Source organism: Anastrepha obliqua, chromosome 5 (genome assembly GCF_027943255.1).
Source record: "Anastrepha obliqua isolate idAnaObli1 chromosome 5, idAnaObli1_1.0, whole genome shotgun sequence".
Taxonomy (NCBI): domain Eukaryota; kingdom Metazoa; phylum Arthropoda; class Insecta; order Diptera; family Tephritidae; genus Anastrepha; species Anastrepha obliqua.
In genome coordinates this window covers 92969397-93113575 of record NC_072896.1, presented here as the reverse complement: position 1 = coordinate 93113575, position 144179 = coordinate 92969397, and the positions used below count along the sequence as shown (strand labels likewise).

At 37.1% G+C, this 144179-nt stretch overlaps 3 protein-coding genes across 7 annotated transcripts in view; 1 reads left to right on the top strand and 2 right to left on the bottom strand.

Moving 5' to 3' along the window:
* The window catches only part of LOC129247694 (myb-like protein AA), a 59744-nt gene extending 5955 nt beyond the window's left edge, over positions 1 to 53789 (bottom strand). Inside the window, exons 1-8 of one of the 5 annotated variants that reach the window (XM_054886938.1) lie at positions 53063 to 53417; positions 52084 to 52277; positions 3076 to 3138; positions 2820 to 2958; positions 2646 to 2760; positions 2058 to 2534; positions 1820 to 1960; positions 1160 to 1378 (exon numbers count right to left, since the gene is read on the bottom strand). In XM_054886938.1, the coding sequence (XP_054742913.1) occupies positions 1160 to 1378; positions 1820 to 1960; positions 2058 to 2534; positions 2646 to 2760; positions 2820 to 2958; positions 3076 to 3138; positions 52084 to 52138 (1209 nt within the window). In that variant the 5' untranslated portion in view covers positions 52139 to 52277; positions 53063 to 53417. Of the gene's footprint in view, positions 1 to 1159; positions 1961 to 2057; positions 2535 to 2645; positions 2761 to 2819; positions 2959 to 3075; positions 3139 to 52083; positions 52278 to 53062; positions 53419 to 53508 lie in introns of those variants that run through there. The other 4 variants (XM_054886936.1, XM_054886935.1, XM_054886937.1 and 1 more) reach the window with 4 other exon arrangements.
* Positions 53790 to 65978: 12189 nt separating this feature from the next.
* Positions 65979 to 78611, top strand: LOC129249189 (protein grindelwald). Its single transcript, XM_054888855.1, has 3 exons — positions 65979 to 66880; positions 77964 to 78266; positions 78352 to 78611. The coding sequence occupies exons 1-3, from the start codon at positions 66631 to 66633 to the stop codon at positions 78519 to 78521; spliced, it is 723 nt and encodes a 240-aa protein (XP_054744830.1). The 5' UTR covers positions 65979 to 66630; the 3' UTR covers positions 78522 to 78611.
* A 13174-nt stretch (positions 78612 to 91785) lies between these two features.
* LOC129247894 (chondroitin sulfate proteoglycan 4) lies at positions 91786 to 139923 on the bottom strand. The gene is made up of 13 exons (XM_054887256.1): positions 139537 to 139923; positions 107657 to 107853; positions 107363 to 107593; positions 107114 to 107295; positions 106447 to 107029; positions 105353 to 106381; positions 101884 to 102135; positions 100661 to 101814; positions 100435 to 100588; positions 100069 to 100369; positions 97532 to 97894; positions 96551 to 97466; positions 91786 to 94324 (listed from the first exon to the last, which is right to left on the bottom strand). The coding sequence occupies exons 1-13, from the start codon at positions 139616 to 139618 to the stop codon at positions 92632 to 92634; spliced, it is 7137 nt and encodes a 2378-aa protein (XP_054743231.1). The 5' UTR covers positions 139619 to 139923; the 3' UTR covers positions 91786 to 92631.
* Between the last annotated feature and the right edge of the window lie 4256 nt (positions 139924 to 144179).

The following is a 144179-nucleotide window of genomic DNA, read 5'->3' as shown; positions in this document are numbered from 1 at the left end:
AACGGAATGTCCTTCAGCATGTCGGTACAGGCAGAAGTCACAGGGAGCCATATCAGGCGAATACGGTGAGTGATTGATGGTTAAAATGCGATTTCTGGTCAAAAAATCAGTTACAAGAGTGGATCGATGATACGACATTCATCTGATGCTCCAAATGGCTTCTGGATATCAAGCCAAGAAAAGCACTATAAGGGCATTACCTTGAGTCCACTGAGTATAGACCAACTAGGTTAGGTTTGGTTAGGTTACGATGGTTGTCATTCTCCATTAATGGGGAGATAGATGTCCGAACTTAGGCCTGAAGGCCCATTGCAATAGCAATTTCTTGGGCTCAAGTTTCCACCTCTAATTTGAAATGTTATGAAACCTCTTCGTCTGTCTAACAAACAATGGAATATTTTGGATGTCTGCTGATTCTATAGGCCTCTTCTTTTCGCCAAGCGTTAGCAAGTGGCGTATAGATGAAGCAACTGGTATAAATGAACATGCCTTGGCAAACCTCCTCTCGAATTTATGGTACGCGTTTTGTCGCTGTCCTACCAATCGATTGAACTACAATTTTAAGCCATTCCCGTAGAGCAGATGGTTTTATGAGAGTTTTTCTTATGTAACAAACACACGCGGAGGACATCTAATAATTTTTTATAGAGTGATTCAAGAGTAAAAACAAGACAATTGTTACTACAGGCTTTGGCAAACTTAGTCATAGAGCCAGTCATGCAAACGTTTTATGAAAATTATCGCTCTGCAAAAAGTGCCATTCGCGTACCGCTGGAGTACAGCTGCCAAAATTGCATGTTGTTAACTTTGTTGTTGCTTTCACATGCAAGTTTTTCGTTAAGTGAGCCGAGCAGTCTCTCTAGCGAGCAGAGAAGTTGCGAATAGAAGAGGCCTTATGTTCGCCACACATCCAAAGAAGCATGAGTTTAGACAGCGAAGTAAGTGCAGAGAAAGTGTTCAACCTCCTCCTGGTTCTTATAGCTGCGATAAAAAATGCATTGGCAGTTCCCATTTGGCAGTGCCGAATGATAAAACCACTGTAGTAATGTAAGATCGAGCTAACTAACTTTCGTAACTATTTATAAACGTCTCGATATGTTTATCTGTTTAACTGCTCTCCTTTTCCCAGGTAATATTTAATTAGCCCACGATTACTTACCTCATCCTTCTGCTCTTGCTTTAGTTTTTTGCTCATTTCCTTAATCTCTTCCATGGGCAGGCCAATCTCCTTCAAGCTCGCGTAATCACACGGATCCACGTACAGTTCAATATCATCTGCGTGAGCCTGCATATGTCGTTCAGCGGCTGTAACATTGCTCGCACCACGCCCACCGCCATCATTGCCCACCAGCTGATCGTACTTTTCCGGCGAGAGTTTCTGAAATTTGTGTTCATTTCTAAGCAAATTTTCATTCGACACCGAATGCAATCGGTTGCTCAAAGCAGCAGTTGGTGGATTGGTGGTTTTACTATTGTTACTGAAAGTGTTGTGTAAGGGTGATTCGGGTGGGAAGCCAGCATCACTAACGCCACCACTTTCAGCACCAGCAGCAGCAGCACTCGCACCTAGAAGACGTATGCTGTCCACCACATCCGAGTACTCAATCAGTTCTTCAACTGAGTGCTGGCGTTGGTGCAGCGGCTGCTGGTGTCCGCTTGGTGGTGTTGATGGTTTTGTTGGTGAATGTTTGGTGTAGGGTGCGTGTGTTGGATGCGTATCGAGTGCATTGCGCTTTTGTTGTTGTGCTGTTGGTGAGTGAAAGTGGTTGTGCTGATGGGGGTGTTGGTGTTGATGTGCAAATGAGGATGATGCCAATACCGATGAGGATCCCGCTGCTACTGCCGCTACCGCTGTTACTGCTGCTCCTGCCACTGCTGCTACTGCTGCTGAGGATGTTGATGCAGCCGAGCCCGTTGAAATGGATGACAATGAGTGTTGATGCTGATGTTGGTGTTGTTGCTGATGTGAATGAAATGAAGTCGTTAGTTTGTTGTTAGTGAGTTCAAAGAGCTTATGGCCCATATTGGTTAGTGGCACGTATTTCATCATAACTCACCAACAAGTGACCGTTAGCGGTTGAATTGCTGCCGCTCGCTGCAATTGTCTGTGATCTGGACTGTTGACGTGTGCTGGATGTTGGTGGAAATGATGAATCTGCTGCATTTACCACCGATGCGGTTGTAGGTGAGGGTGTCTTTTGTACCGTTATGCCTACATACCAGTCGGTTTGTGAGAAATGTTTTTGCTGCAACAAAAATGAGGCGGGCGACAATTGTTGTTGATGCTGTTGCTGATGAGCGGATGGTTGTTGCTGTTGTGGCATTTGTGATATTTGTGATGATTGTGATGATGATTGTTGTTGTTGTTGATGATTCGAATGCTGGCTACTACTACTACTGCTACTACCAAAATATCTACCGTTCGATGTTGAGGGTTCATTTGGATTCTGTTGCAAGATACTTGCTTTAGCTGGACGTGGCGGTGGCGGATGCGTCTTTCCGCGCGTCGGTGGTGGCAGATTCACGTAGAGCTCCTGCAAGAAGAGCCAAAAAGTTAATGCGACGCAGGTTGTAAATATTTTATATGGCATGCATAGATAAATATTTCTATGTGTACACCAATGTATGTGTGTGTGTGTGTTTACCTGCATCTGTTGCGCCATCTCTTCGCTCTCGAGCAGCTCCCTATGCCTCTGCTCCTGCAAGTCACGTTCCAATTTGTCCGCAATCTCCTTCGCTACTCGCTTGTCATGCGCTTCCCTGTGGACACATAAAAATTTCGCATTAGCGCCCGTTGTAGGTAATTTTATTGCACTTACTGTTCCAACAGTCGACGTCTATACATTTCCACTTGCTTCTCTGCCTGTTCCTTCTCCTTGATTTGCTCATTCAGTGCAGTGGGAAAATCCTCGCGTACCACTGCATTGCGCTGCCGGTTGCCCTTATAGAAGTCATTTACTGTTGGAAAAAAATTGCAAAGGAATTAATGTGCGTACATATATATGTATGTGTGCACAGGTTATAAACTTTAGCTCCGGTTGTTAATTTTGCCTTTTGGCGTTGGATATATCTTACTTTCTTGTGACTGCAATTTATAGGCGAGTGCGCTGTCTTCACGTACCAGCCATTCTTTGCACACTGCAATGAAATTGGAAAAATACAAAATTAAAAATTATGCCATTAAAAATATAAAACAATTTATAATAATAAAATTCAAACTTTGTTTGCAATTCTATACTCTACGGGAGTCGTTTGAGAAGTACGTGCAAAGTCAGAGACACGGCACTACTGGTGCGCCTCGAGTTTATGTTTTGTTAGTATCACCTCTTGGAAGAACATACACTATGTTTCAGCCAGATCGGTTTATTTTTTTGTGTTTGGTATTCTTTTGAATCGAGGAAGTCGTGTGATCTCCCTTATCCGTCACAACAACGCACCAGTTCCCGCCTCAGCAGTTGTGGTCGCAAAATTAATAGAAATAGGGTTCCAACTCGTTTTCCTACGCTCCTATTATTCACACTTGACTTCCTCGGATCCCTCGGACAAATATTTGTTTCCTAATTTGAATTAGAAATAGCTGGCCGGAAAAAGATTTTATTTAAACGAGGAGGTGATTGCAGAGACGAATGGCTATTTTTCAGACTTGAACCAGTCCGATTACTCGGAAGAGAACTAGGACAGAACAAACTAGAACAGCATTGGATGAAGTGTATAAGCATAAAAGGAGACTATGTTGAACAATTAAAAAGGTTTACCCCAAAGAATGAAGTAGTTTTTATTTTTGCGCCGACTTTTTAAACGACCCTCATATAAACTATTTTTATATTATTATTATTATTATTATTTCCTAGTTCACTCCACTCGGGAGCATAGGGCGTCGACAAGACTCAGTCTTGCGTTGGTTTCGTTAATCTATTTTGCTTTCTGACAGGGTAGGTTATTAGCCTGCCGCTACCAGTCCTAAGTAGTGGGAATGCCCACCTGTCGTTGCTTAGGAACAACGCCTTCTTACTGCTTGAAGCGCCATCTGTGTGTCAAATTTTTTTGGCAGAAGGATCGCACAGATGGTTGAGGACTTCGCTAAATTTTATGTGTCTGCGCTATTACCGCGATTTCCCGCTTCCTCTTGCTGGCGCTACTGATGCAATGTGTAACTGTGTCTTTTTCTTTGTGTTTTTGCTTGTTTTAGCAGCCACAATGGAGGTATGCGCTGACTTTTTGTGTGGGAGTAAGGATTGGAAGGATCAGGTTGTTAAGGTTGAGGAATTAATTTTATTTTATTTTTTTCATAGGAAGGTATAGTTGACAGTTGACGTAGCCGAATGAGTTGATGCGTGACTCCCATTCGGTTCGAGTCTCCGTGCATGAAGCACTAAAATAACATCTAGTAAAAGTTTTTTTCTAATAGCGATCGCCCCTCAACAGGCAGAGGTTTGCCACTCTGAGTGTATTTCTGTCATAAACAAGCTTCTCATATAAAACCATTTGCTGTTCGGAGTTGGCTGAAAACTATAGGTCCCTTAATTTGCGGAACCACGACAAGACGCACACCACAAATAGGAGGAAGAGCTAGGACAAACACCTAACAGATGGGTACGCGCCAATTATTTATTACAATACTTTTTTTAATTAATTGGCTCACATATCCTTCATCAGGTGTTTAACCAAGTATCTTCTCTAATTAATGTACGCATCTTGTCGCCGTGCTACCAATAGATTCAACCACAATTTTAACCCATTCCTGCCGAGCAGATAGTTTTATGAAAGTTTAACTAATGACTGAAACACACGCCGAGGTTTACTATTGCCTGTGAAGGGCAGCTAATGCTTATTATATGGGGTGATTCAAGAGTTAAGCAGACCTTTGATAGACAATTTGTTCAAGACAATTTGTTCAGACAATTGTTACTACAGTCTTTGGCAAACTTAGTCATAGAGCAAGTGATCCAAACGTTTTATGAAAATATTGGCATATTTGGGGTACTGAAAGTCCTCATGTCATTAAAAACCAAACTATGCATTCACAGTGACCCCCTTTTTTGTGTAGTTTTCGGGCTGGCGGATTTATCAGACTTTTCGTCCTTCCTCGAAAACTTTGCCGGTAAGACTATGTTCAAGCAGAAAATCGTTCAAGCAATTAAACTTTAGATTGCGGCTTTGAGTTAAGTGTTCACACTTATACAATTTAGCTTACACAATTATATTAGTATTTTGATGTTGTTTGTAAAATGTTTCCGTGTGAGAAAAAATGGAAAGAAAATTAACTTTAGAGTGAATTTTATTAGTTTACAGGGTGCGCCATCTTCTATGTCGGTATGAAAACATTGAATAACTTTGAAGAAAAACTACTGATTTATATAAGTGCTGTATTTTTATTTGGTTTGGTTATTAACTATTTTTTGAATACAATATCAATCAAGTGGCCATCTTTATTAGCAATCACAAACTGCGATCTTTTTTCTGCGTTTGTCATCACCCTGCCAAGCATTTCGGGTTTTATAGCGTCGATTTCGGCACACATGTTTGATTTAAGCTGGTCAATTGATGCGTACACCCTTTTTGGGTGTTTGGCCGAGCTCCTCCTCCTATTTGTGGCGTGCGTCTTGATGTTGTTCCACAAATGGAGGGACCTACAGTTTCAAGCCGACTCCGAACGGCAGATTTTTATATGAGGAGCTTTTTCAAAGCAGAAATACACTCGAAGGCTTGCCATTTCCTGCCGAGGGGTGACCGCTATTAAAAAAATATTTGTCTTAATTTTGGTGTTTCACCGAGATTTGAACCAACGTTCCCTCTGTAAATTTCGAATGGTAATCACGCACCAACCCATTCGGCTACGGCGACCGCCAGAAGTTAGAACAATAGAACGACTATTTTCGATGCATAGCGTCACTATTTCAGCGCGGAAACATGTATGTTGAAGTCGATCGGTTGGTAAATGACAAAGTTATTCAACATTTACATACAGACATAAAAGATGGCGCACCCTGTATAAAAGATAAATGTTTGTGAGTTTTGGTTGCAACCTGCCTTTGTTCAGAAAAAACTAAAGGCAGCTTGCTAATTCTTCAAAGTTTAAGAAGGCCAAATGTAACTCATTAGATGCCTGAACACAGCCTAAGGCTGATATGGTGAACGCTGAAACGAAATTTGTGTCACCTGAATGACGTTTATTTGGATTCAACAGGACGGTGTCACTTGCCACCCAGCGCAAGAAACAATGGCGCTATTGCGAACGAAGTTCCCAGAACGCTCAACTCACGAAACAACGGGAAATTACCACATGGATTTTGCTATTTAACGCCATTGGACTTCTTTACCTGGGTCTACGTAAAAATAATGGTCTATGTCAATAAAGCCAAGATGATTCCAGAGCAGAAGAACAAAATCATACAGTTATAAATGATATACCGCCCGCACAATGCCAAAAAAAAATCAATGAAAGCTTCGAGTTACCAGAGGACTCGTGGTAGGGATTTAACGGGTATTGATTGTACTTAAAACATAAATGTCATTTTTTAAAAAATATGAGGAAATTGAAAAAACCCATTCCACAAATTTTGTTGTGTTTTATTTATAGAAGAACACTTGTGGTCTTATTGAATCACCCTGTATCATAAGATGCTTCCTGATCTTGTTTTTAAGCAACTATTCAATAGAAATATTTTCGAATGTAGTCTTTCATCGGTAGTAGAGAAAACACAATAAAAACAGAATAAATAAAGTATCCTACCAATTACTCAAAAATCTTCCAAATTCAATTAAGTTAATAACTGTAAAAAAATTATTATTTTTCTACAAGAATCCCAGAAAGATTCGAGAATGATAAATATAAGACAGTATTTACTGACGACTCAAGACTAGATAAGATAATCTGTAGTGGCATCCACTCAGAAGAGCTGCAGCTGAAATTAAGCACACGGATATCTGACTACTGCAGTGTCTTCCAAGCTGAGTTTATTAGATATAAAGGAAAATGCATTATGGGTCAGAACTCGTCCCTAACAGATCACTATCTATACTGGTTACCTTTAAATCTCGACAGCCCTTAAATGTCTTCTCCTAACTTGCTTTTGAATGTAGTTTAGTGTTAATTCTAAATGGACCGGTTAAGCGGTGCACAACGAACATTTGTCTGGGTTCCTGCAAAAAAAAAAAATCTTGAAAACTACTTCGCGCATGAGATAGCTAGGAGGGAATTGCACTTAAATCACTCAATTTAGCCCAATCTCTGGGCATCCCTTCATCCTCAGGCAAGCTTTGTATCAGGATGATCTACATCGCAAAGGTCACCTGCAGATGGACCGCGGATGATCGACCAATAGATGCCAACCGATTCAGCTACGGCGAGCACATAACAAATATGAGTATCATTTCTTTGAAGATATAAACTTCTCAAATTTTAGTTTTCCTTCAGAAGTTATTAACATTTTGAAGCGTACAGAATTTAATTTGAGCCAGTAAAAGTCTTTATGAAAATATGAAATAGTTTGTCCCATGAGACTGAAAGTAATTTTTCTTTATTGTTGAAGTTCAAATCGCCAATAAAATGTCGATACAAATTCATTATTATTATTGTTATTTATTGCTTTTACGTCGTATCGAGGGCGCATTTTGCTGCATACAAATTCATTAGCTCAGAATTAACCAACCCAACAATGGTCAATAAAGCTATTTTCACTTACAAGGTCTTCAATAAATTCCCAAGAGCTGATTATGGTAATTTAGAGACTCAAAATGCTTCACAGAATTTTCGAATTTCTTTATACGCAAACAAACAAATGCACACTTGCATACTTAAATGGGTAGATGTAAATCCGATTTTCACATAAAATGATGAAATTACGCCACATTATTTTCGAGTGAGCTCGTCTACAAGCAATAGAACATCAAAACAAAGGAAAAAGCAAAAAAAAGGCATTAAAAGACAAACTCAAATATGATAAATTAGAAGACACATCGAAGCTGGCTGACCAGGCTCTCTGCCCACATACAAAGTTGCTTGACGTTAGCGACACTCGAAGTAAAATGCGTAACAATGCTGATACACTGGCCGGCCATCGGACGGTTACAACAAATTTCAATCAAAAAATGTGAGGGGCGGATGGATGTGTAGAATTTTTAAAGCCGAACTTTACATGATTGTTACATTCTTGAATTTTAAGTGGTGGAGAAAAAAAGAGAAATTGTTAAGTATGTGGTTGCATCCGATTACCAAGCGATTCTGGTAAGATGACCAATTTATGAGTCATGCGTGTGCAGCAAAGCATAGATGATGAGGATGAAGGTATGTCTGTATGTTTGTAAAAAAAGCCATACGAAAGGTAAATGAGGGCAGTAAATCAAACAAAGAAATTCCTGGGTAATGACGATCAGTGTGGCAGGCACTAGTTAGTGCTATTTAAACAGGAAAAATGAGTGGAGAACGTTGAGATGCTATCTATCGAAAACATCGCGTGCAATCGGTTGTGCGTTTAAAAGTGTGTCATAACCCAGCAGTAAATTTTATTGTGTTAAATAAAATGTAGCGTAAAATAAGTAGCTCACTTTGAGGGAAATGCCGAGTTTCAAGTTTAACTTGGAAAATTTGGTTTGGAACTAAGGGGTTTTTAATAAGAGGTGTTATTTTGATATTCAAAGAAAAATGTTATAAATTAACGGATGTTTATTTCAATATAAAAATGAAGGTATGCTGTTAATAGTGGAAAATAACATCAGGCAAATGACCACCACGACCACGCTTACAGGACAATATTCCTCTCATGAAATTTTCCATAATCGAGTTGCAAAGTGGCTGCCCTATGTCCTCGATAACCTCACGAATTCCATCTTTGAGGTATTGAATCGACCTTGGGCTGTTGGTGTGTTGGCGTAGACCTTCTCTTTGATGTGGCCCCAAAGAAAAAAGTCACAAGGTGTTAGATCACAAGATCCTAGTGGCCAATTGTGATCACCTCTTCGAGAGATAATACGGTCCGGAAACTTTTACCGTAAAATATCAATGGTTTCGTTGCTTGTGTGGAATTATATAAATAAATAAATAATTGGTGGGTACAGTTCTGTTAGGTATTTGGGCTCCTCCAAGATCTTTCTCCGATTTGTCGCGTGCGAATTGTTCCAGAAATGGAAGGACCTACATTTTTAAGCCGACTTCGAACGACCAATGGTTGTTATGAGGACTTCTTCGTGGCAGAAATACACTTGGGGGTTGCCATTACCTGTCGAGGGATTTCCGTGAATAAAAAAAAAACATTTTCTATCATTTTTGTTTCATGCCCGGAGATTCGAATATTAGCACTTCCGAATGGTAGTCATGCACCAACTCTTTCGACTAGGGCGGATTAGTCTTCCGTACAGAATTAGTCTTCCACACATCGCGCACAAGGTCTTATCGTGAGTATTGGGCGAAGTACTGAAGCCCACTATCAACCAACGACAGCACCAGAAGGTGCCTATGGAGCGATGCCTGAATTTGGTATCCCTGCAAAACTAATACAGCTGTGGAAAACAGTTCCGTTAGAATTGCGAAGGGCCTCTCCGAGCTATTCGACACCAAACAAAGTTTCAGATAGGTTTCTAAAAGTATTCGATGCGGTACCTGCTGGTGTTAGCAGAGGAAGAGGAAAGCCTTCTACATTAGAAAGATCAGGTAGAGAAGTACTTGGCTCCAATAAATCCATTGAAATACGAGTTCACACACATTCTAAGCAAAAGGTATCACGGAGTTCGAGCGATCACTTCATAAATTCGTATTTTGGAGAGGGGGATTAATGAGTTTCTTCGGAGTGCCATTTAGTAAATCTTTTAAAGAATTTTAAGTGATCCTTATATTTAGACATGGTTTTAAATGCTATAAAAATAATTTTGCTAGAACGTGACGTCAGGCGCTCAGAGGCGTTACTCTATAGGTCAAGAAAAAACGTCCCTATGTTAGTTGCTTTGATCACAGGCCAGTGTCTTCTAAGTCGACATGCTCGAAGACTGAATGTATCTCATTTCGACTATGCAGAAACTGCAAGAATGTGTCGGATATCTTCTTCCCAATGCCCTTTGGGGTGTTGAGATACTCTGGCTTATCGTTCTTGAATGATACTGATGCACTTAGGGATATACAATTTAACGCTCCGTTGGGCCCCCGTTAGACTTTTCCGTCCAGATTTTTTCGGCTTTGGACCTGAATTTAACGTATTTCTATTCTAGCTACCAACTGGAGCTTTCTAAAATTTAATTTTCTAGCGATTTATGGATATAACCTTTTAAAAATGATCTTTGAAAAGGACGAAAAAAGGCCAGATCCGGGTGATAAACCGAAGATTTTAAAAAAGTTTACCAACTGAGGGTTAACGCAAAGTAACAGGTAAACATCTTCCGATGCAGCGTCTCTTGGAGTGTTTGAAAGAAAGATTCTGCGGAAGATTTTTGTACCTTTTCACGTTGGCGACGGCGAGTATGGTAGGCGATGGAACATGAGCTGGACAAAATCGTGTAAGCGGCTATCGCGCCAATCACGGGATGTTTTTTTGCGTCGTCCCATGTGATGTCAGCATCTCTTAGTTTGTGCACATCGCCAAGTGATGTTTGGCCGACCGCGAGCTCTGCTCCTTTGCGAATGTCAATTCAGTGTAATTTTCGTGATGCCATCTGGTAGTTTTTTAAGCGTGTGACCTTCGATCGCCACTTTATGCATTGGATTTGCCTTAGGATCGATTCCTCATTCATAGATCTCCACAGTACGTCATTGCTGATGATGTTTTGCCAGAATATTCTGCAGATAATGAGGAGGCATTTGTTGAAGAAAGATTGTAGCCTCTGTGTGATGAAGTTAGAGACCAGGCATGTCTCAATTAAACTTGGCCAAAATCGCTTAAGTGGTTATCATGTCCATTTAGAAGAAGAACAGGTACGATTTAAGTAAGTTGGTTTAAAGACCGACTACTACCTTCACCTACCTACCTACCTACCTACCTACCTACCTACCTACCTACCTGTTTACAGGAGGAGTAATAGGCACGCGAACTAGTCACGTTTCTCATTCTAAATTCACTAGCAGCGCATCAGCTCATTGCCCGTGGAATGTCCTACCAGCTATTTGCTCCGTAATGCTGCTGCAACGTGTCAAATTCTTATTGCATTTGATAATTACGACCAACAGCAAATAAGCAGCAACTCTCCCGCACCGCTTCATTTTGATAGCAGATAATTGCGTTTGCTCGCTGTGTAAATATGTGACCGATCGATGTTCATGTCATTTATCATTAGTCACGCTATCTACATACATAAGTAGGCACATATTTTCCACATTTCTTCAGACTCAATTATCTTCAGCTTACATATATTTTCTTTTTATACACACACTTACATACCTACATGCATATGTAAATGCTTACCTACGTACGTCTGTATGTGACTTTGTGTCTTTTTGTGATTCTTGACTTGTATGACACTTCATCTGATGATTACTTCTTGCTGCCCTTTTAGCGGCATTCTTGCTTTCAGTTTCAAGTTTTTCTTAATTCTTATGCGCTTGAGTTGAGTTGTTCTGTTGAAAGTTTACCGCTTCGTCTTGCAACATACTCGTAAGCTACCGCAACAGCGTTTAGTGGCATGAAGTGAAGGCACGAAAAAAACGTTAACCGTTTACTGATGAGTAACAGGATGTGATGACATTTAATACTAAGTGTGTGTGTACGTGTGATCAAGCATCTACTCTGAACAGCAGACAAACGGTCAGTTTTAAACGCAATTATGAACATTCGTGCGCACTGGATACATTTTCACTAATGCTTGGCTTAGAACGGTGGCGAAATTTACACAAATGGACTGCTGGAAAGCTTGAACAGTTGTGTCCTCAATTATGAGGTTAACTTTGCGTTATTTATTGTCTGTATGTATGGTTTGTAAATAAATATGAATTTCTAAAATCGAGTCATATTATCTATCTTAAATGCGTACTTGAGAGTAAAGACTGACAGGACGGAACTGGTAAAAGGTTCCAGACTAGAATAAGTTTAGGCTAGGAGGACTGCTATGCAGTAAAAATAAAGCACAAAGTAACTTAGTAGCAAGGTATCAGAGGAAGAGGAAGGCCTCCTCTGCGTTGAAAAGATTGGGTGGAGAAGGACTTGGCTTCACTTAGAGCGTCCAACTGGCGCCGGTTAGCACGAGAAAGAAACGACTGGCACGCTTTGTTAAATTCGGCCAAAATCGCGTTAGCAATTATAGCGCCAATAAAGAAGAAGAAGAACTTAGTATCAATTCACCCTCTATTCCAAAAAATGTTCGAACTTTTTACAAACAAAAACAACTGGCGTCTACTTTGTAGCAAATATTTACAGAATTTTGTGCATTTTTCCAAGTTATCAAACGCGCCTCTGTGCCCGTTTTGGTAATGTTTCTTAGGATGGTAGTCACAGACGCTTTGCTTTTATCGTCAATTGCAGTTACTATAATACATAAAAGATAGAGTTCAATAAAATGGAAAATTATTTCTTGGAAATTGAGAAATATAAAAAGTTGGAATCAGAGATCTCTTTAAAAACACGAAGAGCATAATTTTACTTGAACTTATTTAAGGAAAAGAAAGAGCATTACGAAGAATTCTGGGAGGTGTAAGAAAATTAATACTTTGAAGCAGAAATGGTAAATCGATGCCGCCTTTAATAACATTGAAAACAAATGAGAGAGCAAGAATCAATCTTCTACTCTCTAAGGACTTCAAGTTGATCAAAAGCAAATGTGATATGTAAGATGGGATAGGATAGACAACTTTACTGATCTTAGTATACCTTTCAGAGACAACTTTTGTAAACATTCGAGCTTGTTGATCAATCAATTAAGTATGGCCTCCAAATAAAGGCGACTAAGAGGCTAGGAGGACTGCTATGCAGCAAAAATGAAGTACAAAGTAACTTGGACCCAATACTCGTATATCCTCTATTCCGAAAAAATTTCAAACTTTTTGCAAACCGGAACAGCCATAGTCTATTTTGAGCCCGTTTTAGGAATTTCGCTTAGGATGTTTTTCACAGAGGCTGGAATGGCTTCCATGAATTCCTGGTGATTCGCTTTTATCGTCAAATGTAGTTGCTATAAAATACAGTCTGTGTCAGAAGAAAAGAACCGGTTTTTTTCTTGTAACTTCAAGATATATTTTTTTCTGCTTTTTGCTACATAATAGACCCACTGAAGAGCTACGACGCCAGCGCGAGCTCGGGTTAGTGTCGTTCGAAACTTTCCCGTAAACGCAACCAAACAAAAATGAGTGAGAAGTACGTGAAGCATTTTGAGGCGGTATTTTTATGCACGCATTCGAAAAAGCCGAAATTATCTTGCGTCGCGGTTGCAAAAGTAATTAAAAGATGAAAAAATTTTTTGTGATGTGGAACCAGCGGTATAAGGTGTTCAAAAATGTTGATGACTTTTCCGAGTCCGGCTTAAAGCGAGTGATGATAAAAAAGCAGGATAAAGTGATCGTCCAACTTTGTAAGCGGGACCCTTCTTTGTGACTACGCCGAGCACAATCAGATCTTGCTAAAAAGGGAATAGATGTGAATATCAACACCATCGAACGTCGACTGAAAGAGGCGAACATATCCCACCGTCCCACATCATCAAAATCACTGCTCTCAGAAAAACACATTGAGAAACAAGAAAATGGCGTCACAGTATTGGACTGACCTGACCATTGAAAGTGTTTGGAGAACTATGAAAACACATCTTGTCCATGATTTGAAGCAACTCATGCGTCAAGTTCGCAAAATCTGGTCCTCTTTGTCGACGAGCTACGCAGAAAAGCTGGTTCAAAGCATGAAGAAGATGAAGATGGAAACTACACGGTTTATTGAGTAATTGTGACTCATAATTTTCTGTATACTTTCATGTATGTATATAAGTCGCAGGAAGCCAAATAAGGTGAATATGGCCAATGGTGCAACGAAATACATAGTTCGCATTTTGATCAAAAATTCACCCACAACTCATGACTGGTGGAATGTTTTTTTAGTCGTTTCTAAGATAGTGATGCAAAAATCTAAAATTAAGCTCATCAAAACCTAAAGACTCAGTCGAAATTGAACATGCGGATCATGAGGAACTCCCAATGATTTCTTCCATGTTTTCCTTAGCCGACTTTTTCTTATTTTTTTGGTGAGCATCCACAAGTAAGAAAATGCATTTTAAATCTGGCTTCTTCGATTCGCCAAGCGTCAGCAAGTTGTAAATAGATGAAGCAATTGGTAAAAATAAACATATCTTGGCAGCGCTGAAATAGAGCTGCCTAAAATAATATTTATATTTTTATTTTATACCAGTTTTATGAATTATAGACATACTCGCTAGTGGCGAATGTAACTCGATAGTTTGTTCCTTTTAAATGCAGATGTTTCGTCAAGTGAGCAGAGCAAAGAGATAGCGAGCAGGGAAGTGGCATATAGAAGAGAACTATTATAAAAAAAATCAATTTTCATAAAAATTTGTGTCTAATATGAATTTTGCTGAATTAATTTGTATCAACTAATTTATATTTTTTCCTTTCTGATAATTTTTCTGGTTATAATCATACATATACATACATACATGCATATAAATATATACTTACGTGTATAAACACAGGTAATCATATGTATAGAGGCTTGGTATAGTTAAAATGAATGCATGCAACAATTTTTGAAAAACTGGGTTGAATAGTCACATAACGGTGGGATTCAACGGGTTAAAATGTTCTACAAAAAATGTATCATTGAATTTTACTAAAAGTCTTCTAAGACGAAATTTAAGAAACTTCAATATTTGTACTGGATTTACCATATTATTTAATATGGCATTTGATCAATATTGCGAACTTTAATATACTGTAAAAAATTGTAACCAGGTAGACCAAAACCTAGTTGGGGTTTTACTATTCTACATGAGTACTTTTATTTGCAATTAGTTTGGTTTGGGCCTGAAAATTGCTGTCGCACAGTGTTATTGAACTTCTAAATAAGTTCTTGAAAAACTATTTTAAACTCTCATTTGCTTGCTTTAGTTGGAATATTTTTCGCGAGAAAAATGTTTTGCTATGCTGTTCGATTTGGCTTGAAGCTACTATGCAAATTATTATATATATAATTATATAACATATACTATACAAATTTATGCGAGTATAAACTGTAAAATTTTCTAACTGCCTACAAAAGACTGAACAAATCATTTCTTTCCAAATTTAAATTCTCTAAGCTCACGCACATACTTATATACATACATATGTGTATATATGTATGTATGCAAGTAAAATATATTTGAAACGTGACTTATCGCCAAATGCTGCAAACAGTAAATAAAAACCAAACACAAAAAAATCACATAACAAAATAACGCCAATGATACATTTATACGCATATCCCCATGAATGTGTATTTGTACATACATATATATGGCACACTACATACACACTCATATGTGCGCATATAATACGCAAGATTAAAAAAATTCAAAAATCATAACTAAGGTTCACGTAAAACTACAGCAAACAACAATAACGAGAAAATTTGCTGGGGGGATGAGTAAGAACCATTTGCCAAGGGCTACCCGCTAACCTCTACTGGAAACAACAATAAAATGGTTAGACCGCAAGCGAAGGAATTGGCAGGTATGCAGATAAATGTTTGTGCATATGTACGTGCATATATTATATGTAAAGGGTGTTTTTTTAGTATCTAGAACTTTCGGAAGCTTCAAGCAGGTGATCATTAATTATGAGTAATCACATTTTTCTGATATTTCTGCTCAATATACTGAGTCAAAATTTATTAATTTTTATAGTAAGGCGAATTGCCACTTAAATATTGCCTTAGATTCGAAAGTGTGGAAAATTATTTCCAAATTCCATGTTCAAAAAAAACAAAAACTTCATCAAGTTCATGTGAAATTGTGTTCAGTGATGAGACCCCATGTTGGCCCCCAATGGATTTGTAAATAATGAAATTGCCAAATTTGGAGTGAGGACTCTCCGTACGAGTCACTGACTGGTGTAGTTTTAACGCTAGAATTCTCACTGGTCCCATCTTTTTTGAAACTGAGATGGAGCCATTCGCTGCCCATGATGAGCTTTATGTGCAATTATTTGCAGTTGTTTCATTCCTTCAATGGCCATCGTATAAGCGCTAAATATTTCCAGCGAAATGATTTAAGGAGACCCGGTGGTCTAAAAATTAAAACAAAAATCGATTTTTTTTTTTATATTTCGAAAGTAAAGTACCTTAAGAATATACTGTGAAATTTTATGCCAAAATAGTATAGCTTCTACAGCACATTAACTAGGTAGCGAGTTGTCCACGCGTTCCTGTACCTCAAACTTTAAACTCATTTATTTCAAAACGACTTTGTCGGCACGGCGGGGATGAAAAAAAATATTCAGCCGGATCGAAATTTGAAATATTGAAATCTGAAATACTGAAATTTTAATAAGTTGTTCATAACATGTATGGCTATCGTCGGAACTAGTATCATAAATTTCTTTAAATAATTTCCTACTTTTTACACTAAAAAACTAGTAAAAAATACCCGACTTTACGAACTTTTTTTTCAAAAGCGCGCAATTTTGTCAATTTTTAATTTTTTCGATTTGTTCTAGTTCAGACCATAACTGCACTCTTTCTGATTAGCAATCTTCTTGAATTTTGTGTTTCAGATGAGTAGAAGTCTCGAAATCACCTACACCGTCCGGGTCCGATTTGTCGAGAGTGTCATCATCTTCAGCGACATTTTATAATAATATAATAAATATTGTTTTTCAAATAAACTTTTTTTTGTATGTTCCATAGATATAGTAATAAACACGAAAAGTTGAGTTATCGTTTTTTTAATTTTTAATGACAAAAAAAATCGTGAAAATAGGTGAAAAATTTTCGTGCCGTCTTTTTTTCGGATGAACTTTTGGCCAGTGAGTTACTTAAAAAATACGACTGTCAATTGGTTTATCCGCGGCTGACTAAATGATTAATTTGACTAATCAGAGCTAATGAAGTAGCCACAACTGACAAGTTTGAGGCCGTCAAAAGGCGCGTTGTTAGCAAGACAAGACCAGTTTTTTTAGAAATAGGCCAACGACTGTATAGTAGTTTTACTTAAATCTCTCGTTCCTGAATGAGAATTTGACTCGCTTAAGAATAACTATTTTCATTTTATAGATGTAAAACATTTTCAATGAAAGAAATGAGTGGGGAAGTGAAAGAGGGGAAGAAGAGTTTTACATGTAGGTTTTTTGTTTGGTACCGATTCTAAAGCAGATTGTTAATAATGTAAATTAATTAAGAAAGGCTTTACATACGTCCAAAAAATCGTTTTTTTTACAGATTATTAATATTTACAGTTTTAGGCGTATTTCTGGGGAAGTCGATTGTAAAAATTTCCCATAGATACAAAGTTATGTTAAAAAATGTAACTGCCCGACGAGAGCTTGATGCGCACAGGTAGCTGTCCTTCGTTTGAGGCAGCTGGCCGTTGCTTTCCGCGCGTTTCAGCCTATCGGTCCTTTTGTTATTCTAAAGTATGTATAGGGACATCTATAAAACATTATGAGATTATGTGTAGGGTCGGTATGCTAAATTAAAAATTTCATTTTAAGTTCTTGCTTTAAATGCGCGAATTTTATAACTAATTAAAATTTAGTTTTTCTTTTTAAAATTAATACAAAAATTAAACCGATCAAGTCGAGATCGAGAAACAGACTAATTTTATTATTTAACTTAAGGTTCAATCAAAGCTTCCATATGTGTACATATTTGCTTACTCGGTATATTTTACAAATCTGGTTTTCTTACTTGCTAAATTATATTGGTTTAATAAAATTGCTGATTCTGCTTTAATAAAAAAATTGTTTATTCTCTGGAAATTTTATGGATTGCGACATGTGCCAGAAACTGATTTTATTTAAAAATTCCTCGAATTTATCAGGTACATTGAATTTGAAATCAATGTAACTGTTTGTATATTTAACTCGCGCGACCTCGAGCGAAATGCACTTCAAAGTTTAAACTCGTTTTTTTGAAATTCAAAAATCCTGCTCGACAGACTATAATTACAACTTTATTTTACCAGAATTTTTGTTTTTGTTTAGAGTTCCATCAACATTTCAAAGAGAAATGGTGCAGATCGTGGAGCAACTTTTTTTTCATAAAATGTTAAATCCTTTAAGAATATGTCAAAAAAAAATTTTAGAACGTAAATTTAAGTATTTCTTGTATTACAGATCGTCAACCGTGACCCTTTAGAATTTAATAATTTAAAAGAATCGTTACACAATTTCTTCGAAAGTGGTTTTGTACATATTTGAACTTTCGCTTGCGCTCAACGAATACGTCATCTGCTATCTATCTACGGAAGTATTTAATGTTGAAACAATCAGCTGAATGGAAAAGGCTCAGCCGTTAAGCTGTCACTAGGTACCTAGGCTTTCAGCAACAGTCAGGGCAGCCAAGCAGTATAATTCTACGCTGCTCGGTTCATGAAAAGCTTTCCGAGTATTTAACAAAGCGCTGATACATATGTGAACCGCTAGGTACGAAAGTGTTAAGACCCGAAACTATTTTTAAATACTAATAAATTTTAAATACTAAATACTAATACTACAAAAATCAGAATCTAATGCGTCAAAAATATGCTATTCTCATTTATTTGGGTTTCAATTAGAAAAAAAAGGTTACCAACTCACTCTATAACACCCGTTATTAGTGCAGTTACCGTTAACCCCTTTTTAGTGTAGGTGCTGTCGCAACGATGACACTTAAAAAAGGGGAAAAATATAGCGTGCATACCCGTTAAATATTATATAATAAATGAAACAAAATTTCATTGGCACTCGAAGCATGTGTGATTAACGCTTGCTTGTTCTTCCATATAAAGATATACAAATGTGCGTGCATGTGTGCATATTAGTGTGCAAGCTGCTGTGAACGCCAGAGCTTTGTTTGGGTCGCGATATGGGTCAACCGTGTAGCAGTTGGCTTTTGCAATAAATTATTCGGTGAAACTAAAGAAGACCACAAGTAAGCGATAATCTCCTACTCACACACACACATATGTATATATGTATGTGCATACACACTTGTTTATTAAAGTTCAAAAGAGGCTCATCAAACAAATTTTAAGAAAAGCCGGTGTCTATTGATTCTGTATCACAATGTGCGAAAATATTCAGCAAATAAGGAATATTTGCATACAGTGACTCTAGAGAGTAATCAGAAAGATTCGCGTTGCTTAAAAACTTTATAAAAATATGGCAAAGCTGCAGAAATTGTTGATAAATGTGTACGAATATCAATTTTGGTTGCTATTTATTATTCAGTTTATATTAAACAAAAATTCATTTTAACACAGAAATTGTCGTATCCTTAATCCTTTCTAATCGGCTATTTTTTTCTTAGACTTGAATTTAAAATTTTTTTTTTTTTTCATTTATAATTGTATTATATTTATTCTATTTAGAAGTATCTACACAAAACTTCAAGTCGTCCCGTCATACAGTGGGCGAAAGGACGTATTTAGCGGAATAAAATTAATATTTCCCAAATTAATAAAGTTTTATTTTAGCAGTTTTTTTAATGATAATTAATCAAAGAATCATTTCAATATTTTTGTTTAGGAACTTTTTTTTCAGTCAAATTTAAAAAAAAAAAAATTTCAAATAAAATTTTTGTGATTTATTTTTTAATTCTTCTTTTGCGAATATGACTACACTCACAACCGAAAATTCTGATTCCACGATTAAGACGAAAGTTTAAACAACTATAGCCATTTGTATGTTCTTTTTTTAAAGGCGGGATAGGGTAATTGTGTGATCAATTAATAGTTGCAACGGCATCCCAGCAGAAGATTCAGTTACTCTTATCAGGGCGCCTAGTGAAGATGGATAAGTTTTGACTTTTCGCCTTTTCGGCAAGCGGGTATGCATAAGCTTGTGGAAGTTCTTCGTGTAGCCTAAATAAATATACAGAGCTGAAGCTTCCTCAGGTGTGTACAGAATAGAAAGTTGCGGGTTCGATCCAAGGCATTTCATAATTTTTGTAAATGGATTCGGATCACAGTCCAGCACTGGCTCAATTCGTTTTCCAGCATTACACAAGCTCAAGCGTATCCCCGACATGAGGTATTCCCGTGGATTCGTTTCGACTAATTTCGAAACTTTCATGTTTCGCGTGGTCATGTTTCGTGCAAAGTCCTTTGCTGGTCGCATTGCTCCTGTTGGAACAGATGGCTTAGAAAATAAAAGTTTTCCATCGCGCCAACCATCGCAACTCATTCGATATATTTTCGGAATAAGTATTACTTGCATGGAAAAATAAATTTACCCTCTAGGGGGAAACATTTTCATGCATCGTCCAATTTACCTTTTTTTAAGAAGTGTTGGCTTAGCACTTGATACGCCTTTCCTTGGTTCTTCCAAGCTATTTAACTACATTTAAGCTTTGTTTAGCTGTATAGTCTATAATCCGGTAAGACAAGGAAAGATCTCCCTGGATTACTTTCTTTCAATTTGCTTCAGGTTAAATTACAAATTGCTGCATTTTGTTCATGATTTTGGCTCATCACACTCGATGTATGTACATATATACTATATACTAAATATATACATACTTATGCACCATATACTAACGGGTGATTTTTTAGCTATTATATTTTTAGAAAGTTGGTTTAAATAGCTGACGCACGTTTCGTGTTTTGTATCACTGTCAAACATCTTCAGTTTGGTCTATAATTTAACCATGAATCGTCTTACAAACGAAGAACGCTTGCAAATCATTGAATTGTATTACACAAGTGCGTGTTCCGTCAAGAAAGTTTATCGCGCGCTTCTTCCATTTTATGGTCAGTTCAATCGACCCACTGAAGCGGCTATTCGAACTATTATGAATTGTGACTAAATTTAGAACCAAATTTACATTATTGGACATCAAACCACCGTTCTACGCTTACGTAGAGTGCGAACTGAAGAAAATATCGCAGCTGTATCGGCCAGTGTTAATAATGACCATCAATTATCGATTCGTCGCCGTTCGCAGCAATTGGGCCTCTGTTACTCAACAGCGTAGAAAATTTTGCGAAAGGATTTAGGTGTGAAGCCTTTCAAAATACAGCTGGTGCAAGAATTGAAGCCGAACGACCTACCGCAGCGCAGAATTTTTGGTGAATGGGCTCTTGGAAAGTTGGCCGAAGATCCACTTTTTTTATCGAAAAATTGTGTTCAGCGACGAAGCTCATTTTTGGATCAATGGATACGTAAATAGGCAGAATTGTCGATTTTGGAGTGAAGATCAGCCAGAAGAATTGCAAGAGCTACCAATGTATCCAGAAAAGGTCACAATTTGGTGCGGTTTATGGGTTGGAGGTATCACTGGACCGTACTTCTTCAAAGATGCTGCTAATCGTAACGGAACTGTGAATGGTGAGCGCTACCGTGAAATGATATCCACATGCCGCACAGCACCGTAACAATGCACTTGTTGAGAGGCGAGTTTGGTGAACATTTTATTTCACTTTCGGGACGAGTCAATTGGCCACCCAGATCGTGCGGTATAACGCCTTTAGGTCATTTTTTGTGGGGCCATGTTAAAGCTCATGTCTATTCAGACAAGCCTGCTTCAATTAACGCATTGGAAGACAACATTAAAGCATTTATATATGAGATACTGGAAGAAACATTGGAAAGAGTATGCCAAAATTCGACTAAGCGGATGGACCATTTGAAGCGCAGTCGCGGTCTACATTTGCATGAAATAATCTTCAAACATTAAATTATATGGACTGTACTATAGATTTAAATATAAGTTTCGTGCATTTTTCTGAATTTTACATGTGTTTTTTTGAAAAACTTTCCTATAGCTCTTAAAAAATCACCCTTTATATAGGCTATATACACTTGTGTTCAAAATAGTAGGAGCGCGACTAATTACCAAGTTTTAACTAATTTTTTATTTTTATTGTTTTTTATTAAAACTATAGCGCATTCTATAAGAAAAACCAAAAGACTTAAACCCCTAACTTTTTGCGAAATTCACAAAAATTTTAAACAGTTTTGTAAAGAAATGCATCAACATTTCCAACTTTTTCTTCGGAATTTTTAGAAAAATGCTGGGTATGCATTTTTTATTCATTTAATATTAGTATAACAAAGTAGAATTGTAAAGCGTCTCAAAATTCTAGTTGATTTTTTTTAATTTTTTCCGCTCAGATTTTGAGTGCATTTTCTCAACTTAAGGGGTCAAATATGTACGTCCAGCAGCGCCAAAAATGCGCTAAAAGAAAAACTGTTTTTAGAAGGGACAACAATACAAAGAAATATAAAAAAAATGTATGCATTGTTTATTAATACTTAAACTTTATAAAAAAAATTATTTTAATTTTTCTTAACAAAAATTAGTACATAAAAAATTACGTGACCCAAAGTGCAATGAAAAAGATTTTATCCACGCTCTGCTTCATTTCTCTTTGAAATGTTGATGGATCTGTAAAAAGTAAAAATTTTGTAGAATAAAGTTTTAATTATAACCTGTCGAGCCGGATTTTTGAATTTCAAAAAATTTTGCAATTTACGGCGTTTTAAAAAAAAGTGTGCGTTTATAAATGTCACACTTTTGTTATGTTTATAGAAGTTTTTTATAAAAAAATAAAAAATGAAATTTATAGAGAAAACACTTTCGAACATTAAAAAAAAAACTGCATAAAAAAATATGAAAAACTGTATGAGTTGCCGGAAACAGTAGTTTCGAGAAAAATGAGTTTAAAGTTTGTGGCACAGAAGCACGCGGACCGCTCTCTTCCATAGTTAATGGGCTGTGGAAGCTATAATATTGCGTATTTCCGCATGAAAATTTCACAGCATATTCTTAAGATACTATACTTTCGAAATATCGGAAAAAATCGACCTTTTTAAAATTAAACTTACATTTATACTCCCCACCTTAAAGTTTTCTAAATATTCTGATTAAAAAAGTTGAATATTTTGATCTAAATTTTTAAAAAATTTGAAATTTTTGTGAATTTCGTACATAGTTTGTAGCATGGAGTTACTAGGTTGATCAATAAGTTTTACGGTGCGATAAGAAAAACCTAATGTAATGGTTTGAAATATGGTATATATGATACTATATGGTTTTTGTTGAAGAATGGGCTATTATTTTATAAAAAAAAAATATATTAAAATTTTGTTTTTTAATTTAAAGAATATTTTAATTTTTATAATTTTTAAATTTAAACAATTTCTTTTTTATTTACATTTTTTTTAAATAGTCAAAGTTTAATAATTCATCTCGCTCCTCTTATTTTGAACATAAGTATACATTTAACGTCTGTAGTTTAGATAAGCTATTCATTAACGCTTTTTCATTTAAAAAACCGCCCTTTCAGGGCTATGAATTCTTAATTAGTTATAATTCAAAGCAGAAAAAAATTTGTTCAAAGTTCTTTAGACGAATTCTGCAAAAAGATTCTGATTCAGCAAGTGCTGTTCTACAAAATGTCTAATAAAAATTTCACGCACTTAAAAAGTAAACCAGCAAAAATGATTTATTTCGTGCCACGCTTACATCAAAAATTATCAGCATTTACTCGCCATTTTATCACCTCAACATTTGAACACATAGCGAAACCAATTATACCTTCCTGTCAGCCACAGAAGTAAATATAGCATATGTTTTTATTTTTATATATGTATGTATGTGTGTTTATACAACCTTCTACAAACTAAATATTATCATCACACTTCTGGTGGAAATTATTTTCATACCTAGTTTTCACATTTTAATGTTTAGTCTTTTCCGTCTTCCGTTCTTCAATGTGAGCAAATTAAAAAAAAAAAATATTTGGTTATTATTATAATTTTTTGTTTGTTTGGAATTTTCTGCGTACAAAAATCTCGCATTAAACTTTATTGCCCAACATATCCCAGCTATTGAAGCTAATAAACATTAGCATAGAACCATAAAAAAATAGCCATAAAAATGACTAAAAATACCCATATTTTATATATGAAAGCAAAACTCAAACAAAAGATATTATTACTTCACTTCCCTTAGTCCCATGCACTTAACGATTTGGTTCTGTGGGTAGGCTCGCACATTTAAAAACACAACTCGTACATTCAGGCGAACAAAATTGAGAAGGGAAGCAAACAAACAAAACGCAAATGTTGAAAAATAAATAATTATTAAAAAGCATAAAAATAAGTCACTAAGAACCAACAAACGCGGCAGCCATAAAAATCATCGCTGTCGTCGTAAAAGTTACTTTGGGCAATGAGAAGCTCAAATGCGAAGGTAAACAGAAATCGATTACAACACACGAATCCGTTTGCCTGGCTTGAAATCTTAATAAACGAATAAATTTCGTACGAGTGTTAATATTTGCAAGTGTGTGCGTGCATATGCACACATAAGCGATGAGTGTAGGCTAGGGTGGTCGATCGTTCGAATTTTTTCGAATTGAGAATTTCGAACCATTTGATTAGACGCAGCTACGAAGATCTGAAAGAAAATGGAGGAACTCAAGGACATTTAATTTTTTTTAAATATTTTTTTCAAGTGGGCCAATCACGACTCATTTTTGAATAAATATTTGTATTCCCAACAACATTTTTCAAAATACTATTTTGTCTGAATTTTTTTAATTATGCAAAGGCTCTTTCGAAAGTGACGTCTAGATGACAGCAGTGAATAATTCCTAGATGTTACCTTTTTTATGCCATCTTTAACATTTGTAAAGTATGCAGAGGTACAATTTTATATGCTTACAACGCGCTAAATTATTCAAACTATTTAGGAAAATGGCCGATCTTTAAGAACAACACATCGTGAAACTCATGACCTTTTTGATGGAAATAATCGTCCGAATGAGTTGTCAACACAAAGGTTGATGAAAAAATATCAAGAAAGAGTTCTGTCGCGTATAGAAAAATAACTGGTAGACCGAAAACTGGATGTTCTGTTGAGAATATTGCTGTTGTAGCCCAAAGTTTTGCTTAATAAAAATAGTACAACCTAAAAAAATCAAAATTTGTATATGTTTTGAAAATGAATTAAATAGGGCAACAATCAAGCTCATCTACCAGATTAAAGACATTTTTAGATTCCCGAAAAAAGTTCGGCATCTGGAAAGGAAAATATAAATTTATTTCTCAAAATCATTCCCGGTCTTCGAAATGGGATTTATTCTGAGCAATGCACTTAAAAATGCACCGAATTCGCCCCCTCTTTTGGCGGTGAGCTAGTCATTCGATATGCAGCTATCTCTTCATATTTTGAAATAAATACCAGTCGCTGGGCAGCCAATTTGTAGAATATGTAGGATGCTGAACAAATCGTAGTATAATTCAGTCAATTTGATCGGATGAATGTACTGGTAAATATTTTTGCAAAGAAATAAATTAACAAAAAATCTGAGAAGCCCTTGAGCAGACACATACATTGTTCGGCACTCGTGCTGATGCTCGGGCATTACAATGATATTGGTAGCATCGTAAAACGTCATGGAGGTGGTCATCAAAAGACTGCAACGTCACGTGAAACCGTTCAAAAAGTGAAGAAGCAACTTGACCAATCAAATGGCGAAAGAACTAAAAATATCTGACCGTAGTATCCGCCTCGAATTGAAAAACGCAGCCTGATCACCCTAGTGTGCACAAACGAAATAACGAACATGCATTCATATTTATGCAGAGCGTGACTGCAATAACTTGAAGCGCTAAATTGTGCGCCCTTCTTCGAGTAGTGCGGAAGTAAGTGGAAAGTGTAAAGAAAATCACTGAAGTCTTGTTATTCCATTTGAAGGATCAGCCAAGTTACAGTCGTGGGTGTGTCAAGTATGTATGCGGTAGCTCCCAAAGCGAGAATAAAATATATTTGTTAACTAAGTAAATGCAGAACAATTCCAACCGATCATGCTGAGCGCAGCCAGACTATCAAAGAAAGCTTCTTCTTAGACAATCTGAAATTGAAATGCTTTAAACCAGCGGTGTGTCGATGTCAAGAAATGCCATTCAATATTTCTCTTGGAATTTTATAATATTTTATTAGGAAGAGTAAATGATTCCCAGCCCGTGTCAGCAACTGTTTCGATTGAAAATCATTTTAAGGGTCAGACAAGTTTTTGAATTATTCGCATAACATCGATCTTTAACACTAAATTCATCAGCTGTTTGAATAAATTTCTATTTCTACCAAAACCAGTACTCGATTTTCCAAATATGCTGCATTGCATTCGTTTCATTCCATTTGCCATTTTCAGAGCCTAAAAAATATGTTGAAGCAAAGGGTCATGTCATTTTGACTGGTCTGGTAAATCTAGTGTTAAGGACAAAAACAGAAAACAAACTTGGTTAAATCGCAACCGATACGAACAATTGGCATCATCAAGCATAGGAATGAGAAGATCGATTAATTATGAGTATGCCGAGGTCCTTCTTCCTATTCAACTAGTATCACTTACGTGCATTGCGTTGTATTTGTCAAAAAAAAAAATCCAATTCATTTTTGTGCATTATAGTGGCTGGGAACTCCGTGTGCATGACAACAGGAACCTCCGTAGGATTAGAACCCATGGTTAGGTTAGGTTAGGTTATGGTGGTAGTCGGTCTGCACGACCAACTCACTTAGACCTTACAGGTCCGTTGTGATACCACTGTGCTAGACGGCAACCTCATTTATTTTCCTTCGTGGAACCATTTTGTGGCTCTTATGAAACGTAGTATTGATCCCAACCCCACGCCAGACAGAGAGAACTAAAAAAGTATTTACCTAGACAACCTGCTCTAATTTGAGCTAAGGCTGGCCAAGTGCAAAGGAAGTGCTCGACTGTTTCTTCCTCTTCCTCATCTCTACAACTTCTGCAATATTCATGAGAGAAAACTCCTAGTCTCGAGGAATGCCTGCCAAAGAGCGAGTGATCGGTTAAACAAGCCACGACCTTCGAGATATTGTATCTTGAGAGACTAAGCAATTCCTTTGTTCTTTTCTTGTTTATTTGCGGCCATAGTAGGCTAGCTGTTAGACACATATCTTCATTTCTCCATGACCTATTGTCCTCTTGGTTAATGTGGTTTTTTATTATTAGTTTACTCGTGGCCATGGGTTGTCCAATGGTACTTTTATCGCTAAACATTTGAAGAGCAGTACCTTTTCTGGCTAGCTCATCAGCTTTATAGTTTCCCTCAATACCTCTATGTCCCGGAACCCAAATAAGGCTGACCTTGAATACGTCACTAATATCATTTAGAGCCGCCCGGTATTCCTGTGCAACCTTCGATCTTAGTAAAGCCGCATTCATTGATTTGATGGCCGCCTGGCTATCGGAGAATATATTTATAGACGTTTTTGTTACGGCGTGCGTATTTAGATATGTAGCCACTTCTTTTATAGCTAGAACCTTTGCCTGATAGACGCTGCAGTAGTCTGGTAGTCGAACGGATAGTTCCAGTCCTAATTCCTTCGAGAAAACTCCATAGTGAACCGTATCGGCTAGCTTGGAACCATCTGTATAAAAAAGATTAGAACCGATTCCCATATATCATTTTTACGGTTGGCCTCTTAGTGTTCGTCCATGTTTTTTTCCAGAAAAATTCTATTACATCTCAGTCGCGGCAGTCTATTTAATTATGTTTAGAAGGCATTTTATTTATTATTCATTTGCATATTTAGTCTATTGCGTTAAATATGCACTATACGAAGGCATAGTGGAGAACTGGTGGAAAGGGAGCCAGATTATTGCAGCGAAATTAAGAGATATGAAGCAGTTTTATGGCGTACGGATCGGTAAATTCAGTGGTATAAAACCAAGCTTAGCGCATGCCTTTGAAACGACAAAATTAATAAGATTGATTAATGAAAATTTGATATCACAAATAACTCTGAGATCCTTAAATTCTGGTAGGGATTGCAAGATTCCTCCAGAAAAGCTGTACTGAGTTTTTAATAAGTTGAGTGATTTTTTAAAAGAAACATGGAAACATTTTTTAATATTTAAGGAAAGATGTGATCTCAAGCAGCAAAAATATAATTTATCGAATTCGGATTGGAGTTTCATTATATCTGCAGTATTCTTAACGACTGAATAAATCTTCAGACCGCCGGCGTATAATAGAAAGTTGGCGAAAGAAAAGCAAGAAACGATGTCATTTATGAACAGAATAATCAGCAATGAACCCAGAATGCTATCTTGTGATATGCCAGAGGTGGGGAAAAAAGGTGCAGATTGAACATCATCTAGTATGACAACACACCGCCATCGGATAACTCGCTGTTCTCGTATTTGCTTCGACATAAACTGTCTTCTGCGCATAATACAGGATTTATACCGCAGATCTACAAAGATAACTCGACACAAATAGCGACGGTAACTGCATGTCTCTTCATTTTTTGAGTTCAATTGAAGTCCTTCAAGTCTAATCATAAAAACAGCAGAAATAAAAATAGTTGCTTGTGGAAAGTTATAGCCACATATATGCATATCCTCAACTGCAGTATGCACCCCGTAATAATTTCGATGCAATAGCTTACCCTGACCACTTTTCAATTAAAGATAAGCGCTGTGGGTCTTATAAGTCCCTCGCTTTACAGAATAAGTGACTATAAATTCGGGGCATACACTCAATGAAATTATATAACCACTTTATTGGTCTGATGTTTTATCAGATGCCATCACAACCAGTTTGGTTTTATAGTTTTTTCGCGTGATGTCGCATGCGTAACTATTATTTTACCAGTTGGTTTAGTTTTATTCGTAGACCTGCTACATACAACCAATTATATTCAAACACTCTTTTCGCGGCCTTCACTGTGCACGGTTAGTGCGTACAATAACCCGAAATTGAAATGTGCGCCAACGCCTGCGCCATGCAGTTTACATACAAAATAGTTCAAGAGAAGAGAAAATAAAAATTTAGCTTTGCTGTAATTTTTGCAATTTTGCATTCTTAACCACCAGAAAAACATACACAAATGCTAACAGGTCAGTTAAGACTGTGTGCGCTTACATACCAACATACATTCATACATACATGCAAAGGTATGCAGAAAGACAGCATTGTAGATTTGTTTATAATTTTTCTGCAATTGCAGTGGATATAAATATCACATAGTTACATATGTACATGCCTGTGCCACTAAGTATGTATGTAGGTATTTATAAGGTTAGGTATAAGCACGCATGTCAGTGCATGCCTGTGAACAGCCACTTCGAAAGGAAACAATGAAAAGGTGAGTTGAAAAGTGCGAGTGTGGCAGCGCCGTGACGTCTCGAGAAAATAACAGAAAATTGCATAAATTCCAATGTTGTGAAAATTACGCATTCAATATGCTTATAAGCACACATTCATGCATGTGTGTGTGTATGTGTGTATGTTGACTTGTTTATGCGCCTATAATGCAAACACAATAAACATTAATGCAGGCCAATGGTCAGCTGAGAAACGCGATTGTGATTGCCACAAAAGCCATCATCTGTATACTCGTATGCCCCGTAGGACCAGCGAGAAATTGGATCACTGGGTTTCGACTTTTTATACACTTGGAATATCGAAAAAAAAATATCGAACACTGAACCTAATATCAGTAGACTACCTCCGAGTACAATGTAGCTCTACAGTAGGGCGGGTCGATTTAAAAATCGCTCATTGCTCTGTGAAAATCGTATTCTAGGGATCAAAATAAGAAACTTTGCCGAAGGAACCATACCTCTAAAACGAATTCTGATGTCCCCCAATTTGGGTCGAACGAAAAATCCCACTTTAACCCATTTAGAGTGCTCAAATCGAGTCCAAATGTATGACCGAACCCCACTAACTTTGGACGGCCGATCCATCCATGCCAGTGGCACACTCCCTGGAACTCCCCTGGGGGGTTCCCCATACAATCATTTCAAAATATCACCATTTTTGGCCTTTACATGAGAAAAGCAACTAAAAAGGCCTACTCTACAGGGTCCGACACTCGAAGTGTAACCAATTGAAAAGGCCATAAATTTTGTTTGGAAAATTACTTTCATTCAATTCAAAATAAAAAATGTGTGAAAATAATACAAAATTAAGAATGAATCTACTTTTGCTCGATACGACCACCTTTTGCCGTGACTATGGCCTTGAGATGGTCCAGAAACGAATCGCAAGGTGCCCGAATGTGACTTGCTGGTATTTTGGCCCACTCGCGGACAATGACGTTTTTCAGCGCCTCGCGACTGGTGAATCTTTTAATTCGCATCTTGGTATCCAAAGCTGCCTAAAGATAATAATCAATGAGATTCGCTTTTGGTAAATTTGAGAGCCATTTTGTGGACGTTATGAAGTTCGGAACGTTGTTTTTTAGCCATTCTTGGTTCACTCGGTGCCGAGTCCTATTGAAACGTCAATGGTCTGCCCCCAAAATATTTGTCTGCCAATGGCTTCAAAGCAACCTCCAGAATACCTACCCGATAATATTTACCTTGACGCCAGGCTTGATGAAAACGATTGAAGAGCGCCCATCTGCGGTTATAGCGGTCCAAACCATTACCTGTGGTGGGTGCTGCCTCCTGGTGGCCAATCGATGACTCAAATTCGGTGAGATTGAGTTTTGAATCGTCACAAAAACTGACTGCACTCCAAAAACTGCAATCCTTAAGGGGGGACCCTCATTTAGACGGTCGAAAAATGCATCATTTTTGGGAATTTTTTTCTCAGGTAAAATAACTTCAAACGTTTTGTAATTCATAAAGTACTTTAATAAATGTCTTGACTGTCTACAAAAATTTTCGGAGAAGAAAAAAACCATTTTAAGTATGGAAATATACACCTCGTCCATGGCACCTCATTCTATCTGTGTACATTCTAGCGCTCTGAATTTTTTTCTGAAATAAAAAAACCAAATTTTTTTTAAACCTTTAGGATAATACCTTCGATGTGACATTTTGATTTAAAAAAAAAATGTCGAAATTGATATTTTTTACCCAGTTTTATGTTAAAAGTGATTTTTCATGCATAAAAATTGACTTTAAAATTACAAAAAAATATGAAAATCTTTTTTTTTTTAAAAACACTTAATGTCACATTGAAAACAATTTAATTATCTTTAAAATGAGCTATTGTAAAGCCTGATTGGTTCAATACAGCGTTCTCAATTGTGTACACAAAATCGAAAAATGATGTTTCGAGAAAAACGCGTTTAAAGTTTTGGATACAGGCGATCAGGCCACCCGTCGCGTCCTGTTAAAAATTTTGTCACTCCTTCAAAAATACAGATATCGACTTGAAATTTTGAAAGTATATTCTTAAATAGTTGTAGAATAGATTAAAATTATTTCCAAAAAATCGATTTTTTTGACCCGATAAATGGGGGTCCCCCCTTAATTTCTAGCACCCAGGCAAAGACAACTTGGCGTTTTTTTTTAAGGACCTCTTTTATGCTACTCGACCATTGAAGTCCTGTCGACGCGCACTCGCCGCACTGTTTCAACGCAAAATAAATTCCCCAATTCATTTTACATTTTTTTGGCAGTTTGGGAGCCGATAGCTTTGGTTTTTTTTATATTTTTTGCACTATTAAACGTTCATTGAATACTTAATTTTGTGCTTTTTGACCTTTATTATTTATTCGATTTTCATGAACGAAGCGTTCAATGATACTATGAGCATCACCCAGTCGTAATGAGCTACTCGAGTGTTTGGCCGAGCTATATTTTCTCCTTTGTTTTTTCACAAATGGAGGGGCCTACACATCTATGCTTTTTTATGAGGAGCCTTTTCGTCGTAGAAACAATATTCAGAGCACAAACAGTGATTCAATCGTTTTGCTTATGACATTTCTTGTCTCGCTCTGTACTCATGTTTTAAAAGAGAAGAGTGAACTTCTTTGTCTTTCAACTCTTGTTAACATTTGTTGTTCAGGAATTTTGAACACCCGTCTGATATCACTGAGGTGTTTAACTCAGTGGTCAAATGATTGAAAGAGAGGGCGATAGATAGTTCACATACCTTGACTAATAATGACTTTGTACCAAATTTGACCAGTACCTCGACTGGTTCATTTCCTTTAGTATTTTATATTGTGGCACCCAGCAGATGGCGCCACTTTAAGTGCAGTTTGGCTGTTGATGTAAAACCTCCTGGCAAAATGCAGCCAGCAAGCCATCTTTTAAAATTGTGGCACGTGACAGGCAGGACTCTATAAGTCTTTTGTGTGCAGCCCAATTAACTATAAACAGGCTGCTTTCTCTGCAGGGTAGGCTCGTATGTAGGTATGCACATTTGTTTGTTTTTACAACATATAAACCTCAGATTATTTTCACACATGTGTGTGTGTGTGTGTGCTTCTTTCGCTTTGTGTAGCAAAAGTTTACACGATTGTTTATTTGTACCGTCATGGCGCATACTTAGTTCGAACTTGAGCATTTTATCTGAGACATGCGGCAATTGGAGTGGTCAGCGTGGGAACAGGCAGCTGCTGATACGAAACGAGTAACTGGGTAAACAATTTATCCAACCCAGCCACGTTGCCAGTAAAGCAGCTAAGGTAGCAATGAAGCCAAACTTGGTACTGAACTCAAATTGTTACCGGAAATGCCGCATTTTGTGTTTTTTGTTTTTTCCACATCAACCAATGTGCAGCATGCAATTTTCTTACATACTTGCATACATACATTTTCATATACTAATAAGTGTACAACTTACATAAAAAATAATTTTCAAACAAAAAATATTTGTACGAGTATTGCCTATACCCGTTTACTTGTGCTTGCTTCAAAAGCTTGATTCCACATAATCGGTCAAAAACCGGCACCACTTGAGAGGCTTCCATGAATGATTTTTCGCTACACGATTTTTTTGTTCACACTCTTTTTCCATTATTTTGCATTGAAATTTTTATCTCTTGTTTATGCAATAGTTTCCACTTTTTATGCGCTACATCCGCCGCATTCATTCGAGCCGTGCTGATGGATGCTTTCGAGTTTCGAATAATGAAAATTGAAACTAAAATAATAATCAAAAACTTTACAGCTACTTATTGTATGTGGAGTGTAACCGAACAACAAGTGTATTGGTGCGGCACCATTGTGAATAGGTGGGGGCAAAATAGAAATATCAAATGACTATGGAAACAGTGGGTAGCTTTTGTTCGAAATATGTAGCGCTTTACGGATGGCGCATGAATTTAAAGGCATGCATAGGCCAGAAATAGCAACTTGTTTATGAAATATTTAGTCGTTTACACAAAGTACGTATACAAGGTGGCGCAAAATTAATCATCCAATTTTGTTTTTGAATAATTTTTTAATTTTAATAATTTTTAATTAATCATCCATTTTCGTTTTTGAATAATTTTTTAGTAAGTAAAACAAAAGAATGTTTTCAATGATGGAAATCTTTATTTTGGCTGTCATGCGCTCCTTTGTTTATCAGTTTGTCTATTGCAGCTGTTTAATTCGCAAGTGTCAAATTTAAAATATAAATGTTTTTAAAAAATGATTGAATAATATATTTTTGTATAAATTTGGCTTACCATTAGTAAGAGATTTTTCATATGTGAATGAGATTGTTATAAAAAACATTAAGAAACAAAATTTCTAAATAAAAATATTTATAAACAATTATTCAATATTTTTACAAAAAATTATTATTATTTATAAGAGGTTTGTTATACATGAATTAGATTTTCATAAAAAATAAAAAAAAAAAATATTTAAAAAACATTCTTTTTATAAGAGGTTTATCATATGTCTTAGATTTTGCTAAAACAAGCTAGAAAAATATATACAAAGAAAAAAAAGATTATAAAAAATTATTCAAAAAAACATTCTAAACAATTGTTATTACTAGTACATATATGATAAATGAATTAGATTTTTATAAAAAAAATGAAAAAAAGAATAATAAAAATTTTGTATAAAATGTTATTGAAAAAACATATTTTTATAAAAAATTATTAAAACAAAAGAAAATAATCTCTTAAATAAAAAATAATTGAAATAAGAAAGTCAATAAAGAAAGATTGTTAAACAAAAAATATTTAAAAAAAGTAAATATTTTTATAAAAAATGATTATCATTGAGAGGTTTTCCATATATGAAATGGATTTAAAAAAAATTAAATATTAATAGTAACAATGTTTAAAAACAGTTATTGAACAAAAAAATATTTTTGTAAAAAATTACTTGAGAAAAGGAAATAATACCATTAAAAAATAAATTAAATTAAATGTGAGTAAAGAAATTGTCAAAAAATGTGAAATAAAATATATTTAAAAAAAAAAATGTTTGTAAAAAATTATTGAAAAAAAAAAATTTATAAACAATAATTATTATTAGTAAGAGGTTTTTCGTATAAGAACTATTTTTTTTAATTAAAAAATAATAATTAATAGTAAAAATCTCTATAAAAATTAATGAAATTTGTAAAAAATTTTATTATTTGTAAGAGGTTTGTCATACATGAATTATATTTAAAAAAAAAAATTAAAAAAGAAAAACATTTTTATAAAAAAATAATACTAAAAACAAAATATTTATATAAAAGTTATTGAAAAAAATATATTTGGGTAAACAATTTTTATATAAAAGTTATTGAAAAAAATATATTTTGGCAAACAATTGTTATTACTTGTAAGAGGTTTTTCATACATGAAGCAGATTTGTATGAAAGAAATTAAAAAAAACATTTCGAAAACAAAGTATTTTTAGAAAAAAAGATTTACTAATAAAAATTTTTATAAGGAAATATTGAAAAAAATACAAAATTTTTGTAAAAAATTTGTAGAAAATAATTTAAAAATAAGAAAAGAGTCTCATAAAAAACTATTTGAAATTAAAAAGTCGATAAAGAAAAATTCAGAAATAGTCAAACAAAAAATATTAAAAAAAAAATTATTGAAAAAAAAAATTTTTATAAAAAATTATTATTATTAAGAGGTTTTTCATATATTAATTAGATTCTTGTAAAAGAAATTAGAAAAGAAAAATATTTTTATAAAAAATGAATAGAAACTACATAATGATTATATAAACGTTATTGAAAGAAATATATTTGTGTAGGCAATTATTATTACTTGTAAGAGGTTTATCATACATGAAGTAGATTTAAAAAAAACTTTAAAAATTTATAGAAAAAAATGAAAACAAAATAATATATTTCATAATAAAAATGTTTATAAAGAAATATTGAAAAATTCAACATTTTTGTAAAAAATTATTAAAAAAATAATAATATTTGTATGAAAACAATTGGAATTAAAAAGTCATTAAGAAATAGTCAAAAATTGTCAAAATGTGGTGCTTTATAATTTGGAACGGGATATATAACGAGTTTTTTAAGCAACTTAATCAAAATTATCATTACTAAAAATCTGATTTAATCCCCAAAAATTGAGCTGTAGATTTCAAATTCATTTTATGCACGCAATCCCATGGAAAAAAATTGCAAAATTACATTTACCAAACAATTTGCCACTTACTCCTTCTCTTGGCAAACTGGCCCACCCTAATGCCCGTAACATGCATACATTAATATTAACGCTTGAATGCTCTACATGTTTCGACATAGCGCAGCTATCAAATTTTCCGCGTAAAATTATTATAATAAAAACTTTTTATCGGAGCGCCAAAGCATTTTAAATATTATATGAGTAAAAGTGTACGTATTTGAATGTATGAATGTATGAGGCTTGAAACATTAGAAAGTTGCACTTGATTGCAACACTAGCAGCTATTCAATAGAAAATCAGTGGAAAGCATGGAACGCAGCAGGTGCTGAAAACAAAACAAAGTGGCAAGAAGAAGAAACATGTAAAAATTAGCAGATGAATTGTTTGGAGTCATTGCCGTCGACGCCGTTGTGGACTTTGTTGTCAAACAACGAAAGTGGAAAAACCTGACTCAAGGCTGATGTAAGAGTGCTGAAAATCACGTTGATACACAAAACAAACACACACGCATACAAATATTTTACACTCACAATGAACGCCGAAAAACCGGCTAACAGTGCCAATGCGCATTGGCATTCGGCCGACCGAAGAAGCTGCAATGTGAGCCAAAGTGCAGCTAGCAAAGAGTTGAAAAATACATAAACACATGCATACATGCATACGTACGCACGTATATTAATTTATGCATACATTAAAGTGCATAAAAATATGTGCATTTGAATTGTATTGTACGTTGGCTGGTTAACAATGACCTTAGCCATGATGAGGACAGCGGACTTACTATGACGCGTTGGATTCAGTGCAATAGCAAACTCGCTGCCTTGCTGACTGACTGCCTTTACGCCAATGTCGCCGCCTTAGAGTTTTATTGCACACAAATGTTTTCATAAAATAAATTTCTAAAAATGTTGATGCAGGCAGTAGGCGCATAAAACTTCTAAAATTAGTGTTGGCTATGACATGACTGCATGTCGCATGGCGTATGGCGCTGAATCAGCCGGATAATGAGCGACGGGCAATGGGCGATGGGTGATGGCGCGAGTGGCATGTGTGGTGGCAAGAAGTACCTTTTTTGTTGCGGTTCCATAGCAGTTTATTTATGTTATTGTTATTTTCCTTCATTCTTATCTTTATGTGGTCGATAATGTGTCCTTCTGCTATTCAGCACACGACGTTGCAACAAACTTATAAAGTTGTGAAAAATAAATGAACAAAGACAGAAGATATTCACGTAAATACTTTAGCTTGAATTCAGCTTTAGTTTTAATGCCGCACAATGCGAAAGGGGCAGCTGTCAAGTGTGGCGTGACAGCCATGGCAAGAATTTCAATGAAATGGGTTAATGGTAAATGATTTACGCTCATTTTCAATGCACTAAAGATATTTTTTTGCTGTGCTTCAACTTTCTTCTATGCAATTTTATAACAGCACATACGTATATACATGTGTATGTTTGTAGGCACGACTGGAATGTGGAAAACCTACCAACGCCATTTCTTTCAAGTTCGTTTTTTAGACGAAATAAAAACATTGCTTCAAAAATTGTGTAAGGTCTTTAAGTTTGGCATGACTAGAAATATTATTGAGATGAATTACTTTAAGGAAATCACAGATATATTTTTAAAGGAGCTGTTAGTGGGTTATATGGGTTTCGAATGCTAAAAAAGCTTATCGTTAGTTCAACTGAGGAAGGCCGGAGCTCATATTTTTGTTACTTTACAAGAGAAGAAAAAAATTGGCTGCATATTCAGAAGAGAGAAATATTTTTTAAGTAATTTTTAGTTCTTTTATTACGATTAGTTTCGATGCAATATTATTCACTGTTACTGAGCAATAATTTTTTTAGTGAGGTTACATATTGAAATCCATTGAAAACTTGATCTGGTAAAAAATATTAGTTTTAGGTTTTTCTTATATTAAGATGAGGATGTTTCCTTCAGCTTTTTGGTAGTTTTGTAAATACTAATTTCTGTTCATACTTTCCAGCGTATCAAAAATAAACATTAGATAAATATTTTATGATAAGAATTTTATTAAAATTTTTGAAAATTCAGCCTTTGGAACCGAATTTACTATGACAGCTCACAGCAAAGTTCATCTTCTCGTTTTCAGAATAACACAAAACGGGTTCAAATGAAACTACCAAAAAAAATTCGAAGGTTTGTAAGCTTGCCTCACTCCATACGAAATTTGGTACTGTTTTCCGTCGAAACTATAAAATTGATTAAATTCTACGACTTCCACCTAAACATTTCGAAAAAATATCAAGTGAGCTAAATCGACTTGGAAATACCTCGAAAAATTGAACTTTTTATAAGTAAAATTGATTTTTTTTAAACATTTTTCGAAAAAAAACACCTCCAATAATAAGAAGTTTAAGCTACAAGTAAAAAATATTATCAATAAACTTAAAATAATGATAATTGAGAAAAAGAAATGGGGTCGTGAATAGGTTAAGTTTTGAAGTATTAAAAGTGATAAGAGAAAATATTTGTAATTTAAGACTTATGAGTAAATATTTCGGAAAAATTTTAAGACTTACTTGAGCTGGACCGATTTGAAAGTATCTATCCCCCAAAAAATTAAGCTATTTATAAACAATTTTTTTTTTAATTTATTTTCAAAAATATCACCTCTGATGATGGAAGAGTTTAAGCTAAAATATCTGCATAAAAATAATAAAAACTTTTATCAACAGAATCAAAATAATCATAATTGAGAAAAAGAAATGGGGTCGTGAATGGGTTAATTTTTAACGAAAGAAAGGTGACGAGAAAACATATGCCGAATTCACGTCTTATGAGCAAATATTTCGAAAAAACATTAAGATTTCCCCAAGCCGGATCGATTTAAAAGTACCTCCAAAAATTGGGGTTTCTATAAGTAAAATTGGTTTTAAAAATATTTTTTGCAAAAAATCACCTCAGATGATAGAAGAGCTTAAGCTTAAATGTGTGCATAAAAATTAAAAAAAAAAAAAAATGTATCAACCGAACCAAAATAATGATAATCGAGAAAAAAAGTTGGGACGTTAATTATTGAAGAAATGAAAGGAATGAGGAAATATATTCCTAATATTGCCTTAGAAATCTAAGTCAGCCCAATTTTGCCTGAGTTATTCTAGTTAGTATCCCTTTTACTTTGGCCTAAAAAGTGACAAATGCAATCAACAAAAAAATTACATAAAAATAATGGCATCAAAAATCTCATTATTTTGATTGTGTAAATAAAATCTGGAAAATTGTTTTGCAGACTCTTTAAGCTTAAACTCTTCTATATCTGCCCTCAAGAAAAATTTTGAACAAAATACATAAATAAAAAAATAAAAAAATATTAATTCTAACATCAGATTTTTGGAGGTATTTTCAACTCGCTCAAGCTCAGGTAAATTTTTAAATTTTTCCGAAATTTTTCGGTGAAAGTGCTAAAATATAATAAATTTTATAAGTTCAGCAGCAACTTTGAACACACCTTAATGCACATAACTGTATCGTACTTTCGGTCGAAGAAAACGAAAGTAAAGAGTCTTTCTTAGATGGTACCTCTTTTTATTGCATCTTCAATATTTGTCTAGTAGACGGATCTTCAATTTTACACGATAGAACAACGTATTAAAATTATTGAAACTTATTATGAAAATGGTTGATCTTCAAGAGCAACATGTCGCAAAATTCGTGATTTTTTTGGAGGAACTAATCGTCAGAATGTGTCGATAATTCAGAGGTTGGTGAGAAAATTTCATGAAACTGTTTCTGTCGAGGATAGAAAAGGGACTGGCAGACCAAACACCAAGACTGGACGTTCTGTTGAGAATATTGCTGCTTTAGCGCAAAGGGTTGCTGAACCACCTTTCACATCGATATCTCGTCGTTCTAAGCAATCAGGCATTCATGCATTGACTGTTTGGCGCATTTGACCTGTATACGTGGGTGATCATGGTGGGCATTTAAAAGATACCATTTTTCACATAAAATTCTTAAGAGCCGAATTTTAAATAAAAATACTAAGACTTTAAATAATCGAAATGTTTTCATATTTATTTTAAAATAACATCTAGGCGCTTCTTTTGAAATACCCTTTATTTTAAACTATATATATGTATATACCCTATGATCAGAAAGTACCGGGAATGCTTAAATAAAACAAAACAGAGTTAAATTTGAGGCAAATTTATTTTATCTCCTTCAAAATATGACCCGTCTGATGCAACACACATTTGCCAACGTTTAACCCAGTCCTCCATTCATCCCATTATATGGCCTTTAGCGCCTTCGTCGCATTCTCTTTGATCTCCTCTATCGACTGAAATCTCCTTCCACGAAGTTGTAACTTCAGTTTGGGAAACAAAAAGAAGTCGCACGGGGCCATATCAGATGAATACGGTGCTTGCACGATGGTATTTACTTGGTGTTTGATCAAATAATCCAGCACAATTTGGGCTCGGTTCGATGGTGCGTTATCATCAAGCAAAATCCAAGAATTGTTTGGCCACATTTCCGGGCGTTTGCGACTTGCAGCATATCTCAAACGCTTCAAAACTAACTAATATTCTATATTGACTGTCTGGCCTGATGGAAGGTACTCATGGTGCACTACGCCTTAGCAATCGAAGAAAACAGTCAACATTACCTTCCCCGTGCTTTTTGATCATAGGGCATGTAGTGAAACGCAACTACAAGGAACCAACTTTTTGCAAATAGTTGCATAGATAACTACATTAGAGAGTCCACTCATCCGAAAAAATTCAATCATCATAAATTCCTGTAGTTCCAGTGTGAAACATAGAGCTAATTCGAAAATTCAATGCCAGATGGTTAATTCGGTATTTCACCAATTCCAGAAATTTACTTTTTAATCAAAAAACTACAAACCGCACCACTTCCTTTATGGTATCATTTTCTCATATTCATTTTAAGTTCTTCAGAAAATGTTCTTTATTTGTTTGATGTTTGCTTCAAATCAGACATAGCAAATTAAAATAATTTGTAATTTCTTTCAATCAAGTCTGAATAACGTAATGGGTGATTCTTCAGAAATACAGAATGGTTTAAAAATAAGAAAAAAAAAACAAATCTAAGTAGTTGTCAATAGTTACTAGTAAACATTAGGCACCATTCAAATATGAGTTAGTTTGTTGACTCCATATTATATCAACCCCTCGGTTGGCAAAATTTTGTGCTACTTTTTCTAAAAAAAAACAACTGGATTATGTCGTTAGTAACACGCCAAATGTTGATTTTGCATTTGTGAATTGATTTATTGGCATAGGCCACTGGTTTGAAGTACTCTCACTAAAACCGCACCAGAGGAGTCAAATCGCTTAAGGGATGGGCCCCTTTAAGTGGCGCAATTACGACAAGTCACACCGATAAAGTTCATATAATGGTCTTGCTGTAGCCAGTAACACTGACGTGGCGCTTAATTATCCTGTAGCCGTGACCTTTCACAACACTTTGGATTAGATTAGGTTAGGTTATACTGGTTGCCCAGAAAGTGGGTCCATTTCGAAGAAGAATTTTAGTTTGGAATTTGAAGGAAGAGGGTGAGTGTTGAGTGTTTGTGGATTACGAGCGGTGACTAATTTGCTGAAATGTTCGCCGATTTATGCTACTGATGAACTTTATCAGATTTTTGACAACACTTTGGGCCTACTTACTGGAGAGAGAGGGACTTCTTGAGAGAGACTTTTTCTTGATGTACGTGTATTGCGAACTTGAGGTGCTCGCGCAGATCTTTTCACTTCAAATCAGAGTTCGTAAATACTTATCATTGAGGAGTAAAATATCCCTCATTCAGCTGATAAAAACTCAATTCAGTGCATTTTGTTTTGAGTTTTTCATTTCTGCTTAAAACCAAACAAGAGAGCATCAGTTATTTTTTGAAAGAACGAAAAAATCATTTATTAACATTCCTCTTTCGACATTCTTTTAACATGCGCTCTTTGAAAGCATCAACCGAATTGAGTGTTCGCTCGCTTATTCTCTCCTCTCAGATTATTTAAAAATGATAAACTCTCTTCAACAGTAGCAATCATTTTGTATCCTCAGTGAGTTTTCTTTGAAAGCATCATTTTTTATCACTCTTTTATATTGACACATTTTCCTACCTGAATTTCTATCGCCGTTTGTTTTTATTAAAGCATTTTTGTGACTAGTTTGCGTAATTAATATATTTACAGACACATATACTTAACACAAGCGCAAATTTAGATATTTTGGAGGGATGCACTCAAATCGGTAGAGATTCAGAAATTGATCTTGGTGGGCAGACCCAAGTTTTCGATGATAAGTATGATTTACTTGAACAAAAAGCCAATTCAATAACACAACAGAGTTTTCACTTGCCACAAAACATACAATCACTTCGACAAAAACTTCAAAGTTTGGCTCATCAAAGTAAAATGCCATTCAACTCTGACATACTAAAGTACTAGATGAATTTGCGAATCGCTGAACCAACTCTTAGTAAGCTTTCGCAAATAATTTTGTCTGTACCAAGCAGCCAAACTTCTGTAGAACGAGCATTTAGCGCTCTATCTTTGATATTAACCAAACATCGTTCCAGGATGAGCTCTGAAAATCTGAATAACTTGCTGTTTATCAAATTGAATGAAAAATTGTTCAAAAGTACAGATTTTGACGAACCGAACGACGATCAAACTTAAACAATATATTTAATCGACTTTCATTAAATTCAATGAACCTCACCTTTAATGAATTTTCTTTTACTTTTTTTCTTTGAAATTTTTATTTTTATATAAGTTTTATTTATTATTTATAATATATTTAAAAAAATAAATGAAATAAACTTCACTATTCTCGCAAATGTATTGCTTTCATTAAATAAAGCAGAAATTGGTTAGGGTATGCTCGAAATGCAATGCAAAAAGGGACAATATTGAATATCAAATTACTTATCATTGATAAATTCATATAAACTTGAGCTCAAATAAAGAGCGCATCATTTACAAAACTCGGGGGATGAAAACAAAGCGAGTACTCACAGAACGACGAGCACTCTTTGTATACAAACAAATGAGTAATAAAAGTGTTTGAGGAGTTTACGCAAAATAGATCCTCTCAATGATTTACTCAGAGAATATTTTGTATGAGTTGTATTTCTTTTGGTGATAGCTTGAAAGAGTAGGAGCGAATTTTGAGCGCTCTACGCACTCTGCTTCAAATATGTCGAATTTTGCTTACTCACAGTAGTACTCAAATGATTTCCTAATTGATTCTAATTTCTACAGCAGTTTGATCTCATAAGCGTGTGAGCGTAGATTGTCAAATCTCAATCTTGCTCAAAATCTTCAATGGAGTGGATGAGTGATTAAGCACATCGATGTATCAATAATCTTAGATCAGTTTTGGTTAGCCAGGATTCTTGTCTAATACTAGACACTCGGTGGCTTTCAGACCCATTTACATTTGATTTCCTTACCCTAACTAAGTTGCTTAAACCAATTAGATCCTTTTAAGAAGGTAACTTGCCCCTAAAGTGATACATTTTGCAAATTTCCCAGATTTTCAAAGAGATAATCGCCACGACATTTGGCATGCCTACTTTGAAGTGCAGCACATTCACAGAGGAGGTGTTGTACCGATTCAGTTTCTTCCTCATCCCCACAAATCCTGCAGAAGTCATTGTGAAGTACACTAATTAGACTAGATAGGGTGCCAAAGCGCAATGACCCAGTATAACACCTGTGAGAACGTTGGTAGTTGAACTGTTGAATCTAGGCAGAGGCCGTGCACCTTCTACTGATTTCCGCGATTACGCTCAAGTCAATCTCAGTGTACGAGGGATGTTGATGACGTGTTTGATGACAGTGAACATTCCTGAAGGAAGTTGATGTTAAACAATGAATTTCTCCCGGTGAAGATGGCGAAGACAGTACCATCGGCCGGAAAGGTCATAGCGAGGATTTTTTGGGATACGAATGGCGTCATTCTCATAGATTTTTTAGAAAACGGAAGAACGAACTTATTGAACCTCCCTCGTACAGTTCGTTTAAAGAAAAGCTAAAGTACTCTACCACTCGCTGGAGGTCCAGTTCAGAGCCTTTGCTTCCAAACACATCCGCTTTTTCATTTCCCCCAACTCTAGAGTGGCCAGGAACGAACTCCAGAATGTGTGATGTTGGGTCGTTGGATGAGCGAGCGCGACCTCCTGCAATCTTTAAGACATCTTAAATTGATGCGCGCTGAGGTTAGTGCCTTGATCGCTGCTTGACTATCAATAAGCTTGAAAGTAGGCAAAACCCACTGATAAGGTGACCGATTTCGAACGCCATTATTGGGAAAAGCTTCTTTCTAACATGGCTTTCTATGGCGATTTTTCAGCGTATACTGAACAGAAATTTCAAAGCCACAACTTTGCTTAAAAGGCTGAATTAGTAATTGTATTATTGAAAGTTCTATGCGTGAGCAAAAAAAAAAAGAAACACCCGTTACATATATGTACATATAAAATAATTCCCCGAAATAAAAATCAAAGCAACGTGATTAATGTCTTTTGTGGCATACTAAAGTGCAGCAAAATGTAAAATTCTCTTTGTTGTAACCGAAGGAAAAATAAATGGAAAAAATTTCCTAAAACAACACCCTAAACTGGAGTGTTGAAATGAATCATTCGTTGGCAACATGCATAAGCTAAACATGTTGCACTGCCATCGCTAGCTGCCTCCACTGGATGGACGTTTACGAGCAAGAGGGACTGTCAATCAAGCGCTAAGCCAATGCAGTTGGCCGTTGCATGCAACAATAAAACTAAAACGACACTGACTAGGAAATACAGCAGCCACTGAAAGACTGCAACACTGCAACAGCAACGGCAGTGCAATACACTTGTGGCAGACAAAGTAAGAAGAGGAGAAAAAAAAACGAATTTTACCACAAAATAATAGGGAACAAGAAAAAAGTACAACCGTAATTGCGGCAGCAGCAGCAGCAGTAGCTGCAGCAAATAACAGCAGATGCTGTAGCAACAACTGTATAATGCGGGCATCGTTTTTTCTTATGTGCCGCTGTTGGTGGAAACTGCAATTATTGGCATTGTTTGTAGCAACCAACCGTCAGCCAAACGCTTGGCGGTGTGCACGCCAGCTTGGCAGCAAATCAAGCATTTGTTGCCGCGACATTCAACTTGCAATTTTCGCAAAAACAAAAACAACAACAATAACGACAACAACGATGATGACTACGACAAACCCATCAACAACAACCGAGGCAGCTGCGAACACATCATCTCGTGCCACTGCACTTTATACGGGTAGCGTTTTGTGGCAGTAGCGGTAATAGCAACGGCAGCGGTGAGTAACGTGCACAAAACTGTTGCATTAAAATAAAATGAGGCAGAAAATGCCAGCACGCAGCCACATATCCACACATACTGCAACGTAAGTATGCGTACATGTGCCGCATGCAGTTGATTGGCGCCTTCATTGCACGACTTCATTAGTTTAAAAATAACATTCCACATACGGCAGCGAATGAGCCCCATGAAAACGTACTGGGTAGCTGAGTGAGATATCCGCATCTGTATATGGATGTAATTTTTGTGTATTTGGAACTCTGTATCTGTATCTTTATCTCTGTTTCTACATCTGTGATCTTTATCTGGGTCTCTGTACATGCGTCTTTTTTCTATTTATTTACAAGGAGGAAGCATCGAGAGACTTAACTCTGGCAGTGAGAGACTTTAACCCGAACTAAACGTCCTTATGACAATGTACCGATCCCCTTCCGGTACTACCGTTAAGTAAATCTTAGGGAGACAGTTGGGCATTAGGCTTTACGACAGTTACTCTCCACATGCAGTCCGTCAAAAGTTGCAGGTACTTTAATCCTTCCGCAGTTTTGTGCGCCTTTATGCGTATATATCTCTGGATTTGTATCTACAGTTGTGTTCAAATTAATAGGAGTGACCTCAACATAAAACAAAAAGTTCTATTTATTGAAAATAAAGCTTAGTACAGTAATTTTTTTACCACAAATTTTTATGATTATTATATTAGGTGCGCAACTAAGTTCTCGCTGTTTGCCAATAGATGCCGCCAACAGTATGTGCTAGTCAGTTCTAACATAACCTAAACGCCATAAACCAAGCTTAGACTTTGTTTACCAAAACAAACTGCTTCGACACATTAGTGTTTTTGTTTTGGTATCATATACTTTTGGTTTTCTGAAAATGTATGGTTTTGTGCCAAATAATCGTCATTTGCGGGAAGTGTTGACTTTCCTCTTTCATTCGAAAAAAATGGAGGCTGATAAATAATATTCCACATGGCACACACATCAAAAAATGGCTTGATCCGTGGATAGCCTCAAAAGATGAACAGTTTTACCGCGACGGTATACGAGATTTACCAAAAAGATGGGAAAAAGTAGTAGCCAGCTATGGACAATACTTTCAATGATTCACTTGCAACCATTTTTTCAGAATAAAGTTGTATTTTCATCAAAAAGAACAGCGAGAACTTATTGTAGTTGGTTGTAGTCTTAATAGTTTTTGCGTTAGTTTTTCTAATATTTAGTTGAATAACCTCGATTTTGTATTATTGCCGCGCATCGGCGTGGCTTGGAATCGTTGAGATCACGATGGCTTTCATTGGGATTTGCATCCATGCTTTCTGGACTATTTTCCATGTATCCACAGTTTGATAGTTTACGATCGGCAACACTCGTTGTTCTACCCGTCCATAGATTTTTTATAGGGTTGAGGTCAGGCGACTGAGCAGGCCACGGACATGACCTTAACTCCCTTAATCCAAAACCACTACTTAGCAAATTTACTTGTGTTTAGGTCGTTACTTTGCTGGAACAACCACTTCAATGGCATATTACATTCAGCGTATGGCACCATTACATTTTCCAAAATACCCACATACACCTGCTGATCCACTGAGCTATACCGAGATGTGAACATAATGAATAGGAAAAAAATACAGCGGTTGTGTACTTGTGTTGCGTGCTTGGTCATGTCTCGAGGATGATCGAAAGTGCTCCGGCATGGCAGTGCTATGAAAGGTAATCCACTGATGGACGACGAGGAAGAGGTATACCTAATTTACGTTGAGGAGATCAAGTGAGGCATAACCGACAGCACTGGGTGTCACCAACTGACGACAGCAAGCAGCGAACCGATTTGGATGGCGCGATGTTTTAGATTCGGATAAAACCGTCAGACGGTTGTAGTGCGATCTAAGTAATCTGCATCTGTGGTTTTAACCGAATCTGCTCCTGCAACTGTATCTCCATCTATGTACATCATCATCTGTGCGTATGCGTATGCACCTTCTTCCCGCAACTTTGTGTCTCTAGCCGTGGAATGTCAAGTCGAAAGAAGCACGAAGAGTTAACAAAAAATTCAGCGAAATCTGCCGACAGTGAATTTGTTTGTTTTAGCATAATACAAAAAATTAATAAGCATCCAAATATATATACTTATAGTATTTGCAGCTATGTATGTGTGTGTGTGTGTAAATCTACGTCTAAATGTGCGAATGCTTAAATGGAAAGTTGCGTTGTCGATGCCGCTTTTTATCTCTTTTTTTTAAAGCCTCTTTTTGGGAGTTTTGCAGAGCCAACTTGACAGCTGCCAGCGAAATGGCAAGTTTGTGTGTATTTAAGTGTGTATTTGTAGTTATATGTGTGTATTCTGTTTATGTATATTCTGCCAACACCAGCGAGGTAAATGAATCTTTACTGCAAATATTCACGCTTTGCTTTTCACTTTTCTTCTCAGCTGATTTTAGGTTAAACAATAAGTATGAAAAACGGTATATCAGCGAACGAAGTCCCCGCAGGGCAAAGAGGTGCAGTGATAAAATACATTTTCAGTGGAATTGTTGCTATTGGCGATATGAATTACTCGCCTTTTGCCTGCTAACTAAACAACGGGTACTTCTTTTTGACCCCATCTCTTGCAGCTTGCTACTGCTTGTCTATATTTCTTTTCAATAGACACACACATACATATGCAGACTTCAGTATCAATTAATTTATTGTTCGTTGTGTGAAAGTCGCTTGCTGTGCTAACAGAAATTTGTGTTAGTTTTGCTTGCTTTTGCTGCAAAATTTGCTTATGGGTGTATGTAATTATGATTAGTTTTGGTTTCTTCTGGTGATTACACTTTTATATGATAATATCTAAAAGTTATGGTCTTAATGTGGTGAACTATGGAGGTATTTTTATGGACGCAGCCATGCAACTTTTCGCACCATTCAAAGTCCAAGCGAAAACCAGTAATTTGAATTAATTATTTTGAGATTTTGTTAGCAGCGGTTTGTTAGTTTTTAGTCATCGATATTTTTTTTATTTGTGCTAATTTTTTATTCGAACTCATTAAGCAAAGGCATCGCGAAGTTGGAAAGCAATAAATTTAAAAATCCATGAAATTTGAAAACCGCAATTATTCTTTGTCAGGCAAAATCCAAAATGAAGACAATATTGATTTCCTTTATGATTTTAAAAGCATTGCATAGAAAAAAAGAAGACTTCACTAGGCTAAGCCAGTAAAGTTGTTCTTGCGTTTTATTCCACTCAACTGAAAAGCTTTTACGTGCTGCCAATTATTTTTATAAATTTTACCCAAAAGTAACCCCCAGTAATGTTTTAAGAAAGGGTGGGTCCCTTCATGCATATACAGAATGAAATCTCGAGGGTAGGGTGGGCGGAGATGTGTATTCCGAACATTTGGGGATCTCTTTCAGTTTTCGGCTTCCCGACTACTATAGTATCTTTCAGGCTCAGCTGATGGCAATAATGAAAGCCGTGACACTGATACAGTATGATGCGATACCTAAAGATGATATCTACATTTTCACTGATAACAAGATGGCGATAAAATCCCTCACAAAGCATTCGGAAATCTCCAAGGCAGTCTTGAAATACCGCAAATGCCTTAACGACATGCCCGAGTCAGCGTCGAACGATAATGAACCCACCAGCAGAATCGTCCAACAATTGCCGCCACTCTCAATGCTAAACTCATAGAATATCTGCTAAGACGCCATAAGCACAGTGTTAGTATATCGATATCAGTTATAACGGAACATTGCCCAATAGGCAGGCACGCCCAGAGTGCAAACACATGACTTCTGCAGAAGTTGTCTAGATGAGGAAGGGGAAGAGACGGTCCCGCACCTTTAGTGCCACTGTCCTGCTATATCTAGACGTAGACTTAGACATTTTTAGGTTGATAATTCTTTAATAAATTGGAATATCTTAGTTCTATTGAAATCAAGGTCTTATATTATACAATTTTTGAAAAGTACACATTGGTTTTAGGAGAGTTAAGAACAAGTTCCCCACGCGACATCACCATAGTCATGAGCCTGAGTGTGCCCCTCAGTGGGCAAGCGCTCCAGCCTAACCTAACCGCAGAAGTCTTCAAGTGGGCTATGCTCAGGACTGAACGTTGGCTATTCTAAAATCTGAACTTCTCTGGATGGAAGGAACTTCTTTGTGCTGAGCGCAGAGTGAATTGGTGTATTGTTTTACTAGAAGATCCAGAAATCTGCGAAGAGTTCCGGAAAAATTCGACTGGCTCATCATCCGGCAGATTAACGTATGAAGCAAATCGACGGCTTTGCCTAATATTGAAAGGCTACATAAATTAGGAGCAATCCGCCAACGTGACTTCGTTTATGGCAAATTTAGGTTTTAGGAGAGATAAGAACAAGTTCCCTACGCTGCATCACAACGGGCATGAGCCTGAGTGTGCCCCTCAGTGGGCAAGCGCTCCAGCCTAACCTAACCGCAGAAGTCTTTAAGTGGGCTATGCTCAGGACTGAACGTTAGCCATTCTAAAATCTGTATTTTTTCGGATGGAAGGAACTTCTTTGTGCTGAGCGCAGAGTGAATTGGTGTATTGTCTTACTAGAAGATCCAGAAATCTTCGAAGAGTTGCGGAAAAATTCGACTGGTACATCATTCGGCAGATTAACATATGAAGCAAATCGAAAGCTTTGCCGAATATTGAAAGGCTACATAAATTAGTAGCGATCCGCCAACGTGATTTCGTTTATGGGAAATTTATTTGTCATCAGAAAAAATAATGTTGCGAAACTCGTCTGCCTACACAGAAACTTTTTCAGCAAAGTTTTTCAATAAACTTAGTGTCCGCTCTCAGGACTCATAACCATTTATTTTCGATCAGACTCTTTTCCTGATATGTTGAGATCTAAATGAGTATTGATCTTCAGGTAAGAAATCTTTTTCTCTACTGCTCAACACACAGGTTCGAGATTGCACTGTTGCCAGAGCACCAAACCAGTCGTGAATTGACGGAAAAAATGAACTGCGATCATAAAGCGATTATCAACTCTCTTCATTGAAAGAGAGTTAAAGAAAAATTTGGCAGTCTTCGTGCCTCACGAGCTCTACGAAAATAATACAGAAAGTCACCTCCAAATTGTTTCTCAGCATCTCGCCCTCCATCGAGCAACACGCAGTGATAAACAGCACTTTTTGTACCGAATCGTCACGAGAGATGAAAAATGGTGGCTATACATCAATATGAAGTATAGAAAGGAGTGGATGGCTCCATGAGATATACCAAAGCCGAGAGTCAAGCCGGATCTTCATTCAAAGAAGTTTATGATATGTGTTTGGTGGGACTAAATATCATGCTTAACATTTTACCAATAGAGCAGTACGGTAAGCAAACAGCTGCCAAAGCAACTCTCAGACTAAGAGAAATCGGCCTACTCAGAACGAACCAAAGAGGACACTCCTCAATTTTAGAACAATTCCCCTGCATTCCCAACACAACGGATTTCTGTAGGACCAAGGACATCAATTTGTATAAATCCTTCGTCACAGTATTTCCTTCCAAAGAGGAATGGGATAACGGGCTCATTGTTAAGATAAATAAAGTAAACATCTACACAGATGGCTCAAAACTGGATAACAAAGTAGGTGGAGGGGTCTACTCCGACAAACTCGGAGTATGCCAATCATTCCGCTTACCTGATCATTGCAGTGTATTTCAGGCGGAAGTCACTGCCATAAAAGAGGGGCTTAAAGAGATAAAAACGAGAGTATTATCCACAAATGAAGTCTTCATTTACTCGGACAGTCAAGCAGCAATAAAAGCGCTGGAATCAAAAACACACTCGTCAATAACAGTTCTAGAATGTTTTAAACTACTAGATGATGTATCTAAGTGCTACAAGGTGCACCTTATCTGGGTACCGGGCCACAGGGACATTCCAGGAAATTGTAAGGCGGATGAACTTGCAAGAGCCGGTACAACGCTCGATCTCGAACCGGATAAGGCGCTGCTACCCATACCTATAGCCACTTGTAAATTACTTATAGACAGGGAAACCATCAAAAAGGTAAATACAATCTGGCAAAACCTCACAACATGCGAACTAAGCAGACAGACATGGCCGAACTGGAACAGCGGTCGATCGAAGATCTTGCTAAGATTCAACAGGGAATCTATAAGAAAAATGATAGGTGTTTTAACAGGTCATTGTTTAATAGGCAGCCACGCTAGAAGGTTAGGACTACCCTACTTCGATTTCTGTAGAAGCTGTCTAAATACAGAAGAAGAGGAAACAGTCAGACACCTTTTATGTGAGTGTGAAAGCCTAGCTAGGAGAAGGCTGCGCACCCTCGATACAGCATTTCTAACCGATGTAGCGGATATAGCCCATCTAAAGCTAACGAAGCTCTGCTCGTTTATTAAAGCAACCGGATGGTTTGAAAGGGAACACGTAGAGTAAGGATAAGCTCCAGTGGTATCACAATGGACCTGCCGAAGGTCTAAGTGTGTCTTACGACGACCACCCTACCTACCTACCTACCTTGGTGGGACTGGGAGCGCATGGTGCACTGGAAAATACACGAAAAGAATGCCAGGGTCAACAAGGAGCTCTACATTGCCTTGCCAAACCGCTTGAAAGAGGCTATTCAACTAAAAAGACCTGATCGACATGGACAAACCATACTTCTTCACGACAACACCACGCTCCACGTTGCAGTGGAATATCCTCATTGACGCGGTGTAGCTGGGTAACGTAGAGGTCCTTGTTGACCGTGGCATTCTTTTCGTGTATTTCCAAGTGCGTCAAAGCCGCACTCCCAGAGGTGGAATGGGAGATCCTTCAGCATCCGTCGTATTCCACGAACCTTGCACCGAACGATTACCATCTTTTCCGCTCCCTGTCAAACTATATGAAGGGCGATACTATCGATAACAAAGAGGTCCTTAAAAACTGGCTCACCAACTTATTTGATTTCAGACCAGGCAATTTTTGGCAGAACGGCATCAAAAAATTGGACGAGAAGTGGGAAGAAGTTGTAAACCGCAACGGCGAATATATAATTGTTTAACTTATTCATATAAATATTGTATTTTGTTTAAGTAGTAAAAGTCTTCCGTAAAAACGCTGCGAACTTATTCCCCAACGCAATACTTGAAAAATGAGTTTCATGAGTAAAGGAGTTTCATGGCGAAGGAAAAAAAATATCAAACACCGATGCGTAATTGTTCCCTACTTAGTAAATAGCTTTTCTAGAAAAATGTTGCTAGTCATTTAGAATATTAATAATTTTTGTGAATGTTGCCTTGGCAAAGAGTGCTAAATTTGTGACCACCACTGTAGGTATACACAAACAAAACATTTCAGTATTTAAAATTCTATGACTATTCACTCACCTTCGTTGACATGTCCAGTCTTTGGTAATGCTTCAGTTTTCGTAAGATTATTCATTTTCTCTTCTATTTCACTTTTATATTCCACACACAATTTCGCCGGCGTTGAGCAATAAAAACAAATTAATGATTGCACAAAAACCACCACAAATATTCGAGTTACTATCGTAGTATTATATAGAAAAACAGGTTAAAAACTGGAATAGTAAAAAAAAAACCAATGTAAATGTTGACGATGGAAAATTCAAAAAACAGCAAGAAAAAACACATAAACACATTCATTAAGAAGTTTTTTATAAGGCGGCAGCTCGTAGCTGAAATGTGTTGGAGAGCGGATTGGCTCAAGGACGAATGAAATGTGCGGCGCTCCGTACGCTTAGATGCTAATCGCACGAGAACACACTTCCAGCATTGGATGTTTATAAGAGTGAAGATTTCCGACTTGTTGAAAGCTATCACTCACAAGCAAAGTAAAGCAAATGCAAAAGGAGGGCGGCTTGAGCGTGAAGCTGTAGCAGGATTGTTTTTGTTTTTTGCTTTCGATACATCGTTTTGGGCATACATACATACATATGTGCTGCTTCGCAGCCAGCCAGGTGTTTGCTGGAAGTAGTAACTCAAGTGTTATTTAGTTTTTTTTTTTCTATTTGAAAACAACTGAAAATTGGAAGCGACGCTAGAACTGCGCTTCATCTAAATCGCTACTTGAATGCTGTAGTTGGGTATGTGTGTATGTACATACATACATACACATAAGCGTGAATACGTGCATATGCACTTGCACGAAAAAAAAGTGTTTATTATTGCCTAGTCGCTTGTGCGGCAATTATGTTGCGTTGATTTGGCTTTAATGGCGCACTTAAAACAAAAAACAAAAACAAAATAATAGGTGTTCTCTTTCATAAATTGCATGCGCTTCTATTTCAAATATGTCCATATGTATGTATATATTTCTAGTATATACATATGTACATACACACACCTATACATATACATAGAGCTCTTTCGGTCCACGCCCGTCGGTTTCTTTGCACTTCACGCTTCTTGCACTTTCGCCACCCAATTTCGTGCTCACTAAAATTTTTTAGTTTTATTACATTTTTTTTTCGTTTAATTTTGTGTTGTACTTTTCTCCTTTTCGTTTTGTTTATTCGCGTAACGGTACTCTATTTTCTTTTTACTTTTTTCCCGGTGCCAATTCCAAGCGGTCGTGCAAACTCGCCATCTCAGCCAAAACTGATTGGAAAAATATCTCAAAAACAACAAGAAAACACTTGTGTCGCTCCTCCACAGCAATTCATTCAATCAGCTGTATTTGGTTCGCAATTAATTTTAATTTCACCACTGAACTTTTAACTCACGCCAGACTTCTACAAACACAAAGAAAAAAAAAACACCTAAAATATTTACTTTAAAAACTACACTCACAATAAATGCATTTATTTCAATAGAGTTTTCTTTAAACTCAAACGAAATCACTATTTTCTTTACAGCTGCAACGCAGCAGCTGCATTCCTCGCCGTGTGTCGTCCGATGCTAAAATGCACTTTGTTTTACTCGTCAGCTAGCGCGCTACTATTGCTGCCGTGCTGCCTTGCTGCCTTGCTGCCACTTCACTCACACGTTCGCAAATCAATGGTCGACGATGGATAGCTGGCTGGTTGGTTGGTTGGCCGGTCTACTCAACACGAATGTGTCGCATTTAACAATTGCTCGCTTGCTTTCTGGCTTTCCTCCGCTGCACACCTTCTGCACTAACATCATCTATCGTAAACGAATACCTAACTCAGCAAACACTACTCGTACATTGCCAAAGTGTTGTTATAAACAAAACAAAAACAAATCTACATGAAAACATCAACTACAAATTTTGTATTTGTATGAGTGTGTGTGTAGTGACTTGTTGGAAAGTGTGTTGTTGTCGTGCTTAGTATAGTAAAGGCATAAAGAGCGTACAGAGAGATTGATTTTGCTCTGGAAACAGAACAGAGTTACCTACAACTTTTTCTTAAATATAAATGTGTTTTCTGTGAACGTTAAATTCTCTTTAAGATATATGTATTTTAATGAACGTCATTAGACAAAATATGCATTTTTTATTCATACGGTTAAGGTTCTACTATGGCCGGAACAATGTAACGAAGCAAATACGGATAAAACGCATACAAAATGCATAGCCAAGTTCTCTTCCTTCCCTTCGACAATCGGTACTGGAACCATTCGGAATCATATCCGGCCAAATTAGGTATATCCGTAATTTTAACAGCATTTATCCAAAATTAAGGCGTAATGTTTTATGCTGTCATAATAACAAAAATAAGCGTCCGCCTACTACTGATTCGCCTACCATTCGGAAGTGCGTAGGTTCGAGTCTCCGTGCAAGAAGCATCAAATTATAGAAAGAAAAATTGTGCTTTCTAATAGCAGACGCACCTCGGAAGGCGAATAATAGCGGTCATACCCCCGAGTGCATTTCTATCATGAAAAAACTTCGTAAAAAATATCTGCCATTCGGAGCAGGCTTGAAAGTGTAGGTCAGTCCATTTTTGAGGAACAACAACAAGACTCATGCCATAAATAGAAGGAGGAGCTCGGCCAAACCCACAATAAAGGGTGTAAGCGTCTACTAAAAATTCAGGACGCTTAAATTAGCAACATTGATTTCTTCAACCTCGTTAATTGTTTATAGTAGAAAACAAAAACATTTACTCAAACATAATCACAGCTCATAATATTCTCTTTGATACCTTCACATTTCTCCAAATGCAAAGCAGTACATTTTGATGTCAATCCCTTCCTTTCAACTGCTTTAAGAAACTGCTCACTTAGATTATGGTAAGTGATACATCTCTCATCATCATTAATAATTCGTTCTTTAAATGGCATAAGTAAGTCTTCTTTCAGCAGTTTTCTGCTGCTAGAAATTCCTTAACTTTATTTCAATTCATCCAATAGTATCTAAGCTTATGTTGAACAAGAAAATTACCCTTTTTTTAAATCCTGCCACTTAAGATAATTTGCTAATGGTCCAAAAGGAAGAATTGATAAAAAGTGCAGAAAGGGATAAAACAGGGTTAATGTGGTCAATAAAAATATTAGCTCTAAACAAATTATGAGTCAAAATGCTTTCCATACCATGAACCGAAGAATCTGACAAATTTTTAGCGAAGACTTTCATTTAAAATATTAAACTCGACAAATTAAACCGAAGCAAAGATGATTTACAAGGTTTGGCCAATAACTAAGATGAAAAAAAATTATGGGGGGAAGTTCCCACGTTACTTGGGAGATTCAGCAGAATTCACATTTCGCCAATCAGTCGTTATTCAGACGGCAATGAAGTGACACTGTGTTGCGTTTTTTCCTATATCACTAGCGCAAACTTAGTTTTTTCTTAAACAAATCGCTTCGTGATCCCAGTTACCTTAGCCTATTAGCTGATTCTGTCAAATTCGCTGAGAGCCGGATAACGCTCTGTTATTAACCATACCTTCTCAATTCTTTTCACCATGAAACGGAAGCTTATGCGACAACACAAAGCAGCGAATTCGCAGAGAACTATGAAAAGATGAATGACAATCTATTTTACTAGGACGGATCTTATGGTTTGCGAAAGTATTGGAGAGACACCAGCGAACCACCTCAAAATCGTCACCACCGAAAATTTCAATATTATAAACGTGGTTGCCTTTGGCCACCATGGCAATACTTCATTTGGGTTCACCTAAGATGAACACCGGAGATTATATAGCAATCTTGAAGGCCATTTATTAAATTGTTGCGAAGAATTTCATAATGAATCTTGAACATATTAGCAGGATAAAGCACCTATCCGTAGCGCCAAGTACATGGAAGATTTTTTCTCTCTCAAAATATTTCGATAATGAAGCGATTGGCGGATAATGAGGAATGAATAACCTGTGTTGAATTATTTGCAAGCAAGTTTACAAGAGTGGCCGCCAATTTTGATGATTTGATTTCTAGCTGAAGAAAGCTGATCGACAAGAATGGGCAAAATTGAAATGATTGGATTCATATATCCCTCGTATACTAGATGCCATGATTACTATCAGCAGTTACAATAAATAAAGGAAACACAATATATTTACATTTTTTTATATTCTTTCTTTTAACAGTGACTTTATAACTATTAGACTTAGCCCGTTAAAGTTACAATTAAGTATTCGTTTATTTCAATTTTTTTAATTATTTTGATCATAATGAGAAATAAAAATTAATTGTGGCAGGAACATTCATCATCATCTAAGCAATCTCCCTCCATTCAGCACGATCCAATACTAGAGATTTCCTGTTTTGACGCTTAATTCTTTCAGAGCCTTGGTGACGTTATACAGCCAAGTTATTCTTTGTCTGCCATGGGGTCTTCAGCGTAAAGGATTGTAGTCCGACAGAAGCTTTTGTGGCCTGCCATCATCCCAGCTGATGGATTGCGACTTAATAAACTTTACAATACCTTCGCCATTGTAGAGACTTAACTTCTTATTGTAATGTGACATCTTCTTCGCGTATTGGGCCAAATACTTTACGCAATATTATGCGTTCAAATATTCAAGATTAATACTCAGAATTTCTGCGCCGTAGATCAGCACGGGTCGAATGTGCGATTTAAAAATAGTGTGCTTGCACCTACGTGAGAGAGATGTTGATTTCAGGGAAATTTATGTTGGGATAGACTAAGAGGCAGGAACGTTAAGAAAGTATTTAATGTTAAGTGGGTTACCAATAAAGAAAGAAAAATAAGCGGCTACAGAAAGGTCACCGGGCTCTCGAATTTGGAATTGCGATATAACCGAACTCAATATAAGTACCGTTATTATATTAAACTATTTCTTTGAGCGCTTTTTAAAAATTAAGTATTTCTAATATAACAGAAACAATAAATATAAATCTTCAAACTAGTTTTATTTTGAGATATAAAAAGATGGCAAACCTTCGGTGGATATATGCCATGAAAAAACTCATAAAATATATCTGCCATTCGGAGTCGGCTTAAAACTGTAGGCCCCTTCATATTTAGAACAACATCAAAATGCACACCACAAGGAAGAACTCGACTAAACACCCAAAAAGAGTGTAAGCGCCAATTATAGTCAATTAAAAAACGTAAAAGTCTAAATTGCATTATGGTTCAACTAAAAAAGGATAACTACAAAAACCATGTGGCAGCACTGTGTCGCAATGGAATAAATAATTGTACAGTTTGAAAAGCGCTGGTACTCTTCGCCAAGTAACCGCTCGCGTTAATGATACCTGCTTCATAAATAAAAATTTTTACATAGCACTCGTACCACATAAATCCATGAGCAAAAAATTTGTCTCATTCGGTTATTTGTAAATCATGCCATAGAGAGCTAAAAAGCTCTGCCGCAGTGGCAACGGTTTGCTGGAAATTAATTCAATTTCCCGTCAACACTACATTGGCATTCAAATAATATTTAGTGCAATGGTGCCTAGTAAGTCATCATTTAGTTATTTGATTTGGCAGCACAGCCATAGTAGTGGTGTATGTGTGTTTGTATTTGTAGTTGTGGCTCTTAATGATTTTGTCTACATTTCCTATTTGTTTTCATAATGGCCCGCACTTCACTTATGGCCGTGTATATGCGTATGTATGTGTGATCAAGCCAGCGCAACAATAATACCTGTATTCAAAATGAATTTTTAATTTTTCCTATTTTTTGAATGAAAACCAGTTCTGAGTTGCATGAAGAACTCTACTCTTTTGCTAGCGGAGAATGAAAAGAGTTGCAATGGCACATAACGCACACTGCTGCGGATGATTATGGCATAATTAATAACATAAAAAAGAGAAGAGAAAAATACATGGGTGCAATATCTTGTTTGATTCAAAAATAATATACCAGTTCCAAAATAATATAAAGCAAATGATTTAATAAATAAATACTGAATTATTAACCTGACATACATATATTTTATTGCCGCATTCCTTATTTTACTATTAAAATAAAATGTTTTTTCACTTTATTTCCTGTCATAAAAGTCATCTATGAAAACAAACAACTTTCAACTGAATTTTAATGATTCAACTCGCCTGCTTATTCCAAGCACTTCAGACTCCCATCAACTGCGCAACAGGTAGTCAGTCACCCAATGCTGCGAGAGAGCAAAAGCAACTCAGCCCATCGGAAGTCACTCAAATGTACTGGCACTTTGGTGTACACAACTGCCAACAAACACACATACAAATTCGCATATGTGAAACACTTGGCCAGCGAAGGCAATAGACCGACATTTACAGCCACTTGAAAAAGGTTTTCTAACCGACTTGAATTGGCAGCAAACCGATTGTATTGCCCGAGTGTGATTGTTGACCCAACATCCCTGCGGGAAAAACTTTCCCCTGTAGGAAAAATTTTTCCATTTTTAATTGAAGTAAATTTTTAAAAATATGATCAGATTATTTCAATTGTAAACAAAAGCAAGAATAAGGAAAAAATTAATGTAAATATAGGCCAAAAAATTAGGCGACTAAATTATTGCTGTTGAATTAGAAATCAAAAATGATTCTCCCTATTTTAAAAGAGTATGGAATTCATCGGAAAATGTTTAAACTTTTAATAAAAAAATATGCGTTTCCTTCTTCTTCTTGATTGGCGCGATAACCGCTTAACCCTGCATGCCCACCGTGATTTTTTGTACGTTGTTACCAATGTTAGTCGATTCGACTAACATACTCAAAATATCGATGCTGCAGAACTACCTATGCTCATAATTTTTAAAAGTTACTGAAAAATTTAATTATTATTCCTTTCTCTATTCAAAAGTAAAACAACATTTTCAATTGTTTCTGTTTTTCATTTATTTTTATTATTATCACATTTTGTTACTCTTCAGTCTTAGATATCTTACTTAGGGTTACAAAAAAAAAAATTAAAAATTAAAAAACCTTAAAATTAAAAAACATTTCACTGCCGATATAAAGTTAAAGAATTATTTTATATTATTTAAGCATAAAAAGAGTTCAAAATAAAAGTTTTGTACATTAGGCACAAGTCTCAACTTTTAGCTTGAAAGCTTAACATTTATTTATTGCTCAACACATGATGTTGAGAAAAAATTAAAAATAAATTAAAAAGAACATAAAAAGTAACAAGGCTTCCTGCCGTTATAAAGTTTAAGTAATTTCATTAAATATAAAGTTGATAAGAAATGTTAATTGTACATTAAAGTTTTGCACAATAGGCACAAATCTCGACCTTGTGCTCACCACATACATACATGTTTCATGCATTTTGAGCATACACTCTTCGTCATTCGGTGTTTTTGTAAGGACAGATAGAACAAATTTTTCATTTGTTTTTCTTTTTTGAGGGTACATTCTTAACACTTGCCTCCTCAACTGGCAGGGATAAAATATCTCGGATATTCTGCTGTAATTCCGAGTGCAGATTAGGATTCTTTAGGCGGTTTGCCGTGTGCGGTTTAACTAGATCTCAATGAAGTTTTTTCATGAATTCCCGACGTGAAAGAGGTTTCGTTTTCGCGCTTAATGCGTTATGAACATACCTATATCACATAACTATTAACAAACGCGATATTAAGTATGCCATAGAACATGCACATTCGCCATCTCTTCGTTTTCCTTGAGCACGACATAACACTACACATTTGATCAAGAGAGGTCAAATGATTGTCTTTCATAACAGCGCTCAATATTAAGATACCAATCAGTGCTTCAAGTTCTGTTTTGTTCACCGGCTTTTCAGTTGGAAAATCTCCGTTCCTTTTTTCAATTTCGATGTTGGTGTAATGAACTATAATACTTAAAATTTCATCAGTGATAAATAATTTAAACACTTCAGCGCAATCCGTAACATTCTTTGCTGCTCCTGTTGGACCTTTATCATGATGCACTATGTTAATTGCATACCGACGCCGTTTTCCTTTAGTTGTCGCCCATTTATATTTATTTATACCACGCAAAAATCTTTTGGAAAATGGTATTATATTATCCTGCGGCGCCTGAGGTGGTGGTTCTTCATTCCAGTCCTCCGAATTGTCCGAAGAATCATCCTCCGAAGAATTCATACCCTCTTCTAGTAAATTCGTTTCGAATTCGCTTTCGGAAATACTGAAATCCTCTTCATCCTCATCCGACATAGCCAAAATTTTTTCAATTTCTTCCTCACATATTTTAGTCGGCCTCATTTTCAATGCTAAAAAAGTTGCACTAAGCCCAATGTTAGTCGTTTCGACTACGCAGTTTCTACAAATACATACATACCACTTAAGCCAGCCAAACAACAAGTCCCTACTGATCAGGAGCACCTTTGCAACTGAATAAACTCTCTCAACGTTAAAAATGAAATTGATACAATGAAAGAAAAAGAAATTACAAATGTAAAAAGCAGTGATGTTAGTCGAAATGACTAACAGTGGGCATGCAGGGTTAAGCGAGCCGAGTTTAACAATGCGCGCCAGTCGTTTCTTTCTTGTGCTAACCGGCGCCAGTTGGATACACCAAATGAAGTCAAGTCCTTTTCCATCTGATATTTCCAACACAGAGAAGGCCTTTCTTCTTCCTCTGCTATCACTAGTTGGTACCGCATTGAATACTTTCAGAGCCGCGGCATGTGTTCCCATTCGGACGACATGACCCAGCCAACGAAGCCGCTACGATTCATTGGCGTAATTGTCGGTTTTGATGAAAATTTAAAAAAAAATTTTTTTTGTAATTTCGCAAAAAAAAAATATTAAAATTAACTGAGAAACAAATAAATAGTTAAAACTGGTCAATGTAGCGTACGCAATGTATATACTTTTATACCTACTTACTCGTACATATGTACCTGTCTATATTCCGTTACTTATTTCAAATTGAATTTCCTGCAGGGCACTAAGGTTTGTATATATTTACATTTATATTATGGGAAAAAGTAGAAAAAAATCAACAAAGCAGCAAACGATCGTTGAGTGATAAAGTTGTTGTATATGTATGTATGCATGTAGATGTGTACGTATGTTAGTATGTGCGACCAAGTATTGGCTCAAAAAAGTCAGTAGAGAGGTGAAGTTTTGTTGTTTAAATACGACACCTTTAGTTATTGGCTGAGTTTGGCTCAAATCGGGCACTGGTAGCGGGTAAATGTGTGAAAGTGAAGTGCCTTTGAAGAAAATAATGCGAGTTGTATTGTAATTAATTTTGATGAAATAAATGTCGGATTTGAAGAGTTTCTAAAACTTTTTCTCAAAAAAAGAAATAATAAAATAAGCAAATGAATGTTAAATAAATCTCAAGAAAGTTGGCTTGATGCGGCATTTCAAAGTTGGTGAATCATAAATTTTGGTTTTTCATCAATTTTTTTTAATATAATACCCGACTCACATATGAGGCTTTTGTGTGGCATGCAAGTTGGCTCGCTATGTTGGCAATGCGTTTGAGCCAGCCACTAACCGCATAAACCAGTTTCTGCAAGGCATTTACTTGTGTATGTGTGAAGTGGTAGCCGCGCGTGAAGTTGGAAAGGCCAAAAAACAAAAACAAAACACGTAAATTTTTTAGTAAAATTAACAAAGAAATACAAAAACAAATTTAAATAAGAAAAAAAATTAAGAAAAAAATATATTTATTTTTTTGGTAAAATTAACAAAGAAATACAAAAAAAGGTTACATGTAAAAAAAAATTAAGACAAATCGTGAAAAAAAAAATTTAAAATAAAAAAAATTAAGAAAAATAATAGGACTATGAATAAGTTCGTGCGGTTTTTTTCGAAATTTGAAACTTTATTGACGTAAAATGGTTACAAATTTAATATTCAAAGTATTGTCCATCGCTTACTACTACTTTTTCCCATCTTTCTGGCAATTCACGGATTCCCTTTGTGAAAAATTCGGTCGGTTTTGCCGCAATCCACGAATCGATCCATTTTTTGACTTCATCGTAATTACGGAAGTGCTGGTCAGCCAGGCCATGTTGCATCGATCGGAAGAGATAGTAATCGGATGGCGCAAGGTCTGGACTATACGGCGGGTGGGGTAGGACATCCCATTTGAGCGTTTCTAAGTATGTTTTGACCACTTGTGCAACATGTGGCCGAGCATTGTCATGTTGCAAAATAACTTTGTCGTGTCTATCGGCGTATTGCGGCCGTTTTTCTCGCAGTGCTCGGCTCAAACGCATCAATTGTCGTCGGTAGACATCCCCCGTAATCGTTTCATTCGGTTTCAGTAGCTCATAATACACAACACCCAGCTGGTCCCACCAGATACACAGCATAACCTTCAGGCCATGAATATTCTGCGCCGACGTCGATGTTGAAGCATGGCCAGGGTATCCATACGTTGCCCGACGTTTTGGATTGTCGTAATGGACCCACTTTTCATCGCCAGTCACAATTCGATGCAAAAAACCCTTTCTTTTGTGCCGTTGAAGCAGTTGTTCGCATGCCATAAAACGGCGTTCAACGTCTCTTGGCTTCAATTCATACGGCACCCAATGGCCTACCTTTCGGATCATTCCCATGGCTTTTAAACGTTTGGAAATGGTTGATTGATCAACTCCCAAAGTTTTTGCAACCTCTTCTTGCGTTTGAGCCGGATCTTGATCGAGCAATTCCTCCAATTCGGTATCCATGAGCTTTGGCGGCGCACCCTCGCGTTCTTCGTCTTCCAAGCCAAAATCACCACTTTTAAAGCGTGCAAACCACTTCTGGCACGTTCGCTCAGCTAGAGCATGCTCACCATAAACTTCCACCAAGATACGATGACTTTCGGCTGCTTTTTTCTTCATATTAAAAAATTCCCCGCAAAAACACATTATTTGGCACGAAATTCGACATTTTCAAGTGTGGTAAAAATATTGTTGTTTACGCTTCAAATAAAAAACTTATACTGACGTTTGTGCCTTACGACAGTAGCTCTCCAATGAATGTTTGGAAATGTGGATCGATGGAATAATAATCAAGTTACGCCATCTGTTGTAAAACCGCACGAACTTATTCATAGTCCTATTATATAATATATAATATATTTATTAAAAATTATTATACATAAAAATAAAAAAAAACACAAAAGAGTTAACCAAAAAATCAAAAGTAATGCGTTAAAACATGCTCGGTGAACAAGAAATATTACCCACGATAATACTCGTAGGTGAAGTAAAAAGTTCTCAATGTTCTCCGCTAGATTTATTTACTGACCCATATCTCAGGATGAACAGGACGAACTCGCCCGCAAATCTCCTGGCGCTCTAAACTGCGAATATTCAGCTCGATTGTGAAGTTAGTATTGTTGTACGGAAGTGAAGCATGGCTGGTATCCAACACCATCAACGAGAAAATGGATAGATCACAGGCTTAGAAAACCACCAGATAGTATCGAGCGATTGGCACTGAACTAGAACTCGGAAGGGAGTAGAGGTCGCGGTCGGCCAAAAATACTTGGATAAGCTCGATGTTGCGCGAGCTAGCAGATCCCGGCATCACAAGGGACGGTGCACAAATAACAGCGTACGATGAAAGAAAATTGTCAAGGCTCTGTGCTCCCGAGCGGAGTGAACAAGGGAAAAAATTTCAGGCCACTTTACACATTGTATCCGGTCAAGCTTTCCGGTGATGTAGAGGTGACATTAGGATTCCGAAAAAAGAAAATTTTCTCTGGGAATTGTGATGTTGATGAAGTCAGCTGTGTACTGTTTCAAAATAATAGTAAAAAATTGAATATTCAATATATTCTTTAGTACCACTATGACAGCGGCGAAAGACGTGGCAGGCAACCAAAAAAGTTTGCGTTTTCTATGCACCTAATACCGTTACGTTAAGATAAATTTCTGCACTAGCGGCGGCTCTCTTGAACAAATATTCAAAATTCGTCCGTTCGGATACCATACAGGGGAAAGGAGAAGGGAGGGAAGAAGGAACTTTGGAAATAGAGGAAGATGAGCATGCACTTACGACGGCCTTACGTTCGTAATTAGCCGCTGCAAGCTACTTATGAATTTCACCAGATTTGCGTTATTTAAACCCGCAATATCCGCAGGTGTAGCAAAAAAGTGAGAGCTCAGATGTCTAAATCTCTGCCCTACGAGAGCAGGGCAGCTGAGAAGAAGGTACTGAGGAGATGATTCCACCTAGTCCACCAGACGGCTTCTGCAGAACGGACTTGAGGTATTTCCAAGTCTCGTCGTATGGACACCTAACGGACAATGTCCGGTAAGGATACCCGTGAAATTCGAGAGCTACAACTTTGTTAGCCTTAGAAATTCCCTCGAGTGCCCCCGATCCATCTGCGGTCAGAAGGATCTCGCGACTTTGCAAGTTTACCCAGTTGTCCAGCGTTCGCTGAGTTGACGCGGAGCAGACCATAGGTACTCAAGGGAACTCCGGTCTTCTCATTTTGCGATGAGACCGTCTCCCGGGTTCCCCGTTTAGCAAGCTCATCAGTCCAGCAGCTTCCTTCTATGCCGCTGTGACCGGGAATCTAAATGAGTCTGATATCGAAGTATTCGGATGCAATCGAGAGAAAAGCTAGGCATTCCCCAACTAATTTCGAACGCACAAACAACAAGCGCAAGGTACTAATTGCCATCTAGCTGTCGGAGCAAATATCTACATCTTTTACAGTAATTACCGCAGTGAGCAACCAGCCTACTGCTTAAGCTCTTAATTGTGGCTACCTGCGCTCGGAAAACACTACAATGGTCCGGAAGTCTAAATTTGAGCTTGATGGGGAGCTCCTTGCCCAATACTCCGCCACCAACTCTTGCGATCAACTTCAAGCCATCCGTAAATATGTTTGCCACGCCCTTGCCTGGCCTTCGCGATAATATTTGGCCAGAATATTTTGAGAATTTTTGGAAGGCATCTGTTTACAAATATTTGTAATGAGTTTGTGTCAGCTGACGTCGTCTTCCAAGTTTCACATGCATAAAGTAAAGTCGACTAAGTCGCAGTTTTGTGCGGGGTGAAATTTGTGATGCGTTCCAAATTGCTTGCAGAGAGCCAAATGCCACCACAGCTTTCTTTATTCGGCTTTTGATATCATCGCTCATACGTCTAGAGATCGATATAATGACTACCTAACTAGGAGAAAGATCGTACATCTTCGGGATCGATGCCATCAATTGAGAAATTTTGCGTATTTCCTGTGTTTATAGTCATGACTTTGGTTTTCTGGATATTGATCTTCAGACCGGCTTTCTCAGCGGTTTCTCGCACTGCTTGTATCCTCTCTGCCATATCAAGATAGATCTGGGACAGAAGACCGATGAAGATCCACTAATAGCACTTGCAGTCCCCATGTAGTACCGCCTCCAGATGACGAAGCGTTTTTTCGGCCGCCGTAGCCGAATGGGTTGGTGCGTGACTACCATTCGGAATTCACAGAGAGAACGTTGGTTCGAATCTCGGTGAAACCAAAATTAATAAAAACATTTTTCTAATAGCGGTCCCCCCTCGACAGGCAATGGCTAACCTCCGAGTGTATTTCTACCATGAAAAAAGCTCATCATAAAAATATCTGTCGTTCGGAGTCGACTCGAAACTGTAGATCCCTCCCACAAATAGGAAGAGAAGCTCGGCCAAACACCCAGAAAGGGTATGCACGCCAATTATATATATAATTAGGACTATATTAATTTCATCGTCAAAGCGAAGCGGGAAAAGTCGAGAACGTTTTGCTTCACCTAATAAGCAACAAAAAAATTGTCAATAATTTTACAAAAATGTGTAGTAGAATTTAATGGGGAATCTTTTTGTAGTAGATTTTAACCCTCTAACTCTTACTTAAATGGTCACTTTTGACCCGTTCTTGAAACGTCTCGTTTTCGCGCCTTTTATATTTAACAAATTCACTATTTACTATAGAATTCTGAAACAAGAGGTGAAAAACTGTTATTGCACTGATTGTTTAAAAATTTAAAAAGAAAAATTAAAAAAATAAAATTTATTAAAAAAAATTGCTCCTGAAGAAGTCACCTGCATATAAATCAGAAACCGTCTACAAGCAAGCAGTCGCGCTCCAACGCATGATTTCACACACATGAATACCAACGCATAATATATGCATGTGCTCGTGTACCTGTATAAGTCAAACCTTTTATACACCGCTGATCAGTTTGAATGAATCATCAACATCAACCTCGCATCGCTACCAACCAACAGCCACCAATTAGCCAAACAATTAACCACACATTCACACATTTGCTTACCAAAAAAATAAAAAACTCTGCTATGCATGTGTAGGTGTGTAATCAAGCGACAAAACACGCAACAACTAATTTTATTAAATATTTATTTGGAAGTCAGGTGCGAGTAAACAAATCATAAAAGCTGTTTTCTATTCCATTTTTGTAAAGAAAAAATACAAATAAAAATTCAAGAAAAATTACAAAAAAAAATTATCAAAACAAAAATAAAAAGCAAAATAAACAAAAAATTACAAAACAAAAAAATCTTAGCACCAGCAGTGAAACCAATTAAATTGACAAATCAAATACGAAAGTGCCCTAATTTCAAGTTAAATATTTTGTTAAAAATATCAACGAACAGCATCACAAGAAAACCCTCACTATGACTATCGCGTCAGGTTCTACAGCCATGGCCCTACGCTTTGCATCACTGCTGCTGCCTACTACGCTGGTCGTCGCCAAGGCAGCTTCTAGTGCCAAAGCCGCTGCAGCGCACGATTGTCAGGGCAAGATTTGCAAACCCATTGAGGAGTACTGCTCGGTTTTTCTCGAAGGTTGTGATCAGTGTGAGCGTATTTGTGATCCAGAATCGCACAATTTTCAACCGGATTTGTGCGCGAGAGAATGTGCCGGTAAGTGAGTTATCGATCAGGCTGACCAAATTGAAAGGTAACGGAAATCCAAAATGCCTAGATATTGGAGTAATTCGAAAAAAAAAACATTGGGACATAGGTGTTTTTATATACCTTGAATTATCTTGAATTAAAGTGAATGTCGCCGTTTAGTAAAGCACTTTGTAAATTGTAGAGGGTTATATCGGAAAAGTTCAAGAAACAAAAGTTTCACATTAATAAAACTTTCAAATTTGTAGCTTCATTGAATAATTATTTAATTGACTATTTGTTTTTATACCAGTTCAACGAAGTATTAGTGGTTTTTTTCTTTGCTAACCCAGCCAAGTCCCTCTTCACTAGGTATTTATTCATTTAATGCAAAGAGGTTTTAACTAAAAAAAATTGTAATATGACACTCTTGACCGATATATCTATTTATGGACGCAGCTTAGCTAGTTTTTCAGTTAAGTACACCGTAAGTAAATAAAAAATCTTGCATTATTATATGGTCTATCACCCTCTCTGATGCATTGGTGCTTCACGGCAGTAGTTAGGCCGATATTGCTGTATGGGGCTGCGACAAGAAAACTGACATACTTAATGCCACTGGAAAGGATTCAACGACTCGCTGCTCTGTGCATAACAGGAGCGATGAAAACCACTCCAACGGCGTCGCTGGAAATGATACTCAGCATGCCACCTATTGACCTCATGGCGGAAAACCTGGCAGCGAAATCCGCGAGGAGGCTAGTGGCTGCTGGGGTATTCACCTGCAGAACCTTCGGACACAGCTCAATAGGAAAGTGGAGCTCAAGTTGCACACACTACTTGACTCCGTACTTTAATTGGGAGAGAAGATTTCGCTCTACAATTGAAGAGGAGGGATGGCACAAAGGCACGGAGCCTGGCCATAGAACTTTTCACATCTATACAGACGGCTCTAAAACTTTAGACGGAGTGGGAGCGGGTATTTACTGCTCAAAACTAGGTATAAGGCAGCCTATCAAGCTGCCAGACCACAGCAGTATTTTTCAAGCGGAAGTTTTTGCTGTGGGGAAAGCCGCGGAGCTAGCCTACTCTAGAACAAGAAAGAACTCAACAATTAATATATACGTGGACAGTCAAGCAGCAATAAAAGCAAAAATCTCATATTGTATTAAGTCCAAAAATGTTCGACGGAGCAGGGAGGCCATAGAAAGGCTAGCAGATCTATCATAGGTTTGCTTACAGGTAATAATCTATTGGCTGCACATGCGTACAAGATAGGGATTGCTAACACGGACAAATGCAGGAAATGCAGCGAGGAGGTTAAGGAAACTTTAGAACACCTTCTGAGCGTTTGTCCGGTACGGCATTATTAAAAACGCTTCTAAAATGCCGGGAGCCCCATTGTTTCAGAGTCTGGAGGACGTCGCAAAAGCGGATCTCCCAGCTGTGCTTAAATTCGCCAAAAGTCCTCACATCCATCCTACATGATGTCTACTTTCGGTATTCATAGAGGTCGGTCCATCTGGTATCGCTGGGGATCAAAAGGTCTATGCGTGGCTTATTGCCTACTAGGCTAACCTAACCTGACCTAGAGAAAATGCGCAACATCTTCAGCGGAAAAATTATCAAAAATCAACGCGAATTTTGAGGCGGTTTAAGCTTTCACTTTGTTATACTAAAATTTAATGGATTCTAAAACTGCGTACCCAATTTTTTTTAATTCTGATAGAACATTTTGAAATTTTAATGGAACGTTTTCCAATTTTAATACATCTTTGTGCAAGGAAAGTTTTGAAACTATTAAAATTAAAAAAAAAAATAATTAAAATTAAAATATATTGGGTATGGGAATAAGTTTCCGCCCTCGCTGCTAATACTATTTTTGTATTCACTCAAGTAAAATGCTGGTGGTTTGAAGGGATATATGTAAAGTCTCGATGCAGTAGTGGATATTCTTTTGAAGCGTAAAGATCATTTTTTATCCAACCAAAAAAATTTCTACGTTCGTTCCGAAAAAACAGCATTTGCGGGAAGTCATGCTTCATTATTACCTTTTAAAGAAAAGTGCAGCTGAAATGTGTCGTTTATTGATTGATATTTACGCTAATTATGCTCCATTAAATACAACTTTCCATTAAATACAACTTTAAAGAGTGGGTTCGACGCTTCCAAAGTGGCAATTTCGATATGAGTGATAAAGATCGCGAGGCGATACCGAAAAATTTCGACTGCAACAATTATTGGATGAAGACGCATGTCGAACCCTTGATGATATGTCTTAAGAGTTTGATGTTGACAGATCAACCGTCGGTAGCAGTAGTAGAAAGCAGGCAACTGGGTGACACACCAATTGAATGAAAGGTATATCGAGAGACGTTTGGTGACGTTTGAGATCCTCCTTGAACGGCAGAAAAGTAAAGGTTTTCTGCATCGCATCGTCACTGGCGATGAAAAATGGATCTATTATGATAACCCCAAGCGTCGAAAAAGTTGGAGCCTGCCAGGTGAACCAGGTCCATCGGCAGCGAAAAAAAAAAATTCATGCTTGAAAGGTTATGTCGTGTATCTGGCGGGATTAGAAAGGTGTCATCTATTATGAACTCCTTAAACCGTCTGAAACCATCATTGGCATTATCGACTGCAGTTCATGCGTTTGAATCGAGCTCTCAAAGAAAAGCGGGCGGAATGGGATGGTAGACATGATAAACTAATTTGGTGCATGACAACGCCAGACCACACGTTGCTAAATCGGTCCTGAAATATTTAGAGGGGCTGACATTGCAACTTCCTGTCCCTTTTCCAATATGGTCGAATGAAAACATGCCTGCCGATTGGAGTTTAAGTGCGCCAGTTATAGCGGGATTAGTCTTCTAAATATCGCTAAAAGTTTCCAGAGAGCGTATTGTGTGAAAGGCTGAAGCCCACCGTCAATCAACTGATTGGACCTTATCAGTATGGCTTTAGACCTGGAAAGTCTACCATCGACCAAATATTTACAATTCGCCAAATCTTGGAAAAGACCCATCTGTTCGTCGATTTCAAAGTTGCATTCGACAGTGCGGAAAGCAGTTTCCTTTATGCTGCGATGTCTGAATTTGGTATCCCCGCAAAACTAATACGGCTATGCAAGATGACGTTGCTCAATACGAGCAGCGTCGTCAGAATTGGGAAGGACCTCTCCGAGAATTTTGATACCAAACGAGGTTTCAGACAGGGTGACTCGCTGTCGTGTGACTTCTTTAACCTGATGTTGGAGAGCCGCAGAACTTAATCCCTCAGGGACAATATTTTATAAGAGCATACAATTGTTGGCGTAGGCCGATGATGTTGACATCATCAACCTTAACAACCGCGGTGTTAGTTCTGCCTTCTCCAAACTGGATAAAGAGGCAAAGCGAATGGATCTGGTGGAGAACGAGGACAAAACGAAGTACCTCCTGTCTTCAAACAAACAGTCGGCGCACTTGCGTATCAGCACCCTCGTCACACTGTTGTCAGTCATGATTTTGAGGTTGTAAAAGACTTTGGGAACCAGCATTAACGCCGATAACAATGGCAGTCTGGAAATCCAACGTAGAATCTCTCTTGCCAACAAGTGCTACTTTGGACTAAGTAGGCAATTGAGCAGTAAAGTCCTCTCTCGACGAACAAAACTAACACTCTACAAGACTCTCATCATGCCCGTCCTAACGTATGGCGCAGAAGCGTGGACGATGACGATCAATGCAGTCAGACCTTATTGGAGAGCCTGCCAGGTGTTCACTTCTTACGAGAGCATCGCAAACTGGCTCAATGAATGAATCAAGTCAAAAGAGCTCGAATTTTTCGTCAGAGGAATCCGTATGCTGCCTGAAGGATGGAGTACAGTGGTAGCTTCCAATGGCACATACTTCACATAATATCAGGTAAGGGGTCGCTAAATTTGAAGGGCCGATGTTGAATGTGAACCACACCTAAACGTCAAGTTTTTTCTGCATTTCATTTGACATTTTTTAATTTTAGACTAATTCAATTTGAACCATGGAAAGATACACAATCAAGCAACGCGTTAAAGTGGTGGCAGAAAATGGCAACAGTGAATGACCAATTTTCGAAGAAAATCATCTTCAGTGATGAGGCACATTTTCACTATAGTGGATTCGTCAATAAGCAGAATTGCCGCATTTGGGCAAATGATAATCCAAGAGTGATTTCCGAAAAACCAATGCTCCTGTAAAGAGTGACTGTTTGGTGCGGTTTATGGGCCGGGTGCATAATTTTTTCCAAAATGAGGCCGGTCAGGCAGTTACTGTGAATAGTGTTCGCTAACGTGAGATGATAACGAACTTTTTATGGCCCGAATTGGAAGATATGGATGTGGACGATATGTGGTTTCAACAGGACGGTGCCATTTGTCACACAGCTAACGAAACAATTGCTCTTTTGCGCGAAAAATTTGATGGCCGAATAATCTCACGTCGCGGTGATGTCAATTGGCCGCCAAGATCATGTGATTTGACACCGTTGGACTTCTTTCTTTGGGGTTATTTGAAAGAAAAGGCGTACGACGATAAGCCAGTAATAATTCAAGAGCTGAAGGATGAGATAATTCGGCACATTAACGGCATAGAACCTCAATTATGCCTCAGCGTCATCGAAAATTTGGACCATCGAATGGAGGTGTGCCCCCGACGCCATTTGGTCGATATTTTGTTCCATACGTAATTGAGCCATACCAATATTATCATAGTAAAGAGCAATGACAATAATTTCCTAAAAAAATTGTATTTTCAAATCAAAATCAACACCGGCCCTTGAAACGTAACCACCCTTTATTAGTTAATTGTTTAAATAAATCGTAACTTTGGCTAAGAGAGGACGGAAACTTATTCCCTTACTCAATAAATAAGTATAATGGACAATATTTTTCAATATTGTGTGCTTTTATAATAATTTTGGAAGATATATTGGGTGTCTTTTTTAATTCATGAGACCTCTCGATATTAATAACTGTGGTTTGACAGCCGATAAACTGACATTTGACATTTCTATTCCGTTTGGCCAGTCATCATGAATCGTTTAACGCTTCCAAATTGTGAAAATTTACTTTATCTTCGTGAAATGCATGTGGCGCCTCACTTTGTTGGCCTTTGCCCTTCGACTACGTGGACAATTTTACGCAAGGATCTTGGCTTACGTGCCTATGAAATACAGCCCGTGCAAGAATTGAGGTCAAATAATCACCTCTTGCATTGCATTTTTGCTCATTGGGCTCATTTAGAGTTATTGGAAAACTTATGGACAAAGTCCCGGTGGCCATATGCCGGATATCAAAATAATTTCCATGAAATTATTTACCAGATTATAATAAATAAATTCATCTTGACAATATTTCTGTTTTTTATTATAATTTCAAGTTCTCAAGCTCTTAAAAAACACCCCTTATATTGTAATGAAATTAAGTCGATTGTGCTGGAGCTAGCCTGTTTTAAGGTATAGGAATATGACAAAACTTCACAACCCAACCCTGCTATCAGTTGAGTACCTGAAGAATAAATAAATATATGTAAAAACTCCTACAACTATTTATTTAGAAATATAGTTTTCTCCATTTACTAATTGTTTATCAGTTAGTACTACATTTTTGTAGACTTTTTTCCTTCTGAACTTGCAAATTTTTCTATCATCACGTCATTTCCTCTACGTGTAGCAGCTTTGCACATACGCTTTGAAGTTATATTTTTTCTCTATAAGATGTCTCCTTATAATTCAATATCATTCATGCAAGTTAGTAAACAGAATTTGCTTATACTATCGAACAAAGATAAACGGAAATATTAGCATTCAATGTTTCACACACCTCAAACAGCTTCACTATTCATTTTCCAATGGCCTTTCAGTAAAATCATGCAATAGCGGCAATTCTACTTATTTTACTCTCCACAAAACTACAGAAAAAAGTTGCATAAAACACAGCAACTATTTATTTTTTCTACTCACATTTACCTACAAATTTTCGCTGTTAACGGCAGCTCGAATTGCATTACACACCAGGCGGCGATTTGTTTGCATTACTGTTGTGATTTCTTTTTTCAACAAAACGTTTTTATTTGCTTTTCATTTTTTGTTTCTTTTTTTGCTTTTCATTTTTTTTCTTTTATTTTTCTGCTTTTTTATCAAGTCACATTCAATTACTTTGCGCATGAATACGAAAATTAGGAAAATGAGAAGTGCCGCTTGCATTTTTTCGCGTGTTAAATTTAATTAGATTAATAGGAATTTTGAGTACATTATCGGTAATTCAATGCTAATAACCTCCAGGGAGCATTGGAAAATAGTCTTAAATTTAATAACGAAAATATGCAGAAATAAAATGTCTATAATATTTGGCGCAGTGACTTCAGTATAGTGGCTCGATCATTTTGAAGCATCAAAAGCACGAGAATTAGTTTCCAATAGACTGCCTTGTCTATATTTTATATCCCCGCCACACCAATACAGCTCTGTAAAATGGCATTGAGCAATACCAAGGTTCCGTCAGAATTGGAAAGGACCTCTGCGAGCTGTTTGATAGCAAACTAGGCCTCAGACTGGGTGACTTCTTTACCCTGATGATGGAAAAGATTATTTGAGTTACAGAACTCAATCACTTAGGCACCATATTTAATACGAGGGTTGCCTTTTATAGAATATTTCACGCCTTTGCCCGTGTGACGAGCCATAATTTGGTATTTTTATCGAAAACTTTGATATTTTTAGTCAAAACTTGCATATAACATTTTTAGTTAGGAGCTTTATTTTTGTTTTGTTTTCGTAAGTTGAAAATGCATCTCGCCAAAAAAATAGAAAAATAGAAAGGACAAATTTTCATGCGACAATTTATTACGATTTTCCATCGAGATAGGAGAACACTGATCAACTTACTTCGACTTTTGGCGTAGCAGCACGACACTTTGCCACTGTGGAACGCTGGTACAAAGAGGCCCACATGGCGGTCGATCATGAATTTCGTAAAGGCCGTCGAAAAACGGTTGTTGTGCTAGAAACAATGTGCCACAACAATTGATAATGCAAAATTATCTTGTAACATATCACATCTCGTGAGGCGTCCTTGGGTATTAGTGGAAACAGCATATATTCAAAACTGCATGAATATTTGGTTGTCTCGCTAGATAACGCATAATTTGACAATCTCCCAAAAAAGGACTCGTGTCGATTGACGTAAAGAAATGTTAAAGAAATTCAGCTGTGGTGGCGCAAAGCACATCTATGACATCGTAATAGATGACGAATCTTTGATCTATGAATATGCGTCAGAAACAAAGCAGCAATCGGTAGTACGAGTGCACCTCAAAGCCAATGGTCCCCTGTTTTTTTAGGGAAATCTGGTCATGTCGCTACTTTGCCACTAGAGAAACTTAAAATAGGCAATTCTGAGTGATACATAAATATTTATTTGGCAGTAGTTTTCGGAGAATTAGGGAAAACTAACTGAAATCGAATCAAGGTAGTGCGAGCTCTCACGTATCGCCTCACAAAAGACAGTTTTTGAGCACTTAAAAGTTCAAATTAATGGGTCATCCACCTTAGAGCCCTGATTTGGAATGAAATGATTTGTTTCTGTCCTTGAACATCAAAAACGACTGTTAAAACTGAATTTCAGTATTTAACATTTCCAAGTCGCAAGTCACAGCGAGTACGGATCATCGCTGTGGTGAGAAACTGAGCCTAGTTGATGCTAGATCCTCGATTCATATACTTAAATCACCTACTAAAATCGAACCAATACACATCTAAAATTTGTACGTCCTACTTACTGTTAGAATCTAGTGGACCTGTTTCCGGATGGCTTGTAGTTGGATGGAAGCTTTGACGGAGAAGTTCATATTATGGGAGAATCTGCCTATCAAACTCAAGATCAGTCTACCGGGCCCCCGCAATGTGTTCCAAGTGGAAGTAGCTGCAATCAAAGAAGCAACTGATTGACTTCTAACTTGAGTAATAACTGGCAGGCAAGCTAATATTGTCAAAAATACTTGATTAGATGTACAGGGATTAAAAATGAACGGCGAATACCTGACTTTTCCTTCGATCGCATCCGAATTATTTGATATTAGGTTCATCTGGTCACCATTAGGTCATCTGGTTACTTGATCAGAGAGACGTTGCAAAAAACATGCTGAGTGTTTGAGTTATCTAGACAGTGGACATGTGAGGTCCGCAAAGTAAAAGAATTAGGGGTACTTGTGGTCTGTGCCTAGAAAGTTGAGCTTCTTGGCAACTCAGCGGATAACTCTTACTGGGCAAGTGTATGTACAAACTTACAAGTTCACGAAATACTTCTGGTCACATGCGGATCGGATGCATTCGAGGTAGCTTCTAAGGTTAATAAAGCTTCAGCTCTAGAATTTTGAGGGTGATCCTATTTGACTTTGCCCGCGAGGAGTGCATGCTGTGAGACTAGGCATTACTTCGAGTTTTTCTTCGCCAATTGCCTATAGGATGAGGTGGAATCGTAGCGGCACCTTTTCCTTAGATTAGCTTAGTTTCTCCTTAGCTTGTTTTCTAATGAATTTCATCAGTAGCATGAAGCGGTTAACCCAACCCTAATCCAGCCAGCGTCTCGTCGTCAAACAAACTTAAGAAGAAACTGATTTGTTTCTAAGAATATCGTAATAAAAAAATCCGGAAACAGTTCAAACATGAGAACTATACATAGATATCGTTAACTGTGTTTTGACAGTTAAGAATGCAAACTGTGTTGACATTTCTGTTGACTAAAGTATTGCAAGCCATCTTGAATCGTTTAACGCCAGAATAACGCTTCTTGTGCGCGAAGTGTTGAAGGAGACGCTGAAATGTCGACTCATCGCCGCTCTTTGCTTGTTGGTCTTTATCCTAAGACTAGATGGAAAACTTCACGTAAGGAACTTGGTTTGCGTTCCCATAAAATACAGCTCATGCAAGAATTGAAGCCAAATGATCCTCGTTTGTGTCGAATTTTTGGTGACTGGATTCATTTAGATTTATTGGAAAAAGTAGTCAAAAATTGTGCCGATCGAATGGACCATGTAACTCGTAGTCATGGCGGACATATACCGGATATCACTTCAAAAAATAAATGCTATGAAATTTCTACCAAATTATAATAAAGAGCAATCAATCCAATAATAATTCTGTTTTGTATTATCATTTTAAGTTTTCAAGCTCTTAAAAAAACACTTTTTATTTTATATATCTTTAAAAAACGGTCCACAACTATTATTACGCCATTTTAATCTTTTATATTTTTCAAATTTTATTAGTTGCGCAACTAAGTTCTCTGTTTTTTTTTTTTGATGAAAATATAACTTTATTCTGAAAAAATGGTTACAAGTGAATCATTGAAAGTATTGCCCATCGCCGGCAACTACTTTTTCCCATCTTTCTGGTAGATCTCGTATACCGTTGCGGTAAACCTGTTCATCTTTTGAAGCTATCCGCGGATCAAGCCATTTTTTGATGTCTTCATATGAATGGAACTGCTGGTCAGCTAGGCCATGTGCCATCGATCGGAACAGGTGATAATCGGACGGCGCAATATCTGGAGAATATGGTGGGCGGGGTAGGATTTCCCATTTCAGTATTTCAGGTAGGTTTTAACGGGTTTGGCAACGTGAGGCCGAGCATTTCATGCCTCTCTGCGTATTGCGGCCGCTTGTCGCGCAGTGCTCGACTCAATCAATTGAAGTCGACATCAATTGAAGTCGATACCGATTGACAGTTCATAATAAATAACACCAACTTCGTCCTACCAAATACGTAGCATAACCTTAGCAGCGTGTATATTCGGCCGTGGCGATGGCGTAGAAGCATGACCGGGCAGTCGCCATGACTTTCTCTTCTTTGAATTGCTGTAATGAATCCATTTTTCATCACCCGTCACGATGCGATGAAGAAGACCCTTCCTTTTTTCCGCAGTTGTTCACAGGCGAAAAAACGACGTTCAACACCCCTTGGTTTTACCTCATAGGGAACCCAATTCCCCTATTCCTGGATCATTCCCAAAGCATGCAATCGCTTGGAAATGGATTGGCGGGTAACTCCTAACACTGAAGCAAGCTCTTCTTGCGTTTGACACGGACCCTCCTTGAGCAAAGCCTCCAATTCAGCGTCTTCTTCGAAGGTTTTTGGCCTTCCTTCACGTGGACGGTCATCAACATTAAAATCGCCGTCTTTGAAGTGACGGAACCAATCTCGGCACGTTGTTTCACTTAAAGCAGCATCTCCATAAACTTTTAGCTCTCGATGCGCTTCAGCCGTTGCGCCGCCGTTTTTTTTCGAATGAAAGAGGAAAATCAACACTTCGCGCAAATGAGGATTATTCGGCACAAAATCAGACTTTTTCACAAAACCAAAACAAAATCACTAATGTGTCGAAGCAGTTTGTTTACCATATGTCTAAGCTTGGTTTACGACGTTTAGGTTATGTTAGAATCGACTAGCACACACCGCTGGCGGCATCTATTGACAACAGCGGGAACTTAGTTTAGTACTTTTTATAAATTGTAGGTATATTTTCACTACTTTTTTCACTTTCTTGAGAGTTTTACTCCAGAAGACACTCTTCCTCTTCCATTTAGTATAAAGTGTAACTCTTATGCGAAACTTCATCTCATTCGCAGGATTTCGCTAAAAAACAATAAAAGTTGAAATCGTTCACGTTGATAGCCATATTTTACCAATAGGAAATCTCCTCTAGAAAATCGAAGCGTCTGCAAGGTGGCACAAAATTAATCACCCTATCGAAAGACTTTTGTATTTTTTTCCAAATGGCGTAGTAAGGCTGCAAAACCAGACGAGCGCTCCTATTCCAGGTTAAAGTCAAAATAAAGATTTTCATAACCGAAAATAATTTTTTTATTTAGTAGAAAAGTTGCTCATAAACAAATTTTGATTAATTTTGCGCCAGCTTGTAGCATTACAGACGCTATACAAAGCTTTGTAGAGATATTTTCATTGATAAAAATTCTGTGTTTACTATTTTTGTTTTCACATCGTCTCCTCATATAAAAATTAAATGATTAATAAATCAACTAATAATTTCACCCCAGGATACTCGCACTCATCTCCATCCTCTTAAACTCTCTTTCAGACTACAACAAATACGATCCACTCAAAGCCGAATTACACAGCATTCACGAGCAACAAAATACAATACTGATTCTACTGGTCGTACTACTCGCACTCATCGCAATCCGCTACATCTACAAATGCGTGCGCTGGCTACGATGCAAGCGCTTCTGCACGTTGATGCTAAAGAAGCTGCATAAACAGCACGAAGCCGCGGGAGTGGAGGCCAACGGCAAGGATTTAGTAATCGGTGCGACAATACCGAATGTTATGGCAATAAACGGTGATATGGAACGGGCGCCATCTCAGATCTACAGCGTAACAGGTAAGGCGCAAGCAAGAAAGGTTTGGAAATGGAGAGGTGTCAGTTTGACTTACCATATAAATTTTGATTATCTATCTCTTTTCAGGGGCCGAAGGTTCAGTAATGACAATGACTACACCAGTAAGCACACGCTATCCAGCAGAGAACAGTACAACACCAACAACAGTAGCGACAGAATATTCGTATGATAATCAAGCGCTGGCAGTAACGCCTGTATCAGAGAAACCAAATGGTGGCGTTACCCATGCCTTCTGATCACACGCCCTGGAGTTGGCAAGAGGAACGAAGAAAAGCATGTCAGAGGGGGGAAGTTAGAAGTGATGATGTGCGAAAATGTATTTAAAGATTTGTAGTAACTGCAGTAGTAACTGTTAATGATAGAAGTCATAATGGTACTCAATTTAATGAGAATCGCTAAGTGATGTAAATAATAATAGGTTAGGTGGTCATGAAAGTTATATTAACGCTACTGGGCTACTGTATGCACACAGTACTGGGCAAAAAAAAAGCGCTCCATTCTTTTACTCAAGCACGAACATTTCATAATGTTTGATGGGTAAATTCATCAAAAAATTATTGCTAGAATTATTAAAAAATAATAATAATAATAGAACTCGAGTGAAAAATCGCACCAGAGTGTATGAAGAACGCGACTGCTGAAGTTAGAAAACTTATCGTTAATTTTTTTTTTTTTTTAATTTTATTTTGTTTTCGGCCGTCAAATTGGAAATATTTTTGACACTGAGTTGAGCTAAAAGCCGAAAACTTCATAATGTTTGATGGGAAAAATCGCCAAAAAAATTGTTTTAGAATTATTAGAAAAAAACAAATGGAATACGAGTGAAAAATTGCATCAGAGCCTTTATAGAGCTGCTGAAGTAGGATAACTTATGGTTAATTTTTGTTAATTTTATTTAATTATTTCCATCGAATTATAATTTTTATTCACACTAAGCTTAAATCCGAAATTCAAAGCTAACACACAATTTTATATTATCGAGTCGATCAGGCATAACCGTAAAGCTAGAACTTCATATCAAGGGTTTCAGCCGCTGTGGCTTGATGCGCTTTAGTCAGCTATAATATTTGGCCGTTGAATAAAGCACTTAAAACTCTTTCGCCTGGGGCTGTTGGTATGGAGTTCGAGCTTGAGATTTTGAGTATAACTTTTGCAGTCAAAATATGCATTGATCAACTAAATAAAAGAGTATGCTTTATTGAAATTTCGACCTTGAGCTCAATTTATTGTTAATAATATTTGTTATTAATTTATTTATTATTTATTTCATTTGGTGGACAAAAACAAAGTAAAGCTTTTCTTATTTCGCAAAAAGTTTTCTAACTTCACCAGCCGTCTTCTTTATAAACTTTGGTTCTATTTTTCACCCGTATAATATTGATTTTCATAAAATAATTCTTACATTAGTTTTTGAAGACTCTTCCTATTCGACAATATGAAGTGTTGTATTTACTTTGCTCCAATGCAGTAAATCTGACGCATAAATCTCAAAAAAATCCCAAAATAGTTTAAAATGTCGCACCAGCTAAACTGTCAAATCTGCTCGGAAAAAGTGCTGTAACTCCCGCAATTTTGCTCTGATTGCACTTAAACTTTGACATATGACCTTCCAGTAAAAGTGGTGTAACTTCCTCAGCTTTTCTCTGATTGGCTTAAAATTTCGCTGTTTGGGCGAGCTCCCCTCCAATTTATAGTATGCGTCTCGGTATTTTTCCTCAAATGGAGGGACCTAAAGGGTGTTTTTTTTTAGAGGTTAGGTTTTCAAGATGAAATAAAACGTATATAATTTAATGTTATGGCTAATAATTTAGCTTTATTATAAAGATAAGGGTTTGCCATTATGTTTTAAAAATGATTTCGGGCAAGTGACCGCCGCGGCTGGCTCGAATAAATTCCAGCCAAGAGGCCCAATTTTCGACCACTTTTTACAGCAATTGGGGCCGTATGTCAGCAATAACGCACCGAATATTCTCTTCTAAGACGTCAATCGTCTCGGGCTTATCTGCGTAGACAAGCGACTTCACATAGCCCCACAAGAAATAGTCCAGCGGTGTTATATCGCACGATCTTGGAGGCCACGCCACAGGTCCACGGCGCGAGATAATGCGCTCACCAAAAGTTTCCTTCAATAAATCGATTGTTGCGTTGGCTGTATGGCATGTAGCGCCGTCTTGTTGGAACCAAAGGTCGTCCACATCAACATCGTCCAATTCAGGCACGAAAAAGTCATTAATCATGGCTCTATAGCGCTCTCCATTGACTGTAACATTATGGCCGGCTTCATTTTTAAAGAAATATGGACCAATGATTCCCTCTGCCCATAGAGCACACCAAACAGTGACAACCAAAAGTGAGCTTCATCGTTGAACAAAATTTTCTTGTTTTTTTTTTTCGAACCGAACCATTATTTTCGTAATAAATTTGCACGATTTGCAAACGTTGTTCAGGTGTAAGTCTATTCATTATGAAATGGCAAACCAAACTGAGCATAAATCAAGTGACAGCTGTCAAAAAGACCATTTACGAAAAAATTAGTGCCAAATTGAAAACCCAACCTCTAAAAAAACACCCTTTACAATTTTAAGGCGACTCCGAACGGCAGATAGTTTTATTGAGGAGCTTTTTAAAATTAACTCAGTTTAATTTAAGCCCCTAAAAGCATTCATTTTGTTCCTTAGTAAAATAGACTTTCATTATATTAGGTGCAGTAAAAAGTTCACAACATTTTTTCGCTTTATATCGGGATCAAATAACTTAGATATACTCCTCTTTATTCTTCATGAGCGCGATAACTGCTTTCCTTGCTTCTCCGGCTCTCTAAGCAGGGCACGAAAAGTGAAATCCAATCCTTTTCCACCTTCTTTTCAACGGGAAGGAGGCCTTCCCCTTTCTCGATTACCACCAGCTGATTTCGTATTGATTATTTCCAGAGCGAGAGCGTTAGTAACCATTCGGACGTCCAGACGTAGCCGGCAGACCCGCTGGAACTTTATTCGCTGCACTAGACATAGATGTCGCTCTAAAACACTGACAGTCCAAAAATCTTCCACAGAGTCCGTTCTCCCAAAAGAGGACTTTCTTTTCCTTGGCCACCACCAGTTGGTAGCGCATAAAATACTTTCAGAGTCGAATCTTTTGTATCCATTTGGGCGGCATGGCCTAGCGAGCGGAGCTGCTGTATCTGTTCCATCGCCCTCGATACTCGTCGTCGCCAACGTGCAAATGCGCTAAAATCTAAAAGCGCTGAATCTTTCGCTCAAACACTCCAAGGGACGCCTGATTGGATGTTTTTATCATCTCACCTTCTGAGCCATACAATCGAGAGGGACTTATAAAGTGTTAGTTTTGTTCGTCGAAGGAGGATAACACCTACTTCCTAGAATTTCTTACTTAATCCAAAGTAGCACTTGTTGGCAAGTGAGATTATCCGTTGGATTGCAAGGCTGATATTTTTATCATATTTCATAGAAATAATTTTTCTTATACAAATGGTTTAAAATAGTTGTTGGACTAATCTTCATTTCTTGAGCAATGGAATGACGATTGAACTCGACGTTTTCTATAATTATTATTATGAACATTCTCGATATTTTCGCATATCAGAATATCAGAAAGGAATCATTGGAGTCACGGCTTTGCTATTGCATTTGACGCACTTTTTTTGGCCGCCTGCTCCGAATTTTCACCTTGGCCGTAGTAGTAGAATGTATCGATTTTTCTTCCCTTTTACCTCCATTTTGAAACGCTGTAAGACACAGCTGACTTCACTAACATCAGAAAACTGTCAAGAAACGTTTTCTAAAGGTTAAGTAAGGTTCTCAAAATGCCTTCGCCCTAACAGCAACCGTCGTCTACTGCGTTGAGTGGTATGGCCACTAAAACAATCCCTCCTCGTCTTTTGAGGAGACACCCTTCTACTTCTGGCTGTCTGGCTTTGCGCAAACTGCCATCTCCCACGGTAGCTTAGCGCTCAGCTTAGTCGTCCGATCCCAAAGGAGCGTGGACCTGCTTCGTATTGAGGCGACAATCTCCAAAACGTATATTCAGAACTTTTTACTTTATTTAATATTTGATAGAGAAAAATAAAACGCGTTTCTGGCGTTCGCTTTCGAAAATTTTCTTAGTAAAGGGTATTTCATAAGACGCGCCCAGATTAGATGTTGTGTTAAAATAAAACTTGTAACTTGTAACTATTTTTATTCAAAATAAGGCTCTTAACTGACGGCCGCCATAGCCGAATGAGTCGGTGTGTGATTACCATTCGTAATTTACAGAGAGAACGTTGGTTCGAATCTCGTTGAAACACCAAAATTAAGAAAAACATTTTTCCAATAGCGGTCGCCCCTCGGCAGGCAATGGCAATCCTCCGAGTGTATTTCTGTTATAAAAAGCTCGTCATAAAAAAAAATATCTGCCGTTCGGAGTCGGCTTGAAACTGTAGGTCCCTTGATTTGTGGAACAACATCAACACGCACACCACAAATATAATAGGAGGAGGAGCTCGGCCAAACACCAAAAAGGGTGTACACGCCAATTATACATACATACAAGGCTCTTAACAATAACATGTGAAAAATGGCTTCATTTAAATGTCCGTCGTCTGCACTTCTACAGGCTGTCATACGAGAATTGAAATATTTAGGGACTCGCACACACTTTATCGCATTGAGCTCAGCAATCTCAAACCGAATGTTGTGATTCAGCTCTGCAATTGTTGCTGACTTATTCATATAAACTTTTCTTTTCAAAAAGACCCCATAAAAAGTAGCCAGTTTATAATGTGGGGACGAAAACTTTTGCCCAACACTGTTTGCACGACATATCGCGTCTTCACTGGAAGAGTGTCATGAACCAAAGTATTGAGAAAACCAGATTTGCAGTTCTCAATCCGCTATGTCTCCTTAGGTAATAGCAAAGACATTTTTTTTCTCATTACGCAATACTTATCTTAAAACTTCGTTTTGTAATATGACACTCTTGCAGTGGACTAGTGGAAAAATTCTGAAGTCATGATAAACATTTAAATGTAATCACCATAAAGTTTCAATCGTGAAAGTAATAATCAACCGGTTGCAAATATTTTTTATAAACTCATAACTGTCAATGAAATTTGCTGAAATGCCGTTGAAATTGTGATTGCGTCAAGTCAGTTGCTTTCATAGAAAAATTTGAAATATTATTTACAAGTTTCCACTTTTTTCTGAATCGTAGTTGACTCATACACCGGCGTGCTAACGTCAATTACACACTCAGTACTTAATATTAGTAATTTATTTAGCTTTAAAATTAATGAAAAACCGTGGATACGAAAAAAAAAATTTATTGAATAAGCAAAAAAAAAATGTATTGAATAAGCAACGAATACATCATTGAAGAAGTTATTAGCCACCTAAGCAGATACTTAGAAAAATTAAATTTGTTAAGAAAAAAACACAAGAAATATGCAAATCGCAAAAAGCGCTGACAAATAGTTATTTTTTTATAACTGTCCAAGATATTCATTGATTAAATCAAAAACCGTAAAACATCACGTCCATTTTGTAAGTGATATTTGCTCGTTTAAGTAGACTGTAAGTTATGCTTCCATATACAAAATTACGTACTTACGATTTATTAAATATTTATATGTATGCATTTGATATGTATTACAATAAAAAAATATACATCTGATATTACGATGAAAAGTGGATTAATTTATTGTAATTATATATGAAAATCTATGAAAGGAAGAACCTCTGCATGCGATTGCTCCGAAAAGCCCACAAAATAAGTAAACCGGCGAGCTCTGCTTCTTACCTGAATTGTAGCAAAGTTGTTTGTATGGGTATTTACCAGTCAATTTGTTGAAAATTTATTTAAGCTATTAGTAAGTATGTAAAATACTTAGATGGCAATTAGCGCATATTTTTTTGGAGCAATAACGGCTGAAAAAAAATTAACGCAAGGTATACAGTGGCCGACATAACTATGAATACCCCTTGAAAAAATATTTTGTTATGGAAATAAGTGCGTAAGCTGCTCCTCGAAGCTTTAAGATTGTACACATTGTTTTTCTAAGTGTGAGCTAGCAAACCAGCGCCGTTAAAAATGTGCCGTTATCTCTTCACATGGAAAGATGAAAAGGTAATAGAAACAATCTTTTGGTGTTTATTTTACCTTGTATTTTACAACAAATATACTTTTCGCATATTGTAATGCCTAAGTCAAAGGAAATAAGCATTGATTTAAGAAAACTAATTATTCAGGACCACAAAAATGGAATGGGGTATGGCAAAATTGCTAAAAAATATAATAGATGCAAGTCAACAATCCAGAGAGTTATAAAAATTTTCAAAGAAAATGGCGGCTTTGCGAGCGCTCCAAGAACAGGTCGGCCGAGGGTAACCAATTCTCGCGATGACACGCAAATAGTAAGGGAAATTAAGAAAGACCCGACAACTTCGGCAAGGTTTATTAAAGGATGTCTTCAAATTAATGTAAGCGAGCGAACAATTTAGCGGAGAATTCGTGAAGAGGGATTTTCTAGTCATTACAAGATCAGGAAACCTTTCATCAGCAATAAAAACATGAAAGCGCGACTAGCATTTGCCAAAAAGTACTTCAATATGCCGTTGAGTTTCTGGGAGAGGGTTATATGGAGCGATAAAAGTAAGTTTGAGTTTAAAAATACAAAAAGAAAGAAAAGAAAGAGAAAAAGTGTGGCGAAAAAGTAATGAGAGGCTCCAATCAAAGTGCGTGCAAGGCACAATTAAGTTTGGCGGGGTAAGTGTGCTTATCGGGGCTGTTTTTCCTATAGCGGTATATCAGATCTGGTACATATTGAAGGAAAAATGACTGAGGAGTCCTACGTCAATATGCTAAGCACATTCCTAGAGCCCTCGGCACAAAGAATGGGTCTTGGACACAATTTCATCTATCAACAAGACCACAACCGTACCACAAACATACCAGTCGCGTAGCAAAGGAATATTTTAGACAAAACTCAATAGAACTTTTAGAATGGCTCGCTCAAAGCCCCGACTTAAATCCTATCGAGCACTTATGGCAATATTTAGACGAAAAATTCGATTGATCAAGTTGCCGCTCAAAGAAAGCAGAATTTTTTCAGAAACTGCAAGAGACCTGGAATAAAATACTGACGAGCTTCTTAAGAGATTAGTTCACTGTATGACACGCCGCATTTTGGCTGTAATTAACGCAAAAGGCGGCAACACTAAGTACTAGGAGGCATAACGTTATTACTTTTACTATTACTAGTAGGATACAAGGATACGCAAATTTTGTCGCTACAAGTTTCTGGGCATTTATAAAAAAAAATATAAAAATAATATTTTGTTTTTGGATTTGAAATATTTTGATTTGTGTTTTTATAATGTTACTATATTACAAATAAATTAATAAGTTAGTCAAAATTTGAACGATATATCAGAAAAAAATATTTGTGTTTGAATTTTCCCTTAGGTAGAGTATGCATAGTTATGTCGGCCACTGTATATTTTTGCCTTCCCCTTCATAGTAAAGCACAAGGGCCACAAAGTATAGGCAGTAAGAAAAGTAAAATCTAATTTATTATTCTAAAATATTTTGGACACAACAGTCTAAAACTCTGACAAATCCAAGCATTTCATTCGAATAAGACAAAGATTTGCTGATTTGGAAGGCAAAGCATCGCATTATTGATGATATTTACGTTGTAGTTAATGCAACCTCACAAGTAATGAGTGAATTAAATAGACGGGTGAGTAAGAGAGTTGAAGAGATTTAGTCTGAAGCCACCGAGAACGTACAATTAATTTTACTTAAAGTATACGAAAGCTCGTGAGGCTTGGACTGCCAGTTGCTACTTGAATAGCACTAGTCATTAAATACCACCTCCGTTGAATTGTAAGTTGTTGTAGCAGCGTACTAAACCCTGTCAGTGCGGTGTAGTCACTAGTTGTCTTCGTCTAACTCATCTAACGGCAAACCCAGAAAACATGCTGTTTCGACAGGTTGGGTCTAAAGGGAGAGGGATGTAAGGTGAGTAGTAGATGTCTCCTGACTCATCTGGGAGCTGAATCAGGCTTTCGTAAATGCAAGCGTGAATCCGACGGTTGCACCTTAACAGAACTTGCTTGCTGACAATCTGACTGTGTTCCTTAACCGGTAGCATTGAAGTCTTGTTGTGAAGGTTTTGTAACGGAGACATGCCGAGGCATTTCGTAGCAGTATTTTGACAGGTCTAGAGCTTTAGCCACTGCAAATGACTCGTGCCAGACAACCAGACGGGTGGGCTCGCCATTGCCTGCCATAGATGACAGCAGAGCTTCGTACCCATACACTTCCGAATGGTAGTCGCGCACCAACCCATTCGGCTATTATACATTCATTATGACGATAGTTTATTCAATTTTATATATCGTCGAATCCTCGACACAAAAAAATCTGTAAAATTTAATAAAAAATTTAAAAGGAAATTGTTATAGACATCGGTTGTTTTTTAATGGGGTGGGGAAAAAGTGTCACTCCTTTCTTAGCCAAAATTACGAATTATTTGAACAAATAAATAATACATGATATTATGTAAAATATGCGCCATTGGAAGCTACAATTCTACTTCATCTTTCAAGCAGCATACGGATTCCTCTGAACAAAAATTAGAGTCCTTTTGACTTGATCCATTCATTGAGCCAGTTTGCGATGCTCTCGTACGAAGTGAACACCTGGCAGGCTCTCCAATAAGAGCTGACTGCATTGATCAGAACAGATGGTAATCCGAAGATGCAATGTCAGTCTCTCTAAATATTTCTAGACCGATTTAGAAACGTGTGGCCTGGCGTTGTCATGCAGCAAGATCAGTTTGTCGTGTCTACCGTCCCATTCCGGCCGCTTTTCTTTAAGAGCTCGATTCAAACGCATTAGCTGCAGTCGGTAACGATCGCCAGTGATGGTTTCAAATGATTTAAAGAGTTCATAATAGATTACACCCTTCTGATCCCACCAGATGCACAGCATAACCTTTGAAGCATGAATACCTATTTTTGTTCGCTGTCGATGGACATGATTTACTAGGTAGGATCAAAATTTTTAGACGCTTATGGTTATCACAATAGACTCATTTTTCATCGGCAGTGACGATGCGATGCAGAAAACCTTTTCATTTCTCTCAACTCTAACTTGTCATTGTACCGAATGCGGTAAGTATCATCTTCCAGTCATACAGAACCGTATATACAGGGTGGGCTATATAGCGTTTGCTTTTGAACCACCTATTTTTTTGAGAATGGTAACACAAATGACATGTCACATGTTCATAATTTACTTAAAGGTTTGACATTTACGAAATAGGACGTTATACGCTTGAACAAAATTTGGAAATATTGAAAACCTATTTCCAAAGTGGTGAGTCTTCTACTCAAACAGTGAGAAATCTGAAAAAAAAAATCAATTTGTTAATCGTGTTCGTGAAAGTGGATCGTTAATGGATAAAACAACACGTGAACGTGCTCCTACAGTGCGTACCCCCGAAAACATTGCTGCTGTAGCCGAAAATGTTCGTGAACATCCAACAACCTCAACTCGTCATCGTTCTCAAGAATTGAACATTTCACGCACTTCTTTGAGGAGTATTTTGCATAAAGACCTCGGTATGAAGGCTTACAAAGTCCAATTGATGCAAGAACTGAAGCCTAATGACCATCCAATGCATTTTCGGTTCGCTCAATGGGCAGAAAATCGTTTGAGTTTTTTTACCGAAAAATCATCTTTTCTGATGAAGCTCATTTTCACATCGGTTTAGGCCCGTTGGACTATTTTTTGTGGGGAGCCGTTAAGGACAAATGCTATGCGAACCATCCAGAGACGATTGATGCTTTAAAACACGAAATCAAAGTTGCCATTCATGGAATTGGAGCCCAAACAATCGAAAATGTGCTTAAAAATTGGGTTGATCGAATGGCCTACTGTAAAGCCAGCCGTGGCAGTCATTTCAACGATATTATTTTTCATTCATGAATGACAATGTTCAATCTTCAAAATAAAAACAAAAGTTTGAAAAAATATTGATTAGTTTTTTTTTATAGCTAATTCAAAAAGGAAATTTTACATGGCCCACCCTATATCTTTGTGAGAATCTTTGTTGCGGACAAATTAATTGATCGACTTCATTTAATTTCAGCACGCACACTTCGCAACCGTATGTCAGTGTAGGCCTTATGACTGTTTTATAAAGGGTGGTTAAATTTCAAGGGCCGATATTGAATGTAAACCACACCTAAACGTCAACGACATCGACAACGGAAAAAAGGTGTACGTCGATAAGCCATCAACAATTCAAGAGCTAAAGGATGAGATAATTCGGCACATTAATGGCATAGAACCTCAATTATGCCTCAGCGTCATCGAAAATTTGGACCATCGGATGGAGGTGTGCCGCCGAGCCCGCGGCGGCCATTTGGCCGATATTTTACTTCATACGTAATTGAGCCATACCGGTATTATCATAATAAAGAGAAATGACAATAATTTCTTAAAAAAATTGTATTTTATTCAAAATCAACACCGGCCCTTGAAACTTAACAACCCTTTATATTCGAAGCTTCAAGTTTCTGGAATATATTCACAAAATTCAAAATAAAAGTTTCTTACTCAAAGGTGATATTATCGCCTTCAAAGTACTCTCCATTAACAGCAATTATGCCAGCGTTTGATTCACCTTTCGAAATATTGCTTGAACTCCATTTTCGGTATAGCCATCGGAGTCGGCTTCGATTTTTCCATTACTTTTTTTCGGCTGTTAAAAGGCATTCCCCGTAGTGGTTTTTGACTTAATCAAACAAAAAAAAACAAAGCAGGGAGTCATATCAGGTGAATTGGTTGGATGTTGGATGGAATTCGTTTCGTTCTGGGTAAAAAATTCTTGGTTAGTGATGGCACGGTGGGGCGGTCCGACAAAACCCACGAGTTGTTTTCCCACAAATCCTCGTAGCGAATTCTCGTAAATATCCCATAACGCCCAAATATTAGTCCTTATTAAATATCTGACCTTCTGGCAAAATATCGTAGTGTACAAAACCGTTGTAATCCATGAAAACCGTTACCATCGCTTTGTTTTTAGACTGAAAACTACACTAAACCATTCAGTTTTGTTCGAAAAAAACATGAAGAAATGCATTTTATTGTCAAAAACTTACTGCTCTAAATATTTGAAAAATCTCGCTCACATTGCTTAAAAGTGATTACTCGTAAATATACAATCATATCTACATACAAACGTGTCTATAAACTGTGTAAATATGTATGCAAATAAATTAGCGAATTTGAATCAGTGCATAACTTAAATTATTTTTAAATAATTTGGTATCGAAATATGGCCGGCATACAGCTACGTAAGTACAACTCACCACTACATGCATATGCACACTCATACGCATGCACATACGTACGTACATAAATACTAAATTTGTTCTCTTTTCTGGCTTTGAAATAAAATGTCCATGGTATACATATATATCCAAATATGCATGTATGTGTGGGTGCACATACATTCATATGCGCATCGAATATCCTTAATGAAATAAATAAATTTTTGAGAGTAATTTATTCTGGCTCCTTTCTTAATTACTTAACCTCTAAGTAATGCAGTAAAATTCTAAGTACTTAGTCTACATTAAAGTCCTTGATGTTCACACACATAAAAAGAAAGTAAAGAGTATTTGCGAAGTTTGTCGAATTTGGCTAAGAATACAAAAAAGTGCTATGTAGAGGCTAACCCGACAGACATTCTAGGATGTCAAGATGTCGTAGCGCACCTACTCTAAGTATCAGAAATGTCAATGTTTTGAATTGAGTTTAGTTTGACAATTCGGCTGGTCAAAATATGAGATGCAATGATATTTCGATGGGGTTCATGTCTTCCGAAACGCTATTAGTATCAATGTGGAAGGCGGAAAGAGAGATTTTTTAAAGAAGTTGCAAACATTTTTTTTTATTGGAAAATTTCCATTTTCATCCAATATAAAATTTGTTTATGGTCCCAGGTGTCTTTCAAAGGCGAAGTCTCTAAAAGCAAACACGAAACTCACGACCGTATTGCTGTCAACTCGTACTGAAAAAATATCATATTAGTTAGAAAAAGACTCATCAGGCTCCAGAGGCACATTACTTGCCGTCACAAAACTCCTATGCCATTCAATTTCCATACTCGTAGTTGTGTTTACCGGTCATTTGAACGATCGGCTCATACGCGGAAAAGCTAGGTTTACAATTTAACCCCCTTTGCAGAAGCTGTGGGGAACTTTCAGAGAATGATACTGTTGAGCTTTTTCTCTGTAAATGTTCGGATTTGGCAGCTAAGCGATTAAGGTCACTGGGTGCTCTTTTCTTTGATAACCTGGACAGTGCTCAAAACTAAACCAACCAACCTTTTCTGCTACATGAACAGCTCTGGTTGGTTGTAGATATCTGTCTGTTAGACGTCTAAAAATGGTATTAAAGCAACGTTACAGTGTTACTTGGGGACTGCCAGACTGGCACTTCAAACATTTCACCTGCCTACCTATGCGATACTGTAATACAAAAAATGTATTTCCATACAAATCGATCCTCCCTAATGTATTTGATTACAATATATCTATACCACTTGTGTAAGCAAAATCCTGAACAAAGTTTTCGTGTGCACTCACCTTAACCTGTCCGAATTGACAATAAAAACAAGAGCGACTTAATTTAAAACCTGAATGAAGCCGTTTAAACAAAAAGACTAATTTCGGGCGGTGCTTTTCTATGGAAGGTGAGCTTCTGGAAGCAATCACAGACAGTTCAGAAACAGTTGTTCGATGAGTCATTACTATCAGTTATGATTTCAGAGGTTTAAAAGGTAGTAAAACAGTATCAAAAACTATCGGTGGTACAGTCAAAGTCACTGCCTCGATTTGAGAAACTGAGATAAAGGCATGCAATTTCTGATACTAATGGGTATTATCAGAGTTTCCCTCACCTGGAAAGCTCACTCTGGACCTCTTTACAGATGAAATGAATCGGCTCTAAAACGAACAAGGAGCACGGCCCACATCAGTACAAAAAGTAGATGAGCAATTGCTGACAATTGGCCGGTTGCAGCAGCGGTGGGATCCGTCACAAAGCGGGCGATGGATCTATCAACTAATACCACGTGCTTATGAGTGGTTAGAAAGAAATATGGAGACACCGACTAGAAGCTTTCGCACTTGCTCAACGGACACGGCTGTTTTCGGGCATATCTGCACCGTTTAGGCTGGAAGACAGCCCTCTCTGTCCAAACTGACGAAAGCGCGTGAGTTTTTATTGCGACCGCTTCACAGAGGAACGAGCTATTCTCTAATAAGCGCTGGGTCATCAACCATCACCCAGAGAAGACAAGACAGTAGTGACACTATTGCAATTTTTTCGATGTCTCCTTTGCTTCAGAAACATCTATGAAAACAGTTGGAGTTATTGCGACTATTATCGGCAGGAAAGGTTCCTTTTGGTTCCCACAAGTACCTGTTGTGTCTTTGGACATAAACGCGACTCGACCCAGATATCATACTTTTGTGGTCCCAGGTTAGAATATAGCCAAGGTGAGAGGATTGTTACAGTATTAGTCGGACCGTGCCCCACATACCATTGGTGTGACGGTACCTTTGAGATGTTTGTGACATTTTAATTTAAACCTCCTTCAAAAAAAAAAATCGGTTACACATTTTCCCTCTCTCAAAAGCGTACTAAACTCTAGGATCGATTTGATTAAAAACCAGATGAAATTGCCTTTAAAATTTTGAAGCCAAGTTTGAGTTCAAATTATAATTTTCAAAAAAATTACGCGTGTGTTGCTGTAGTTTCGTAAGTGCCAAACTTTTGTTGTCGAATTGCTGAGAAAATGATAATAGTCTTCGTATAGGAAAGCGCAATCTATTGTCAAAATGAGAAAACTGTCCTCGATGTACTAAAGGGATCGCGTAAATTTTATAGAAAATTAATCCAAACGAAGCCTTCCAAAGAACCTTCGAGAGCATTAACGCCACTTTAACCTCAGTTTGCATCAAATATGGCACTTTGATTAACATTGAAGGTATATTTCTGCAAAATTTGTATTTGCACTGAACCTGTTTATTTGACCATTCGACAAAATTCGTCTTTTATTCGTTACGCGTAGCGAACTCTATGAATATACAAATCCTTAACTATTTGCCTTTTTAACTATCCTATAAATCTATCCTAATTAAATAACTTAAGTAAAGCACTTAGAAAAATGTTTCAAAAGGCACATTTGCACTGCGTACACTATTCACCCCCCTGCCCTCAAAAACCCTACCTCTCACCCACATTAAATTGGCGCCTCATACGAACTTAAACCCAGTACTGATTTCTTCGCAATAGCGGATTGCTAGCCGGGGCCGAAGGCGGTGTTGCTGTGGGCGCGCTGCTCTGGGGCACCGTTGAATAACCACCAAAATCATTGGCCATATCGCACGACGAACTCCACGTGTCATTTTCCATGTGATAGGGATTGTACCGTTGCGGCAACATCATTTGCTGAGCATCATCTGTCTCATCACCTTCGTCGGGATCATAATCGGGATAGTCGTGCTTATACGATTCCACGGGTATAATTTTGCAATGTGGAATATTACTGAAACCGGGTAGCGGCGTTGAAGCGCCCGTAGCGGGCACCGAATCTGCCTCCGAGTTGGCATAGTGATGATGATGATGGTGGTGGTGATGATGTTGCGGACTAACTGAAGTCAAGTCGGGTGGGCAGGGCAAAGCGGGTGGCTGATCCTTGGAAATGTCCGCCTTATCGCGCCGCAAGTAACGTATTTTGAGCAGGAACATAACAACCAGGATGCAAACGATGAGCACAATAAGCACAACCAACAGCGCAATGTAATTAAAGCTGAAGTCGCTGCTAGCCATCGTCACTTTATTCCCAGTGACATCTCTCGGCGCGCGATATTCGATATGCACCATTCCCTGTGCTGGTTGTACCGTCTTTATGAGCAGTTGATACTCGAAGCTGTCCATATCCACCACCGTTTGCTCAACTGCTTCATTGGGCACAAAGTAGACGACACCGCTGCGCAGTTCCTTGTACGAAAACATATTGGTTGTGCGATCATTTTGCGACTCTGGCGCCAATCCGGTGCTGCGTATAATCTTTCGCAACTGGCCGGTGCTGGGCATGCGTGTGATGACAAACTTCGGGTTGAATTTGTTCAATTTCAGCGAGAGCGGATTATCTGCGACTAGCAAAGATTGTAAACGCACCTTTCCCACTTCATTCACCATAGAAATATTGGAGATTTTTATTACTGGTTCCACGGCAACCACGACATCTACCGTGGCTGTGTAAATGGTGCCTGGCACATAGGCGCTCACTTGGAACGTGTCATTCGAGCGGTTCAGATCCGTTTGCATATAATTGATTTGTCCCGTCTCCAATTGATGCTGATTAAAACGTAGCGTCGGCTGATGTTTGTAAACAATGATGCCATACAATGGTGAATTGGTTATATTGTACGACAAGCGCTCGGGTTGCACATTCGTGCGTAATGAAATATGTTCCAACCTCATGACGGTGGTTGTGGCGCCTTGTGGTACTTGCACCGGATACTGGAAATCGGCCGACAATAAACTAATGGGTGCAATTTTTATAGTGAATACCTCATAGGCTGGATTGAACTGGCCATCAGAGACGGTGAAGCAGAAGGTGGTCGACTGTGGTGTACCGAAGTGCACGAACACAATGCGCCCATTATTGATATCGGCTTGCGTAAACTGGTTGGAATAGGCAAGCAAATCTTCAGCGTGCCCTTCACTATTGACTTTCTTGAGCACACCCAGCGTGGGACCGCTCATTACGTCGTAGACGATCTCATCGGGCGGCGTATCCTTGTCTTCAGTGAGTAGCACATTGCGCGTGATAGTTTGGTTCTCACCCTCGACGACGGTCATTTGCGGGAAATGTGTCATGAGCGTAAAGGGCTGATCGTTGATGGGTTTAACTGAGATCGGCACTGTAAGATTGCAGAGGAAGATGTTGCTAAAAAGAAGAGTAAAATAAGAAATGAGATGTTAGTACAGTATTTGTAATATTAATAAAATAAAGGCAAGTACAGGAACTATTTTTAATCCCATATTTATCCTCTCGACAGTTAGGACAAATATTATATAATATGTTCCGCGGTGATATATGGAGCTTCTAATGCAAACAGTCTTACATTGAGTAGTCTACAGCCGGTCGCACGAAATTAACTTTATCGACTGAATCAAATAAAATTCATATAGTTGAAACGTCAGTAGGTTAAGAGTTTTAAGCAAATAAACTGGAGATGTGCTTCCTGTGGCCTAGTTGTTGTAGCAGTTTATCAAGTCCTGATGGGCGAGTGGAAGTCAATGGTTGTTATTGTCAATCTCATCTAAAGGCAGGTCCAAGAAGCATGCTGTTTGGGCGGATTGAGATCATAGGGAGAGGGCTATTAGATGGGCGTTTAAGGGACACGTGAATGGGCATTTAGTGCCAATGTGGGGCAAAATCATACCAGCATATGTTGAGTATCGCGCGGTCGATTGTGGACAGGTTGATTTAGCTAAAGTAAAGTGAGTCGCCCGAGTCTCTCTTCATCTCCAATGGGAGCTCGTTGGACTCCAATGACGGCATTCAGGGGGCAAAAAGTTGATAGGGAACTCACGATGAATGCCGCCAGTGGACTATGTATGCACTAGGAAGTCCAGGGAGTGTCGTATTATGTCCAAGATCTCGTCAATAAGGTCAAGGAGATGCCACGTGACGTGTTTAGGAGCTGGCTTAGCCAGCCAGGGGGAGTTCCTGCTAACGAATGTCAAAAGGAGGCATGGAGTATAAATGTTGTAGGAGACATTAGAAGACATCCTGTCCTGATAGTAGTATTTTGGCAGGTTTTAAATCTTAGGTCTTCTTCTTCTTTAACAGCATTGCAACGGGGAGCGTCAAAGCTTCCTTCACAATGCTTCTCCAAAGCAATCGATCTTGAGCTTTTGTTTCGTAGTTACAGGCCTTGGAAGACTTGGAAGGCAGTCTACCAGCAAGGGAACTGGACGAAAATGTAAACTGGAGCATACCTGCATTTAAAAGAAAACTCCAAGAGTGACCCTGCACTGGTACACAGATCTCGAAGAGACCAGGAGGCATAGGCGCTGGAATTTATGGCTCTCGAACCAAGCATTCTGTGCCGATGAGTAGTGTTCCAAACATCTTCCAAGCGAAGGGAAATGCCATATGCCTATGTGCACAGATTAGAGATTAACTTACAGCTAAGTCTAAATCTACGGGCTAGCGACTTTAGTCTCAGTAACTTGAGGTCGTTGACAATCGGTATTGGTGTGTCATCGACTTTGATCTTCCGCGGTAGCTTGACCGCCTTCCTCCAGGTGAAACATAGGGCCGCCATGGATTCAGTAGGGGAAAAGATAACCCTTTACTTTGAACACATACCATCGATATCATTGCAATTATTGTACAGCTTCGGCGTATAAAATCATAAAAACTCCTTCTGATGGTTGGGGAAAATTCGACATCACCCTGCGGCACCCATTACTTTATCCTGCTCTGTTTAGAAATCTGATCTGGAATTGCTACTGACGACTGTCGATTACTTAGGTAATTTCCACACCAACCTCTTCAGTCCCAGCGAGAGAGAGATCAGTCGATGCCAACTCGTAGTGTGGAATGACTAACTGTATCTAAAATCTTGGATAGGTTCAGCACTACTGGCACTGTTCTCACGCATTGTGGGTTTTGGTAAACGTATTTATAATGTTACAGGTACGTGCTGTGGTGGCGCTGTGCACTTTCCGGAAGCTATGCTAATGTATAGATGGGGTCAGATGTTTCACGGCGACCGGAAGTAAAAGGTATTCAAGAGAAGGGAAAGAAGAGATAACTCTCGTTTGGCGGGTTTCGCAGATTTCAGTGGTGGGACTACTCTTCCTGTTTTCCACTATTCAGAGATTTTAAAAGTGGCCATTGGTAGTTTAAATACTCCAGTGCTGTAAGCTACTCTCCTAGGACTCCTAGTTTTCAAAAGCAGCATGTTTATACCATTCGGACCAATTTCTATCGATGCCCTTGTTTACTGATGGCTACCTAGATCTTATCACTGGTCAAACCCAGTGGTGTACTTTTGCTTTGCAGTCTGGCGAGTTTGGTATTGTCGTTCAATCTGGCTAAGAATTTCCGTTCAAACCCAAGTTTTCGTTTTCCCTTCTTAAAAATTCCATAATCACTCACCCTTGCGCTAGATACTGCGACAAATACACCGACATTAAAATCGTATCCTCCAGCGTGTCCGAGTGATCGTGTATATAGTAAACCTTCTTTGTCAAAAAGTCGCTTGGCTGAAACTTTTGCACCGCTTTGAATTCATGTCCCAGTCCAATGGTGCCATGCATCGGTTTCTGTGTCGACTCAATATATAATTCTGGATTAACTATACCAGCGCGCGTCTTCAAGTACTCCAAGATTTTCGAAAAGTCCAATTTAATCGGCACCGAACCACCCTCGTCTACTTGCAGTTTAGAAACGGGCAAAAACCTTAGCAGACCACCCGAGGATACAGAAATTTCTATGTTAAACTTTTGATCTAACAAACGATCGCTACGATCAGCCACCACGTCGAAGTAGAAGGAATCATTAATGCGAAACTCCATTATAACGGCAGTATGTTCATAGAAAATGCGACCATTATCGATATCATTCTGAGTGAAGCCGGAAACCTCCTTCGCATAACCATTATCCAGGTACTCATTCACAATACGGCCCAAGCTCGGTGGTACTGTGACATTGTAGTAAATATCACGTCCCTCGTCGGAACAACGGAAGTATAAGTGATCACGCAGAATTTGTTTTTTAGTAAGTGGAAATACATGCAAATTTGTATTGCGCTCCTCGAGTATTTCTACAGGCCGGATGGCGATATTCAGCAACTGATCGGTGGTATTGAAAAGACCATCCGTGACCATGAATGACATTTCGTTGCGACGCGAAGTTGAGTCGTGTATGAAGTAGATTTCCTCGTTATTGATTTGCGCTTGCGTAAAAGTATCGATCTTCTGCTGTGTATCGTCACGTTTCGCCAGATAGCCGCCATAAATGTAATTCACAATGAAGGTGATATTATCAGCGGGTGTGTCATAGTCTTGAGCCACTAAAAGAGATTTTGACAATGTAAAAATTTCAATATAGGAAAATTAACACAAATTAGAAGCTTACTAAGATCCGTATACTTAATGATGTATTTGCCGCCACTCCACACTTGTAGGCCAGTATTCGTGACCACCATTGGCTGTTCGTCGTTGACCGGTATCACAGTGAATTCCAATTCAAATGGTACGCTCTCCTTGTTTCTAGCTGTTGCTATCAAAGTCATGATATCCGTGGCATTCTCGTTGCCGTTGTGTATGTACTGTATGCTGCCCTGGTCCAATTGCTTTTGGGTGAAACGTTTCACTTTCGAGTTGGCAGCCATAATGTAACCAGAGGTCGGTGCTATTGTGACAATGTATTCCAGAATCTTCCCACGATAGTACTCTGAGAAGGGTTGAATGTCGGAGGAGCTGAGTTGGACCGTTTTGCCTGGTGATAAAAGAGGAAATATTATATTATTTGATGACGCGGACGGTACTTTCAACCTTGCGGCAAAAATGAATTTTTTTTTGTTATCCAAAAAGAAGAGAAGCTTAAGATTCTATGTAGTAATTTCGCATTCTAAGTTTTTGAATTTCTCTTAAATTAAATTTTTTTAAGGACTTCAAAGTTTCAGTAAACTAAATTTTCAAAACAATGGTTTTCCATACTCAATAGTTGGAGAAGCAGATCTGTATGTGTCTGCAGTGACAGCCAAGCTGCGCTCATGGCCTTCGACAGCCCCCCAACCACTTCAAGGGTTGTTGAGTTCAGTACATTCAGGCTGAATTATGTCGGTAGACATAATATCCTGATGCTTAACAATGATCTCGGTACACATTGGTATCCCGAGTAACGAGACCTCTGATCCTTCAGCTAGGATGGGCTCTGAGGCCAACTTCTTTGGTGCCCGTTCTGCCACTCTCTTTTGCAACCATCAAAGCCACGGTTAACAAACGAGTTACTTTCTGTAGACGAAGCCCATCTCAGACAGTGCACTCTACCCAGCAAGTGGAGAGGAGACGACTTTCTATGCGTCTGCCCGGCCTGAAGTTTTTGGCACTGATGTGTTAAGACGCGAGCACCTTGGCTCCTTGACACCACAAGATCTACTCAGATTTCTTGGGAGGTTGAGTATATTTAAAGAAAATTGAAAATGGCACCCGAGTGCAGTACAATGGACTTAATAATGCCTGAGGGTTGTACATGCCAGCAGAAAAATACTCATACTCACTCTATGATATTAATATGAAATTTTTACCCTAAGACAAATAATTGAAAAACCCCAAAAATCCTTGTTTATTGACTTCAAAGCTGCACACGATAGTACGACCCCATCTCGCCGTTGCTATGGATAAATTTGAAATCCCACACAAACTTATTTGACCAGCAAAATTAACACTAGCAAATGTTAGAAACGTCGTGAACATTGGAGATTCGCTGCCATTCGCGGAATTCATATCAAGAAATGGCCTCAGACAAGATGATGGTCGTTCGAGACTGCTGGTTTTTTTTATTAATTGGAGGTTTGAATTTCGACTTCATAGTCTTTTGTGCCCTCTACTCATCACAGTACCCCATCCAGACTCAGTTCTCTTATCAAACTTAAGATAGAGCTGGGTTGGACTAAGCGTATGTGCATTTCTTACGGCTGCAAATGGCCAAAATGTCTCGACCTTCTCCGAGCTTTAGCGCTGCATTCAAGGAGATGAGTCATGAGGATTTGGACGATATCCGGATCATGTGCAGCTGACAATATCACGCAGTAGATTTTATCAAACTCTTTTTGTCTGGTGAAGTCAACTGAACGATCAGATCTTTCGGTACCACTGGAGCTGTACTTTTGCAGTCGATGGCGAAGAGTCTCAATAATATTTTGTCAGCTAATGGTGTGGTCAACGTAATGTTTTCTGCCTCAGTTATAAACAAAACTCCTTTTTTATGATAATTTGCATAGGTGCCAGTTTCAAATGGCTGCGATAGTCAAATAATTGGACAGATCAGTCAGAAAGTTAGGGTCACTTCTTTCGAAAGTTACTTTTTGACAGGGAAAATCTTGAATTTGAGTTTGCAACGCCATCCATTCTAACTTTCGCAGACTTATTGACCCATCCCCTAGGTTCAGAAAAAAGTACAGCACTAACTTTTTTGGGGGCAAAGGTTTTTTTAATAGCTGATTTTGAGCTCTTAGCCGCTCAAAGAAAATTTTCAAACACCGATCTTTCGAGAACCGGAGCCGAGTGATAAAACGGGTGACACTATTGGACTAAAAGTAAGAATTAAGTAAGAATATCTGTCAAAACCAGCAGCTACTGTAGTCCAATGGGTGAGACCTCCAACAGGCAGATATCTATCATACAACCAGACAGTGTTATTGATGTAATGGAAAAGCTACTCGCAAAAATCATCTGCCATTCAGAGGCGACGTAAAACTGTAGGTCTCTCCACTTGTAGAAAACATGAAGATGCGCACTACAAATATGAAACGGAGCTCAACCAAACCTCTAAAAGGGGGATAAGCGCCAATTCTATGTAAATAGAAATACCTGTAAATCCTTCACCCAAATTTTGAACTTGCACAGAGTATTTATTTAATTGAGCTCAGTTCTACCCAAACCACTCACCTTCAACCACGGAAATCACATTCGTGTGCATGTAAAGCTTCTCCGGTATAATGACGATTTTCAACATCAAATTTCGCAGCCATGTAATGCCATTAGTCACATCAAACACAAAATAGTCCATGGATTGATTAACGCCCGCTTGGATATAGAACATTTTCTCAGTATTTATAGCCGACTGGTCGAAGACCTTGCAATTGTATTCATCATCGAAAGACATGGATTGCATCTCCAAGTAACCATGTAGCGGTGAGGAAGTAACAAGGAATGTGATATCACCCGGCGAGATATTGGGATGCACGACCTAAGATGAGGTGACAAAATTAGGGAAGTAAATAAATGAAATTACTAAAAAGGGATCGCGCATACCTCCAGCACGTCGCGTGAAATCAGCACGCTAGTAGACTCCTCGACGTAAAGCGTTTGATTCTTCTTCACCTGCAATGGTTCCCAGTAGGCTGATGGGTATATGCGCATGATCACCTCGCCCTCAGCGGATATGTTTTTGATATGCACGCGATAGCTAGAAATTAATGGAAGAGTACTAAGTTATCTTACTCTGCACTCGGCCTGCGCTCATCTTGTAACTACTAACCGCACTTTGTCCATCGATGCTATCTCCGTATTCCAGTATACCAAACGATCTCGTTCGATATCCAAATGCGTGAAATTAGTCAACGATGTCAGATTCGATGCCTTGCTCTGTCCTGCTGTGGTATCATTGCCCCCGCCACTTCTCGATCGACCCAAATACATGAGAATCCCATAAGCTGGCGGCTTGATTACCTCATAATAGATCTCATCCAATTTCATGTCTAAATTTGTCTCTAACACAAAGTCTTTATTACGCAAAATAACGAATTTTCCCTCTTGCACAATCGAGGCATTCGTCGGCAACATGGAGACGAACGGATCCGACGCGTGTATTTCCAATAAACCATTAACTTCATGCTGACGATCGGTTACTATGAATGACGCAGTGCCCACATCTGGTCCATTATGTTGAAAAGCTATGCGCCTATTGGTGATGTCATCCTGACTGAAACTATCAATAAAATTGGCCGACTTGAAGAATGCGCCATTCGTGCTCGAAACATGTATGAAGAGTATATCCGAACGATTTGTATTCACATCCACATCCAGGTATTGCAGCACATCCGGATTGAGCGTACGGTAACCGCCACGCACCACATGGAAAACACGTTCCGCTGTGCGATACGGCGCATTATCGTTGATCAACTTGATGCGCACATCAATATCGGCTACAAATTGCAAATCAGTGCCATCAGTGGAGAGTATGAGCAGATCAAAGGAGTCCTCTGTGGACTCAGTATCATCGTGGCAGTAGTATACATCGTTCAAAAACAATTGCTCCAATGTGAATTCCGTAATTGGTATGACTTTAGCCGCCTGCTCATCGTAGCGGCACAGAGTACCATACTTGGGTGCTTCCGTCACCGTGAACTGTAAACTCTCATAGAGATTAAAACGTATCTCAAAATGGTTTTTCGTGATAAGCGCACGTTCGCCTTCCTGCACATGCAAGGTGTCACGTTTCTGATACGTGAGTTTATCTGTGTTCGACTCGAGTGGCGTGAAGAGGATTTTCAGACGGCCCATCACATCATCGCACTCTGCCACAGATACGACAAACTCCAGATAATCAATAAACCTGGAATAGCTGGTGAGATGAGTTTTGTAGCGTATACGATTTTTATCGATATCCAGCTGGGTGAAGGAGTCCATTTCCTGAGGGAGATCAAGCGGTGATGTGACCTAACTGTGAGTGACTACTTTTGAAAATATTTCCAAACTTACCTTCGCAAATTTACGCGAGCCCTCGACGTATATGGCACCATATTTTGTGGGTTTGAGGATTTTGTAAATTATATTTCTCGGAAAGGTATCTATTGGCACTGTCTCATAGGTCAATACGTCACTGGTTAACAAAAATTCGCGCGTACCGTTAACTGCAATGGCGGAGGGTTTGGCGGCATTGATGCGTAGGCGCGTAAAAGTGATACGAAAGTCAAAAGTTTGTGTAGTTACGAAGCCATAGGATGCAATGAACTGAAAGTGAGAAACAGAAAGTTGGAATAGGCAAAGAAAGAGAAGCATTCATAACTCCTAAAACATTAATATTCATTGTTTGGTTTTCGGGAGGTTTTCGCATAGACATTGAAGCCGACTCTAAATGGCGGTAGATAACAAAAGTAAAGGGTAAATGAAGTGAAGGCTATTTACCACCTTCTTAAATAAGGGATTGAAAGCGGTTGTCGAGCCTTAGAAATTAAGTTGAGCTTCTGGGCAATAAAAATCTTCATAAACTTTCCCATCACGAATGCAGCAGATTTGTTAACGGTAGAATGTAGCGGTTGTGTAATATGGAAGGTAGCCAGGCTCATTGCCCAATGAAATGCCACGAGGAGAATTCGTCCTTCTTTCTCGTCCTCGTCCTCTGGACAGCTTCTACAGAAGTCATGTGTCTGCACGTCCATTCTCTAGAAGTGCCCTCTTATTAGGCAGTGTCCCATTATAAGAGAAATCAGTATGCTCAGACTATGCTTATTTTAGGTTAGCAGAGATTCTGTGCGTTTAGCATTGAGCTTTGGCCATAACTGCCGGGCGGTTCTGCAGGGGGGTTAGCCACGTCAACTTTCGTTCGCTGCTCTTATAATTTTCCTATACCTATGTTATAGTCTGCGTACCTATCAGTCAACTAGCTTCCAAGTCTCGCTAGTTTATGGGTATAGCCCCCCTCGATGTCACAATGGCCAGTACCCGTGCTACTTTTTGGTTAAGTGACTCATCCATCTCGTTAAGAAAAATGTGGCCTCTCATGTCCATCTTAGAGGCTTTCGAATACTTTGTGAGGGATTTTATTGTCGCCTGTCTATCAGTGAAAAGTAGATATCATCTTCAGGTATCGCATCACACTGTACCAGTACCACCTGAAAAATACTGCAGTACTGGGGGAGCTGAAAGGTGAAGAAGATCCCCAGATGTTCAGAATATACATCTCCTTCCACGAATGCGGTAATCAAAGACCAGCCGCATCCCATCGTAGCCATCAGTTCAGCCTGAGATGAGATGTGGCAGGTCTTTGATTACTAAATTCGTGGACGGAAAAATACTGCATTATTTGGGGATCTGATAGCTTATGTTCGCAATATACAACTCTGTCAACGAATGCAGTAATCTGCGTCCGAACGCACCCCATCGCTGGTGAAAAAATCCAAATTAGTTTGTGAGATGCTCTTGACTCCAGCATAACTAGCATGTTAAGCACCTACTTCTCCTGAAAAGACCCCGATATACAGTGGCTCACAGCTTATTTCAACCAGCACCCTGAAAAAAGTTTGTCTTCCTATAAAATCTAAACTAAAAGCGATATCAAAAAAATTTAAATGCAAGTAGTTAATATAATGTTTCAAAATAAAAAATATGAATTCATTTATTTTTTTAAATGTATTTATTACGTTTTTAGAACTTAAAAACTAAAAAATCAACCAAAAAGAATGCCACAGCTTATTTCAACCACATACTTTGGCAGCTGAGCAATGATACGTTATTTTACTTTGCAACGGTAGTTTGTTTTTCTACGCTTTAGTCGCTCTATTCTTAGAATTTTAGAATATATTTCTAATGAATTTTGAGAGTAGATCTTGCACAAAAATTCATTACGCAAAATGGGACCACGCACAACCATCGAGCAGCGAGAGCTTGTCCTCAGCCACTATAAATCTGGTCATTCCCGCAGGAAAATTGGGGAGATGGTTGGACTTAGTGATTCCACAGTCCAAAGCATCATTTACCGATTTGTTCGCGAAAATAGAACCCATGACAAGGGTAGAAGTGCTCCCAACAAAATTTTTAATTCATCAGACGAGCGCTATATTGTTCGCAAAATCAAGGCAAACCCAAGATTATCGGCTCCAAAAGTGGCCAATGAAGTTGAGGAAGAGCTGGGCAAGTCATGCCACCCAGAAACGATTCGCCGGGTGCTTCGGGAGCATGACTTCAATGGCAGAGTAGCGCGCAAGAAACCATTTATAAGTGACAAAAATAGGAAGTGTCGCCTGAAGTTTGCCCAGGACAATTTGCACAAGGACAATGCCTATTGGAATACAGTGTTATTCTGTGATGAGTCGAAATTTAATATTTTCGGATCAGATGGAGCTTCTTATGTGTGGCGTAAGCCCAATACTGAACTGCAAGCTAAAAATTTAAAGGCCACAGTAAAGCATGGCGGTGGCAGCGTTATGGTATGGGCCTGTATGTCGGCAGCCGGCGTCGGAAACCTCCAATTTATTGAAACGACTATGGATAAAACTGCTTATCTCGAGATATTGAAGGCCAATTTGCTTCAAAGCGCAGAAAAACTTGGTATTGCGGACGTCTTTAGGTTCTACCAAGATAATGACCCGAAGCATAAGGCGGGCATTGTGCAGACGTGGCTCATCTGGAACTGTCCTCATGTTGTCCATCCACCAGCCCAGTCACCAGACATGAATGTTATTGAAAATTTGTGGGCCATTTTGGATACAAACATCCGAAAAAGGAAAATTTCGAATAAATCGGACCTTAAAACGGCATTAACCGAGGAATGGGAGAAGATAACGCCACAAGTGACCCAAAAGTTGGTCGAATCGATGCCAAAAAGGCTCAAAATGGTAGTTGACCAAAAAGGTGGTCACACCAAATATTAATATTTAAAAATTTTTTCATATATTAGTTTAAATAGTGTAATTTTCTAGCTGGTTGAAATAAGCTGTGACCTTCTTTTTGGTTGATTTTTTAGTTTTTAAGTTCTGAAAATGTTATAAATACATTTAAAAAATAAATGAATTCATATTTTTTATTTTGAAACATTACATTAACTACTTGCATTTAAATTTTTTCTATATCGCTTTTAGTTTAGATTTTATAGGAAGACAAACTTTTTTCAGGGTGCTGGTTGAAATAAGCTGTGAGCCACTGTAGGTCAAATATATGCAAAAACTGCACAATCTTCCAATCTTGCTAATAAAATGTTCACTTGTCAACTCAAACTTCCACTCCTTCTCAACTAGTATATCTCTGCTTTCGGCCGACCCTCGTAATAGCAATAGCTTCCTGATTCTTACGTTAGATGACCTCGATGAAAATATTCCTCAAACACCGACCTAAGCAGAAAGGCTGCTACAACAACAACAACAACCTCTGCCAAAGGAGCCCAGCTCTTATACACACAAGAAAACTTATTTTAAATGAAACTACTCTCTCTCAGAAATCATTAACTACTCACCTTAAACTCATCCTGCCACGGAAACTCGCTGCCATGCACATATCGTATGTGTCCGAGCAGCATCTGACTATCGCTGAACCAATCCACGTTCACCCAAGACGAATCGATCTGTCGCAGTCGCTGTATAGCGCCATATTGAGGAGGCTTGACAATATCATAGCGAATATCGATATTCTCATCTGCTGTATTGGTGCCCACGGAGAGATTCGCCGGGCTTATAGGCAAGGCTGACTTGTGTATCATAATCAAGCCGGTATTGTTGACCAAACGCAGTTCCAGTGGGTGCACTGATACCGGCAGATAAACAGTATCACTCGTCTCAATGCCATCGGAGACGTGTAGCAATATCTGATAACTGAATGCCTCGGTAGTTGTTGAATTGTAAAGAAAACTAACTTTTGCCGCATTGACATCCGCTTGGGAGAAAGTCATAGTGGATATGCCATTGACGAGGAAGCGGCCGAAGGCCTCGGTCGGATTTGTTGAAGGTAGTATTGTGTAAATTAAAGCCGTCGCTGCACTATCGGGATCGTCAATATTGAATAAGTCCATATCCAGCACGCGCTCAATGCCTTCAATGACACGCAAAATCTTGTTGATGGGGATTTGCAGTTGTGGTGGATCATTGATGGGCGTTACATTGGCATGCAAGAGGAAACGATGTTTGCCTAGAATATTCTCCGGCACTTTGTGCATATCGCCATACACTTGCATGTCCAGCGTGGCATGATCGTTGAAGTTCTCCATGCCGTTGTGCACATATTTGACTTTGTCCGTGGATAGATCGACCAAACTGAAAGTGCGACTCTGCACAAAATTATTCTTCTCGACGGAAAATTGTAGCAACTGGCCATATTTAGGCTGTTGTACAACGTGGAATACGATGGACGAGTCGGATAGGCTAGAAAATTTGCGCATATCGATTAGTACGTCGATAAAATGGGTTGACAAGAAAACGGTGCCGCCCTCGAGTAACTGCATGGGTGAGACGTAGAGCAATTCCAGCTCCGGACTCGTTTCGGTGAAGATCTGTGGGAGTAACAAGACGAGCTGTTAGAAAAATTTTTCTAATTACTTGCTGCTACTTTGCTTACCTTGAAGGGCCCCTGATAATCGGCTTTAATGCAGTACGACTGATCGCAATAGCAGATGAACTCATCTATGCCGTACTGATTGCAGATGCCGCTCTTCAAACATGGTCTGTGCTCCACGCACGGATACTTCCAAACGCAATTAACCGCCAAATGATGTGAGACCTTCATTTGTGGAAAGCCCAACTCTAAATTGTTGACTTGCAGACCGCGCATACAACCCTTGAAGCTTAGATCATTCACCAGCAGACCTTTATTTAGCAAGCGCCTGCGCATATCCTCCTGCACGCCACCAAAGAAGATACTCTTCTCCAAATTGATGGACGTTTTGGTGTCGTTGGCATGTGTACCGCTGTACACAACATCATCGAGTATCAGCTCAGCCACAGCTGCATTGTAGCGCAGCAAAATGCGATGCCATTTGCCATCTGAGACACTCTGGTTGGGCGAAAGTTGTACGAGACTGCCAGCCTTGTTGAAGGTTAACTTCACAGCTTCTTCTTCAATCTCCAAAAGTACAAAATCATAGCCACCGTTGAAGAATAGCACACCAGCCTCCTCCATGGTGCGAAATTGCATTGCAAGCCTGGAAAGGGAGGCGTAGTTTAGTTACTGCTACTTATAGGAGCTTCTTAATGGTAAATTTATAAACTTATGAGTTTCCACTTACGACTCGCCCACAGCGTTAGACTCTTTCGACATCAGCGCAAAGGAGTCTTCGTTGAGAAAGCTAATGGCATCCTTGACGGTGCCATCAAATTCATTGCTGCACGACCAGGTCACGCCGATGCTGGTTGTGTGGCCTGTGCGCTCTTTGGCGCGTTTAATGATATTGATGTTGTTGTAAAATACCTGTCCAAAGCAAATTATACATAAATCACTAAAAACAGATTGTGCTTCATAGCCAACAGCTACTTACATCCGATATGCAACCACGAAAACCCACCACATCGCTCAGATACTCAGCGGGAAAGTCGCCCACCCCGCCGAGGAATGTGCCGAAATGCACATTCAATGCTGTCATCTCGGCAGGCAACGTCTTGCGCACTATATTACCATCCACCTGCAGCGTAATGTTATTTTCGTAACGTTGCACGGCCACATCGTGCCACTCCAAATCGTTCAAGCGCTGCTTCTTTGGTGAGCGAAGCTGCAAAAATTAAGGTCGCAGAAACACATAACGACAAAGAAAAATTCATATGGGCTAACCCACCTGTATGACTTCGTGATCAATTTTATAGGTAAAGCTAATAGTGGCGCCCTCTAGCCGCATCAAGCAGTAATCGGTGCGTCCGGCGGCTAGGAAGAGAAAAGCATTTTCTTGTTGTGTACGGAATTTTACGCGTATATTTGTGGACATTTTAGCCTCCTGCAGAGGCATCGTTATGTAGCCATCACCGAAGAGTGAAACTGAAATGTGCAAATAATAAAAAAAAGAAACATTACCGTGAAACCGTGGAATATTCGTAAAAATAAAAACAAAATTATTATGTTGCTTGGTAAATTTTATTTTATGATGGGAGACTAATTTAAAGAACTCAGGAGCTCAAAGTGCGCAGGAGATTATGGGGATTTAAAAGTAAATGCATAAATTGTTAGTATAACTACTCAAGAAAATGTGGTAAACATTTTAAAGCGAAATTCGCTTTATTTCCGATTCTATGTGCACTTAAGTGAGCGCCAGTTGGTTCGGCCCCGAAGCGCTTACGATACGATGCTTTATTTTATTGCAACGATTTCTCGAAGACTAATGAACCGATTTTAATTGTCTTTTCTTCAAAATTTTTGTTATCGCATTGGTTATCGTTGTACATAGCCGATTTTCAAAATTTTGAAAATAACTATTTTTTGGCCCTGTTGAAAATCAAAAAAAATTCTGAAAAACACACATCGAAATTCAAATCATCACCATTTTGTCAAAAAACAAAAAACGGCTACGTACAACGTTAGCCACTATTGTGTAGATTAATAAAATGTTTTTTGATTTCAGATGATTCATTGCTCTATCGCTGCCACCAGATGAAGCCATTTTTTTGACTCGTTACGTTTATTTACATAAATTTGTAAATTTTCAATACTTTTTAATAAAAATTTGCATCAACATAGTTTAAAACATATATAATAAATTGCCTTTTGTCCGATCCTCGAATAATCATTCCTACTTACAAAAAAATACCAAAAATCGACTATTTTTTGACCCCCACAGTGGCGTTCCCCCTTAGCCTATTAAGAGTCTGACTAGAATATTTGGCAAAGCATTAAATGTATTTTCTGGTGTGTTGGGTTGAAGAACTGATTTTTTTGCATGAATCGCCCTTAAACATATCCACAAAACTTATGAGTGTCAAAAATTTAAAAAAGAAAAAAAATTAATATAGAAAAAAAAAGAAAAAAAAATAAGAAAAAATTTTTAGTTTAAAAAAATTAAAAAATAATTAAAAAACCTCAGAAAAATTAAAAGCCAAATTTTAGAATTTCAATTTAACACTGCTCAACACAAATAAAATAAAAAACATTATAAAATATATTAAAAATAATTAAAAAACCTTAATAAAAGTAAAAACAAAATTTTAAAATTTCAATTAAAAAAAAAAAAAATTTACAACAAAAGACAATTTTGGTGGGATATTACACTGTTCAACACAAGAAAAAAAGTGTCTAACAATGGATTCTTGTAGAGAGGATAAAAAAATATGTGAGCATTGATGATTCATTCAGTTTACGTCTGAATTTTTTTAACGGCCTCGAAGCTTTCAAACTTTTGCACATTTTAATGTAAATAGGCATAGCAAACTATGTGATCCTTACATCCCAGATACTTGATGTATTCTGGAGTACTATCGAAAAAACCATGGAGAACATTTTTGCGGAACATTTTAACCTTCTAACACCACAATGGACCGCTTTTTATCTCTTTTGCCGAATAGTGCAAAAAATACGCATAATAGAGGGTTATAACGGGTTAAAATCTACTACTGTATTGTATTTGTGGATTACGAACGGTGACTGATTTGCGGTTGGGTTAGCCGCTTTATACTGATGATGAAGTTCATCAGATTTTTTATATCAAGTCCTGCAGGCGTAGGAAAGAAGTGAGAACCAAGGTACCTAAATTTTAGTCCCGCGAGAGCGGGGTAGCTAAGGAGAAGGTGCAGAGATGAATCTACCTAATCCACCTCAGCCTCCATACAGCTGACGCAATACGCACTCGAAGTAGTTCCAAGTCTCGCAGCATGCATACCTCGCGGATAGTGACCCGTGAGGACACCCCCCAAGGTTTGAGAGCTGAGATTTTGTCATCTTCACAAGATCCCTCGAACCCCTTCGATCCACACTTGGCCAGAGAGATTTCGCGACCTTACAAGTTTGTGCCCAGCGCTCGCTGAGTCGACGCGAAGCCTAACGTTCCAGATGTAGAACGCAATTTGTGAAGGGCATACCAATCCTCTCCTTTCGCAGGGAAACTACCTCACAAGTCCCTTGTATAGCCAGCTCGTCCACTTTGCAGTTTCCCGCAATGACGCTATGACCAGGTGTTTTTGAGTAGAAGTCGAGTAGAAAATTTATATATATTTAACATAGAGTAGACTGATTTTTAAAATAAAACAATGTTCCCTACTTTTCTTAGCGCTATGATGAGTTTTACGATTATAGTTCCTTGACAAAGTGTCATCTCATACAAAAACATGCGACAAACATAAAAAAAGTTATCAAATCAATAAACAAGAACAGAACCAGCAGATCAGGGACCGCCCAAAAACCATTATATTCTACTTCCCCACCGCTTTCTTATGAAAAATCTACCTGGGATGCGACAAGGATGATAGATTTACCAGCTTTGACAAAATTTCTATGGCATAAAATGAAACTGAGCGAGCAACTTCAGCAGTCACGTCATCAGGTACTCAACAGCACAATTTTGCCCACTCGTTTCACACGAATTCACACACTCGTCCAATCATTCGTTGTTCAAACAGCAAAAAGCAATGTTAAGGGGATCCGCTGGTCTAGAAATTTCAAAAAATCGATTTTTTGTTTATTTTTGATATTTCATCTTAAGAATATACTGTGAAATTTTCGTGCGGAAATTCCCAATATTATAGCTTCTACAGCCCATTAACTAGGTAGAGAGCGGCCCGCGCGCTCCTGTACCTCAAACGTGAAACTTATTTATGTAATATATCTCGAAACGACTTTTTTCGGCCTGATGCTGAAAAAAAAGTAAATAAAAACTTTTCAACCGAATAGTCTGAAATTTTAATATGTCTTTCCCAACATCAATGGCTTTCGCTCGTACTAGAATCATATATTAGTTCAATTATTTCGTATTTGTTTGATTAAAAAACTGAAAAACCCCCGATTTTTAGAGTATCAAATTCAAAGTCGCACCATTTTATAAATTTTTTTTTATCCTAGTTCGGGGCATAGCTACAATCATACTGATTAACAATTTTTTTGCATTTTGTGTTTCAGATAAATAGAAGAGTCAAAATGGACATCATCGTGCAGGTCCAATTTTTCGGGAGGCTCAACTTCTGCGCCATTTTTAAAATTATTAAAAAAAAAATACATTTTTCAGTGTTGGATATAAAGGAAGTAAAATGAAAAGCCTAAAAATTTTAAATATCGTTTTTCATATTTTTTTTTTTGTGAAAAAAAATTCTGAAACTACCCTAAATTTTCGAGCTCTCGACCACCGGGACCCCTTAAGGGAGCTGCTGTTGGTTTTTTTGCGTACGCAATATAATCTCAGTGCTTTCGTAAACAAACCGCTGTTATGACGTCAGTGAATCAGCTGATTCTTTTGAACTCGTCGAGAGCCGGTTAACGGTCTGCTCTTTGCCACAGCTTGTAAATTATTTTTTTCACCATGGGATGCGATGCAGATTTTCATTAAATTCGCTGGACACTCAATGTGTTATATTGCGTAATATCCAACAGCAGTATTTTTCCCAACCAACTGCACAAAGCCAACCAACCAACTAATCAAATCCTACTTTTTATGCATCGCCCCAAAAATTTCGCAACTTTCGCTTTTGTGGCATGCTACTTCACTCAAGTGCCGTTATTATAGGCAAGAAGCGAATATCACAATATTTGCAGTGACTGCATCAACAAAAGTGGCATGAAACAGCTGCATGCAACACTTGAATATGCCACATTTTAGGAAAACAAATAAATAAACACACAAAGCCTTCGCGAGTTGTGCTGCCAACATGAAAACGAGTGCAATATTTTGCTTTTATTTTTATTGTTTACGTAGGCAATTAACAGCAATCAAGCAAAAATCATTTCCCTGCTACTTAAAAACTGAAATTTGTAAGTGTTTGAAAGACACAAAACAAAAAATGCAGATTTAAGCGATGTGCTGGGTACTTGGCGTGCGAAACTGTGTATGTTTGAATGTATTTAAATCACTTGGAATCCTAACCTATATAACGCCATACTTTTGTTGATGGTCCATGGATGAGCTCGACCATTGTTTACTTTTTGTGATAAGCGTACATTTTTTTTATGTTTATCTATTTTTTTGTTTTGGAAAAATGCCCTTACGCAAATCTCTAGGCAATAAATTGCCTACTTAACTTTATTGTAATGCCATAAACAAAATCTAAACGCCCATGGCAACTTTGACCTGCAGCCGGCAATTTGAGTGAGTATTTACATATTTGCCGCTTATCAGCACATTTATTTATTTACTCTTAAAATCCACAACAAATAAAGACAGCCTATGTTGCCTCACAACCATGTGCAGGACACATGTCTAGGGAAGTGATTGCAGGGCGTATGCCACACGGCGCAAATATGTTTCTTTCCAAATACTTCACACATCCTCGTACTTGCGTACATGCATTTACAGCTGTGTTCACAATAATAGCAGTATTTTTAGCAGTAGCCTTTTATTTAATTAATTGTTTTTTTTTTTAATATTGGACGTCCAATAAAACTAATCTTATATTGTGCACCTAAATCGTAAAAGGGAAAAATTCATTAAATCGATTATTTTTTTTTTTTCACTCACAATTTCACTATTTTTTCAATTAAAAATCTAAATGCATTAATTTTAAAAAGTATATATATATATACAGATATCGCACTTGTTACGTTAAAGCGTAACAACTCAAAAAGAAAAGGAAAAGAGTAACCACTCAAAAATTTGTTATTTTAGCGCAACTACTAAACAAATAAGAATGAAACAACCGTTATATTGTTTTTAATGATATTTTCGTGCAATTACATATTTTTTCCCTTGTAATACCTATATTATTAATATTTACGGAAACAGTTTTTCGTCTCTACTGAAAATGTTCAGATTTTGAGTTGTTACGCTTTAACGTAACAAGTGCGATATGTTTTCCTTTACCTCCTTGTCGAATATATTTTTATTTTTTACAGAAAAAATCTTCAATTCGCGTCTGCTTTTTAGTAGGTTAGGTTAGGTTAGCCAGGTAGCTTGTCTAATACAAGACACTCTATGGCCCTAATGCCCTTTGTGATACCTGCATTTTATTTCCATCTCCTAACTAAATTGTATAAGCCACTTGGATATTTTTAAGAAGATAACTAGTCCTACCACTGAGAAATTTTGCAAATTTCCCAGGTCTTCAAAAAAGTACTCGCCAAGATATTTGACCCGGCTTCTTTGAAATGTAGGACATTCACAGAGATGGTGTTGTACGAACTCAATTGTTTCTTTATCTACACAGCTCCTGCAGAAGTCATTGTGAAGTACACAGATTCGAGTGGCTAAGGTGCCAATAGCGCAGTGACCCGTTATAACACTTGCGAGAACACTGGCATTTGATCTGTTGAGTTCAAGCAGACATTTTGTTCTTTTAACATTTAGTTTTGGCCAGAGTGCTTTGGAAGCCCTATAGTTAGTAGTCGGAGACCACTGCGATTACGCTCAAGTCAGTCGCAGTATACAGTTCGTTCAGAGAAGTTCTAGTGTCCTCTACAACTCACTGATGGTCCAGTTCAGAGCGTTCCTTGCAGACTCTTCCGCTCTTTTATTTCCCTCCACTCCAGAGTGGCCGAGGAAATAACAAAGTGTGGTGTTGTGTTGTGGGGTGAGGGAAAGCGATTTCCTGTATTCCTTAACAGGTGCTGCTTCACTATTAATAGAAATGTCTATAGCGTAGATCTCAGCTTGAAAGACGCTGCATAGGTTTGGGAGTCTAAAGGAATAATTGAAGAGCAATTATTTCGAGAACACTCCCAATCCAGTGTCATTGTCCATCTTTGAGCCGTCAGTATAAATATGGTGACTGCTATCATCTGATCACTATCACTCTGATCTGCCAATCCTTTTTGTCGAATTATTCTGATTTTATAATCTTTTTTCAAATCTATCTTAGGAACCAGATAGTTTATGCGTCCACAGATGGTAAACTAATGCATGACCGTGCGTGTTTTCTTTTAGCTGCCTGCTGCTTTAATCCTGGAAGCAGATTTGGCCGCTATCCCTTTAACATAAACATCGATGGGTTGAATATGTAGGATCAGCTCCAGCGCCGCCCGAGGCGTCGGTCGGAGCACACCTGTTATTCCTACACAAGCTAATCGTTGGACTTTTTTACGATTCTTCAAATAGGATTGTGTCTGCATCGCCTCCCTCTACAAGAAAGCTCCATAAGTCAAAATGAATCGTTTTGTACGCTCAGTGCCTTTTAATAGCTTCCAAGCTTTTCTGCACTGCGATTTCTTGCATATCCCTTAGTACCAAAAATATTGTTAAGAGTCATATTTTGAATAAGAGTAGAGAAACCTACAAAAATGTATATTTTTAAACATCCAGGTGCATCTTTTGAAATACCTTTTATAACTAAACCCTGGTCTTACACCTGGGAGAACTGCTGCTGCCAAAGTCAATGCCGATTCAAGTACATTTTCGCAGTCGCGCCTAAGCAGTTTGGAAAGCAATGCCCAATAATACACAAAATAATTCGCATTGAAAAACTGCATCGTGGAAAAAATTATTATTTTTTCAATTACGTCCTCTGGATTCTTTACAGTAACTGCCTTCACACTATCTGCATTATAAGCTATCTGCAAAAAGCTTTTCCCCACATTTTTTAAGAAGACGTATTTCGAAGAGTTTTTTCAATTCAATCATCCAAGCATTACGGGCATAAATGTTCATATAAATTTTTAGTCAGAATCTTTAGAAAAATTCTGGGTATACAGTTTTATAGCCCATTCAATTTTGGTATAATAAAGTCCAAGTTTAAAGTGGCTCGAAATTCGCGTTGATTTTTGATAATTTTTTTGTTGACGGTGTTACGCACTTACTTCCATACAACGAAAACTCAGAATTTTTTATATGGAAGACCACCAAGGAAAAAAAATTGACATAACTCAGCGCGATTTTTGACAAACTCTAAAATTGCACTTTATGATATAAAAATTTAACGAGCTGTAATTCTGCATACCTTAAATTTTGGCAAAAAGTTAGAAATGTTGAAGAAAAATTGCTTAGTAGTACTTCATTGCTAAAAAATTCAATTTTGTTGTAGTATGAGCCACATTTTTATGAAAAAATATAAATGCAATTCTAAAAATTCTGACTAAAAAGTTTGACATTTTAATAGAAATTTTTTTATTTTTTCATAGTATGATAATTCAAGTTATATGAGCTATATTTTTATAAAAAAATTTGAAAATTTATTTATAGTCAAAACTTTGCAATAAATCGCGCTGCTATTGTTATGCGCACAGATGTACATACCTACATATATATACACATACATACATGCATGCTTGCACTCATGCCACGTATGCCACACGAAGCGACGATAAGAAATGACAGCTTTAACATTGTGCACATCAACACCGGCTATGGTGTTGGCGTTAGTGTTATTGGTGACAAAAATGTTGCAGCGGCAAATGAAGTGCTGGACGCGCCGCAGTTGACAGAAAGAAAAGAAATATTTTCGTGATATGTGTGCGCCACTCAATGTTGAAGTGGCAAAACAATAAATTCAATTTGCATAAGTGGTTTGGGGCGTACACAGAGTGGCAAGCATGGAACGGTAGGGAAATTCACTAGTTCCGAACTAATGAACTGACGCGTGAAAAAGTACATAAAGGAGTAGAAAAGAAATTTTCGATTCAAATTTTCACTCTCTCACCATCCTTAAGCAAAACTCGGAAGATCTAATTAATGGGGCATATGCCTTATAACGCTGATTTGACACCCAATGACTTCTCTTTGCTCTCGAACAAGAAAAATTAAATGCGAGGTCAACGACTTTCAACATCTGAAGAAGCTGTTGAAGTCTTTAAGCAGCTCGTTTTGGAGGTATTTGGCACTGAGTGCCAATTGACAATTGAAAAATTCTAAAATTGGTTCGAGTGAATGTGAAAATGTTTTGATTTCCAGGGAGAATATTTCAAAAAATATTAAAGTCAATTTCATTATCATTTTACTGAGATTTCATTATTGGGCGCAAAATGTAAAAGGCAACACTTACATTAGCTGATATTTGCATATTTATTGAATTCGCAAAAGCCAAAAAAATCTGCATGCCGACTCGAATCAGCAACTCTCTGTATTAGAAGTCGTAGTTAATAAACGAAGCTTCAATTCTCGAAGCTTATCTGTGAAGAGAACGACCTTTTATCTTTACTTCTAGCCCCTGTCACACTCCCACTTTCAAGACAGTTGAGGCGTGTGTAAAAAAGTGGTTCCAAATTGACTAATTCTTACCAGTGCTCTACCAGAAAAGTGTCTTACGTTGTTCAAATAAAGTCTCTCCCTGCAGAGGAGTAGCTGATTTAAACACATTTTCAAACCTCAAAAAAAGCCCTGGCTTAGGCGTATTTCAAAGTGTATTTGTTTGTATGTAAATGTCGCTACTTGGATGACTGGTAGCCTGCCTCTAAGCGCAACGCTTGGAGTTCAAGTCGGCAATCAACAAGGAACACAAACGAAAATGCGACATAGAGACATGCACATGTATGTGTGGAAGTGTGCAATAAAACCACCACAGCGCTTAGCAGTCACTGCAGCCACGTTGGTAAGTTACAACAAATTGTTGTTGTAGCAATAGACTTTGGCCACTCTGTCGTTTGCCATTGTTGATCGGTGTCGTGGGTGCAATGAAAAAATATGGCAACAGATGCAGCATTCCTTAGATATGAACACGCTTTTATTGGGTACACTAAAAAGTTCGATAACAAATTGTTGATATTTGGCTTTAAGTCCAAATAAGTAAAAGTAAAATTTTGTAGATTGAAATTAAAAAAAATTTGCATTTTCGTGAATTTTTTTTTTGTTAGTAAAGCGATTCCATTTGAAGTGATCAACGTCTTGAGGACATTGTCATACATTTCTCTGAAAATTAGTTTACTTGTAGGGTTCAGGAAAATTGGAAATTGTGAAAAAATTATTAATTTTGAGATTTATTGAATGTTGAAAATTGTAGTACAGAGTTTTTTAAGTGAAATATCTTCGATTATTTTTAACATTTTGAAATAATATATTTTTTTGGTTTTTTGGACTACAATTTTGGTTTTTTTAAATTGTTGGGAAAAAAATTATGTTTTGTGGGATTGAAGTAAACTGAAAGAATAAAAAAAAATTTTAGAACTCTGGGATTTATTGAATGTTTAATATTTTGAAATACATTTTTTTAAGTAAAATGTATTCTTATTTTTTACTTTAAAATTTTTGTTTTAATTTTTTAGTGTTGCATAAACTTATAAAAACAATTGTTAGAAAAAAAATATATTTTTTTAATTTTCAGAAAAAATTTTTTTTTTAAATTTTCGGAAAAATTTTATTTGCCATTTTTGAAAAGCAAATATGATACTATTAGAAAAATTTGTTTCTTCGTTTTGGTGTTTCACGAAGATTCGAATGGTAGTCACGCACCGACCCATCCGGCTACGGCGGCCGCAAATACACGGCATTATTTCATTGATTCGCTAACAAAAAAACTATTCCCAAAAATTTTGAACAAAAACATAAAATTTATTTCCAAAAAACAAAATGTTAAAAGCTATGTTTTGTCCTAAAACATTACTATTACTTTTTTAATGTTAAAATAACCGAAGTTATTTCTCTTAAACTTTTTTACAAAAGACGAAAGAATTTTTACAAAGTATATTTTGTCCTAAAAACTTAAAAATATAGTTTTTGAATACTAAACAGAACAGTAGATATTTCATTTTAAAAACTTTAAAAATGTTCCAAAAACTTTCGTAAAACAACATAATTTTTTTTTTCTAAAAAATTAAAAATATTTTTTAAATACTTCAAAATTTTTTGTAAAAATGTTCCTAAAACTTTTGTACAAAAGCATATATGTATATATATTTTTTTTTCAATGAAAAAATATTTCAACTTTTTTTTATGAAAAATTTTTTTATATTAATAATTTGGAAAAAATATGCATTTTTACAAAAATTTCTTTAAAAAAAAATATATTTTTTGTACAAAATTTTGAACCAAAATATACATTTTTTTTCATAAAAAATTTTTTTCTATTAATATTTTGGAACAAAATATACGTTTTTACAAAATTTTCACTGAAACAAAAAATATATGTTTTTGTACAAACTTTTTAGGAACATTTTTGCAAAAAATTTTCAAGAATTTAAAAAATATTTTCAATTTTGTAAAAAAAAAAATTTATGTTTTTGTACGAAAGTTTTTTCTAGAAAACTAATTCATTACTAGAAAACTAATTGTTTTTTGTATTACTTGATACAAAAATGTTCCCAAAAATTTTGAGCAAAAACATAAAATTTTTTTCCAAAAAGAATTTTTTAAAGCATAGTTTGTTCTACAAAATTGAAAATATTTTTTTTTTTTTAATTACAAAAAAACGTACATATTTCGCTTTAAAATATTTTGTAAAAAATGTGAAAACACAATTTTTACAAAAGAAAGAATTTATGAAATTAAGTTTTGTCTTAAAAAAAATTGTTTTTTAATGTTAAAAAAACGCAAGATATTATCAGGCCAGTCCATAAGTTCGAGCGTTTTTTAAAGGTGGTTTTAAAATTAATAAAAAATATGTTTAAAGTATTTATTAATCAATAATATATTTTTTTTCATTATTTACAATGTCCTCCCAACGTTTAGGCAAATTTTTAATTCCCTGCTCAAAAAATTTGTTGTCCTTGGAGCCAAAATACGCTTCGATATGCCTTTTTATAGCTTCTTTTGAGGAGTAGTTCTTGTTGCTCATATGGGATTGAAGTCCACGGAAAAGGTGATAATCACAAGGTGCAATATCTGGAGAGTATGGTGGATGCGGCATTGGCTCCCATCCGAGCTCGTTCAGCTTGCCTAATGTTTGCCTTGCGGTATGAGGTCTTCCGTTGTCGTGGTGAAACAAAACTTTGCGTCTATTCACTAAATACGGTCGATTTTTGTTAAGTGCCTCATTCAGGTTTGATAGCTGATGGGAATAATAATCAGCAGTTATGGTCTGGTTTGGTTCCAGAAGTTCATAATAAACAATACCGGCCATATCCCTCCAAATAGACAAGAGAATCTTTTTGGGGTGACGGCCATCTCCAGTTGGTTCTGGTGATTCATCTTTATCTAACCATTGGCGTCTGCAAACAGGATTATTGTAAAGGACCCATTTTTCATCACCAGTAACGATACGGTTCAAAAAAACTTTCACTTTCAAGCCGTTGCAGCAGCTGAGCACACACATTCACTCTATGCTGAAGGTTGGCGACGGAAAGTCTATGCGGAACCCATTTTCCCACTTTGAAATCTTTCCCAACTGAACCAGGTGCCTGTGAACTGTTCCTTCGATGAATTTAACCTCTGAGCTATCATATCGACTGTCAAATTTGGCTCAGCTTCCAGGAGTTCGAGCAAGGCGTCGGAGTTATAGACTTCAGGACGACCAGCGCGCGGGGCATCCTCCACGTCGCAGTTACCACTTCGGAATTTTGAAAACCACTTTTGCGCAGTACTTACACTCACGGTATCCTCTCCGTGAACAGTGTTTACTTCTGCAGCAGCAGTTGTTGCATTTTTACCAATTTTATAAAAAAACACAAAAAAATTTTTATTTATTTTTTAACAACATGCGCTTCTATCCGCGATTAAAATCACTTGTCGAATGCACAATATATCAAAGAAAATATAAATAGTTCCGCTATATTCCGCGAATAAATTTTGAATGCAAAAATCGTACAAAAGTGAAATTATGATTAAAATACGCATGAACTTATGGACTGGCCTGATATTTCCTTATAACAAATATTATAAAAAGATATTCCCAAAAATTTTGAATAAAAACATAAAATTTTTTACCAAAAAAATTTTTTTAGTGAGTATATTTTGTCCTAAAAAGTTAAAAAATAGTTTAAGTAATAGCAGTTTTGTCCTCAAATTTCAGAACATTTGTTTTTAATATCAAAAAGAGCCAAATATATTTCACTTTCAAACACTTAATAAAAAATGCTTCGAAAAATTTGTAACAAAAACTAAAAAAAATTTTCCAATAAAATAAATTTTTTCAAAAGTTAGAAATTATATTTTGTCTAAAAAAATTAAAAAATTTAATATTAAAAAGCACAGAAAATATTTCACTTTTTTTTTTAAGTATATTTTGTCCTAAATACTAAAAATGGGTTTTTATATAAAACAAAGAACCGTAGATATTTCGCTTTAAAAAATTTTATGAAAAATGTTTACAAAAATTTCGTACAAAATAATATTGTGAAATGTTTTTGCAAGTATATTTCATGTCAAAAAAATTTTAATTTGAGTTTTGTCCTAAGCATTTTTTTTTTTAATGTTAAAAAGAATCGAAGAGATTTCACTGCATTGAATAATCAAAATTATTTAATTTTTTGCATAATTTTTTTAATTTACTTCTCCAAACCCACAAAAAAACCAATCCTCAGAAAAATGTACAATTGCGTTCAAAATACTTTGAGCACTTGTCATGGAATCCCTCAATATAAAAGTGGCAGCATGTGGCGAAGGCTAAGCAACTTTGAGATACAAAAAGCAAAAACTGGATAAGCGAAATACTTTAATCGATTGTAAATTACAAATTTCAGCCTTCGAGATGAGCCTCGCTCTGAACGTCGACCAGGCACCGAAGAAGTCAATGAAATCATAGAAAAAAATTTAGTAAGATCGGCTGAAGGCAAAAAGCTATGGGCATCACACAATAAAAAATGTAATAAACCATTGACTAAGACTGTTGCAACTAAACACATTTAATAAATGATTAGAGCAAACGATTACAGCGATGACAAAGAAATACCTTTTGATCATAAAACACGTTAAAGCTAATACGAAAAAGACCGTGAATGAAGCGAACTGAATTTCAAGGCATTTTCTACGGCACCATTGTATACCCCATCCAACACCAATGTCGATGATGTACAGCATAAATGTCAAGCAGAAGCTGAAAAATAATGTGCAGGTGTGCACTAATTAAAAATAATTTCTGGAAAATTCAATGCATCACTATATCAATTATTCTCTTTTTTTGCTTTACACCAAACAGCACCGTAGTATGCGTCGATTTTCCCAGTAACTGCAGACACAATGCCAATTTAAAGCTTCCCGCAGCGAGGGCGCTTTTGATATTCACCGATCTCATTATGATCGTACCACAATTTTCTTGCCTTGGTGGAGATGCCTGTCTACATACATACGTGTGTATATCTATTATCTACTGTGCGGCACGCCAAGAAGAATATTTATTATTGAAGCTTATTTTTTTTAACTATTTGGCGATCGTGAAAAGCAAGGCAAAATAAATAATGATGTAGTTGTGTGTATATCATTTATAAGTGCATACACTCGGCGACATTACTATCGTGGCACCTAAATTTTTTCAATGCAACTCGAGCTTTCAGCCTCGACACAGGTGAAATGAGGCCTGTATATGGTAACATGAATGTCTTAAGGCATATGAAAGATGAATTCATAGGGAGATATCAAACACCCCTATTGCGAATGTCGACTGGTAGTAGATAAACCACTATTGACCGATGCCATTGTGAGTGTCGATCGCTCGATAAATCAGCGACTGTGAACAGTTTTCAATCGCTTATTGTCCACGAAATGCAGGCTCATCAAGATTTAGGTAAAGGCATCTGATACCGGCAAAAACAAGGTGGAATCCATAGCAGCAAAGCTAAACAGCTTGGGATCATCAGTGAGATCATGGAAAAAGTGGTGGAAGGTAAAATATTCTAATTGAGATTTAATAAATCAAATGAACAGAATTTGAACAGGTTCCAAAAGCAAGACCAAGAGGAAATTTGATAGAGATCCAAGCATTTTGCATATTCCAGCATCTCTATAATAAGCCGTAGGGCCGCAATATAGGTATTTGATTCATAGTAATAAACAGAAATTGCCGACTTCATGAAGTATACCCATAGCAGGCGTTGGTCTGCGTTGAGCTCCTGCAGAGTAGCCAAGTGCTTTGTGAAAGAACCAAACAGGAAATTAGCGTCATTTCTCTTAAAACATAGTAGGTGGTCATCGACGACCCAATATGCCTATCCTGCCGTGAGAATGGGCACACTGCAGAGCATTTCCCTGTAGCTGTACGGCACTTTCTAGAATCAGACTTAGGCTGTTGGGGTGCGATATACAGACTCTGGATAAAATTCATACACTTCCTCTTCCGAATCTATTAGGATTCATCAATGAATCCAAAAGATTCGTAGAAGAGTGACCTCAAACCAATTTTTTCGTCTTACCATCCATACTGTACATATCCTATCTCTCTATACCTTCCACTGTAATCTATCTGGGTGTAGTACAATAGTCTTCCTGACTGAGTGCTTGGAGTAGTTCAAAACCCCCACAAATATAATGTAATTCTAATAAAAAGTACAGCAAATTCCGTAAAAGTATTAACAAAGTGTCACAGCTGTTGACAATTTAGATGACCATTCACAAAAAAGTAAATTTTTCCCCTCCAATATATATACATATGTATATAATTGGCGCGTACACCCTTTTTGGGTGTTTGGCCGTGCTTCTCTTCCTATTTGTGGTGTGCGTCTTGATGTTGTTCCACAAACGGAGGGACCCACAGTTTCAACCCGACTCCGAACGGCAGATATTTTTATGAGGAGCTTTTTCATGGCAGAAATACACTCGGAGGTTTGCCATTGCCTTCCGAGGGACGACCGTTATTAGAAAAATGTTTTTCTTAATTTTGGTGTTTCACCGAGATTCGAACCTATCACGCATCAACCCATTCGCACCAACCCATTCGGCTACGGCGGCCACCTTGATAGGCTTAAGGTATTTTTAAATTAGGTTTCAAATGCGTCGGAAACCTTGGCATATTTCTTCCTAAATAAAAAAAAGTTTGGACATTCGTTATATGGAGAAAATCCGCAAGGCCACCAGCAAAAAAATTATCAAATATCAACGGGATTGTTGAGTCGTATAAGATTTTCACTTTATTTACAAAAATTCAATGGGCTATAACTGCATAATCAGAATTTGTACACACATTTTTTAATCAAATTATAGCTCATTCTATTACAAAAACCATTAACCCCCTTGTGTAAGTTAAAAAAAATTGAAAAATTTTTATCATTTACAAATTTTCTTTTAAATGTTTTTTTAGAAAATATGAAGTTTTGATGAACGTTTTTTTGAAGTGAAAATTCTTAGGCGTTGATGGGCGAGCGAGAATTGAGGGTAAAATTTCAAGGCCATGCAACGTTTTGAGCATTTTCGTTCCGCGAGAGAGAAAAAAAGATACTACGTGTACTTTATATGGTACACATTAGGCTATTTTTCCTGAGTTTTTCCTTGTGGTTGCTAATTTCTAGTGAGAAATAACACTACCTACTTTTTGGCGCTTGTTTGCTGGTGCAAACTTGTAGGAAATATATTTTTGGTGCCTACTTTTTGGCGTTATATTTCCTTGGTGCCTACTGTTTGATGCGTTTTTTGGTCCCATTTTGTTTGCTTTTTTTTTGGCCTACTTTTTGGCGCTTATTTCCGTTTCCGTTTCCTGGCTAGTGCTTGTGCGTACTATAAAGTGCTATCCATTCCGGCGTCGAATTCATTGGTATTGCCTTGCGGTAATTTGTGCCGTTGCTGCGGTCCTGGAATCGCTGCGGGAATCGTTAGTGCGGGTGATAAATGCTCGGAGTAGTGCGCGTTGTTGTCATGGTCTGTGTCCGGCGTTTACCTACACCGGTCGACCCTTCTCCGTTTTTGTAAATTTTGTCTATTTGCATTCTCTGCAAATGTTGTTAATTTATTATCTCTCTCTATATATATATATCTCTAATTCTCTCTCGGGTCTCTCCCTCTTTCTTTGTCTGCCTTGAAAGTTTCACTTCTGTTATGTGTACTACGCTACACGCACTTTTTTCATTTTACGCAAAGTTTCAAACTTGGATTTAAATGGTTTTTTTGTGGTAGAATGACCCATGTTTTCAATTTTTTATATAAATAATAAGCAAATAAATTGTCAACATTTGTAAAAGAGTTCTGGTGCTATAGTTCTTTAGCGCAGTGTATGTGCTAGCAAAGGAGGTTCTCGATGCTTTGTTTATGCTTACATTGGAAATCTGCTCCGCGGCGGGTCCCAAACCGAGCGCACAACCAGCTATCCTGGGTTGCTTCGTCTTTTCACATTAGCTCGCTTTGAACCGCCTGTTCGGAAGCTACCCAAAGGATACTTGGGCTAAGCCAGGAAGTTGTGAGCTGCTTAGACCATATGTAGAAGTATCGTCCTGGTCACTCTCAAGTTAATGGCAACAAGTGACTTTCCCCACTTTCCTGTGGACCTCAGCATATGGAAACATTCTCCATATTCCAGATTCTGCGAAAGATTTTTTGACCTCTGTACGTTGGCGACAGCGAATATCGCGGGCAAGGGAACAATGAGCTGTATTAGCTTTACGACGACATAGACATAGCGCATTAAAGATCTAGGGGCTACAAAAGCTCCAGCTCTGAAATTATTCGATGCCGTACTAGCTGGTGGTAGCAGGGAAAGAGGAAGACCTCCTTGACATTGAAAAGTTCAAATGGAGAAGGACTTGACTTCACTTGGGGTACCCAACTAGCGCCGAAAGTAGTCCTGGGATGGGAGTCACCGCAGAAGAGGAGGAGGGATCGTTTGAGTGGCCGCACCACTCGACGCAGTAGACGACGGTCGTTGTAAGTGCGAAGGCAGTTTGAATCCTACCGCACCCACCAAAAAAAAAAAAAACAAGCCCACAGTTGCCTTTTTAATTTAGTTCTAAGCATTTTGTTTTTTTTTTGTTCCCAAATAATAGACTTTGCGGGTTTATGACACTTAAGTTGGAAAAGGCCATCAAAACAATTTTTTTTTGTTGAAAATTCTGTATTTTTCACTCTGAAGTGTGTCACGCCTTAGTTGAGTTGGATAACTTAATTATTTTTCTGCAAATTGATTCTAAAGAAACTTACTTACATATAAGACAGAAGTAAGTAAGCTAAGTCGAAGGTAAGGTATGACCACTCAACTACAAAAACCGCAAAAATCGGTAGTAAGCCGCTAGTAATGACGCAGCGCGTACACTCCACAGCAGTTCTTTAATTTTACTGGCCTGCAGCAGCTAATTAATGTTGCTTAGCTGTGAGTTATGGCATTATTATTTTTTTCATTCTCCCCCGTCTTACTAAATGTCCACTGATTTTTCCTTAGCGCACGGCACGACGTGTTGGCATTGACAGTTTTGCTGTCAGTAGGCAACTAAAGTTCAGCCAAAGCTTTTTGTCTCTCTAATTAAGCACCTAAAATGGTGTGTTTCTTTTATATAAAGTTGTTTATTTATTGAATTATCCACTTTATATAGATGCAGTGAGTCATGGACGATGGAATGGAGCGGCAGCCACAAAGCCATTGGCGCGGAAAAAGTCACAATATCTCGCGTATAACTTTGGACTGCCTAAAAATAGTATTGTAATAAATATAAAAACAATGCTCCCAATTTTAAATTGGCTTACTAGGAAAATTGTGTGCTTTTTTGTGCTTTTTTATTATGCGTGCAACATATGGTGCAACTTTTATAGTTGTACATATAAAATTTAATGAACAAGTCACGCTGATGGCATACCGTAGACCACCCCTCACACCGCTCAACTCAAACTCTCAAATTATGGTCAATAAAGATTTTCAGTAACATGAGCTTAGTGCTGTCGGCAGTTGTGAGAATCTCTTTTCATCATTGGATATTATATGGCAGCATAAATATGTTAATTTTAATTATGTGTTGGCAATAAAAAGTAAAGCATCTACTAGTTAATAATTTTTGAGAAAATATGATTTGACTTTTAACAATCTGAATTTCAGAACAATTAGTCACGGCATGAAAATCTGTACACTGATTAATTTAGATTCGATAAGGTTGGCCGCCGTAGCCGAATGCGTGACTACCATTCAGAAGTGCACAGGTTTGAATCGCCGTGCATGAAACACCAAATGGTAGACACATTTTTTTCTAAAAACGGTCGCCTCTCGTCAGGCAATGGTAAACCGAATGTATCCGAGTGTATTCTGTCATGAAAAAGCGCCACATAAAAAACTATTTGCCGTTCGGAGTTGGCAGTTGAAGGTTTCTCCAATTGTTGAATAACGTCACGCCCGAATAGAAGGAGGAGCTTGGCAAACATTCAAAAAAGGTTAAAGCGCCAACTAAAGGGTGGTTAAATTTCAAGGGCCGATGTTGAATGTGAACCACACCTAAACGTCAACGACACCGTTGGACTTCTTTCTTTGGGGTTATTTGAAAGAAAAGGTGTACGTCGATAAGCCAGCAACAATTCAAGAGCTAAAGGATGAGATAATTCGGCACATTAACGGCATAGAACCTCAATTATGCCTCAGCGTCATCGAAAATTTAGCGGCGGCCATTTGACCAATATTTTGTTCCATACGTAATTGAGCCATACCAATATTATCATAATAAAGAAAAATGACAATAATTTCCTAAAAAAATTGTATTTTATTCAAAATCAACACCGGCCCTTGAAACTTATATATAAATAAGGTTGAAGTTGTTACATTGGTCATAAGTGACAAGGATGATAGAGTACTCGGTAAAACTTCAGCTATAATGAAAAATGAAATTGAGCGAGTTTTGTCGCAAACAAACGGCCGTCTCATCCCCTGTTACGTTAGCCAACCAGCAGATTCTTTCAAATTCGCTGAGAGTCAGTTAACGGTCTGGTATAGGCACACCTTCTAAAAGTTTTCCACAATGCATAAGTGGAGGACCATTGTGCCAACACAGTTAATTCGAGAATGCCCATTACTGAACTGATCTGTGCACCTGAAGAATTTCATCAATTTTTTAAAATCAATATCCAGCACCTGAGTTAGTGGCAAAAAATTACGCAACCAGACTAATTTTGCAGAGTGTGGCGCATTTACAAAGAAGATAAAAAGTCGTTTCTTTCGCTAGATCGCTTTTTTAGCTTTTGCGGCATCTTCGAAAGGTACGCTTCTAATCAACTATGTCTACCTACTAAATTGTGTTCCGCAAGCACTTCGTAAGCTGCATGTAAGCCTTCTTCTTTTAAAGTGTTTCCATGTTGTTTTTGGTCCCGATCACTAACGGCCACGTTTGCCTCGAAATTCGATAACCTGGATGTTGGTGTTCCTTCTCTCGCCATTTTGTCTAAAAGTGAATTCCCTAAGTAGAGCAGTTTGTACTGGGTATACGGCAGATCAATGAGTGATATATATTTTGTTATTAATCTACTTAGCCTTAACCAGCCTTGTAAGCGCACCCTCCATGCAGTTTTCCTATATATCCCTATAGCCTAGAGACCAAACGGAGTGGTTTTCACTCACTGATTTGACAAAACATAAACCAGCATTACTTGTTAATAGAAAAAAATACATACCTATAATTTTTAATAAATTTAATATAAAGAAGATTTCGCATTTCCCAAATTTAATAACTAAGTTGCTAAGGTGCTGATGCTTTATATACATTTTTTTTTTAATTTTGATTTTCTTATGTTTGTTTTCTGCCCTACATATTTTTGTATGATAAACCAACCATAGCCAGCGTGTGTAGCTACTATTTAAATTTTGTATTGCTGAATAGCTCAAAATTGCTTTTTGCTCTAAAAATTAGGTGTGCACTTCGATGCCGCTAAAAATACCGTCCTCTACCCATCGCAGTAATTCATCTATATTATATCCTCTCATTAAGCCTAAAATGGGGCTGACTTTGGAAGTGACTTGGTACCTCTAGTTTTTAAGGTTTGGAGACTTAATAAATGAAATGGAATTTAATTAGATTACAATGCAAAGAAAAAGTAGACATCTCGCCCTGGTACGGCCATAAGAAAGGCACATGCGCTCGGCCCAACCCAGCTCCCCCTTAAGTTTACTGAGGAAACAGGGTTCGTATGAGGTATTGTGATCAGTAGGGGGGAAAAAAACCTTTAAGTGGAAGTGGAAGTCTCTCGTTTGTCTTATAATGTGTCATGAAAAAATTTGTCGATTTTGTTAGAGCCGATTTTGTTCGAGTCCATCCAAAAACATCTTTTTAGCTTCTCTAGTTTGAATGAAGTTTCAATTCGTTTAGTTTCATAAAGTTTTACAACTAATAAGGAATACAAGTGAATCATAAATATTTCTGTTATCAGCTTGATTGCTTTACACTCAGGAAAAAAAATATTTTTGGTCCAATTTAAGTTCATATTTGGTTGAAGTGGTTAAAATATTCGATGAAATTATAAGAAAAATATGACTATAACGTTTAAATGTTTATTCAAGGCTAATGTGGCATGAGAATATAATATTGTAGAAAACACAGCAATGCATTTATCCGTGCTAATGTTTGAGGTACTTCCAACAGAAGTTTTAGTTATCCTAAATTCCAGTGTTCGATACTTGGTCAAGCTTGGCCTACCTTTAGTGGAACATTCGTGGAATAGCTATTTCACGAAGGTTTACCACTGTACGTCGCAGGGCAAATGCTATCAAAAAAATGTGTTCTACCATTTGATATCTCCTATAAATAGTGGGTTTCAAATCCAAAGTCAACCGATAAGCCTTATTCATAGGCTGAGACTGAGTAGAAAGTTAAATTGCGGTAACACTTTTTTCTAAGATCCGATTTTTGACGAAACCTGTGACAGCCCCATACAAATTCGTCGTGGTGCTTTTGGAGAGAAAATAGTTCCTGATAAATAATAGGACTATGAATAAGTTCGTGCGGTTTTACAACAGATGGCGTAACTTGATTATTATTCCATCGATCCACATTTCCAAACATTCATGGGAGAGCTACTGTCGTAAGGCACAAACGTCAGTATAAGTTTTTTATTTGAAGCGTAAACAACAATATTTTTACCACACTTGAAAATGTCGAATTTCGTGCCAAATAATGTGTTTTTGCGGGGAATTCTTCTTCATTATTTTAATATGAAGAAAAAAGCAGCCGAAAGTCATCGTATCTTGGTGGAAGTTTATGGTGAGCATGCTCTAGCTGAGCGAACGTGCCAGAAGTGGTTTGCACGCTTTAAAAGTGGTGATTTTGGCTTGGAAGACGAAGAACGCGAGGGTGCGCCGCCAAAGTTCATGGATACCGAATTGGAGGAATTGCTCGATCAAGATCCGGCTCAAACGCAAGAAGAGGTTGCAAAAACTTTGGGAGTTGATCAATCAACCATTTCCAAACGTTTAAAAGCCATGGGAATGATCCGAAAGGTAGGCCATTGGGTGCCATATGAATTGAAGCCAAGAGACGTTGAACGCCGTTTTATGGCATGCGAACAACTGCTTCAACGGCACAAAAGAAAGGGTTTTTTGCATCGAATTGTGACTGGCGATGAAAAGTGGGTCCATTACGACAATCCAAAACGTCGGGCAACGTATGGATACCCTGGCCATGCTTCAACATCGACGTCGGCGCAGAATATTCATGGCCTGAAGGTTATGCTGTGTATCTGGTGGGACCAGCTGGGTGTTGTGTATTATGAGCTACTGAAACCGAATGAAACGATTACGGGGGATGTCTACCGACGACAATTGATGCGTTTGAGCCGAGCACTGCGAGAAAAACGGCCGCAATACGCCGATAGACACGACAAAGTTATTTTGCAACATGACAATGCTCGGCCACATGTTGCACAAGTGGTCAAAACATACTTAGAAACGCTCAAATGGGATGTCCTACCCCACCCGCCGTATAGTCCAGACCTTGCGCCATCCGATTACTATCTCTTCCGATCGATGCAACATGGCCTGGCTGACCAGCACTTCCGTAATTACGATGAAGTCAAAAAATGGATCGATTCGTGGATTGCGGCAAAACCGACCGAATTTTTCACAAAGGGAATCCGTGAATTGCCAGAAAGATGGGAAAAAGTAGTAGTAAGCGATGGACAATACTTTGAATATTAAATTTGTAACCATTTTACGTCAATAAAGTTTCAAATTTCGAAAAAAAACCGCACGAACTTATTCATAGTCCTATTATTTGTTCATGAACGCACTTTTGGGCAGTGATGCGGTGCAATTGATCAACGTACAGTTGTTAGATAAAACCAAATAATTTGTTGGCAAAGAAAATTAAAGGTTTTTAATGAATACTTAACTGCCACCTCAGGTTCATTCTCCATAAAATTAGGTATTATTTTAAAGAGAAAATTCCAAGCTTTCATTTGGGGGTAATTAGTATAAAATAAATTATATCTAAGTTGGGAAAATATTAATTAATGAAAAAATACGTTTTATTATGAAACTTCTTCTCCCAAAACTACTACAATGAATTTTCACACTGGTAAACTCCATAAAAACTCCCACACAAATTTTGGAAAGGAAAATTCATCTGAGGGTAATTAAAAAATCAAAAATATCAAAGTTTAGAAAATATTAAATCAAGCCGAATCTATTAAATGTGATATCGGTAAATCAGCTGATTTGTTCTGTTTCTTTCGCCGTGTCCATGTGGCTGTCAGGCCAGAATCAAACAAGGCGAATTCACTCTTTGTTTTCTACTTTGCCAATACTTTGTTTTGACAATCAAACGCACAAAACATTGTTGTCGGTCTAGTGCCACCACCTGTAATACCTATAATATAATAATATAATACGCCTGAACATTTTTCTCGTCAAGACTGAAATTGAAACGAAATTTGAAAAGTCGCGTCTCTGTGCTTCTTGGTTAACTTCTAAAACACTCAGGCTAAAAATACCATTGGATTTTAAGCTCTGGAAAGTAAAATGGTAGATAGTCAAGGAGGAAAGGAAAGAAGTAACAGAAGGAAAAATGAGAACTTTCCAGATTCTTTGGCAAATCTGAAAATAACCTCTAGTTTGAGAGAACGAATTTTATTAATCCTCAGCAAGGCTGGCAAATCGCCCCTCTAATGATTCGAATGGTGGTCATATGTTGACCGCATGGGTTGTATCCTGTAATAATACTGACCATCAACCGAAAGTATTCCATGTTTTAGAAAAATGTCTGACAGTTTTCTGCTCGGGCTTATCACAAAACATTTAGCAGTTCTGCAGCGTTCTAGACCGGATTATCGCTCTTTACGTAAAGTGCATACACAATCGCTGACTCCTCAAGATTACTACGACAAATGTTCATAAAAACTAAATTTTTATCTCCATAAAAATGTAGGTACCATTTTAAAGAAAAAACTCTAAGCCTTCGTCATAATCTTATTTAAAAGAAGTTAAAAATCGCTAAGTTTGAAAAAAAAAAATTTTTGAATTTTGAATTTGAAAAAAATTCTTTACCAACAAACTTTATTTAAAAATTTCAAATTTTTATGTTTTTAGATGTTGAATTGAACTATGCCATTAATTAAATTTATGGAATAAATATGAAATTTTTTCTCCTCAAGAGTACTGCGACAAATTTTCATAAAAACTTAATTTTAATCTCTATAAAAATTTAGGTTGCATTTTAAAGAAAAAATCTTAAGCTTCCATAGCATATTTAAAAAAACTCCAAAATTTCTAAGTTTGAATTAATTAAAACCAAAATTTCTTTCTCAACAAATTTAATTCAAAAAATTTAAAAGAATTATTGTAATTTTTTAAATTAATTAATTAGAAGAACTAATTTTTTAAATTTAATTAATTAGAAGAATTAATTTTTTAAATTTAGAAAAAAAAAAATTTGGTCACATTTTAAAGAAAAAATCCAAAGCTTCCAGCATAGCATAATTTAAAAAAAATCCAAAATTTCTAAGTTCGAATTAATTTTACAAAAATTTCTTTCTCAACAAATTTATTTCAAAAAATTTAAAAGAATTAATTTTTTAAATTAAATTAATTAAAAGAATTAATTTTTCAAAAGAATTAATTTCTAAAATTTGTTAATTTAATTAAATCATTAATTAAAATTATACAATAAATATGAAAACTTTCGTCCTCAAGACTACTACGATGATTTTTTTTTTTTTAATTTTAATCTCCATAAAAATTTCGGTCACATTTTAAAGAAAAAGTCATAAACTTCCATCATAGCGTAATTTAAAAAAAAGTGAACAATCGACAGGTTGGAAACAAATTTTTTTTTTTTTTTAATTAAAATAAAATTCTTTACCAACAAATGTATTTAAAAATTTTAAAAGAATTAATTTTTTTTTTATTTTTTATCGGAAATTCAAAAAGAGTCATATGGAGGGCATTTATTTTAGTTTTTTAGGCCCATAATTATTTGACTTACAACAATTCAGAGAAATAAGGCTTGCTAAAATAATTAAATATGCATAAAATAATCAAAATGTTCATCAAATTTCACCAGAGTCAATGCCACCAAGTTTTTAGAAAAAAGAAATTTTAGGAAAAAAATCATAATTTTAAAAATTTAAAGCATATTGAAATTTTCCGTCAAGTTAATTTCATCACAAAGGCTTACATTTTTTAGAAAAACAAAATTTGTGGCATAAAAACAAAATATTTTTAAATTGATATTTATTAGCTCTTAAATTCATATTAAAAAATAAATAAATTAGACCACAATAAACAGATAACTAAATTTCCTTGTACGCTTGGTCATCATCGTTGGACAGAAATTGGCACACAGTCGTTTAATTAACACGCGAAAATACACACACATACATACGAGTTAAACTATACTCATTCACTCACTCACTCACTCATGAGAATACAAGAAAAATCACAACAACGCGCCAAGCCACACGACTACTAGTCAGCTGCCAAAAAATTAAAAATATTACTAGAATAGAACTCAGCGGTCGTTTAAAAGGAAAAAATAAAATAAAATGAAAATCAGGCAAAACGTGCGAAATCACGCCGGCCGCAACCACGATCGAGAGATGGCCGAAATGGTCGCACTGGCCGAGTTGTTGCCGGCCAACATTGGTGCTGATGATTCATCGCTCATAGAATACAACTAAGCAGAAGGAGTGACGTCACGACAAACGGCATGCATGCGCACACAACTGTGCATAAATTTTAAAATTAAAATAAGCAATGAAATTAAAAAAGAGGAGTGTAAAAAGTGACTAAAAAACTGAAGTAAAAAGTCCATTTGCGCTGCTTTATTTCAGGATAATTTTGCATGCAAATGTGCGTTGCTGCTTGCTGTCAGTTGTGTGTGCGAGTATTAATGTTGCATTTTTCTCGTTACTGTTTTTATTGCTGTCTTCATTGCTGCAGCTGCGATAAGTAGCGCGCACCCCAAGCCAAGCCAAATGGCAGGCGTGAAAAATGCGCTAGCGCACGACGCGTTGTCACAGCACTCAAGTCGATAGCAAAATTGTCGGCTGTCCGTCCGTCAGGTTGTCTGTCTGTTGCAACGTCTGTCTATCTGCAACACTGAGTTGGTTGTCTGCTGCATGTTTTCTTTCATCGCAACCAGTCTCGTTATTGGCGTTGCGAATCTTGAATTGTATGATAATCAGGGGTGTAGCTCGATCTGATTATTTGCGAAAAAAGATTTTTCAATTTTCCAACAGATATTTGTGCATTTTCATTTGGTATGATTTCTGACGAATATATGTGTGTATTTAGAAAAACTTACATTTTTTGCATCACTAAAAAAAAATTGAAAATTTGAAATTAAAATTTTTGTATCTTTTTTTATATTTATTGATCTAGAATATACTTGTTAAATTCTTGGAATATACCAAATTATTTAAAGTTTTGAAATGGAATTTTAACACCCAAAAAATATAAATCCTTTGATGTTCTACATAAGAAGTTACGCCACAGGTGACTAATACAGAAATTTAGACATTATTTTTGGGGTATTCGGCCAAAATGGAAGTGTTATTTTTTTCAGGAAAGCTTTCCATTCTTCAATGACTTCTGTTCTCATTTGACAATCTTCCATATTATGGCTTTTGTACAACTTAAGTTAGCAGAGTGGATAATTGAGTGAATTGAGCGATCTGAGGTTGTAAGGATCGTGGATGTTGTGATCAACAGTGGTCTCACATAGACCAGAGAGAGTTCCTAAGCTGGGCTTTGTTACGGTGTTTGCCAATCTCCGTGAGAATGGAATGTATCCACTTAGGCCTGGAGGCTCATACGACACCACTTATTTGCGCCTAAGTCTTCCCCTATAATTACCAATGTGGTGAAACTACTTCGCCTCTCTAATAAACGATGAAATATTGTGGATGGCTGCGGAGTTTAAGTTTACCAGACATCCAAAGAGGTAAGAGTTTAAACAGCGATTAACCATTCTGTCAAAAGCGATACAATAGCAGGGAAAGTAAAGTTTTCAATACCTCCGAAATTCCTTTAGAATGCCTGCAGCTGCACCAGCCGTCTTTTGAAAGAAACTCCATGCGCTTCTCATGTATTCCCATTAGGTGTGCCCGGGTAGGGTACAACTACTTTACTAATTAAAGTGCGACATAGATTGCTTAGAAACCTGGTTCTATTTTAATTTTTTCTAGTCTAAACCTATCTAGTTGTCTCACAGTTCGGTTCCGTGGTTCATCTATCGTAGACCTGCATGATGTATACCGAACTGATCTGGGGCTTGCTTAAGAAAAATCAGTTCCGTGGATACCGAACAACATTAGTGTGATCCCTAGTATTGCCAAGAAATGGTATTGGCGACTAACTTTAGGTCCTACTCGTGATGTAGTGTTTCGTATTACTGAACCTGTAGCTCGAAGTACAGTATTCTCAATGAGGCTAAAAATGCAGAATCAAGACAGTTGAGTCTGGAATTATAAAATACTCTAAAGTGGCGTAGATGATGCGCGAGTGCATCATTAGATTTACCGTCTTTACAAGATTCATTTCGCACCAGCCCCAGCTTTTCGACAGTAAGTGTAAGACAGTATATTGTAAGTGCATTCTAGCTCCATTAAAGGCACTAGAACAGGTTCGTACATTTTAGAAAAAATGCGGAGATAAAGACCGAAATTTGATGGATAGTGCTATATGGCAATGTGCTGCCCATAGCGATTGTGCCAAGATTTGTGTGGGGTAAAAATATATATAAATGAGGAAGGCGAGTCTCCAAAACATAAATAATTATGTAAAGGAAGCTTCGAAATTTATTTTTAAAGCAAGGAAGAGTTTTAACCGGCTTGGTAGGATGAAGTACGATCCGGAGGTAGGAAATATGGATGCCCACTTAATTCTAACTCAACAGTGTGGAATTGGAATGTATTGCACACCTGAGTTAAATTTGACTTCAGATTAACTCATCAATGCAAAAACGGCTCTTAGTTAGACAAAATATTTTTTTTTTAATTTTACAATTATTTTTTTTTTATAATTTTTTCAATTTTATTCATAAAAAAAATTAAATTAGACAAATTTTTTTCAGTTTTATAAAAATTTTTTTTTTTTATATTGAGATTTATATTATTAAAAATGAATATATATTCGTTAATCCTTTTAATTTATAATAATATTTTTTTTTAATTTTAATAATTACATTTTATAATTTAATATCTTTTTTTAATTATGCATAAAATTTATGTTTAGTTTCATAATTCAACTTTTTTAACTTAATAATTCAATTTTTTTTTAATTTTATCATTTAATTTTTTAAATTTTATAATTAAATTTCTTTTAGTTTTATTTTTTTTTTTTATTTTTATTTTAATTTTTTCTTTAATTTTGTAATTCAATTTTATAATTTAATCTTATTTTTTAAATTTATAATTCACTTTGTTTTAGTTTCATAATTTAATTTGTTTTCTTTGTTTTAGTTTATAATCAAATTTATATTTAGTTTTATAATAATATACATTTTGTTTTTATTTTTATAATTTTTTTTTAATTTTGTAATTGTTTTTTTTTATTTTTTATTTTATAACTTTTTTTTCTTTAATTTAATAGTTTTTTTAATTTTTTAACTTAATATATATTTTTATAATAATAATTTATAATCTAAGGTATTTCTTTTTTAATTTTATATATATTATTTATTTAATAATTAATTTTTTAATTTATTTATTTTTTGTTATTTAAAATCGTGAATTTATTTAAAGCACATTTAAAACTTTTTTAATTATTAATTTTTTATTTTAACTTTTTGTTTTATTTCACTTTGTTTTTAGTTTCTATGCCCCCTCCACACACTACGCCTCATTCAAATCTTTGAAGTACCCACTTATAAGCGCTCAAGTAGTCACTTTTTCTCAATAGCATTCAGTTGCATGGATGCGGTTCCACTTATTTATATATTTACGTATTAAATATGTCCGAAGTGCACAAAGAAAAACTCGCAGAATTATGTACAAAGCGCGCAAACAAGTCACGAAATTGAATTGCTGCCACATTTTGTGGTTCAACAACGCATTTGCTACCCTAGTTTTTGTGCAATTTTTGCTGGAAACTAACACAAAGAGCAAGAAGACCTTTGATCCTGCACAAATGCTTGTTGAAAAATTGTATTTAATGAAAGTCTTCGACTTAGACTGAGCTCTCTCTGCGCTATATGTTGCGAGTTTGAAAGAAAGTTCGGCAGTTTAGCGGCTTTAAGCTGACGATAGGAAAGGAACGAATGAATGAATGTCTGCATGTGAGTAAAAATTCCTAGGGAGATTACGATTGATTCCATCTCTGTGACTTCTTCAAATATGCAAGTGATCAGCAATGTAGGATTTGGTAATGCTGGTCAACGGTTTATGGACAATTTGAGCAGACTGAAGGGATAATATTTTTCGTCTAGAAATTACCTACGGCATAGAGAAAAGCTGAGATCTAACTCTCAAAGTCTATACAAATAAATTACGGGTATGCATAGTTATAGTTTATTGAATTTTGGAGTGACAAGGTGCAAGTCTAAAATGCCTAAAAAATCGCGTTGATTTTTGACAATTTTTTTTGCTGACGGTGTTGGGTGTTTTCTTCCATATAAGAAAAATGTCGAGCATTCCTTATAGAGCAAATACGTGAAATGTTGATTAAAATTGATTGAAATTCTCTTAAATTTGCACAGAGCATGAACTAGAATTTATGTGGTTTGTGGAGGAGAATGGACTAAATTTTCATAAAGTAGAAAATAAATTAAATTAAGTAAGTAATAATTAAACTGTCAAAATTTGTGAATAAGTCCCTGTGCTTTAGTTATTAAATGCACTCCGTAAGTAACTGAGTCAAAATTGAGATAAAGGCCTATGACTTTTAACAGATTAGTAATGGAATGTGGAACAGGTCATGGTTCGCAAATGCATCTGCTTTAGGAGCTGCAATTATCAGATCAGTGATATTGACTTTTGCCATAAACTACGAAGATTTATTTGCGACGCCAGAATTTTTTTTTAAATCTATTTCTTTATTGCGATCTGTTTTGTAAACCTTAAGCAACATTTTTACTTAAAGCTATTTAATTAATTTAAGAGAAAAAACATTTATGGAATACACCCTGTGATGCAACCAGTTACTAATTTTATGATAAATATTAATTTAGACTCATTTATTATCATATGAGGCCTTTTGTAGATTTTCTCTTGAGTCTGGTGAAGGTTATGGGATTTGCTGTCATTTCTGTGATTCTGTGGTTTGAGTGCGATCGGAGTCATGTGTTGTGTGATTTGCCATATTTACTTATTTTTTCAACCATTATGGGTACTTTGAGGTCACGATGAATTTGTGCATTTGAGATTTAATAAGGAGCATTTGAAATCATTCTGAGGGTTCTTGACTGGAATCGATTGAAGTATTTCGATGTTGGAGTTAGATGTTGACTGGAAAACTGCTAACTTTTTAATGAATGATGATGAGGTACTAATATTTCCCATCAATTCTGAAATGGATTTGGTATCTTCACCTAACAACTCTCGTTGAGAGAAGCTTACTTAGCTTAAAAGGTTGCAGTGTAGCATTTTTGAGGCTTATAGCTGTGCAATCGTCATGAGTGTAAAATGGGTAAGGTAAGGAGCCCTTTTTCTTCAAAACTTGCTTTCTTTGTAGACGGTGAAATTGCGATCAAGGTTCTTAGGCTGGTAGTACTAAGTCCAAAATGTGTTCAAGAATGCCCAAGAGGCCTAAAATTTCTTCGACAGCAGTCGAACCAATCTTTGCTGGCTCGGCCTTAAGCCTGGCTTTAGATTTTTTGTTTTTTGAGATATTTTTATGATAAAGAGTACGTTTGTAATGAAAACATTTGTCATTTTCGTTGATTTGATTTTGAAGCCAAGCCATGTAAAAATTACCACATCTTGGCATTTTCCAGCCATATTAAATCTGTCGTCAAAAAGAATTGGCGTAGTGAAAACCAGATATTGAGCAAATTCGATAAATGCCGAATATCAAACGGACTAGCCCTGAAAAACTTACAAGTCACACTCATACTTTCAAAGTTGCGGAAATTAATTTAAGTAGGAGGAGAAAGAAGGAGAAGAAGGCGGCCGCCGTAGCCGAATGGGTTGGTGCGTGACTATCATTCGGAATTCACATAGAGAACGTTGGTTCGAATCCCGGTGAAAACACCAAAATTAAGAAAAACATTTTTCTAATAGCGGTCACCCCTCGGCAGGCAATGGCAAAACTCCGAGTGTATTTCTGCCATGAAAAAGCTCCTCATAAAAATATCTGCCGTTCGGAGTCGGCTTGAAACTGTAGGTCCCTCCATTTGTGGAACAACATCAAGACGCACACCACAAATAGGAGGAGGAGCTCGGCCAAACACCCAAAAAGGGTGTACGTGCCAATTATATATATATTAGGGCGAGTCGATTTAAAAATCGCTCATTGCTCTGTGAAAATCGTATTCTAGGGATCAAAATAAGAAACTTTGCCGAAGGAACCATACCTCTAAAACGAATTCTGATGTCCCCCAATTTGGGTCGAATATATATATATAGAAGGAGAAAAAAACTTTGCGTCTTTCGGTGTTTCGAAATTTTAGGTCAAGTTTTATTTTAGTATTAAGCGTCTTGCACATTCTTATGATAGATCAGAGAAAACTATGTGATTCTTACATTTTAACCCCCTAACTCCCAAATAGAGGGGACTTTTTGGTCTCTTTTGCGAGAAAGGGCAAAAAATACGCGTATCTGAGGGTTATAAAGGGTTAAAGTGTAACAAAAAAAAGATTTTCCATAAAATTTTACTATAAGTTTCTTAATACACTAACCCTCAAAATTTAACATAAACATCAAAAATAAGTCAAAATTAAATGTGTAAGGATTAATTTCATTGCTGCATTGAAAAAATTATTTTGATGAAATTTCAATGCATCTAAGTTATAGCATAAACGAGTGTGGCTGCATCCTGTTTGAATATTGCTCTCTGCTTTTTCGTATGTTCATTTAAGCGGGTGTTCATTTAACCGAGAAGCCACTGTATTCTTAGGTCAACTGCTACTTTTTCAGTTCTTTAGTCAATTTCGAAAATTCTTACAATTAATTTTTTTTTTGGCCTTTTCTAATAAAGCAATTAACCACAACTGCGCCAGTAATTATCCCATTTAAAAATCCTTTCTTCAGTCTACGCCAGATCGGAAGGCAATTCTTATAGATTATGCGCCGATACAAAATTTAATGACTTCAGCTACTACAACGAAATTATTTGGGCATACAAAAAGGAAAAAGCGATATGAGTTCAATGCGACTGCCAGATGATAAAGATCTACATATGTATATATAAATACAACAACAAACACATACATATAATAAGAGCCTAAAGAAGAGAGTAAGTTGTAAGTAAATGACATACTCACCTTTCATTGCACCCGCACTGGGGTAGAACATTTGCGCCACGAGCAACGTGCAACACACGTAAATCCAATGCAGCTGCCACATTTTGCTCCAAAGACTTTATCACCAGACACCGACACTAAATCTATGCGTATGTATGTATGTGTGTGAGTGTGTGTGCGTTGGAAAATAATAGTAAATTTTCAATATTCAGCCTTTGATAGCATTGAGTAAATGAAAATTTGTAGTTATATTTTTAGCTCCAAAAATGTGTCCTTCCACAACGAAATTTACATTATTTCGCAGCACAAACCCCAAAAGTCAGACTGATGCGTGATGAGGGGAGTGTGTGCGATGTGGCTATGTGTGGTGGAGTGTGTCATTAAGTGATTTGCGATCATTATCGGTGCTTCGCTTATTGCTGCCGCTGCTGCTGCTACTCAGTGACACGCTTTCCCGGCTTGGTTAAATTTTACGTTTTCTGTTGTCTTCTATTTTTTAAATTTTTTTGTTTGCTTCGGGGTTTCTAGTGCAGCTGATAATATCGCTGGAGTTATTGCTTGCCGTAATTGTTCGTGCAATATTCAATATATTCCTCATGAATTCTGTCGTCGAATTGTTCAAAATGGATTGTTGCTGTTGTTATTGCTATGGCTGTTATTGCTGTAAATGCTGTTGGTGGCAACTTGTTTCTTTGTGCTGTTGTAGCTGACGTTGATGGCACACATCTGTTGCATGTCAGGCGCGATCGACATGTGTGCGAACCCTCCCAAAACAACAACAACCACAACAACAATGCTGTATGTTATTATAATATTTGTGCCTGTCGATCTGTTGTCATGCACATGTGCATGCATATGTATGCGTGTGTGTTATATATACATGCAAGCTCATATATTTAAATGTATATGTGTGTACTCTTGTAAACGTTGTGTCTTCGATATCACCCACAAATCGCACATTCAGCAACGAGAAATGAGTTTTGGTTGCACTTTTTATGTCTGTTTATGACTTTTTACTCGAATAATTTGAATTTTTCACAATTTTTGAAAAATGCGCGTTTTATGAATTTCACTCACTACCGTTGACATGTGCATATATACAAACACCGCCTCCGTTTCCGGCTTCTTCAGCTATTTCTTGTGTAATTGTAATTTTTCTTTGAATTCATCATACGAAAGCTATTTATGTACATTAGGGTGGGTCAGTTAGTATGGAGCGATTAGTATCGACATTTTGCAGTTTTGAATTATAAAAATTATAAGAAAAACGTCCATGAGAGCATAGCGCTAAAGTAAATTTGGAGTAATCTAAACTTAAAAAGCAGCTGCTATTCATTAATGCAAAAATGGAGAGGAAATCATGGCGTAAAGATGGAAAGTAGAAAAAATACAGCTACCCGCAATAGTAAATCTGATCTAAAACCTAACTGTAAGAAAAAATTATAATTAAAAAAACAAAAAAAAAAATTTTTTTTAATATTTTAAAATTTAATTATTTTTAGTTTCTTACAAATTTAAGCTTAAATTGTTCTTAATATTGCCAAAAATTCTGTGACAAATTTTACAACGCATACGGCGAGAACAAATTCGCAGAAATCCCCTTAGAAAGCACAAAATCATAACCAGGGAAAATAATGTATCCATCAAATCGATGTCAAGACTAATTAGAGATGATCTCCACATGGAAGCCTTCCGTCGCTCAGCTGGTCATCTTTTGACTACGCGCATGAAGAAAATTTGACTTGACAGATGCAAGCAGCTTTTTCGGTGGCACGTGGTCAATGGCCATGAAAATATTCTTTTCATAGATGAGAAAATGTTCACTGTTGAAGAAGTTTTGAATAAGCAAAATGGCAAAATCTATGCTAAAACTTCTAAAGACGCAAACAATGTTATGCCAAGTGTTCAGTGTGGCCACCATCAAGCCTCCGTAATGGTTTGGTGCGTAGTGTCTTATAAAGGTGTCCCATCTCTTAATTTCTGCGAAAAAGTGGTTAAGACCGGAGCAAAAGTGTACCAGGTGGATGTCTTAGATGGCATGTTGAAGCAGTTGAGCAGTACTCTCTTCAATGGAGAGCGTTGGATCTTACAGCAAAATTCCGCTCCAGCCCATAAGGCAAAAATTACTCAGCAGTGGCTAAAAAACAACAGAAGATCTGTAAGTCCAGGTCGAAATGCATTGGATTACAGTTGCTGGTCGAAATTGGAGAACACGGCCTGTCGAAGACCTCACAGAAATTTGAAGAGTCTCAAACAATTTTTGGATCGAGCAGCGACGTCAATATCCATGGGAACCGTGCCTGCTACTAAAATTAAATTTTTTTAATATTTACGCGATGAAATAAAATTAACTGCATTAAAAAAAGTATTATAATTTCACAGCTATAATGGACTTAACTTGTAACAGAACTTATGGCAGGACTAAGTTGATGAAAAAATTGACATGCATCCCTTCACAAGATTAAGAAATGTTACTTTTTTGTTGTTTTGCTACTTTTTTTTGTTATACAGCAAGTGAAATAATTTACAATATTTTTTGTAAATTTATGAATAAATATGAATTCTGAAAAAAAACTACATCAATAGTTTTTTTTTTTTTAATTATTGCGCACCTTCTGGGAAATATAAAAATATGTTGCTGTATGTACATAGACTTAAGTCTTCCACTGTACATGGTCATTTGCTTTGTAGCGCCAAATAAAAAACTGATATCAGGAATAAATCCCGCATACCTTAAAATCTCCAAGTAAAAGTTTGTGTTAAACAAATTTCATTCCTACTATTTTAATGAATATAAATCTTCATATTAACTTTTTATTAATTAAAGACAACTTCTTTTAAAATTTGTGCACTCGAAACTAAAGTGAATATGCTTTTGCTGACTTTTTTATTATAATTTTATATATAATCCGAATCAGCTTGGAGCGGCATCGAAAGAAAAAATGTGCCTACCCTAGTATACAAATCAGTTGTTGTTGTACTTAATTCTAACTACATAAAAGCACTTAAATTAATTTATTTAGTTAATATCGTTCACAATTCTTCATTAAAACGTTGGTCATAAAATGCTACAAAGATCCCTAATCTTTTCAATTCCTTAATCTAATCGAATCAATCAAAACGCACACCGCAAATAGGAGGACGAGCTCAGCCACATACCTAACAGAAGTGTAAGCGCCAATTATTTATTTATTTATCCCTAAACTTTTAATCCATAAGCGATCCTCATGCCTACCTCAGTTAACTACGCCCGGTATACAGCTGAATTCCCCTTTTTCAACTACTTCCCTAAGATCGAAAAAGGAAGGCGATTCTATGCCAAGCCTATCTCTCCTGGCCTAGCTAAAAGCGGTCAGCTAAGCCCATGCGTTTACGCACTGAATATCCAAATGTTAGTTGGAATGTTACAGATTTTGCGCACTAGGATTGAAAGCGCAAAACAGGGTAACAATGAGATTCTAAGGTACCATAAGAATTAGAAACCACGGGATGATGCTTTGTCACCTCTGTCATACACAGCCCTGAATATGAAAACTATAGTTCCTAAGACTCCGAAATGAAGTCAAAGCATTAAGCTAACACTTTTTTAAAGACTATACGGAAATCAAGTTAAAATGGTGGCGTGTGTGGACAATGGAGTAGTATTGTTGCTGTGCGTCTAATGGTGTGCACACTGACCAACATATCGTAGTCCCTTACCGCAGCCCGTAGAGAACACAAAATTGAGCAAAACTTATCCCGTAGAAAACAACTGCGTTCTTTTAGTTTTCTCAGTATTTACACAATACAGCGGTTTGTGTGTGTTTATGTTTGGTTGTATCGACACAATGCTGCCATTAATATTTTTGCATACACCCTTTTTCACACATCCGCGTTATCAGTTACAATTTTTCATTGTTTATTAAACCAAAGCCAAAAACTAACAAATGCAAATAGTTCATTTATCTATAATTAACATTATTCAACATTGTTTTGAAGTTATTTTAATGAAAATTAAAGTTTTTCTAAGTTTATTTTGTAAATGATTTCGAGATGTACTGTTTGGCAACACTGTGTGGGGAGAGAGCAATCAGCTAACAAGATTCTATGGAAATATCCAAAATTCTACGATAAAATCTACGATACTATGGAAGGGAAGGGTGGTGATTTTTCATTTACATGGCGCTCTCATTAGTTTCATCGTAACAGCCGACAGGGACCTGCGTTTACGTCGGCGAGTGCTGGCACCATAAATAAGATTAGCAGAGCGTGCTCTGAAGAAATTGTATTCAAAGACAGAAAGTTGTAAACTGAAAATTAGCTCCTCAAAAGCAAAAGTGGCTTTGTTCGCCACGTGGAAAATCCACAACTCCAAAACGCTTTCTTTAAACGGGCCAATTTCCGCTCATTCGTCCAGCGCCGATTTTTTTTTTTTAATTTGAAAAAGCGAGCCAAGAAACACTGAGAGATTTGGTAACTGCTTAAACACTCAGACCAAAAATAATTCTGAATAAGAAATTAAGATTCTGAAGTTTTTTTCTTCTTAATTTGTTAAATTTTTGTGAATTTTGTATAAAGTTTGAAGCTTTGGGTTATATTATTTTTGACTAAAGAACTGTACCTCAGAAAGAACTATATATATATTGAGTAGTCGAAAAAGTCTTTTCATATTTTGTCAATAGATG

Excerpts from the sequence above, each read along its gene's own strand:
- LOC129249189 (XM_054888855.1), top strand. The coding sequence starts at position 66,631 with ATGACTATCGCGTCAGGTTCTACAGCCATGGCCCTACGCTTTGCATCA. Across the intron at positions 66,881-77,963 it reads GTGCGCGAGAGAATGTGCCG|ACTACAACAAATACGATCCA; the intron begins GTAAGTGAGTTA and ends ACTCTCTTTCAG. Across the intron at positions 78,267-78,351 it reads TCAGATCTACAGCGTAACAG|GGGCCGAAGGTTCAGTAATG; the intron begins GTAAGGCGCAAG and ends ATCTCTTTTCAG.
- LOC129247894 (XM_054887256.1), bottom strand. The coding sequence starts at position 139,618 with ATGTGGCAGCTGCATTGGATTTACGTGTGTTGCACGTTGCTCGTGGCG. Across the intron at positions 97,467-97,531 it reads CATTAAGTATACGGATCTTA|TGGCTCAAGACTATGACACA; the intron begins GTAAGCTTCTAA and ends AATCTCTTTTAG. Across the intron at positions 94,325-96,550 it reads TCGCAGTATCTAGCGCAAGG|CAACATCTTCCTCTGCAATC; the intron begins GTGAGTGATTAT and ends TCTTCTTTTTAG.